This window comes from Folsomia candida, unplaced genomic scaffold, assembly GCF_002217175.1.
Source record: "Folsomia candida strain VU population unplaced genomic scaffold, ASM221717v1 Fcan01_Sc027, whole genome shotgun sequence".
Taxonomy (NCBI): Eukaryota; Metazoa; Arthropoda; class Collembola; order Entomobryomorpha; family Isotomidae; genus Folsomia; species Folsomia candida.
The window spans coordinates 1,537,348-1,666,004 of NW_019091219.1; the positions used below are offsets into that span (position 1 = coordinate 1,537,348).

The window sequence follows — 128,657 nt, forward strand, 5'->3', positions numbered from 1 at the left end:
GGTCCAGCGGTTGACCGGTGAGGGTCATCGGAGTGGGTGTGGTATCATGCACCAAAATTTCAAAATTATAGTAGAAAGCTGAAATTTGGTACAGAGGATGTAAATGGGTCATAATAGAAGAATATAAATTGAAATTGGAAAAATTTGGGTCTGGAGGGACCCTATGGGGTGACCCCCACCGATTTTTGAAAATCGTCATAACGAGCAGAAATTTGGCATAGAGTATGTAAATGGGTCCTATTATAAGATTATGAATTAAAATTGGAAAAATTTTCATCTTGAGGAACCCTAGGGGGTGACCCATACTGATTTTTCAAAATCGTTACATCCAGTTGAAATTTGGGAGAGAGGTTGCCTATGGGGCTTAATTGAAGAATATGCATTGGAATTAGTAAAAATTTCATCTGGAAGAACCCTATTGGGGGACCCCCACCGATGTTCAGAAATTAACATAGAAAGCTGAAATTTGGACCAGAAATCCTTACTGATTTTTCACGAAATAATATGAAGTTAAATATGAACACAAATTAACAGAGGGGTCATAAAGACGACCTGCACGGGGAAGTAGTCAAGACGAAGGGATAGTAAATATTTTAGAATTAGGAGTCTAGTATTATATTTGTATTTGTATTTTTATTTGGATCCTAAACCCTTCCAGGCCGAGGCCCATAGAGTTACATAATAATAATTTAAGTAATATAAATAAAATAAAATAATTAATATTTAATTAAAAATACTAATATTTTAAAGTGAGTTCTACTTTAACGATTTTGTTAAGTGAGTTCATAATTGCATGAGTAAGAAAATGATTGCATAATATAAGTTGTCTAATTTGAATAAGTAGTTAAATTTCCATTAGAATATGATTAAAATAATCTGTATAAATTGTAAATGAATGTATGTGTAGCTAAATAGTTATAGATTTAAGCCATATTTCCCAATTCAATGTTGATTGGATTATTGTCTCGAACCTGTTTACACTTAATACACTTGAAAAGAAAACTGCACATTAATCCTATTATTCCTTTGCAGGTAATAAATGAACCAGTTATGAACAGTGTTAAACCCAGGCCCCTCTCATCATGGTTTGGCTGTGGCTGCGGCTGAAACGGCGCGGGGTACACCACCAGGAGTCTAGTAATACGAAGGATTGATGCAAGAATTAGTGCAAAATAGTAGCCCATAATTTTCGAGTTATGTCAAAAAATCAAGCGAAAAATTGGGAGTCACATGACCCTTGGGCCATTCAACAGAAAGATAAGTGTTATGTGACTTCTAATTTTTAGCTTGATTTTTTGCAAATAACTCGATACTAGATCCCGTTGTAGCTTGAAAAAGGTTCCATTGTAAGACTTCCAATTTTGGGGGGCTGTACATACATACTTGTAAAATAAGTAAGATAAAACATTCAATTTTTTGTCCATTTTTCTTACAGAGAACCCACCTGGAAAAACATTTACGAAAAGGATTCAAATGCAAAAAATGTCCTTACACCTGCCTTGCTAGATCAGCTCTCCGAAGTCACGTGGAAAGCAAGCATGGCAAGCAAAAATATCCGTGCAAATTATGTACCACGATCTTATCCTCGTCCCAAGGTTTGGCGTGTCACGTGAAGGTTATCCACTCCAAAAGTATGGAAGCAAAGCATTCCTGTGGAAAGTGTGAGTACAAATCCTACTGGAAGAGTAACATGGCTCGACATTTAAAGCGGATACATGGCGGAGAGAAGACTCATAAGTGTTATTTTTGTGGGAGAAAATTTTTCCGATTCTATGATCTGAATAAACATTGTCGTTTAATCCACACACTTGAAAAACATGGATAAACTTAGAATCAAAGTAAAAAATTACCACTTTTAGTAATTGTAAAAGACAATATTCAAATCTTCGATTTTTCATACATATTTAAATACTTGCAAAATAATGTTACTTATGAACAATAAAATATGTTATCGTGAACAAGCTCAGTATTTCATGTAAACTTTTAAACATGCTAATAATGGTTACCTACATATAGGTGTATATTGTATATACATACAATTATCTTGTTATACCGACAACAATTATGATCTACTTAATCAATACGAATTGAACAATTGACAATTGACGTTGCAGATATACATGTATGTATAAATTAAATGTCACGTAAATAATGTCACGTATGCGTGACATTATTTAATTTATATAAATAAAAGTGTGAAGCATCGACACCCATCAATGCCATCGATGACTTATCTATATCCATATCAGTCTTGCTTACGTGACAATAATCCAGCATATTTTAGGTGTGACCTAAATACGTGTGGCCTCAATTAAAATATTAAAATATATAATAAGTTTCACCGATCAATAAATGTAATCTACACCAATTGTAATCTATTTGATTAAATACAATTTGACAGTTGACGATTGAATTGTGAATTGGATTGGCGTTGCAGATATACACGTCACATGATTAATGGGTGAAAGCCCTTTATAAGATCGCTATGTTGGTCTGCCCGTCTGTCCGTCCGTTGGCCCGATAATTCTTTTTTTGAACAAAAGATACAGGGACCTGAAGGTTTGAACGTAAACTTACAACGTCAAGGGACAGGACGAGTTGGACAATGTAGGTCACAGCCTTCAAGGTCAAAAGGTCACGAAATGTCATTTCAAGGTCAAATTGCATATATATAAGTTTTACAAGAAATTTAACACCGATTTCAATGGCGACCTCGACCTAAAGGTCACACGAAGGTCTTCAACTATTCAATTTGAACTGAAATTTAATCCTGTATTAAATGGAGACCTTAATTTTGATCTCAAAGGTTAAATTTGACACCCATGACACAAATGTCGAAAAAGCGTCAATTTAAACAGATTCTCGAAAACAATACGATATTTACTCTGACATATGACACGCTTCTTTCACTCATTGGTTACATGCGTTGTATTTAATTTATATAAACCCGTGTAAAGCATCGACACCCATCAATACCATCGATGACTTCTTTCACATCAGTCTTGCTTATCTGGCAATAAATCCAACATATTTTGGGTGTGGCCTCCTCCATACGTGTTTAATTAGTTGCAAAATATTCTTCGCCCTATTTTTCTGAGTCCGTCCAACGATATGGCTCACACGCCTGTAAATGTATCCTCGCCTGTTAAAATTATCGGCGACTTTGAAGTTATACCTCCAACCCTAGGTGTTGGATCGTTTGGAAAAGTGTGGAAAGTGAGGAACAAGACCGACAAGTGTGACTACGCCCTGAAGGAAATTTGCATAACTAAAGTTCTTGCAAATTCTGATTACAATTTAACCTTACTATTTGAAGAAGTTCGTGTCCTGCAGGCATTAAACCATCCCAACATCGTCCGTTATCACACCAGTTGGGTGGAAGGACCGGACTCGGAAGACATAGATAAAAAATGGATCATTCGAAATTCCGGAAGATATGTCGTCAACATGTGTGGAAACTAATTTTTTATTTATTCAGATGGAACTTTGTAAATCAACGTTAAAATATGTTCTCCAGAACGAATTGGCCACATTACAAATTCCATTTTTATTCTGCCAGTTATCCGAACAGGGTATTCCGACCCCGGGTTTTACTGGGTTGGGGTTTTGGGGTTTTACTGGGTTTTACTGGGTAGTAAATTAATAAAACCCAGCGGGTTTTACTATGTTAAAGGGGTTTTACTTGGGTTTTACTGGGTTTTACTCGGGTTTTACTAAGTTTTATCGGAAATTCAAATAGATAAATCTATAGAATCAGTTTGCAGGTGCCTATATACCTCGAATTAAGCACTCTGATTAATATTCCGTACATTTTTCTATTTATTTCGAATTTTTGTTTCTGATCTAAAAATCATAATTTGTAGCTTAACTTGGAGTTTGATCAAATTCGTATTTTTCTTGTGTTCCTGTCATTATGAATTGAAGTTTTTTGATAAATCTTGATAACATTCATTAATTTAACAAATTGACGTAACATTGTAAGTTTTATTATTTCACCCCAAACATTGAGTAAAACCCAGTAAAACCCAGTAAAACCCCAAAACCCAGTAAAACCCAGTAAAACCCAGTAAAACCCCGGGGTAGTTGTTTTCAGAGTAAAACCCCGGGTTTTTCCGAACCCTGTATCCGAAGCACTTCATGTTATCCATCGCAATAACATTGTTCACCGTGATTTAAAAGGTGATAACATATTTGAATCGGGAAACCTATGGAAGATTGGAGATTTCGGTTTGGCTAGATTGTTCACGAACAGTTCCACCTTATCGACGGCAGGATGTTACAAGTACCAAAGTCCGGAGCCTGGTTGCAGCACAAAATCAGACGTTTTCACATTGGGATTGGTTTTTTTGGAAGTGCTTCACGCACATGTGACGAAAACATTTCGCACAGTCTCGCGTGACATGTACGAGGAAATATTAAGTAGAATGGAGCCCTCCTTTAGGAAAGAATGTGCAATTATTTCCAGAATGTTATGTCATAAAGAGGATGAGAGGATGTCATCGGGGCAAGTGAGGGGAGAATTTAGTGGTCTGTATGACTCCAGACAGGTTAGCGCTGAAAATCATGTAGGACCTAATCTATCTTATAGCTAAATTGTGTTGGAAATATGGGACATATTTATTAAAAGAGTCAGTTTTTTTCAACTACTCTCTAAAACTCAAAGTCATGAGGTATTCGAGACAACTCTCTCTGTAGAGTATTTCCGTACGCATGAAAAACCCGTTTTTGCGATTAAAGTTTAACTAATTTTAAAAACAAATAAATATTATTTTGAGCATTCATTTCAAGTTTAATCAAAATTTTGTAATTTTTATTTTCAACGGTTTCAAAGTAACTGGCTTACTACACTTATTTCCTGCCATTTTGGGCTTTTAGATTTTTTTATCCTTTTTTATGTTTTTTATGTGCCAAGTATAACCTGTTGTAAGTTTTCTGATTTTTTAAAATTTGAATTGTAAAAAAAATTCATTTCCCGATGTCTATTTTATGCGTAGGCTTCCTGTAAATTTGATGACCAATCGAGTTGTCCGGCTTCTTGTACAGCATGAGATCCAGGAAAGGTAATTGTCCCTGTTGTTCATCCTCAAATGTGAATTGAATGGATTCATGGAACGAATTGATTAGACTTAAAATGTGGCTTTTCCTTCGAATCCTTATTATGGCAAAGACGTCATCCACAAATCTACGCCAGTAGATAATGTTGCGATTGTTTTTGACAAGCTTTTTTTCCAATTCTTGCATAAATATTTCTGCGACTATTGGTGAGATGGGGGATCCCATAGCGGTACCTTGAGTTTGGTGATAAAATTTGCTATTGTATTTAAAATAGGTGGATTTTAAGCAAATTTTAATCAGCTCCATTAGATCATTGATTGAGAGTTTTGTCAGTTCATTTAGGTTATCATAATCTTGAAGTCTTTTTTTGATGATTTTCAGGGTCTCTTTTATGGGAACTTTTGTGAAAAGTGAGACAACATCAAAAGAAATCATTTGATCCCCTGGTCGTATTTTGATATTTTTTTTTTATTCCTTTCACGAATTCTTCTCCATTTTTGACAGTATATTCATGTTTCGAGGCTACTTTCTTCAAAATGTTGGACAACATTGCTGCAAGATTATATGTAGGGGAACTTCTGAAATCTACCACCGGTCGGAGAGGTGTGTCTGGTTTATGCACTTTAGGTGCACCGTAGATAAGTGGAGCCCTGGGAGTTTTTTGATTTATTTTGGAGTATTCTGCATCAGATAACTTTTCATTTGTTTTCAATGAACTTGAGTGGACTTCAATTAAATCTGTGAAATCTGGAGTAGGATCTTGAATGAGTTCATCATAGGGGCCTTCATTGATCATTGTCTGCATTTTTTGGTTATAATCATTTTTGTCCAAAATTACCACTGCGTTTCCTTTGTCTGCCTTAGTAATACAAATGCTGTTATTTGTGGTAAGGGACTTGATCGATGAGGATATCCAAGTATCAATTTTGTTCATATAGTTTCCACTATTAATTTGTTTTTTCATGATGTGTGATACTCCGGCTCTGACTTGTTCCTTTTCTCTCACCTCCAAATCGGTCTCGTGCAGTTTCAAGTCAATAATTGCAGCTGTATCCATCATTGTCACACGTATGTCTTTGATTGGGAGGGAGTAATTCAGACCTAATGAGAGTAGTTTTTGTTCATTCTCCGAGAGTGGATGAGATAATAAGTTATGGATGACTTTTTTAATGGTTTGTGGATTTTCCTTTGTTATCAGGCTTAATTTCTCGTTCATTAAAGTATTGAATTTGTTGATTTGCCGATTTCTGATACAATCATTGGTTTTTTGTCGTGTTCGATTTATTAGGTGACAAATCAAATGCCAATATTGTGGTAATTTACATCTAATTTGGTTCCGGAGTGAATATATTTTCTTGTCTATTTCGTATAGGTCTTGAAAATTCGACTTGATGAGTCCTTCGAGGATTTTTTGGTTTGTTTCTTCTTCACTTTTTGTAAAATAAGACCTTGAGCCAAATTTTTTTGTGATGAATTGGTTGTGAAGTCCCCTGGGGATGATTTTCATTTTTTGGCATCTTCTTAAAAATACTGTATTGTTGTGGAATTGGATTTGACGTTTGTACATGAATTCCAGTTTTCGGATATCTTTGACCAGGGCTCCACCGTAGAGCGGTCTTAGTTGATTTATTAAATGTTTCCATCCTCGACATATATATTGATCCATTACATCGGCATCAGAGGACATTTTAACTTGAAGTATTTATTGTTGCAAGCTTTCGATATTCATACAGAATTTCTTCATCAGGCAAAAATATATTTGTAAACTAAAATTCATGTGTACGTTTCCTCCTCCAAGTCAAGTTTTGTTTGATATCAAATAATTACATGGTTACATTTTAATTTAATATTATTTGGGACACTTAGAGCTTTGCCCTCAATCTTCATTTGACCGAGTGGGTCCGCTTTCAAGGTCAGCAGGTCAATTTTCCTGTGCACGGTCCGATTTATCAATTTTCATGAAAAAGTATCAGCGACGATGGAGGCCCAACGTTATGTAATTGATGTAGATTCTTTTATTATTACATGCAATGATTATCTAGGGTTGTAATATTAACAATCATTCACCTCTGACCTCATAGGTTATCATGCTATATGAGAAATTCAGTTTGGAAAGTGTTTTTTTGGCTCCTTCCAACTCTGGGGGCACTGGAGGGGGTATTTATAAAGCTATCGGCCTAAAATTTTAAATATATCTTTTTGAGAGTATTATCTTGCAACTGACCAAAAATCAGTTCAAAATTTAACTCCCCGCCAGAGATATTCACCCGCAAATTCGTCAAAACCATGTCCTAACGCCTTTTGTATTGCTTGTGCTGGGCCTCAATGCAGCATAACTGACTTTATAACACAACTGAAGGATAAGATTCTCAGATGTCCCAAGAATCCCCAGCCGAATATGCAATACAAGAAAAGTTTGTACGTTTGTGTCAAAATTGCTTTGAAAAACTTAAAGAAATCCTGTAATGAATATGCTTCCATGGCAATTCATTTAATTGAAAGATGGGCGTATTTCGATACCTATTGTCCACTTGCTTATATCTTAGAACATATGTCACCACTATCAGGCGAGATATTGAGAAGATTTCGAAGGATTCGTTACTACCCCTTGAGGCTGCTCAAGTGTTGGAAAATGCAATAGAATTCTTATCAAGATTCTCGTTGATTACCATTAGACATGTCGGGAATTATTCCAGGAAGATTGGAATGGATGCAGAAATTCATCGTCTTGTTCAAAGCACAATAAGATTAATACAAGTGGATAAAAACCGAGAACAAAAGATATTGGACGACCTCATCAGTTGCCAAGATTACCCAGAGTCTTTGGGTGGCCTTACATACGTGGTTGTTTGGTCACATGCAGCAAATCATGAGGGACTGATTAGGTTAGTCAAATTTATTTGGTGTTATCTATAAAAATCTGTTTAAAAAATTATTTTGCTACCCAGAAACTATGTCATGGAGAAGGGATCATTTAGAAATATGGTGCATTTCGGATTTTTTACAGAAGTAAGGAACATCATTAAATTACTTGGTGATAGTAATTCAGCAAGCAACATACTTCAAATCGAACCAACAATGTATAAAAAAGAAATGGCTTGCAATCTGCTGTAGAACATGATTTTAAAGATCTTGGACGAGATTTTGTACGATTAATTAAAGCCAATCGAAATCACATTTCCGAAGATGTCTAGAAGACGGGGATAAAAGTGACACTAATATTTTGCATAGAAAGACTGAATCTGGAGGTTTTTACCGAATTGGTGGATGAGTTGGTCTTGGACGTGAATTATTTATCAAGCAGCAGTGGCATATATCAGTCCAATAATTTACTCTTTAAAGCCATTCTTAGTGGGAACATGGATGTTGCAAAATATTTAGTGGAAAAAAATATCAGTCCTTTTATCAATGGGAAATACGGCAAATCAGTTTTACACGCCATTGGTACAATATGGGAGGAGAGAGAAGAAATTATATCTCTCGCATTTCAAATTGTCTCAGTACATCCAAAATTGGTATATGAAAAGAATACGACTGGAGAATTAGCTTTTATGACTGCGGCAAAATATGGATGTCCAAATATCCTTAACTTTTTATTGAACAATATGGAGGATGCGAAAGCCTACATTAATTGTACCGATAAAGGGGGATGTACGGCACTGATGTTGGCCATTCAAAACTGTAAGCAGAGACCAATGTTGGAAGTGATCGAAGTGTTAATAAATTACGGCGCAAATATCCATTACGTGAACACTAACAACTTATGGAATGCGTGGCATTTTGCAACTCGACCAGCGTTTGGCTGCAGAAACCCTTTTAAAATAGATTTTAGACCGTACTTTATTCTTACGCTCTTGGTGAACCATGATGTTGACTTTAAGTTTTCAGATGAGAATGGCGACACATTTTTGCACGTGATGATGAAACACTGTACGTTTGGATCTAGCGTGGAGAGCGTTGTCACAGACATGTAGGAATTCCTCGTTTCAAATAACTTGTGCGAAATATTTGCCTGTCAAAATGGCGACGGACTGACTGTTGTCCAGTTGCCTGAAAAACTTAAAATTCCTGAAAATGACTGTTCGGAGGAAGAAAAATCTTCGATTAGCTCCGATGACGAAGCTTATCACAAAGCATTAGTGCTAAAGCTTAACGTTGTGATTGAATTTATTGGACGGCTAAAAGGTAAATTTTACACTACATACTTAGTCCGGCTGTATTTCTAACACAATTTGTATTACTCGTTATTCATTGTAATTCCAAAACTTTTATATTTATTAGATACCGTAAAACCTGTATTTATAGCCCTATTCTAATTATAGCCGGTCTCCAAATATAGCCGGGTCTAAGCACCAATATTTAAAAATTTTAGCCGGGTCCCTAATTATGACCGGGTCTCTAATTATGGCCTGTTTTGTCAGGTCTTCCATGTTCCAGGCCCATCCAAAAATATGCTGTGCATTCGGTGAATCCACGAATGTAGTCAAAATTTACAAAACTATATATTAATTTCATTTGGCCAAACATGCATTTAACCATGACAATTTTTTTTGAAAAACTTTAGTCCTAATCATATATATTTCCGTAGGCAATCATCTCAACCTAGAAAGTGCACTATGTCAAAAAATCGAAAGGAAAAATACAAATATCCAGCAACCGACGATTATAGAACGGAAAGCTTTTCTGCCTATTGCAAAGCCTAATGAAAATTTCACCGGTAGAAATCAACTGATTGACGACGTTGTCAAGTCACTAACATCCCGAAGTAAGAATTCGAAAGGAGAAATTAGGTTTCCTCTTGTAAATCTCTACGGTCCGGATGGATACGGGAAAACACAAATAGCTCAACGAATCGCAGAGCAGTGCATCCAAGATGACCTATTTTCTGACATAGTGTGGATAGATGCTGAAAAAGAATTTGGGATCAGACATAGAGTCGCGATGGAATTAGAACATCAAGGAATTAGAAATCTTCAAGGAAATAGTGGAATATTACTTATCAATAAGCTTTACGATTTAATAGTATCCAAAACCCTTGCAACGTTGGTCGTGTTTGACAATATGGAGGGATTTGAGAACATTCAGATGTATTTGCCGCTTAATAGAAATGTGGATAATATGGCTATTCTATTAACATCTGTGAACGAGGTCACGTTACCACTTGGACATGGAGAAATTGGCACATTTCAAGTTGATCTTTTAGAAGATGACGAAGCTAAAGAACTTGTAGCTAGCACACTTAATCGTAAGTACATACATAGATATGCTCTAACCAATCATAAGCAATGAGTTACACGTATTTGGGGACTGAGCTGTTGTGACGCTCTATTACCCAAATATGAGTCATTCCTAAATATTAAGAACATTTTGACTTCCATTGTATTAATATTCGGCTCCACTTAAATTATTGCATTCTCTTAAAAATGCAAAATTATTCCTTTGAGATAAGACCATTTATTTTATAGATTCCACTGATTATACCGAAAACGAGATTTCCTTTCTTGTCTCTGAGTCTGGACGAGTACCAATAATTTTAAGCATCATGGCAGGAACCATCGCCTTTGCTGGCTCTGCATATTCGATAACCAAGTTCTTGCATGAAATTGAAGCTGAAAAACAATCAAGACATTCGAAAAATCCTAGCACCCAAGAAAATTTGAACTTCAAATACCAAGAAATAATGTACGCTTGTGTCAAGATTGCTATTAGAAAATTAAAAGAATCGCCAAATAAGTACGCTTCGATCGCATTAAAGTTTTTTGAAGGATGTGGTTATTTCAACAATATCTGTCCATTTGATTTTATACTGAAGAAGGTCCCCGCCATTATACAGGATAGTGAGAGAATACTGGAAGAGTCTCCATCTCCTCTTGAACCAAAACAGATGCTTAAACGTGCGATCAAGCTGTTGTCAAAATTCTCGTTGGTCAATTACGAAGCCGATAATGATTCCAGTGTAGAAATACATCGTCTTGTTAAAAATATTGTAGGACTTATACAACAAGACGAACAACGAGAACGCGATATATTGGATGAGCTTATCGGCTGTGGGGATTTCTCAGAATACTTTGATGTTTGGAATGCAGAAATGTACCTGTTCTTTGGTCACATACGTTAAACTATGAGGACTTGATTAGGTATGTCCATCTTGGTATTTAAGGTCGCTCTTTTACAAAAATAAATAGGTCTTCTTGTATTCCGGCAGAAAGTACTTCCCGCTGAAAGGATCGATAAAAACAATGATTAATCACGGATTTCCCAGTCATGCTAAGAGGATCCTTGAGTTACTCGAAGATAATGATTCAGCACTCGAAATCATTAACTTGGAATGGGTGCATCCATTTGTTAGATCTTGTGGGTATGGATTAGATGTCACTCGAACTGGATTGGAGTCAGCTTTAGAAAATGATTTCGCCGGTCTTGGGAAATATATGATTCGACTACTTAAACATAATCGGAGTAATATTGAACAACAGGTATGGGACGATGGGATAAAAAGTGCCTTATTTTTTTCCCAAAAATATATGGCTCTAGAAATTATGACTGAGCTGGTGGAAGGATTAGCTCTGGACTCTAATTTCTTGTCGAGTTGTATTAACGAACGTGACAAGAATTCATTACTTTTGGGAGCGATACACTTGACAAAATTTAAGATTGCGAAGTATTTGTTAGAGAAAAATGCAAATCCTTATACGAGAGGGCACCATGGATACACTGCGTTACATATATTAGGAATAAAATGGAACGAACACGAAATGGAATCGCCACATTGTTTAGCAACCCAACTTATATCAAAATATCCGAGCTTATTATACGAAAAAGATGACGAGGGAAATCTACCTTTTATGAAGGCAGCATAATTTGCAAATGGGAGTGCGCTAAAGTTTCTTCTAAGCAATATGCCAGACGCAAATTCTATAATTGATTATACCAACGGAGATGGAGATACTGCGTTGATGCTGGCAATTCTAAATATTAAGTCTAGACCAGTATCAAATGTGATTCAGGTTTTGCTGAGTTATGGGCAGAGCCGTACCATGAAATTACCGGGCCTGGTATGTTTTTGGGCACCGGGCCCTTTCATGAGTTCAATATATTCGATATTATTTAATTCATTTTGGCTATACAATACCAAGAGGTTAATTAAAAGTTCATGCATATATCGCCCTTTTCATACAAATATTTTTTTATTTGCCGAATTGAAATAGAAAATTTAATTACAAGTATAGGTAAGTTTCATATTTCTAGCTCTGTATTCAGTATTGTGGCATATGTATTTACATAGTTGCCGTCAAAATTTTTTACAAATTTATTTGTCGTTTGTCAGCTTTTGAATTTCAAAAAATTCTAGGACTAAAATTAGGTACCACGAAAATGCAATTTCGAAAATCCCATCCCATTTAATTCCACGAATATACATTTTTGATTTCTGCAATCACATAATGCAAAATTTTGAAAAGATTTTATGAAACCAGCGTTCTGTCTTCAAATAACTGTCAAGTCCAACAAAATGCTCAGATTAAAAATCAATGTAAAAATATGAGTCTGCAGGAATAAATTCGTCGCTGGCATTAAAGTAAATTATTCAGAATATTCTAAATCCTTTTTATACGGACAACAAGAATTTAAGGAAATTGGAAATTTATCATAGAACCGTGAGATTCAAATGAATTATTCCGCAATTATTACACAGCACAAATCTCCTCGGGACAGAGAAATACAAACTTTGGTCTCTTTCACTATGCTTTGAGATAGCAGATAAATTTTCCGTCCCATGGAGATTTTTACTTTGCAATAGTGCGATAAAAATGAGTAATTCACAGCGTAGGAGCAAAACTCTATTCTCCACCTCAAGATTATCTATAGTTGGATCCAGCGAATGTACATTTCGTGATTTATAATCTTTTAGATTTTGTTCAAAACTTGAAATAATTTTCACAATTGCAAATTATTTATAACATTGACAAAATCATCATTTCAAAAGTTTCAGAATTTCACAAAATTTCAATAATCTCAAAAAATTACGTAGACAATTACAAAATTTTAAACAAACAAGAAAATGCATAATTGAAAAATTATTTAAATTGTATTATTTGTTTTGTATTAACTTATTTGTATTAACTATTAATTCAAAAATTTGCAAAATGTGGAGGTTGTTTTGCTAATTTGTTTTAAGCAGCTTAAATTAAGCTTTGAAGAAACTAAATCAAAGTTAGTCAAATGCAGTACCCAAATCTTGGAAAACAGAATGCTCTAAATATACACATATATGTAGATAGAATGCCACGATATTACATTAATATCGTGGCATTCTATCCTGGTTAAACTAGGATATCAGCCTGCAAAACTGCACCGTCTCCGCTCCATAATTGCGTATTTCGCTTATAATTAGAACCAAGTGTTCAATTAAATCTGTTAGTTTCACGAAATTATCTGTCAAATGCGACCAGTTTCACATGATCTTGGTGGGACAGTACTTTAGATTCCCTTGCATAACTACATATATATTTAATATGCATTGTTAAATTGCTCTGGTCGGCTACAAATACAGATTATAAATATGTAATTATTTACAATTCAATAAAATGAAAATTGACGAAGTTAAAAATAACTTCACACAATATTTAACTAATCAAACTCATGCAATACTACTCTTTTGTTTGAAATAAATTACTTTAAAACTAACAAGGGACACTCACAACCTGTCGTTTGAGTCCAGGGTACCCACCACGTTTTTTTAGAATCTACTAGGACCCCAGATGAAGGATTCATTCATATTTCCGTGTAAAACTCATATTTGGCGTCATGGCGTGGCGCCAAATTCGCCAAATTTGATGGTTTTTCATTTTAAAACCGCCATAACTTTTGAAATCCTGGACGGATTTTCAAAATTTTTGGCAAAAATCATGACAAGGAGTTCAACTTTCGTATTCTATGAAATTTTTTCCAAAATTATCGCTTTTAACTTTTCACAAAATTTCGAAATTTCGGGTTTGTCGAAAAAATGCTAAAAATATCTCAAAAATTAAAATTTATTTATTTTTATTTTTTTCTCTAAAATTTCGACTTTTCTGATCATTTTAAGCATACAATTTTAAAAATCCGACATAAACTGCAAAAGTTATGGGGGTTTGAAATTGGTCGAAAATGCAAATTTTTAAGTTTGGCGCCACGCCATTGGGCCAAATATGAGTTTTACACGGAAACATGATTGAATCCTTCATCTGGGGTCCTAGTAGATTCTAAAAAACATGGTGGGTACCCTGGACTCAAACGACAGGTTGTGAGTGTCCCTTGTAAGCTTAAATAAATTATTCGTAAAATCGTCGACACGAAAAGTTCATTTTATCTAGTGTACAGCAACAGACCCGGCCCGGGCCCCTTCGGGCCCCGGGCCTGGTATTTGGTACCACGATATACCACGGTTGGTACGGTACTGTCTGTATGTACCCCTAGATAATTTCAAGAAATTGTCGGAATTTTTGAAATAATTGAGTTGCGTAGATTATCTGAACATCGAAAAATTCTGCATATCTCTGAAGGGAACATGTAATCGACCTTATCGTTAAGCGACCGAGCTTTATTTAAGACTGGTAACCCAATTGTTTTAGTAGGACTTCTTAGACTGTGCAGAGTGACAATAATGAAAACCGGAATCACAATTTTGATTTGGATAAGATTCTAAGCGTTTATAGAGCTGATTTTTATGAGTTCAACGGACGAAGTCCGGCGTTTCTACTCCACCCCCTCGCAGAGTGGGAGGAGCTCAAAGTTGGAAAAATAGGGGTTTTCTGCGATTTTTAGCTTAAAGGCGGGTCAATATTTGTGAAAACGGTTTTCACCAAAAGTTTCCTAATTTTTATCTCTACAACTATTTTCGAGCGTTTTTTGAAATTCTTAAAACGGGTGTCACGATTTTGGAGTAAAAGTAGGGAAAGGTCAAGTCTCATATAACCTTACAATAGGGGTCATATGAGATATCGTTGGAAAGCTCTCCACGCGAGGATTCAGAATATACATACTTTGTCGGGTGTATGACCAACCCCTGCTGTTCTAGAGACAAAAATATTCTGAGTTTGTCCCTATTCCATTCCCATGTTAGCTCCCAATCTTCCGCTGTGTTAAATTCTGGAACATTTCAGATTCTCGTTCTCATGCATACATATTTCAGAGCTATGGGACCCCAAACCTTGACATTTCGTCATTGTATGATGGTTTGGCATAAATTAGGATGGTTTCTGCACAAATTCGCGTCATTTAAAAAAGTCAAAAATCCTGTAGAAATTCAATCCCAAAATAATGAAAACCGTTTTGAGAATTTTAAAAAACGCTCGAAAAGGGTTGTAGAGATAAAAATTAGGAACCTTTGGTGAAAACCGTTTTCAAAAATATTGACCCGCCTTTGAGCTAAAAAACGCAGACCAGAACTATTTTTCCGACTTTGAGCTCCTCCCACTCCGCGAGGGGTGGAGTAGAAACGGCGGACTTGGACCGTTGGACTCGGAAAAATCAGCTCTACAAATATTGAGAATCTTATCCAAATCAAAATTGTAGGGGTGTGAAGTGATTCCGGTTTTCATTATTGTCACTCTACATAAATCTACTGGGATTCATCTAATTATTCACTTCATGATTGACAAATATTTGGAAACAAATTAAAGGGTTATTTGAATGCAGTCATCTGACAAGTTTGAGTGCAACTTTAATTTATGACTCGAACGCTCATCGCGAAAATCAGCTCATTTTTAATTATTTCTTGGATCTGGAAATTTATTTCATAATTCTTGACCACAAACTTGTAGAGCAGATTGTCCCCGTTTTTTAAATACCAACACTCCAGAGCTTAAAATGATTTATGACTAAATAGAACAGGCAGTGAATTCCAAAGTTATCGCTACTACTCAAATGTACGGACCGACAGAAGAGGATAGGTACATAAGCACTGATTCGGGCTAAAAATTATAGAGGAATCCTAAAAATTTAGTTAACTTCGTGGACGCAAGAGTTTATTTAGTTTCAAATTTAGAATACATTATTGTTTTGATTTAGTACATGCGATTTATACTATTGGACATTTCTAAACTTTAATTTTCTTGACTCTTACAACCGTTGTAGTTTTAATGGTTGGCATTTTAATAATTTCTCTCTTCACGACGACATTTTGGGTTGTATTTACTCGTGACTTTGTAACCATGGCAACGGTTGAAGATTTATTTACTTGTTGTTGTTGTTGTTGTTGGACTTTTACTGGCCTCTTTTCGGCAGGTTTTTTCTCTCTGGATGGTCTCCTGTGACGAATTATGACGCGAATCTTTCCAGTGCAAATATTATCGGGATTGTTTCCATCGTTTTGTTTGAGTTTGAAATCATTGGCGAAATTTTGTAGGAAATTTTGTCTTATGATTTGTTCCCTTTCTTGTTGACATTCGGGTTCCTCTTGTGCCAAGATTTTGGCGACATACTCCGACGCAGCTTTTGCCAAGCCGTAGTCCAATTCATTAGAATTTGCATTGTTTAGAGAAGCATTTGAGGTTGTGGCGATTTCCTTTGTTCGCTTTGACCCTTTAGTACGAGTTGTGACGCTTTGCTGATTCTGGAAAAGAAATTAATTTCAATTAGTACACAAATTATGCTAATTATTAAATTAAACTAATGAATTAATTTATTGAGTAATTATTATTAAACTAATTTTAAATAATACATTAATTACAAGAGTATTATTTAATTGTTATGGAAAGCTACTAATTAATTTCAGGGATGAATTATGTGGGCAATGATTATTAAAGTAATTGGAAATGAATTAATTAATTAATTAATAGGTAAGCAAATTGTGCAATTATCTAGGGATTGTTTAAATTTTAATTAGTAAATTACGCAAATTATTTATAATTCAATTAATTTAAATTAGTTAATTAATTAAGCAAATTATCTATAATTTAATTAATTTAAATAAATAAACAAATTAAGCAGTTACATATTTATAATTTAATTAATTTAAATAGATTAATAAATTACGCATTTTTAAAAACAAATTACCTGTTCTCTCTGATAATTTAGCAATTGTTGTTGCTCCTGAAGTTGATTTGAATTTGCAATTAGGAACAAATCCTTCTCTTCTTGTTTACGTCTGTTATGATTTTTAACCTGATTTTCCTGGGATTCTTTGGGTATTCTAATTTTGCTATATTTCTTCAGCAAAGTGTCAATTTCCTGTTTCTGTCTTAATTGACTAGGACTCGCATTTGCATAACGACGACTTATGGAAACGAAGGAAGGTGCCATTTTAAAGTTTTATTTTTTAAATATTTTTTTTAAATTGCTAAATAAATAAATTTTGATTTATTACGTAATTTAAAATATTTTTTAAAAATAAATCTGAATTTATTAGATTATGTAGGTTAAGTTACACGAATTTTTTACATAGATTTTTTCAATTATTTTTCAAAAATTATTTAACAACGATTGTCTTTTTACTAATTAGTTTCGTCTCGTCTTGTTGTTTGCTTTGTGGTCGGACGAAAACTGAGGCAGAAATTTATTATTAGACGAAAACAAGTTTTTCAACGTCACTCTTTCACTCAAGTTTTTTTGGAACATGTTGAGAAAAAAAGTTTGAGTCGAGACGCAAAAGAAACTTATAATATGTATGTAAGACGTATGTAACGTATGTAAGATTTCTGAAGAAAGAATGTTAAAAGGGAATCAGAACTCGTGTCTGTTTCTGCCAAGTATGGTGGCTGCCAAGTTTTTGCAAGGCATTGACAATGGAATGGAATTGTGCATATGTGAGGAGTAAGATTTGCCAAAAAGTGCATGTGTCGTGTTAATTTAATAATCGTAAAAAAGTTAAATGTGGAAAGCTTGGAATGATAATGAAGTATAAAACAAAGCTTGAAATATTATGCAACACTTTATTTTTGCCAAAAAGTGTATGTGTTTTCTTAATTTACTAAAAAACCTGTAAAACTGGAAATCTTGGAATGGAATTTAAGTTTTTAAATGCATACATTTTGAAATGTGTCCAATTATGGTTTTATTTTTGCCATAAAGTACCTATGTTTTCTTCTTTAATAACCATTAACAAAACTTAGAAATGGAAATGTTGGAATTAAAATCAAACAATAAAATATTTAGTTTCAACGGTTAATTAATTTTAATTTTGAGCTAAAAGGTTTATTTTTTCTTAACTTCAATGCGGTTGAAAAAAGTTAAAAATTGACATTTTAGAATTGAAATTATAGTTTAAAAATATGTGTAGTTTGAAATGTTAACGTTTTATTTTTGCCAAAAAGTGAATGTGTTTGCTTAATTTTATTGCCGATAAGAAATGCTAAAAATTAAAATTTGAAATTAAACTCTGTTTCATTTCTGGTGATAGCAGCGGGAAAGTCACGTGCCCATGTTAAGTAAATGGGCACATGACTTTCCCGCTGATATCACAAGAAATGAAACAGAGTTTAACAGAAAATTAATTTTAATAAAAATTGTAAGAAATTTATTATTATTTTGGATGCATGTGTTATTTTTATTTTATCCATACATGAAATTACACGCGTTTGTATTTACCTTTGATGAAATGCGTTTGACAGAAAATGACCGACAAGGGAAGGTCCCCGACTGCTTATCGTGTCCAGGGTGCCCATTATGTTTTTTAGAATCTGCTAGGACCCCAGATGAAGGATTCGTTCATATTTCCGTGTGAAAGTCATATTTGGCGCGTACCGTGACGCCAAATTTGAATGTTTTTATTTTTGAAACTGCCATAACTTTTGCAATCCTGGACGGATTTTCAAAATTTCTGGCAAAAATCATGACAAGGACTTCAACTTTCGTATCCCATCACATTTTTCGAAAAATTATTACTTTTAACTTTTCGTAAAATTTCTTAATTTTCTTTGAAAGGGGGGTTCGTCGAAAAATGCTAACAATATCTCAAAAATTATAAATTTTGTATTTTAATTTTTTTCTCTAAAATTTCGACTTTTGTAATCGTTTTAAGCATAAAATTTTGAAAATCAGACATAAACTGCAAAAGTTATGGGGGTTTGAAATTGGTCGAAAATGCAAATTTTTAAATTTTGCGCCACGCCAGGGCGCCAAATATGACTTTTAGACGGAAATATGAATAAATCCTTCATCTGGGGTCCTAGCGGATTCTATAAACCATAATGGGTACCCTGGACACGATAAGCAGTCGGGGACCTTCCCTTGTGAGTGTGAATGAAGACGTTCAGTAAGAAATAGGGATGACTGAACTTTGAATGAAAAAAGTTCTTCGAACAGGTATGGAGCAGACTGGTTTTAGATAGTAGGTTCGTAAAAAGTTATGAAGTGTGGGTATGTATATGTACATAAATATGTGACTGGAAGGAGTAAGTTGGCGCATCAGTCGGGTAAGGTATTGTAGTGTTCCGGACATGTCGTTATCATCTATGACACCACATCCGGCCGAGTCAAACAGAAATCAATGTTCCCAAGCTATCTTTCGCAATTCCAATTCAAATAAACGAATCAATCCAAACTGTCGTTTGTCCAACTTCTGGCCTAGTTTCCTGCGTAATTGGGAGCACATTTGTGCCAGTGTGTGCAAAAAGGCAGCCTTTTTGCATTTTTGCCTGTTTGATGCTTTTTTGCTCGATTTTTGACGATTGAACCAGATTTATGTATTGTCGTTTATAACGTATTAAAGAAATTTCAGAATCTGCAATATGTCTTTAAAAGTGTATTAGAGGATTCTGACTTTCATCAATACTTCAAATTAGTTTAATACTTTTCCCTAGATATCTTCAGCGTTTTTCTACCTATACATCGCCATCAGCTTAATTAATCAAATTTTGACTCTAAAGGTCGTATTTGCGAAAAGCATAAAAAACACAACGAATAACTTTCACTTTAATTTTATCACGGGGTTTTCGTCTCATCTCGCCCCAAATTAGGAAAGGCAAAACGGCACAGATTTTTGTGGCACTCGCACGTTGACTTTCATCTAAATTATGATTGTGTAATTTGGCAAAAACCACCAACGAGGGTGTCATGCAAAATTTTATTTTTTGCCAAAATGTGTACGTGCATATTTTCTGAATTTCAAGGTCAGTAAAAAGCTTAAATTGGAAATCTTCGAAATGGAATTTAAATTTAAAAATACATATGTACGGTTTGTAATAACAATTTACATAGATTTTATTTTTTTCATAAAATGCATATGTTCTACTTTTTACATGATCACAAACAAAAATTAAAAATAGAAATCCTGCAATTTAAATACAATTAAAATATTTGTATAAGTGTCAACAATCAATAAATGTTTATCGTTTTCCAAAAAAGTGTTCGTGTTTCCTTAATTTCATCGGTGTTGAGAGAAGTCAAAAATGCAAATTGTGGAATTAATAGTATGTAAATCTTAAAAATAAGTACATGAAATGTTTGAAATGAGGTGAGTTCAGAGAAAAGTAGATAGGCCTAGAAGACTTAAGGTTGCAGAAGCCAAGTTGAGAGCCCAATTGACCAATAGGGAGCGGGGACGAGGTCTTATGTTCCTCCACCAACCAATATTATTTTAAAATTTAAGAGGTGACCGAGGTTTTCTTTTAGAAATTTCAGTTACTGATATGTATAAAATCTTGAAATTAAAATTGAATGGAAATTGGATTTCAATAAAAACGATAATTCCTTCTGACGAAATATGTTTTCGAACTTTTTAACTACATTTGAGTAAGAATTATATGATTCGACAAACAGATCCGCCGAGTATTTCAAAACTGGAATTACTCTATTTCATTATGTTCCCCACATGAAAAGAATTAAAACTCAACAACTGAGTTGAAATTCCAACTTTCAGGGGGTTTGTGCATTAACGAAAAATTTCCGAAAAAATTAGTTTTTGGAAAAGACGAAAAATGTATGGCGTAATGTTTATCGGTTAGATCTGCCCCAATTTTTGATATCTTAAAGATATTTGGCAGTAGAACAAAAGTTAAATAACTCAAACAGTCGAAATTGACCTGCGTGACCTTTTTTCAGGGACCTGAGAGTCCCAATGTCAAAGGTCACGGGGCCACATAAATGGGGTGTCGTTGCAAAGGTCTTGACGAGAGGATTCCGAAAATATATACTTTGTGGGGTCTGGGACCACCCCCTGCAAATCTAGAGGCAGGAGAACATTTTTTGAGTTTTTCCCCTTCCTTTTGACCTTCCATGTTAGCTCCCTATCCACTGCTGTGTTAAATTCTTGACAACCGCAGATTTTCGTTTATTACCCTCTGAACTTGCAGGGGGTGGTCCCCGACCCCACAAAGTATATATTTTCGGAATCCTCTCGTCAAGACCTTTGCAACGGTACCCCATTTATGTGGCCCCGTTACCTTTGACATTGTGACCTTTCAGTCTTTGAAAAAAGGTCACGCAGGTCAATTTCGACTGTTATTTAACTTTTGTTCTACTGCCAAATATCTTTAAGATATCAAAAATTGGGGCAGATCTAACCGATAAACATTACGCCATAGTTTTTTCGTCTTTTCCAAAAACTAATTTTTTCGGAAATTTTTCGTTAATGCACAAACCCCCTGAAAGTTGGAATTTCAACTCAGTTCGAAAAACACCTCGAGGTACTGATCCAAAGAGTGTAACAAAATTTTGTTTTTGAAATTTCATCCACCCGTTCCTTAGATATGCGGTGCCCTATGTGCACCATATTAATCTCCTATTATTCTCATAACCCCCCAGAAAAAATTTTGGCGCCCGAAAAATTTGTTGAGTTTTAATTCTTTTCATGTGGGGAACATAATGAAATAGAGTAATTCCAGTTTTGAAATACTCGGCGGATCTGTTTGTCGAATCATATAATTCTTACTCATTTGTACTTGAACAAAGGTGTGAAAATCGTAATAAAAAAATCGACCGTGTTCAAGTGCATAAAAACGTAAAATTGCAGAAAATCAGGTATACAATATTACTTTGCTTTTACTTTCAATTTTGCTTGAAAAATTGCTACACCGCATCGCTTTTACTAGTAGTTAATCTAGTTTTAAAGTGGAGGGGTGGGGGTCAGGGGGTGGGTGTTAGGGATGGTGTCATTGGAGTAGATCAATTTGTTAGTGTTTTCAATTGAACATTGGTATTTTTGATCGAAATTGTGACGTCATATGAGATTTAAGGACGGTTTGAGGGGGTTACTTTGGGGGAATGTAGAATATGGTTATTTCTACAGTTCATTGAGTTAAGTGTACATGTACCTCGTGCATAGATACATACATAGCATTTCATCTATGTAATATCATCATGCCTACGTATGTACATAGATAGGCACACGTCTCATGTACTATGTATAGAACTAGTTAGGTACACATTGCTCTCATGATTCTCAGCATGGAGACAAAATAATTAGTATTAGATGACTATTAATTTGAATGTGTTTTCAGTTATTGTCGTAACGATTGTCATCAGCGTCACAATCGTCGTGGTCGTGGTCGTGTTTATTGTACGAGTGAAGTGAACCATTGCTCGTCGTCGTCTTCACCCTCGACCAATCCCATACCGACGGTTGGTTTTTTGTAATGATTCTTTTTCAAATTCCATAATAAAATATGGATGCAAAAATATTAAGAGTTCTTTCTTACATGCAGAAGTTATGGCGGACAGGTCTTTTCTTTAAAAAAACCATAACTAACCAACTATTTTTTTAAGATTTCTGGAACCAAGCAGACGACGAGACTGAGCTCTGTGCTCAAGAAGCTGTCGCTGCCCTCAACACAGCGATCGACACTAACCGTGTCGAAATTGGCCGTGGCGCCGGTCATTAGAAATTTTTTTTACGGTGGTGGTGGTGGTGGCGATAGTAGTATTATTTGTATGTACAAAGACGGACCACAAAAGAAATAATTTTAAGTTATGTACATACATATGTACATATGCAAGCATTTATTAAAACTTGTTGTCGTCGTCGTCGTTATCTTTTTAGTGGTAGGTAGTGGTGGTGGTGCAGTTACTATTATTTTTTTTATGTCAGAAGAAGACGGATCTCAACAAATAAATGTAAGTTATATACATACCTAAGTATTTATTCAAAGTCGTCGTCGTCGTCGTCATTTATTTATATTTCTTTATTTATTTTTTAAAGTTTGTGTTCGCGGTGGTGGTAGTGGTGGGGGACACATTTTTGGTCATCGTTGTCGTCGTCGCCACGTCCAGGACCCACCCCATCACTTCCACCATCGCTTTCAGAGATAAGCATCGCTACCCAGCGTTACGCCACCCTTCGACAGCGTTGTGCATCCTTGTGACGCTCAGAGGTACTTGTATTAAGACGTCGCAAGCATGCACAACGCTGTCGAAGGACGACGTAACGTTGGCTATCGATGGTTATCGAAGGTTATCGGCCTTACTGGCTAGTATCCGCTCTACTTACATTACTGAATTGATCATTCAATTCAAATACTGTTCATACATAAGTTTATTTAAATACTAAATAGAACGCTTCAAAATATTAAACTGTTAAAAATTAATTTAAAACTGGAAAAATGTTACTTGCATAAAAATAAATTTATTTTAATCCTCGTAACCCCAAAATGGAAAACAATTTAGGAATCACATGAAACCTATCCTTCCGCTGAATGGCCCCTTTGAAGAAAAATATTTGGTGTGCGCCAAAGTTCACCCGCCCACTTTTTTCCACCCCGAGAAGGGACTAACGAGGAAGGGAAATTTACCCAAAAATTAAACTTTGCAGCCAACCCTTTTCTTTATTTATAAAGTTCATTCAACGGAAAGATGAGTAAGTGCCACGTGACTCCTGCTTTCTTGTGGCTTCGTTTTTTAATGCTGATAACTCACCAGATATGTAATCCCGGTGTAGCTTGACAAAAGGTGTAATTGCATTATATTTAAGCTAATATGCATGCATATTAGCCTTGCAAGGTTAGTTTTTCTAAAAAACACTTCATGTATTAATTTTACCAGAATAACCTAGTTTTATCTTTATTGTCTTTACAAATACTAACCTCCAAGGGCAGTAATTCACAAAACTCTACGCAAAATGAGTATCATTAGCATAGATAGATTGCGGATTCTTTTTGCGGCACGTTATCAATCAATTCATTATGTTGATTTGGATATTTAAGAAGAATGTGAAACCTGCGTGGCCACAGCGCATTGAGATAATAAAGTAAGCTTGTGAAAATTCATTTCTACGAACGATTTGCATACATACATGCTCAAATCAAAGGATTCAAAAGCAATAAAATTAGGGCTGATAATGCTGCAGAATTAAGCGATTAAGTGAACAATGTGCGTCGCACTTTATCCAGTTCCAAGTATTTCCACTCAGTGACCTACCTTGGGTATTCAATGACTAGGGTAAGTTTCCGACGGCGCCCTTGCGATGAAATTCTGCACGCACATATTTTGAATTGTGTTCCTTGCGAACATTTTTTTTAAATGCAATTTGAGCCAAGCGTATTATGCTAATGTAGACTTCGTTTGTATAAACTAAATTTTGCTCTATAAAATATTGAACTACAGCATATATGTAGATAAGTATTAGTGGAGAAGATAAATACTACTCAAAGTTAAAAAATTGTATTTCTATTTAAATTGCGACATAATTTATTCTCTTTATTCTTTATCTAATTATTCATTTAAAAATAAATTGGTTCAAATTATGTAAAGATCAAGTAGTGTGCAGCTGTGTAAACAAATTACCTTGGGGTGCCCCATAGAATTTGGCGCACGGATCATTTGCCCGGGTTCCCTCCGCTAATTCGGTGCCTGGTGCTACTGATTAAAAGCTTGCATTTATACGGCCTACACCGTTCATTTCAATTAGTTACTCGTCTGCTGGATAACCTTGAATGAGTAAACCATATTAAAAATCAACGGCTAAACGATGCATCGAAATACGTTTAATTTCTGCTTTTTACTCGTAACTTTTACCGGGAATTGTGACCCTCAGAAAGTACTGGGTACTGAACTTGGTCCCCAAGTTGTGAATGAAACCAAGGTATGTAAACGTTATCAACTTTTTTCATGAGGCAAATACACGAATTAAAAAAAGAACTAATATTTCCAGGAAATGATTTCCTCAAGTTTGCGTAGAAAAAGAGGATGACACAACCAAAAGTTAAAATTTGTCCAACGTTTGGCAAAATTCATCTACACTAATTTACTAATTTACAAAAGTCTTACACATGCTTTGACAAATTTGGCACGACGGTTGGATAAATTTTAACTTCTGTTTATGTCGTCCACTTTTTTTGCGCAGCCTTGAGTAAAATTTTATTCAAAATTTGGCAATAAAAAAATCACTAACAAATTACAAACTGTCTGAACATTTAAATTATAAAAATTACAATTGTTAGATGGGCGAAGGTCCCCCTTGGGAGGAGGGTCAACCGACTTATTTTCCATATCCGTACGATTGCCGAAAATTCATCGAGTGCACCAACGGGGTCCCGATTGTTCACAATTGTGCTCCCCTGACCGTGTGGGACCAGTCGTTGCTTACCTGTAATCACGAAAGCGTCACATCCTGCGTCATAGTCACGACGGAGACTCCGTAAGGGTTAATTTATTAATTGATTTTAAGACGTTACAAAAAATAATGCGAACGAAATATAGCAATAGGGCGAAACAAGTAATTCCTTAACAATTTTATGTACCACATCGCCCAGGGGGGAGAGTAGTCCAATCGACCCCAAATATACCTAATCCTCCCCGTGAGGTCATTTGCAAATATGTATGATGCCGCAAACCATTCTCGATTTTCCGTAACCTTATGACCTTCCATGTCCATATTCTAATTTAACTACTCTTCAAAATTTACAATACACATAGGTGTTGCATCCGCTCTAGAGTTAAGGTGGAAACAGACAAATTCACAGTCGAGACATTTCTATAAAGGGATTTAATTTCGTTTCACCTCTAAATTATGTAAACTGTAGTACATATATGTTACAAGCGTATAAGCCCGTCTCCCACCGGGGGTACATTATACATAAGCTGGAAATGTTTGTCAGGGTGTCAGCAACGAAAGCGGAAGCAAATGTTCCGCAGCGGAAGGGAAAGTACAGAAAATCATGTTTTTATATTCACCATGCGATTCTGAATATTTATTTGATGGTGGTTATCTGGGAGTTGATAATCACCATAAAACAATTATCCCAAGATCACCATATATACAGATAATCGGATTTGTATATTTTTTTTTACTTTTAATTAAATTTGAATTTTCGAGTCATTCGAAACATGACTTTCTTTACTTTCACTTCCGTTGCGGAACACTTCCGTGGCCGACAGACTTTTCCAGCTTATAATATAGATAGAAGATAGAAATTGGGGAAGATGTACATATCTTCAATAATAATTGTTCCGCATACAGAATCCACACTTCTTTCGATACTGACGCTCAAACTACAACAACCAGCCCCACACCATCCACCTCAACCACACCCACAGAACTAACATGCCCAAAAACTAAAACGACGACCAACCGACCTCCGGAGACTACTCCAATCCAGACGAGTGTCCGATACACGATAATAAATAAACAGTGCAATAACGTAAGTGAACACAAAAATTCCAAGTGTGCATCCCAAGCTAGGCGGATATTGGGTGAAAACCTTCAAATATTTAAATCTCGCCCTTCAATATCCAGACATCCAATTCCATGTTAAATTCTCGCCATCAAAAATCTAAATATTTAATATCCATGATATTCGCCGAGCTGCTCTGGCGAAAATCATGGAAGAATTCCATATTTTAGATGGCTCTAAGCATCTACAATTCCACTTTGAGTTCCGAAAATAAAATCCATGCAATGCCGCACGTGCCCGACTGCTCGGATTTGTCCCAAGTATTCCAACTGGAAATTTTTAACGGTGAGTCAACCTAAAACATAAATATTTGGGTTTTTGCCTGGATTTTGCGGGTAGTCGGGGTTTTGGGGGCAAACTGAGTCAGTGTCTCATGTATTAAGTCCAGAAATTAATGAAAAAAATCAGTTCTTCAGTAATTTCGCAACAAAACTGCTTATTAATTATCTTTTAATAAGCAATTAATTTGTGGAATTGCTAGTAATGCCCTACTATCATATTTTGTAAAATTTGAAAACCCCGACTACCCCGACTACCCGTGGGAATTGCTCAAATTTGCTACCCCAAAACCCACCAAAACCCGCAATACCCCAATACCCCAAAAACCCGGGTAGCATACCCTGTATGTAATAGCGGCAAATGAATTAGACAAATTCATCAAGATTAAGGTTATATATTTCCTATTTGGCAAACAAAATTCCAAAAATCTTAGATAATTTCATGGGAATTTGCATAAACGACTTATTTTTTGTTGTACTGAAACCGTTTAAAACACTTGCCGATATAAATTCCTCGATCCTAGAAAAATCTGAATTGTCCCATTTTCGTGGGCAATAACGAAAATCAAAATTTTTGAATATAATTTACTCGCATACAGGTTTGTTTATGATGCTTGTGTGAAGCCAGAGTAGGAAAGAATTATGAATTGAGACAGTTTCGAGATTCAAATAGTTTGAAATATCACACTCGTAGTGGGCCCCTTCGAATCTAAATATGCACGTGGCCACCACATACATATATTTTCGCTCGAAATAATTTGATTGATAAAGTGTAGTCGTCATACATATCTCGTCTCTGTCATATACAGGGTGATTTAAATGTCACGTAACAATGGAAAATTTTTCACTGGGAAAAATCCCTAAATCTCCATTAGTTACAAGATTTTTGGTTGAGATTTTTATAAAATTATTATAAACTTATGGAACACTGATGACGAAATTCTTGAAATTTTGAATTTTAGAAATAAAATTTCGGTAACTAATGGAAATTTACGATTTTTCCCCTTCGAAAAATTTTCCATTGTAGCGTGACATTTTAACCACCCTGTACCATGTATATAAATCTATGATTCGTTGCTACAGGTATTCCCGACCATTACTACATTTTGTCCGCACTTGGAAAAGGAATTGAAGGAAGGATCTGGGTCATGCATCTGCATTATGATCTTTATACTTTCCCAACTATACAGGTTTGCGCCATCCTTAAAATCGTTAATACCTAGATTATTACTTTATTCAAATATATGAAGAACATAGTCGCGTTTCGGTAGTAATTGGGTCTTCAAATTTCATGTGGTTACTCTAAAATAAAATTTATATCCAGGGTGTTCATTATTTCATCATGTCCTTGGTATATTATATTCTTCGTAGCGTAAAGTAAGTTTCGACAAGATTTATTTAAGGCGTGGTTGGATTTTGTCAAGGAAAATCAAGTTACAAACTTCGGCAAGCTACCGAATTTTACGAGGTTTGACTCCATGTTTTTTCTTCGCTAAGTACTTAGGATGCGAAGGAATAATGAAGATCCTCGGTTGATTTTGCCCATTATGAATATAATTTAAATTTAGGGACCGTATGTACATAAAGCATGTGCTCGATTGTCCCGTAATCGTCAAAGGGCGGATATGTATGTACGTAAATTCCACAAAATATGTATGTATGATGTGCTTAAAAAACCTTAAAATATGCATATAAAAATGTTTTTCAAGTTGAATTTTCTAGTACATAAATTTATGAAATATAATTTTGATGAAACCTTAATTTCTGAATGAAGACACATATTTTTACATAAAAAACTTCGAAATATCAACTAAAATATTGATATTTTGAAAAATACTCGAAATATGCATGAAAATATGTAATATGTACGAAAAACCCTAAACTATCTATGTAAAATATGGAAAACCATGTTTGAATTTTTGCGATCTTGCTTAGATGGGATGTCAGTGTACGAAGTCTCACAATGGAGGTCTCCCAACGTATGCTCACAGATTTGGATCAAACTAGCGTCAATCGATCACAAATATAATTAGTGTGAAATCTGCAGCTGGGACTATCTGCCAATGCGCAGGTTTGGCAGAGATATTTGCATAAAAAGAGGAGAAAACGCACCCCCAAGACTGTAATTTTTAAGTTTCCAAATTTGCTGCGCATTTTTCCCGCTTTTTATGCAAATATCTCCGTCAAACCTGCGCATTGGCAGATAGTTCCAGCTGCAAATTTCATACTAATTATATTTGTGATCGATTGACGCTAGTTTGATCCAAATCTGTGAGCATACGTTGGGAGACCTCCATTGTTAGTACGATCTGATTTGGTACATATGAAAAACTTAGAAATACATACATTTCCGCCGTCTAGTAATCATACCCACCTGGTGAAGTATATGTTATCTGTTGTGGCATAAAGCAAAGGATACCTTGACCCCTGCTCCCCCCTCTCAAATCGGTCATACAAAGATCCAAATGTATTTAACTTCCAATGTATTCATAGAATGGTACCGGAGCTTATGCAGAGTACACGCTGAAACTTGTGGATGCAACTAATTTCTACACAATACGGGTTCGGGAGAGTCCAGAAGCGAGTTTCTATTACTCCGGGTAACTATGCAAATTTAGTATTTGTTTCAACCAAAGAGGGTTGGTTTAATTGGCCCGATTTTTGAAAGCGTATGTATGTGTAACTCAAAACCGTTGAAAGCTCTGGATTCTTCTGCTTAACGCTACACATGGTACAATAATTTCAAAGAAAAATATGAAGTAAATTTGAACCATCGTCGGGACGAATTAAATCAACACCCTTTATAAAAATAAAAATATAAATGCTCATTAAACAACAAATCTCGTGCACATCAAACAGATCACAGAACGATATTGGAGTCGACCTTCGAACCGTGGACGCACCAGATTCTACAAATCCAACGCAATTATGGGGGTTTGTGCGGTGCCCGACCTAATCGAAAATACACCTCTACCACAAAACATTAATGTGATGCACGTATTGACATAAATAATAAATACTACATTACTATTAAAATATCCTTGTTCCAAGTAAATATGGTTTTGGTACTTTATTGGACAAAGTTACGAAAACAATGCATATCTCGGACAAACTACCTCGCTATTAAAGAAGTCATTCCGTATTCAGTAAAACCTTTGTACACCTGAAAATTTAGCACACAATGTGTTTCCTCTTGTTTGCCTGGTTAGTACGGTACTCATTTGTCAGTTAGGTACAGGGTGTGAACACGAAGTACATATGTAATGTATGCGTATGTACATAGGTAATCAGTCATTATTTATACGAACGGCCCATATGGAATTTTTCACGAGGTACAATTTCGTAATGTACCCCACGCATTGAGAGCTAATTACACATTTAACCGTTACACTATTGTTTCCTTAACCCGAACCAAATTCCAGGCTCCATTTCAGGTCAATATTCGCAAAAAATTAAACGATTTTCTCCTTCACTGTCGCGTTAGAAAATCACAGAGTTAAACAAATCCGTCCAAACTTAAATACACTCGCAGAAATTATCAACCGATTATCATCCACGTGTAACTATGAGTACATGCGACTCTACCGGACGATAATAATCCTACCCCACAACTTGAATACGACTTGATCACCGCATGGAAATAACGCACTACATGCTAAGTGGTACTAAATCACCACGTATGCCAATACGCCAAAAATTACCAAATTAGCATCTGGGCCGGTACACTCAAGTCTAAATATTACCGGAATTTGTTGAGTGTGCACTTCCAAACATTTAATTATTGCTAAATGCGCCAGCTCCCACAGCTTCTCGTCGATTATCTTCGTGGCCGAACTTAGGATTAATCTGTGTTCTTCGGAGGCGTCATTAACAAAGCTACAAATTTGACTTAGATACTACCCGAATTTTATACAAAACAGTACAAATTTTGAACATTGTTACCTACCATGTTACCCACCCTTTTCCTCGCCTCTTTTTCCATCGCTGTCAAACTATTCGTGGAAAAGTACCGCAGCGACGATTTACAAAAGACTTTACAGGAATTAGAGGGGGATTTATCGCTCCCGCGAATTACCGCATACGACTACATAATTGGTTTGAATAAATTTCTCACTAGTAAATAAAGGGTGTTGATTGAATTCGTCCCAATTCTTTTGTACGCAAATTTACAAAAATTGTCAAAGTCTAAATAAAATAGTTAAGGTCAAGATTAGTACTTACATATAAATTGTTTTTTGACAAATTGTTTACCAATGCACATTTAATAAAAAAAATTCCTCGAGGTTTTATCCTTTTTGACGGGTAACTTTGCAAATAGGCAGGACGAATTAAATCAACACCCTTTACTTTTATCTAGAAAAATCAAAATTAACCCAATGTTCTCTCAAAAATAAAGTTGGGGCTGGCACGGCCGGATCACTCTTGGCTGGGAGACTATCGGAAAGATTTAGCGTCCTGCTTCTCGAAGAAGGTGGGCCACCCCCACCCGCTACGGACAACCAGTTTTATTACGAACTGACCTCCACCGATGGCACGTCAGGGATCAACAATATTTTCTTCTCCGAGCCAGATTCGCAAGGTCGGGTAAGTCGGATTAATTTTACTGCTTCCAAACTAATGTAAATTGGTTACGGTAACAGAATGACATGCATGTGAAATGAATCAAACAAGGGGGGAAAGACCTGTGTACAATATAAATATGTACATTTCCCTTGTTGGAAAGTTACCCATAAACATGATTTGCGACCAAAAATCCATCATTCAAATGTTAAAAGGGTCGATTTTAATCTCCTGTGCTTTAGACTCAGATGAAGGATTCATTCATAAGGCTTGTCCAGAAAGTAACTTAACAGTACAAAACGAGACGCTTAATTCCGATCTCGCGAAACTATAAAATTTAAATTTATGGAATTCGAAAGATAAATGATGATAGTCAAAGTCACCAAAGTTTTAAAACGATCCGACTTAAATGAACAAAATGCGGAGGGGTGAAAGTCCGGACTCGCCAAACGTGTTTTTCGCGGCCATAAAAATGTGGCTCAAAGAAAGAAGGATAAATTGCAAACCAAACCAGGTAAAACCCCTGGGTTTGGTCAATAGCGTAACCCCGGGGTTCTCCTTTCCCTGGGGCTAATAGGCCGTTTGACACGGTTGAGTAACTACTTATGTAGCCCTGATGACATCGTACCGACAAACTAACTAATTTAAACTTGAAAGGTAGCGGCGCAGAATGTCCACCGGGAAAATGCTGGGTGGCTCGGGATCCCACAATGCAAACATTTATTTCCGTGGATCACCTCGAGACTACGAAAATTACGCAACGCTTACAGGAGACCGGTCGTGGAGTTACGAAAACATGCTGCGTCACTTCAAAACTACTGAATCATTCAGAGGCTGGCTTGTCAGCGAGGATGAGAGGGCAGGTAAAGTAAAACCTCGCAAGGGAACCTTTCCTAATGTTACATTGGGACTTTCTACCGGATTATATCAAAAAATCATGCCAAAAATTAGGATCCACGAGGAACTCAACTTTCGGTTAAATTGCCCCTTTGAACGAAAATACTGGTAGGAAGTGTAAATTTAAAAAAAATTATGTTTTTAAACGGTTTTTAAAACTAGATTAAAAAAATGTTCAGTTTTTATTTCACTCGAGCAATCGTTCTACCACGAATGTTGTTTTCATCAGGGTCACAAAAAATATTTTTATTTTTTAACTAATTGTAAGTTTTATCTTACAATTTTCTTTTCCCCCACATGGCGAAACCCCAGCCGAAAATGCGAATTTTGTCCCTCAATATTTTTATTCCAAGCAAAGATAAGATAAATGTACATAATTTTAAATTTTTTGCTTGATTTTTTCATGTAACTCGCTACTTAATCCTGGTGAAGCTTTTAAAAAAGATTCCATCGTCGATGTTGCACATGCGCAGTCAAATTCTGTATGTAATTGAGCAGGCTACTATGGGATAAACGGCCCAATAATCGTTAACACCGACACTCCTCCCGTTTTATCTGCTTGGTTTCAAGCTGGCATTGAACTAGGATATCATATTCGAGACGCGAACGCATTCCAGGAAGAATGTGAGACACATTTGTTGCGAATAAAAAATGTTTATTCCGCATAAATTTTTGACACTTTAACGTTCCACTTCCATTACAGCCTTTGTCCCAATGACGATGTCCATGTTGAACGCGGTTCGTCAAAGTGCATACAACCAAGTAGTCAAACCTTTAATGAATTATCGTCCAACCCTAAAAGTTCTCACCTATTCAAGAGTCGATAAGGTTGAACCATTGGAATTAAATTATTTTTAATCAGAAAGAACGAAACTTTTATTTGTTTAATTACAATCAATTAAATAGATTCTTATCGATGAGCGGAATTATGCTTATGGAGTGGCCTATAAACGGCACGGGATTCCACAGATTGCTCACGCTCGAAGGGAAGTAATCGTCGCGTGCGGTACGATGTCCTCCCCACTTCTCCTTATTCGGTCAGGAGTTGGACCTGAGGATACTCTGCGAAAAGCTAAGGTACAACTTTGTATAAAACAATCTTCTATATCATAAGCTGGAAATGTTTGTCTGCAACGGAAGTGAAAGTATTTTTCCGTGACGGAAATAAAAGTGGAGAAAGTTTCACTTCCTCGCTAACAGGCATTTCTAGCTAATTACATATATAGTAAAATATGATTCGCTGCAATTAAGAACAATCCGACTTAATTTTCACGAAAATCAAATATGAACGCTCTCGCCCGGCGGGAGACGGGCTTTTACACTAGTTTATTATGATAGAATTTCAGTTCCCACTTTTAAACAAGTTTTAAGTCCCCGAAATATGATCTACCGAGGTAGATATTCAACTCAATCGGCCAGGGACGATTTACACATCTTTGCGATATCTTCAGGATCTCCAATGTCGGCAAAATGGATATCCAAAATGGATGTCTTGAAGACGTGTCCTACGTTGTATAAGCTAGGACAGGTCTCAAAGACATTTTTCGGATATCCATTTTGCAGATATTTGGACATCCTGAAGATGTCTTTAAGATGTGTAAATCATCATTGGCCGATTGGGATATGTATTTAATTCTACCGGCTGGTTATCATACGTCACCATTCGGTCACCGCAATGATCCCCGAGGAAATAACGGACAAGTCACTCTGTCCCAATTAGGGATAAAATTAATTCAAAATCCAATTACAGATTCCTGTTAAATCTTCACTACCCGGAGTCGGCTCCAACCTTCGCGACCATATAGGCGTCTTCCTTCAATTCACCTCATTAAACAAAAACTCCACCTTACAACCCATCCTCCGCGATCAGGACGTACAAACGGAACTGCTTAAATTCCAAGGAAACCCGAGATCCGGGTATTTCACCCGGATGACGGTGGGACCGCAAGCCTTCATAGTTTCGTCACAATCTAAGTCAGCTGGAGAATACGGTTGGCCCGACTTACAGCTGGGAATCACACAGTATCCAAGCATCGGTTCAGCAAATGATGTATCCGTCCAGCTTTACGTCGTTCTCGGACGAGCCGAAACCGAGGGGGAAATTCGGCTTAATGTTTCAGCATATCAAAGTAACCCTGACGCGGACGATGTCGCCTTGGCCACCGTGGACTTTAAAGATTTTGCTAATTCACGCGATGAGAATGCCATGTTAGAAGGTAAAGTGCAACGATACAATCTTTTACTAACAATGCGATGGTGTGAAGTGTAACCCTCCGATTTGGTTGAAATTTCGAAATTACGTGGTCCATGTCAATACAGCCAACGTTTCTTGCGGCAGTTTGTGCGATGGTCAGAATTTGCCAAAATTTTTGAGGTCAAAGTCGAAAAACGGGCGATTTTTAGCACGGGAATAGAATGGAAGTTGAGTTTGCTTCCTCCGCGTGCGAAGGGTTACACTTCACACCATCGCATTGTAAGAGTAGAATTAGTAATCTTTTACTGGTTAATTCTTTAAATATGTAGATATGTACGCACTTGGATTTTACATTTCGCTGAAAATCGGTTTTAAATTTTATTCTAAAACCGGGTTTTAATTTTTCGTTAAAAACTATTCCACTTCTAACTTGTACCTATTTACCATTTATATATGGCTTCAAATATAACATTTAATGCTTCTGAAATTGGTTTCCCAATTTAATGCCTAAATTTAGTTGTATTTTAATTTTTACAAAAATATACAAAAATATAAATATTTAGTGTAAGTAAACCTAATTATTTAGAAACATAAAGACAGAGAGGGTATTCATTACAAGTTCGCATCGCACCATAACTTTTTCGAAATTACGAATTTTGCGAAGCAACGAAGTGAACACACTTCGCAAATGAAAATTATGTTGAAATATCTCGAATTTTGTAATGAGAAAAATTCGTAAATTTCCACTAGTTACCGAAATTTTGCGTCTGAAATTTTCCAAATATGAAATTTCAAAAATTAGAAGGGTTAAACTTCGGTAACCAATAGAGACTTATGGACTTTTCCCATTGAAAAATTTGTGAAAAATATTTTGCGAACTAAATACTAGCCTTGGAAATGCGCAATTTTCAAGCCACATGTTTTTGCGAACGTTGCTAACGATGCGAACTCGTAATGAATACCCTCAGAGTTTAAGAATCTTTGAGGTGGTTTTGAATGCCCTAATTTTGAAGGGTTTGGGAAATTTAGCAAATTGTTTAAAGTCTCAAAAATATAATCCACCTTGCCTTCAGCTTTGGTATGCGTTACTTATAATTATGTTTCTCAAATTTCGTAGGAATATCCCTCGCTTTCAAAATCATGGAAGGCACGTCGCCCTTTCAAAGCATGAAAGTAAAGTATACTGGACCATCCGTTCCCGCCTGTGCCTATCATTTCCCTAATTCTGCCAACTTTTGGAGATGCTACATAAGACAGACCTACATCGGTTGGCTCCACATTGTCGGCACTTGCAAAATGGGACAAGATTCTGATCCCATGTCCGTTGTGGACAGCAAACTAAGGTAATAATAAAAATTAATCATTAGTGGTATTCACAGTAACCGATTATAATCGTCCTGAAGATTATAATCACAATCGATTATAATCATATACCATGAAGGCACCTGATTATTGTTGTTTTTTGATTATTTTGCCTAAAATATCCAGCAGGATTCATTAAATAGTATCATAGCAACGGTTAATTTTTCGGACGCTTTAAAAAAATTGCATTTGGATCAAGGATTATAATCCAAACAATCGTCCTCGGAGAGGATTATTTTTTTGACGATTATATTATAATCACATTGGTTTATTTTTTCCAAGAGAATTTAATGGTGATTATAATCGATAATGATTATAATCGCAATAATCGGTTACTGTGAATACCACTATTATAAGTACGATGTACTAATCAAAACCACGCAATTTCTGCATAACGCAGGGTACGTGGAATTCAAAACCTGCGAGTCGTCGACGCCAGCATTCTGCCAGCGCTACCTAACACAAATATCAACGCGGTAGTTATGGCTGTCGCGGAAAAGGTGGCTTCAGAACTATTGTTGTCACGGGTGTGATTAGCACGCGGAATGTATGAAGTAGTGTACGATAAATGTATGAAAGCCTTTGTATACACGTGACTAAAATAATAGAGACATAAATTTCTTAAAAAATATCCTGGTTAAGTAACGTGTCGCCCAAAAAGAGAATGAAAACATTTTTCCACATCAGAGAATTGTGGGACAAAACAAAGTCGTGCATTTTCAGATCCAATACACTTTCAGGACTACAAGTTTAAACCAATTTCATACTTTAATAACGAAGCGGAACAAATAAAATGTTGGAAAGAACACTAATTTTTCCTCCGTCGTTTTGTAGTTCTAACAATATTTTATATGATCTACCCATTGAGCGTTTTATGTACATATGTACAACAATCGAGTAAAAACTACATAAAAGTTCAAGCTTATCGCCAAGTTGGATAAGTATAAATTTGCTTCCTTGGGACAGATTTATTCCTACTTTAATTCTGGACACTCGTACAAATAGTCACTCTTTCTGAGATCGTTCGAATCAACGGGGTCCCGTCCGTCGCCACCCATTTCGTGACTCATTTTAGTGAAATCGATGCCATACTTGGTCAGCAAAGCTTCCCGCCATTCACTCCTCTTCCTCCCGTAAACGTCCACCAGCTTCCGAACCTCTGGGGGTGCGACAGGCTTGATCATGTTGTTCCAGAGCGGGACCGCAAATTCCGGAGCTGAAGGAAATGCATGCGAAAAGTTAGAAAAACTTGTCTACTTCGAATGACGACACGAATTTTATTTTATTTTACTGTTTATGACGATACATGCGTTAATTACATTGGGGAAGTGGGCACCCAACGATTGCACGAGGTAAAGGTAGAAAGGAATACCTGTAAAGAAACCGGTTAATTTAGGAACTTCCATAATATAAATTCGGGTCTTTTGAAACCCTACTTTGGCCCCTTCGAGAAAAAATATTATGCTATTATTGAAATTGCACTTTTAACTCAACTCCTAAATTTTGCCTCGATGTTTTACACGCTTAAAAACCCCGTGTCATTTGTCACCGGACGGTGTGCATGTTTAACTTCAACTTCACCAAGTGATTATAATCTTTCTTACTATTTGGTGCCAAAATTAACACTTGGCAGGCATAATTTGTCCCCATGAGGGCAAGATTTATCACCATGCGATGTAGTCACATATGCACACCGTTCGGCGATGACTAACACCTAGTTTTTAAGAGTGTAGGGACAACTTACTATGGTGTGAGCATTAAAAGATGAGTCTTTCTTCACATGCAAATCCTATAGCGGGCAAGATTCTCCTTTAATGTTACCACCATAACAAACGCTGGGTGTTTCTTGAAAAAGGTTCTTTGTAAATAACTTGTACTTACACCGGGGACAAGCCTGTACTTGGAAACTAAGCGAGCCCAAATCCAAAATGAGATTTGCCCTCGTCGCGTTGGACCCGCGCGCTTGCATATTTCTCAAAACGGTGCTTGCTTCTTCGAAACATTTGTCGATGTAGCGTCGCATTTTTTCCGACTGTCCGGCCAACGCGGCTCGTCGCATGTCCCATTCGCCCGCAAAAAGAACGAAAACTGCAAAAATCAAAGGGGTTTGTTCATATATTATGTCATCACTTTTAACAATTGGAGAATAGGGATAATTTTCTATCCGCCCGTGTTGAAAACGATTTCGTAACGTACGGACAATTCCAATGGATGTTGAAGCGAATGAAAGCATGGGTTTCAATTAACTTATGCAATCTCAAAGCAAAATAGTTCGAAATCAACCGTTAAACTAGGGCTGCCAAATCCGGATATTCTAAATCGAAAAATCTGGATTTTTCGAATTTCGAATTATCCGAAATCTGGATTTCATTTTGGACTGAATCCGGATTTAATTAATTTAAAAACTAATTTTCATGTGCACTATAAAGATACAAATTGTTGGGAAAAGTGTAAATTTACAAAAATTGTCCATGTTTTTCATCCCAGGTAGTTACTTCACCATATTCGACAGGAAACTTACCTCTTTTGAAATTTCAGTACATCAACAAATTTTTTCAGTACGTCAACATAAAAATATACCAGGAAACTATCTACATCAACAAATTTTAAACCATGATAAAAATTTCAAAAATGCTTAAATTTCGATTGAATATGATAACGAAGTATTCGACATCTATCAAACCGGATTTGAAAATTCGGAACGGATTTGGCAGCCCTACGTTAAACGAATGTAGCGAAGTGGTGAAGCCTAGAACTTTATCAAAATCGGTCGGAAATCTGTTAAACCTGAGATAATTTAATCTTTTTCCTACCATTTTAAAAACCGGGACACTTTATCAAAACCGGGACATTTTCGGGACGCCGGGACTTTGAAAACAGGGACGTATGTTCACCCGATTGCGTCCCGAAACTCGGGGACTGCACACAATACTGAACTTATTTGAATAATGTTACTTCTTCAAACCTACCTGGGGCTCCGTTACCATCGCAACCGTCCAAGTTGAAACGGTACTGGTTGTTAAACTCGGTCCAATCTTCGTCCAATAAAGCGTCCATTTCGTTCTCTTCCCGCCACCAGAGATTCTACGGGAATACATATTTATTAATCCATGCACTCTTAGAAATAGGGTTACCATTATAACCAAAAAGTAAACTTACGTTACTCTATCGCCGTGGTTATGACTTTGTCAACAATTGTCACCGACGAAATAAAAAATTTCACCAACGTAGTATTTCATTGTCACTAGAGCTATTTAAGAAATTTACAACCAGTTGGTGCCAAATTCATAACCATGGCGGTAGAGTGATAAATATGTACATATATTTTTACATTTTCATAATAATAGTAACCCTATAACCCGAGTTTGGATGCACTTCGGGACGCGTAAACTCCGTCTTTTCTCATAGGTAAGTGAAGATGACGGGCATAAATTCGAAGATTGACAAGAACCATTAACCGGTTTACTAGTGGGGGTCACACATATTTCACATGAAAATATTTAATTTTCAACATTTACACAGTTGTCAACCCAACTCATTCAAAAATTACATGCAATTTCCCAACTTTTATTTTTTTAGAAAAAAAATCATCTATAAATACATTACCCCGTTACATATGAATGAAAAACAAAAAAAAAAGTTTTTTAAGCCCTGGTTCTAACTAGAATTTGTGCACGTAAATCGCTAAATTTGATACCTCTTGCAGCATACGGGAAGCAGCGGGAATCTCATAGTTTCGGGCTGAGTTTAACACGTATGGACACACATTAAATTTTACACGTGATGAAAAGTTCAAACGTAAATGTGGATTTGTCACCTTTAAGCCAGCGAATAAGATAAATGTCTGTCTTCATGTAGTCATGAGGCAGGTGGGGTTCCATAATTGTCCTAAACTGAAAACAATTATAATAGGCATACATACTTATCTACATATTTATTATTTGCAGATAAGCCGACATAATTTTATTTCATAAATTTTTAAAACGCCAATTTTGATCCGAATTTTCAAAATTTTTATAATTCTTACTTTGGTGCCTTTCTAATTTTTGAAAAACCATTGCAGCAGATATTTACAACATCAGAATTTTCTTACCTCATCCAACTTCTCTTTTTGTTCCCATGTTATTACCAAGTCTTCATCTATTCCATGGGCAGAAATTTCGCTCAGTAAGAAGAACACCAGCAGCACACGTGGAAACATATTTATATCGCAAATTACTAGTTTTTTTTATCCGAGAAGGAGTAAATTCTAGTTAATCCAGTCTCCACACAGCGTCGACTCTTTCTGAACAAAGACCAACGTGCATTACATTTTTATCTCATTTTCCTTTTTTCCTACCAGCGACTGACATCATGTTTCAACTCAAACCGGTCTAAACGAGGAGTTCGTGACGCGTGGAATTGTGTGAGCAACGACTTCTCCGCATAATTAATTCGTGTGAAATCCTGGCAGCCTTTTACACACGAGAGAATGAAAAAATCAGCGGATTGCTGCTGATACGTATGAAATTATCGAATTTATTCAGGTCTATTGTATCACTACACTCAAAACAAAACGGTGTCAATATATGACTTAACCGCCTTGGTTACAATTGTGATTTACAAGTGTGCGAATTGTTACTAGAATTAGTAAAACTAAAATATGACACCGCTGGAGTACCCGCTGGATAATTGACAGTGGCTTAAATCTTAACGACTTAGCAAGTGAAGGACTGATTTTAATCAAAAATTTACTTAATTTTTCAACCAGTACATGTGAAACGCTCGATGCATTGGAAATTTCCAGTGACGATGAAATCTACATTTACGGTGACAGTGCAGCTCAAACCCACGCAATTTCCGAAGAATCGTCATCGCAGGAATGGGAGGTTAAAAGTATCGAACATAATAATTATAATCTCGAAGAAATGATAAAGATTTAAAGTTTTACGACAGTGTTAAGTCAAATAAATTGTTTAAAACTAGACAACGTTTCCCTAAAATATCAGCTTATGCAACAATTTCTCGGATGAAGACGTACATCGACCAGAATGGCAACAAACTGAAGAAGTTATAAGATATAGAAGATTTTGTGTTCGAAAGATTTAATTTTGCAAGAGAATCTCTAATACACATTGGTGAAGTGGATTTAGAACGCTGGGGAATTATAAAATCTAAAGAATTATCTTTGCCTTTCAAAGCTAGTTCAACTTGGGTCCATAATTTTAAGATTAAACATAGAATTGTGTCGCGAAAAATAACCAGATCATAATGACCGTAACAGGTGGTGGTAGTGTATAGCGAGGGATACGACCGCCCCCATCTCCACACACTCCCACTCTGCCTATTCCACCCCCACATTCGCCAACTTTGAAGGCTATTAAAAAATTAGCAAATTGGTTTTGCAGAAAAATTTTTGCACTTTGTAATCAAAACATATCATGGTGCATACGAAAAGTTAAATTAGAACTCATTTTTCAACCATCATAGAAAAGGTATCCCTAGTAAATAGGACAATGCGACTCTCTGACATTTATCTGAGTCGCTCAAATTCAAGGAAATCAACAATAACAGTAAATAATTATAATCCGGATTGGGGTTCTCACAAAAACAAATAATCCGAAATCCAGATTTAAAAATTCATCACGGATTTGACAGCCCTACGTGTTACCCGCCACAACCAGGGTTCGGAAAGCCCCGGGGTTTTTGTAGAAAAACCCAACCCCCTGGGTTTTTCCGGGGTTTTTGGGGTTTTTGTAGGTTTTTGGGTTTTTGTGGGTTTTTGTAGATTTTGGGGCAGGTAGAACTAGAATTCGTAAAATTATGTATTAGAGAAAAACTAATCTAATATACGAATTCAGCATGCAATTTTAACCGTTATCATTGACTTGGACTGTTACATCGAAAATTCATGTTTAACATGTAAACCTGGAAATATGCAACGATATTTGGAAATTCAAGTCTCACAAGAAAATTCTCAAAACCTCATGATGAATCAGAAAATTTAATTAGCATGGATCTAAGTTGTAGTTTAAGGGATTTTGTTTCAATCTGCCTCAAAACCCCATAAGACCACACAAAAACTCGCAAAAACCCCAACCCACAAAAACCCGGGGTGGTGAACCTTTGTTACAAGGGGAACGAAAGGGCAGAAAAATCGGCATTTAGACCTTCCCTAACCGAATGGTTTAGACTTACATCGGGGACAAGCTTGTACTTGGAAACTGAGCGAGGACGAATCCAAAAGAAGGGTTACCCTCGTCGCGTTCGACCCAGTCTTTGGCATATTTCTCAAAACGGTGCTAGCTTCTTCGAAACATTTGTCAATGAAGCGTCGCATTTTGTCCGACTGTCCGGCCAATGCGGCTCGACGCATGTCCCACTCACCCACGAACAGCACGAAAACTGGAACATTCAAAAAAGCTTTTTCTGAAGTTTCTTTAAAATGTACGTAAGTGTTCAGATATTTGTGACCATGCCATCTTAAAAATATCCTTTAGGGTAAATACAACCTTAGGTTAACCGATTAAAGGAAAAGATTAAACGGTCACAAAAGGTTCAACAACGTTATTTATGACTCGATATTAAGTTACCATACTAAATCTTCACTTTACTTTACTTTACTGTAAACTTTAGTCTTTATCAAGCTAGCGTAACTTGTAGCCAAACAAAGTTTACTTACATAACTCCATCAGGAGTATGTATCTGTGACTACGAAAACGCCAGAAAGTTACTTCTGAATTAGCTCCGACTTCTTACAATGAGGATAGAGTTTCGCAAGATAAATTTGCAAGGTGTGCATGCAATGGCGAATTTCTGCGAAATTTAGACTTTATATTTAGCTATCTGCCATGTATTTATATTCACGAATGTATTTTATTTAATTTGGTCAAAGACGTATTTCAGGAAAAAATACAAAATGTGTTGCATTTTTTCCAGAAAAATTGTCCCCTACATTTGTCAAACTTCTAAGGGTTTTAGAAATAAACCCGCTGGGGCCAGGCTACGGCGTGGAATATGAGTTTTATAAGAAAAATATGAATGGATCCTTCACTGTGGGGTCGTATATAGTGTTCGTCCAACATAAATGTGACCCTAGAAACTCTAAACGGTTACCTAGCGAAATTTGTCTATTTTTATTGTTTTATCAATTACAGAAATTTATTTCAGTGTCAAAATCCAAAAGTTATTAAGATATTCCATAAAATTATGATAGCTGCTAGGTAACCTTTTAGAGAAAATTGGCTGGGCGAAGGCCACATTTTTTCGGATGAACAGTAGTAGGGTCTAAAAAACGTAGTAGGTACTCAGGACACGAGGAGATGTCAGTATCCATGCGTTATCAGAACAATCTCCCAACCTACCTGGAGCCCCGTCATCATCGCAACCATCCAGGCTAAAACGATACTGGTTGTTAAACTCGGTCCAATCTTCAGAACCAAGAATTGTGCAGTGGTGTGTGTTACCAGTTGAATTTGGCGCTTGATTACACACGTGTCTCACATTGTCCAAGCTAATGTCACCTAGCGGCAGTTGGGTCACTATGTTACATTTTTCGTTTCTAGAGGGCGTTTTTCGCTAAAGTGTCAAACGTTTCCAAATCGTTGACTAACGCTACACGCATTTAGATCCGACTTGATCACATGAACGGGCACGCCCTCCAGAGTTGACATTTGACCTGGGACCTAGGCACACCCACGTAACGTGACATTTGACCTGTGACCTCGATACCCCCACGTAACTTGACATTTGACCTATGACCTTGGCACACCTACTAGACTTTGGATTTGACCTGTTACCTGGGCACACCCACTAGACTTTGAATTTGACCTGTTACCTGGGCACACCCACTAGACTTTGGATTTGGCCTGTGACCTGGGCTCACCCACTAGACTCGATATTTAATCTGTGACCTAGGCACACCCACTAGCCTTGACATATGACCTGTGACCTCGGCACACTCCCCCGAGTTTACACTTAACCTGTGACCTGCGCACACCTCCCTGAGTTTACATATGACCTGTGACCACTGGGAACCCACGCAATGGTTGACACTTACAACTTTAATTTACCTCCCGGCGCCACCTACAGGATGTGGGTTGTTTTCCAGCGCTAGAGGGCGGGGTATCGCTTCAAGTTCTTAAACGTTTTTAAAACGTTAGAACAATTGAACGCTCCTTGGAATTGACTACGCCTCTTGATCTAGACACACCCTTTAGAGTCGTGACTGAACGTTTTTCTGTGGTCACACACTTTAGAGTCGTGACTGAACGTTTTTCCGTGGTCACACCCTTTAGAGTCGTGACTGAACGTTTTTTCGTGGTCACACCCAATTATAGTCGTGACTTAACGTTTTTCGTGGTCACACCCTTTAGAGTCGCGACAGAACGTTTTTTGTGGTCACACCCTTTAGAGTTGTGACTGAACGTTTTTCGTGGTCACACCCTTTAGAGTCGTGACTGAACGTTTTTCCGTGGTCAGACCGTTTAGAGTTGTGACTGAACGTTTTTCGTGGTCACACACTTCGGAGTAGTAACTGAACAAATTTGGTGGTCACACCCATAGAGTTGTGACCTAACGTTTTTCGTGGTCACACCCTTTAGAGTTGTGACTGAACATTTTTCCGTGGTCACACCCTTTAGAGTCGTGACTGAACGTTTTTCTGTGGTCACACCCTTCAGAGTCGTGACTGAACGTTTTTCCGTGGTCACACCCTTTAGAGTCGTGACTGAACGTTTTTCCGTGGTCAGACCGTTTAGAGTTGTGACTGAACGTTTTTCGTGGTCACACACTTCGGAGTAGTAACTGAACAAATTTGGTGGTCACACCCATAGAGTTGTGACCTAACGTTTTTCGTGGTCACCCCCTATAGAGTCGCGAGAAAACGTTTTTCGTGGTCACACCCTTTAGAGTTGCGACTGAACGTTTTTCGTGGTCACAACGTTTAGAATCGTGGCTGAACGTTTTTCGTGGTCACACCCTTTAGAGTCGTGACCGAAGGTTTTTCCTGGCCACACCTATAGAGTCGTGACTGAACGTTTTTCGTTGTCACCCCCTTTAGAGTCGCGACAGAATGTTTTTCGTGGTCACACCCTTTAGAGTTGTGACTGAACGTTTTTCGTGGTCACACCCTTTAGAGTCGTGGCTGAACGTTTTTCGTGGTCAGACCGTTTAGAGTTGTGACTGAGCGTTTTTCGTGGTCACCCCCTTTAGAGTCGCGACAGAACGTTTTTCTTGGTCACACCCTTTAGAGTTGTGACTGAACGTTTTTCGTGGTCACACCCTTTAGAGTCATGGCTGAACGTTTTTCGTGGTCAGACCGTTTAGAGTTGTGACTGAACGTTTTTCGTGGTCACACCGTTTAGAGTCGTGACTGAACGTTTTTCGTGGTCACACACTTCGGAGTAGTAACTGAACAAATTTGGTGGTCACACCCATAGAGTTGTGACCTAACGTTTTTCGTGGTCACCCTCTTTAGAGTCGTGACTTAACGTTTTTCGTGGTCACACCCTTTAGAGTCGTGACTGAACGTTTTTCCGTGGTCACACCCTTTAGAGTCGTGACTGAACGTTTTTTCGTGGTCACACCCAATTATAGTCGTGACTTAACGTTTTTCGTGGTCACACCCTTTAGAGTCGCGACAGAATGTTTTTCGTGGTCACACCCTTTAGAGTTGTGACTGAACGTTTTTCGTGGTCACACCCTTTAGAGTCGTGGCTGAACGTTTTTCGTGGTCAGACCGTTTAGAGTTGCGACTGAACGTTTTTCGTGGTCAACCTCTTTAGAGTCGTGACCTAACGTTATTGGTGGTCACCCCCTTTAGAGTCGCGACAGAACGATTTTCGTGGTCACACCCTTTAGAGTTGTGACTGAACGTTTTTCGTGGTCACACGTTTTTAGAGTTGTGACTGAACGTTTTTCGTGGTCACACCGTTTAGAGTCGTGACTGAACGTTTTTCGTGGTCAGACCGTTTAGAGTTGTGACTGAACGTTTTTCGTGGTCAACCTCTTTAGAGTCGTGACCTAACGTTATTCGTGTTCACCCCCTTTAGAGTCGCGACAGAACGATTTTCGTGGTCACACCCTTTAGAGTCGTGACCGAACGTTTTTTGTTGTCACACACTTCGGAGTAGTAACTGAACAAATTTGGTGGTCACACCCATAGAGTTGTGACCTAACGTTTTTCGTGGTCACACCCATAGAGTTGTGACCTAACGTTTTTCGTGGTCACACCCTTCAGAGTCGTGACTGAACGTTTTTCTGTGGTCACACCCTTTAGAGTCGTGACTGAACGTTTTTCGTGGTCAGACCGTTTAGAGTTGTGACTGAACGTTTTTCGTGGTCACACCCTTCAGAGTCGTGACTGAACGTTTTTCTGTGGTCACACCCTTTAGAGTCGTGACTGAACGTTTTTCGTGGTCAGACCGTTTAGAGTTGTGACTGAACGTTTTTCGTGGTCACACCGTTTAGAGTCCTGACAGCACGTTTTTCGTTGTCACACCAATAGAGTTGTGAACTCTATTATTAAAGATCGTGCTATAAGACGTGACAATCAAGTCAACGCTTCTTTGCTCTGGGTGAAGATAAATGTGTAACAATTATTCAGCAGGAATTTGTATCGCTAAACTAAATAAAATTGTTTTGCTTAGAGCCCGCATTGCGGGCTTAAGAGACTAGTCCTCCAATAAAACGTCCATGTCGTTTTCTTCCCGCCACCGGAGATTCTAACCGGTGTCAAGGGAACATAATCCTCATTGCTAAACACGCAAGTCATTATCCGTATTTGTGACTACTTTTTACATATCTCTCTCAACATGCGAGTTGCAGCAGGAATGTCAAAATTTCGGACTGATTTAAAATAATGTGACATTTTCTTAAACGTTTTCCAGTATCTGGGTAAATTGTGAATTTACCTCTCAACCAGCGGAGAAGATAAATGTCTGTCTTCATGTACTCATGGTGCAGGTGGGGTTCCATGTATGCCCTAAACTGAGAATAAGTTGTATTTATGATAATTTACAGACTCTTCATTAATTTACTATTCATTCATATTCAATTTATTAGCATTTGATATGGCCATGAGCCCTCATCAATATAGAGATTACAGAGTTAGGTATGTAAATGTAAATAGAGTAAAATAAAGTAGTCAGAGGAATAGTGGGAAAACCTGGCTATGGTGTAGAGCCAGGAAAACCACTATCACCTCTGGGAATGTGGCCCAGAGGTCCATTGGGCTCTGACTACCTGGACACCAGATAGGACAAATGAGTGATAGGGATCATAGGCAGATCCCGAGAGATGATGGTGATATCCAAATGAGGACGGCGTCGCGAAGGCGGAAGCATGATGAGTGAAGGTTGTTGGGCGGGGCGTCCACGGACCACGAACTACCTTAGCACCCTCTCGGACACGGGCAACGTGTCCCCTTCACGGTCACACAGTGTGACCAGGGACGAGTGACACTACCCACTAGCCCCTTCACCCCTCACAGCTCAACCGGGTCATGGGACCCCCGTAGGCCCGACTACGCTGCCCACCGCCATGCACGACCCCGTCCTCACTCTTCTACCAACCACCCTCCACGGTCACTACCCCGATATACCAAACAATGACCTACCTGGGGGAGTCCTCCTGGCGTAGATCCTCCCGTGCACAGAGTCCGGCGAGATCCGTCTTCGCCTGATGGCTCAGCTAGTCGTTGCTGGGACGGGTGTGGCAGGGGGTGTCACCAGGCACGCAGGTGGGGGGTGTGAGTGGACGAGGCTCACAGGGCGAAAAGCCTGGGACACACTTGACTTGCCCTGGCACACGCCCGCGACCCAGATGGGAGAGAGAGAATCCAGTTGCAGAGCGAGAGAGAGACACGTCGTGCACGGTTGGAGGCCAAAGAGGATCTCCATTAATTTACTATTTAGTAGGAAATTTTTTACATCATTAAAACATCTGACCTCCTTTTGACTTACTTTCGAAAACTTGTACTCAATTTGATAATAATTATATATTTCTAAATTATTGCTTATCTCATTAAATATTATCCGACATTTTACGTTTCTTTTCAATATTTAAATAAGTATTTTTTACAAATATTTTACAAATTTAACAAATTTTCTCATCTAGCTTTACTTTCTGTTCCCAAGTTATTACCAAGTCTTCGTTTATTCCTTCGGCAGGAATTTCGTGGAGTAGGAAGACCACAAACAACACACGTGATAACACATTAGTTGTTAGCATTTTAAATATCTGACTGCAACAGACTTCCTTTATGCTGTATTTATGGAAATAAATAAGTGCAATGCGTATAAAAACTTTTATCTGAAAAAGGAAAAGGTTCAGACTTATTAGATGGCCACCACTCTAAACCCAAACGAAGACTGGGCAAGAGAAGCAATCAAGACGTTCTTTTCCTGAAATATTGTTATGCTGATGGGCAACTCTTCCACGACTGGGACTTGTCCTCCATACTATTAACATTAAATAGCATTTTTTTACTACCTATTTACACAATGCGAATACGTGATTCTTATTTAATCCAGCCTTCCATATATTTGCATTCCTTCTAAAAAAAGTCTATTAAGCATGCATTTTATCCAATTAAATTATACGGGTCCCTGATATACAGGGTGGTTTAAATGTCAGGTTACAATGGAAAATTATTCAAATGGAAATATTCGCAAATCTCCAATAGTTACCGAAAGTTTGCCCCTGAAATTCCATATTTTAAGAATTTTGCCACCAGTGTTCCATAAGTTTTGATAAAAATTAATAAAAATCTCAATTCCAAATCCGTAACTCATGGAAATTTACGAATTTTTCCGATTGAAAAATTTTCCATTGTAAATTGACGTTTGAACTACCCTGTATATTCATACGCACCATCCGTCAGCACAAACCGGTCTGAACAAGTAGTTTGATAACCCACTCACTACCTCGCCGCATTTAATTAAACTGATCAGCCGAGTCACCGTGTGAATTTGTGGTAGTGTTTTTTCAGAGAGAAATGGCGACGTATATATATACATGGGGCCGTACATAAATCACGTGATCGATTGTCGCAAAATTTTGACCCCTACCCGCCAGTGCGACCTGTATGCCTCATATTATAATTAACAAACGAAGGATAGGATGCCCTACCCCCACTCTAACCGACCACATACTTTCTGCACAACCTCAACCGGTTCTACAATTTGGCCAGGTTGCATTTATCATTTTATTTTCTGTCGCTATTCGTAAATATAACATTTTTAGTCCAACGTATCCAGATCGCGATGAACACTAGGGAACAGTCGCAATTAAAGTCTAAGTTTCACACGAACACTAAATTGATCATTACCAAAAAAACTAGAAATGAATGAAAAACACCGGAAATTCGCAATCTCCCTTATGTTTTAGATAAAAATATACACTATTGGGTGAAATTTCTTCATATAATTTATGGGCACTCGTACAAATATCCTCTTTTTATGAGATCGTTCGAATCAACAGGGTCCCGTCCGACGCCACCCATTTCGTGGCTCATTTTAGTCCAATCGATGCCATACTTGGTCAGCAAAGCTTCCCGCCAGACGCTCTTCTTCCTCCCATAGACGTCCACCAGCTTCTTAACTTCTGGAGGTGCCGCAGGTTTGATGACGTTGTTCCAGAGTGGGATTATAATGTCAGGAGCTGAATTAAATATACATACATAAAAAGTTAGAAAAACTTTTCTGTTGGGAACAAGTTTTTGCAGTTTTACTGTTTATGGCGATTACAACGTTGAATATATTTGGAAAGTGGGCACCCAGCGTTTGCACGAGGTAAATGTAGAAAGGGATACCTGCAAAGTTATAATTGCATTATTGGTTCTTTATAAGTACTCTTCATCCATGCAGCTTTGAGCTATGGCTAAATCTAGCTCCATTAGGAACCCCCGTTTTTAACATTGCTCAGTATTAAGCCACGGCTCAAAGTTTCATGGATAAAGAGTATTTTTTTAATTCTATTTATTCCTTCTATTTAAATATTTTTTTAATCATTAGGGTAAATTTTATTTATAGGGTGTATCGTCTTACATTTTGCATTTAGAAATAAGCTAAACAATGCGGTGCAAAATTGTCCCTATTTGCAGTCTGAAAGAAAACCCTTAACCCATTTTATCCTATACATATTCTAAATCTTTTACCAATAACATTTACCAATTACACTTGCGCCGTCAATTCGCTACAGTGAATACATTTTCTTTGCGACAAATTTGTAGGTCCTACACTGCACTCTTGAAAATCGTTTAGGTCGAATAACATGCTACCTTTTAGCAATAAATTATAACCAAAGTGAAACGATGGCTTATTAAATAATTTCTGCGGTAAAAATTGTATCTAAAAGTATTGTGTTTGTTTGTTTGTTAAATATCAGTTAAATGAATAAAGTAATTATTAGCGCAGGATCTGAATTCATTAACAACTTAAAAAAGTAATTTGTACTTACACCGGGGACAAGCTTGCACTTGAACGCTCAGCGAGGCCACGTCCAAAATGAGGTTTGGCCTCGTCGCGTTAGACCCATGTGCTTGCATATTTCTTAAAACGGTGGTAACCTCTTCGAAACACTTGTCAATGAAGCGTCGCATTTTGTCCGATTGTCCGGCCAACGCGGCTCGACGCATGTCCCATTCGCCCACGAAAAGCACGGCAACTACAAAATTCACGAGTTATTCGAAAATGTCAAACTTTACTGAAACCGCTATGGTTTAAACTTTGTAATTGCTCTCTTTCCTCCATAAGAAATGCGGACAAGAAAGAGTCTAATTGTAAAATACAAACCATGGTTTTCAAGGTTTGTACCTGGAGCTCCGTTATCATCGCAACCATCCAGGTTGAAACGATATTGGCTGTTAAACTCGGTCCAATCTTCGTCCAATATGGTATCCATTTCGTTTTCTTCACGCCAACGGAGATTCTAAACGTTTCGAGAATTATTTTCGATGTATGTAAATACATTATTGCATAAGTTATTAACTAAACACTTCTGTCTTATTAAAACTTCGTGATATAAACCTTTCCATCTGTTTTAAATAATGGCTCATTCCATCTGAACCCACACGATCGTCGTCGCACCCATATTTGGTATCTTGTCCACAATCATATCATAGATGCATAATATAAAATAAAACATATCATAAAAATCAAAATTTGAAAATTAATTTTTTTCGCAAAGATACAGCAGTTAAAAAAATTTGTAAATGCATTGAACATGCTTTGGTCACGAAAGTGTTGGTTCAAAGGGGTAGGTTACATTTACAGATTTCATTCATTGATCATTCTTTGCTATGAAAAATTTTAAAAAATTCAAAAATTCAAAAAAATCTGAAATTTGAAATGCATTTAAAAACTCGTTTATCGAGAAGACGGACAGGAATCGCTCATTGAGAGATAAGCCAATCGATGCCTTTGGGCCTGAGGAAACAAAAAAGTTGAAAACCCCACGCGATTTTTGTCCGTCTTGGAGTTTTGGCAATTTTTCGAAAAGGTAAAATTAACATGGGCTGCTTGTGTAGACAGTAGTAAATAATTCTGTGTTCCTACGTGGCCCGGAACATTGACAAAGTGTGAGTTGTGTAGTGTTCTCTTGCAAAAGAGAGAAAAATACATGGCCAGGCAACCACCACCAGCGAGCAGGGTTTAGCACCTCTATTTCCTGGGACTCGATCAAACGTGTTGCTTACCAATGGAATGAGCCTAATGCGCTTGTATTTCCTTTCAAAAACTCGGTGCTAACTTAATAAAAGAACTTCCAGATACGTACTTATTATGATTAAAAATTGTAATTTGAGTGACGACGTATACGGACGTTCCCTACGGTCAAACTAATAAAATAATACGAATTATTACTTAATTTGATTGATACGAATATCACTTTAGTAATTAAAAGCTGTGGCGTTGGTAATATTTTTGAATTGGGTGCGAATTGCAGCAACTATTGTCGAGTTAATATTTGTGGTGTCTCAATTCCTAGAAAAATTGTCTGATAAGTTATTTGTTTTTTTTAGAAATCTCTATTATAAAATATATGCCAGGAAACCCTTCAGAATTTTTTCATACTGTTAAGATTTGCTGAAAAGTAGATGGAAACCGGTTTACTACTACGAGGTTTTATTTGTTATACGGCAAAATTACCTCTCGCAGCATACGGGCAGCGGCCGGAATGTCATAGTTACAGGCTGAATTAAGAAGAATACATGTGTATTACTTTTTACGATTTATTAAATCGTCAAAAAAAAGCGTGAAAAAATGAATTGCTTACCTTTCAGCCACCGGATAAGATAAATGTCCGTCTTCATATACTCATGGGGTAGCTGGGCTTCCACAATTGTTCTAAACTGAAAAAAATTTGTCAAACAGTTAAATACATACATATGATACCCATTCATGCAAATATGAAAATTTTTAAAAAAATGACAAATTTTTCCTTTTTATATACACGTGTCTGAATAATAAATATCAAATTCCCTTAGAAATGTTGACGTATAAAGTTCTCATTTTTTTTTACTAAAACTCCGCGTAATCCAAGTATTAAGACCATGAGGTAATTTTTATTTTTTTTATTCTTTGCTAATTATACAGGGTGGTTAAAATGTCACGCTACAATGGATAATTTTTCGATGAGAAAAATCCATAAATTTCCACTAGTTACCGAAATTTTGTCTCTAAAAAATGCAACATTTTAAGAATTTGTCATCAGTTCTGAATAATTTATAAAAATTTCAATCCCAAATCTTGTAAATAATGGAGATTTAGGGACTTTTCCCATTGAAAAATTCTCCATTGTTGCGTGGCACTTAAACCACCCTGTATAATTACAGATTTATGAATTTTCATGTCGCCTAATTGTCATCCGAATTATAAAAATTCCGGAATCGCTTAAATTCAGTTAACTTTATAAATTTTTGCACTTTTCTTACTTACCTCGTCCAACTTTATTTTCTGTTCCCAACTTATTACCAAGTCTTCGTTTATTCCCTGGACTGGAATTTCATTGAGTAGGAAAAACACAAGCAGCACGTGTAATAACATTTTAATTACTTGCTTTTTTACCCGAGCGAGTTCAATCCAGTCTGCTCAAAGCTTCCCCTCTTTCTGAACAAAAGTTTTATATTACATCTCTCTCATTAAGTTTTACGAGTAGTCACTGATGTCATCTTTTTGCTTACGTGCTGAAACCGGTTCATCAAAAGAAGGAATATGTACCTGCCACGTGCAGTTTCGTAGTATTTGTATTTATGTAATAACCAGCATAATTAATTAACTAGTCGAGTATGTAGGCACCGTGGGAATTTTTGCCAGTTTTTGTCCATTGATGTTAATCCTATGCATAAACTTTGAGAGTGAATACTTTCTTAATCTACTCCTCATCAACTTTCCGACTGCATTCACGGTTCATGGTGCTTTTTTCTTGTGGGATCTTCCTGCTCTACTGCGAAATACATATCTATCTAAATATAACGTATGTATAAAAATACGAGGAAATATATAAAACTGCATTTTCACACCAACATTTTCCCCATAATTCTGGAATGTGCCTTCCTCCATGATTATTGATTATGTATATGCGTAAATTAACACAGAATATTTAAAGTATGATCGAGTTTTATAATTGCATGGATTCCATTCATTGTATGGAACGCGTACAAAGTTGGTTCAAATTTTAATACACACATCATGGCAGATTCCAGTAATGTTTCATGTTTCCGCTACTCCTTTACATCTGTTGTAAATACGTGAAGACTCTTAGAAAACCGGTATTAAAATAATATAAATCCTTATTCATTTACATATCGTCGGACTAATTCTAAAACCACGTAAGTGCACTCGCTTCGTAATTCTAAAACCACCTAAGTGCAGTCAATGTTTAATTCTAAAACCACCTAAGTGCACAACAAAAAATAAGGAAAATAACCTACCTGTAATTCAAAAATAATATGCAGTTAATTATTTATGCAAGATCATACTGTAAACTTAAACATGAAAATTAACTGCATATTATTTTGGAACTGCAGGTAGGTTGTTTTCCTTGTGTTTTGTTGTGCACTTACGTGGTTTTAGAATTAAATATTGACTGCACTTAGGTGTTTTTAGAATTACGAAGCGAGTGCACTTACGTGGTTTTAGAATTAAACAACGAGTGCACTTACGTGGTTTTAGAATTAGTCCGACGATATGTCTCTATCAAACTGGTACATATTAATAAATATTTAATACCGCGCAGGAATATGTATGCAGGTCGTTATTTAAAGTTTTAATTCCCACCTGTGTAGGAAATTTTTTACTGATCGGCATAATTATTTTAATACCAACTCGTAGCATCACTAGTGTGTACCTAGAGACAAATAAGTAAATACCATATATGCAATATGTAGAGGTAAAGAATTTTTATAAGTTAGGGATTTTTGTACGATTCCTGCGTAGTCAGCCTTTGCGATATATTTTGTGATACCTTTTACGCACAATTTCATTTCTTATTGAATAACTCGAGAATACAACCTATACTATGATCAATAAAGACATTAATTTTTTTATAAAGTAAGTTAATGCCTGAATATTCCAGATTTCAGATGTCCATATTTTGTCTATCTACATAGCTAATAATTCCGTAAGAAGTTTTGCCTACACGAACCGTGGGATATTCATTGCCAATTACACGGTGATGGTTATTTTATTTTTTTTGCGCTGGTGTTAGGCTGGGTTTTTATCTTGGGGCCGTTTACCTTGGGACCGAACGTTTAGGATGTCGTTCAAAATACGTAATGAGGGATAAATGTCTCAAAAATACGTAATCTTTTTGGCCTGTTTCACACTATGAGTATCGAGAGTACGAAAAACGACGGACTCCATTGCACGTAATACATGAACAATCGCCGTATGTATGGATTCCGAAATGCTTATTTCAATGTGCACCCGATTCACGGCAAATTGTATTTTATACTTCAGCTTATCCACAAATATGTGTTCTAGTTTGTTTGGTACGTATGGTTGTCCAGGGTAAAGCTGGTAAGGGTCAGGTGTACTGCCCAATTCCTGGAGATTGTTGTCCAGCTAAAACGTCGCTTCACGTAATTTTAAAATATGTGGCAATCCAACAAATTCGGGAGGATGTCACAGAACGGTAATCTACCTCTAAATTTCATAGTTAGAGGATGCCAAATTTGAAAAATGAAATTTTAAAAACGTTCCAGGCCAACTCTGAAAAAATTAGTTAATAGATTTATTTTATTTTAATTCAGGGCACTCGTACAAATATCCACTCTTTCTGAGATCGTTCGAATCAACGGGGTCAGGTCCGTCGCCGCCCATTTCGTGACTCAGTTTAGTGAAATCGATGCCATACTTGGTCAACAAAGCTTCCCGCCATAAACTCTTCTTCCTGCCGTAAACTTCCACCAGCTTCCGAACCTCTGGAGGTGCTGCAGGTTTGATGACGTTATTCCACACCGGGATTATAATGTCAGGTGCTGAATGGAATACATAGGAAAAGTTAGAACTCCTCTACTAACAAGGCGATGGTGTGAAGTGTAACCCTCCGATTTGGTTGAAATTTTGAAATTACATACATATCGTCGTACTAATTCTAGAAAGACCGAAGTGCAGTCGAAAGTCAGTTTTTAAAAGACCGAACTGAAGAAAAAAAATTCTAAAAAGACCTAAGTGCGAGTATGCATTTACTTATGGCTAAATCGCGCGATATATGAAGAATCGATTTGGCAAGATATAGCAATAAGTAAATACATGCTTGCACTTAGGTCTTTTTAGAATTTTTTTTCTGTAGTTCGGTCTTTTTAAAATTAATCATCGACTGCACTACGGTCTTTTTAAAATTAGTACGACGATATGTGGTCTAAGTCAATACAACCAACGCTTCTTCAGGCAGTTTATGCGATGGTCAGAATTTGCTAAACTATTTGAGGGCAACTTCTATTCTCTTCCCGTGCTAAAAATCACATATTTTTCAACTTTGCCCTAAAATATTTTGGCCAATACTGACCATCAAAACTGCCTCAAGAAACGTTGACCTGGACCACATAATTTCAAAATTTCGGAGGGTTACACTACAATCCATCGCATTGTTAGATCAAGGATGTCAGAATTTCGTGATTTTACTGTTTATGACGACACCAACATTCGCCACCAAGGGGTAGTGGGCAGCTTGCGACTGCACCATGTAAATGTACAACGGCAGACCTGTAAAGTGACGAATTGATTATTGAAAAGAATCGGAAAACTAATTTACGAAGAACACAATCCACTCATCAGAATTTTCAGAATGATGAAATTTCTTGCACAGAGAAAATTCCAGAAATCTCAATTTCTAAGAGAATTTTGGATTGATATTTGAGTTCGTTATTCAACTCTAACAATGGAGGCGCAAACCATGTTCAGCCCAGATAATTTTTTGACCTTATTAGTTTCAAAGAGCAAGTCTTTATAAACAACGTTTGGTTCGGCACTTGGGCAGATGCGCAAATTTCAGCACGTTATGGGCGCCGCGAGTTCGCAAAAACGCACGAATTTGAGCTCGGGCTGGGAATTGCCCGAAAAATCGTGCGTTTTTGCGAATTTGCGGCGCCCATAACGTCCTGAAATTTGCGCATCTGCCCAAGTGCCGAACCAAACGTTGTTTATAAAGACTTGCTCTTTGAAACTAATAAGGTCAAAAAATTATCTGGGCTGAACATGGTGTGCGCCTCCATTGTAAGACCAAAATTGATGAGAAAATTCTCAAAATTGGCAAAAGTTTCGTAACTAATGGAGAAATATTATTCTTTACTTACACCGAGAACCAACTTGTACTTGGAAACTGACCCAGGCTAAATCGAAAATGATGTATACTCTCGTGGCGTTGGACCCACGTGCTTGCATATTTCTCAAAACTGTGGTCACTTCTTCGAAACATTTGTCCATAAAGCGGCGCATTTTGTCCGACTGTCCGGCCAAGACGGCTCGTCGCATGTCCCATTCGCCCACGAAAAGCACGGCAACTGCAAAATTCAGGAGTGCTGTTTCAGTTAGTTTGAAATGTAAAGATTGACTCTCTTGTTAGAAAACTGGTATTAAATCATTACTGAGCGAAATATTTATGCGCATGTTAACTTAATATGTAGACTTTGCACATCAAAAACAAGATATAAACAAGTTCGAATACAAATGAATTTTCAAGCCAAAATTGTTTGTTAATTTGTTTGGCCAATTTGTTTTTTTAAATGATGTGAACTAAATATAGCTCGCAAAAAATTGGTCCATGGTCCATCGATGGACCATCTTCCACATGCACCATGGACCATTGCGAGCTATGACGTGAACTCCCCCCAGGACACACAGTCACACAACAATATGGCAAAATTTTATAGTGATTACAGCTAAATAATTATTCTGCATTCTGCAAAAAATAAATTATAAACATACCAGGAGCCCCGTTGTCATCGCAACCATCCAGGTTGAAACGATACTGGTTGTTAAACTGGGTCCAATCTTCTTCCAAAACGGTGTCCATCTCGTTCTCTTCCCGCCACCGGAGATTCTACAGGAATATGATTCACTACATATGTTCATATGTACATACAGTTTGACAGCTACATATCTACCTCTTGCAACATTCGTGCGGCAGCGGGAATATCAAAGCTTCGAACTGTTTTCAAAATAATGAGGGTCACATTTATGTAGAACTTAATGAAAATGCACGTCTGTTAGCAAATTGTGTTAACAAACCTTGCAGCCAACGGAGAAGATAAATGTCCATATTCATGTAGTCGTAGGGCAGGTGGGGTTCCATGATTGTCCTAAACTGAAAACAATTTGTGCCGCAATTATCCTCAATGTGAAAATCGAATAATCGTAAAGAGTAGTTGACTGGAGATTACTGATTATGGGGTCTTACAATGCAAGTCGTCTTTTACGTGTACCACTCAGATCTGGTTGGGACCAATTTTATTTTGTTCACTACAAAAAATAAGCATACCCGCATTTCTTCATTTTTCATAATGCGCTAATTTGAGCGCGTGCCGCCAATTTTAAAACATTTTTCATCCAAAACCTCAATTTTTTAAAAATCTGTAACTTTTCGAATTTTAGTGCGAATCCAAAAATTCGAAAACATGTCTCTTCAGAATGACTTACCTGACTTATGAAAAATCCAATTGTCTCGAAATTTGAATTTCAAAATTTTTTGCCAGTTTCTGAAATTCATTAAAATTATACACTCTTTCAAATTTTTAATTTCTCAAAAAATAATGCATGTGGATTTTTAATAAATCAAATATGTCATTCTGAAGAGACATGTTTTTGAATTTTTGGATTCGCGCCAAAATTCGAAAATTTACAGATTTTTTTAAAAATTGAGGTTTTGGCTGAAAAATGTTTTAAAATTCGCGCCACGCGCTCAAATTAGCGCATTAGGACAAATGAAAAAATATGGGTACGCTTATTTTTTGTGGTGAACAAAATAAAATTGGTCCCAATCAGATCTGAGTTGTACACGTAAAAGATTTGCATTGTTAGACTTATTTTATTTCAAGTTATTAATTTCAATTAACAAATCAAAAGATGCATCCCCTCAATTCCACTCTCTATTGAAACTGCTGAGAGAACAATTTTAGAGTGACCATTGATACATACATAAACTGAGAATACAAATGCACATCCAATGAGATACTAAATTTTTAACGGTCAGAGACTCAAACAGATAACCCAGCGTAACATGAAAATGAACCTTACTAAATTCAATACACTCTAAGAAACCCGGCAACAAAGTTATTACCAGGCGGAGTATCTATGTGACTCTACCGCATGGTAATTAATTTATTATTGAGTGATAGAAAATTAGTTACCAACTGGCAATATTTTCAAATTTCGCGATCGGGGTTATTACCGGTTCGGTAACAAAATATCTACCACTCAATAATAAATTAATTACCATGCGGTAGAGTCACACATAGATACTCCGCCTGGTAATAACTTTGTTACCGGGTTTCTTAGAGTGTAACCACATTTGTAGAATCAACTAATTTTACAAATTTTCGCACTTTTCTTACATACCTCGTCCAATTTTATTTTTTGCTCCCAACTTATTACCAAGTCTTCGTTTCTTCCCTGGGCAGGAATTGCTTCATTGAGCAGGTAGAACACAAGCAGCACACGTAGCAACATTTTAATCACTTGATTTTTATCCGAGCAAATAATATTTAATCCAGTCTGCACAAAGTTTCCACTCTTTCTGAACAACACGTCTAATCTGAATAGTTGTTTCGTCTCCACAAATTTATTTAGGACATCATCTGCCTGCTCACTTGCACTACTGGTCTGAACACGGTTCACCACACTCTTAATAAGCAAGGTCCCAAAAAAAGGGGAAATCTTTTGAAAATCTGAAAATTTTTGCACATATTGGGACATAACCCGGGTAAAAATCAAAAATTCGCTAAGTCGGCTTGCACATCGTTTCTAAATTCTGTAATAACGATCTGGCCCCAAATTTTATCGAAATCGGTTCAGAAATGGCCGAGAAATAAAATTATTCCACTTTTTTGGGGTGGGGTAAATGCATATTTAGTAAATTTTTTAGTTGTTAGGTATTTGCCACCTAAGAAAAATAATATTACCCTTTCCAAAAGAAAATGCAGTCTCAATTTTGCATTAAGCAAACTGGACTAAATTAAGAGTAAACCTTACTCTGTGTTAAGTTAACTTTAATCTGGACTAACAATGGAACCTCTTCTCAAGTTACACCGGAATTGATTAACGAGTTACATCAAAAAATTAAGCAAAAAATTAGGAATCATATTACGCTTATTATTCCGTTGAATGGCCCCTTTGAAGAAAAATATTGGCGGTCAATTTTCAACTTTTTAATCAATTTTCTCTCCCTCGACCTCCACGAGGCCAAAAACCAGTGCGCTCGTGGATACTTTGATTCTTAATATTTATCTTCAAAGAGTCCATTCAACGGAATGATAAGCGCCATGTGATTCATAGTTTCTCGGTCGATTTCTTGATCTAACTCGTTTCTCAATCCTGTTCTAGGGGAGCGTCCATAAATCACGTGATCGATTAGGTGGGGAGGGGGTTTGAAATTTGTCACCAATTACCAATTATCACCGGGGGGGGGGGGGGTAGATAGTAAGATGTCACGTGACATGAGTAAAGGTTTTTTAACTTTTGTATATTTACAAAGGGGGAGGGGGTCAAAATTGTCCAAAAATCGATCACGTGATTTATGGACCCTCCCTAGCTTGAAAAAAGGTTCCATTGTTAGTATACCTTGCTGGAAGTCTAATTCAGAGTAGGTTTCCTTTTCAAAAGGCTAACCTTATTTTTAAGAGTGCTTTACTTCACTGCATAATAAATTTTTATACGATGCACCGTGAGAATTTTAGGATCGTAGTTGCGATGTAAGTATCAGTGAGCTTCTCACCTAAAACAACAACCCTTACACGTTTAACACGTACATTTGTCCTCTTATGCAACAAGTATTAAATCATTTCTTACCGGAGTTTATACCCTCATGTCTATAGGCATGCATGGTAACAACGAGCATTGCTGTTTAGTAATGTTGTGATAATCCAATATATACCGATCCGATTGTAACCATACCTGTTGACATTCATTCAATTATACCGCAATGAATGAATGAATGAGTGAATAATTAATTTAATGAATGAAGAATGAATGAATAAGTCAACATTTCTAAATGAATGAGTATTCTTTATTCATTCATTTTTCCCCTATATAAAATACCTGTGGCGAATGAGTGAATGAATGAATTATTCATTGAATAATGAAGAATGAGTGAGTAATTTAAATTGAATTTCGAAATGAAGACAAGAAATTGATCAGGTTTGGTTGTAACCAGATAGAAACCAGTGCGCAGTGCATATGTCTTCAGGACGCTTCACAGTATGCAATTTAAAATAAATAACTTTAGATTTTTGCGAAACTCGCCCCCTGCGGAGGTCCTGCAAATTGTCACTTGTAGCATTCTGTCGACTTCCGTCGGTGACACAGAGTTTCAGCGTATAATATTGATTTATTTTCCACAAATCGGGTGAAACTGCGCAAAATTCCGCTCAATTTTAATGAAAATCAAATGAGGTTGAACGGATTATACGCTAGTGTCGAATAAATACGCACATTAAATTTATTTTAATTCCGGACACGCGTACAAATATCCACTCTTTCTAAGATCGTTGGAATCGACGGGGTCAGGTCCATCGCCGCCCATTTCGTGGCTCATTTTAACGAAATCGATGCCATACTTTGTCAACAAAGCTTCACGCCAGAGGCTCTTCTTCCTTCCGTAAACGTCCACCAGCTTCTGAATCTCTGGAGGTGCAGCAGGTTTGATGAAGTTGTTCCACACCGGGATTATAACGTCAGGAGCTGAGTGGAATGTGTACATGCGACAAGTTGAAACTTGGAGCAAGGATCAGGGGTGTACCGGTACATACCTGTAATTCCCTACCTACCGTATTGTACCCTAAATCTCTGTTTTTCTAAGTGAATGATCTAGGGTCGACTCATATACCAAATTGTAGGTATTGATGGGTAAATCATTTCTATATACATAAAAAATTCCAACTTTTACACTCAAAATTTTTCATGAAAAAAATATGTAGAAATGATTTACTCATTAATGCATACCTACAATTTGGTGTGTGTGTCGACCCTAGGTCATTCACTTTGAAAAACAGGGATTTATGTAGGGTAATGTACGGTAGGTAGGTGGTTACAGGTAGGGGTACACCCTTGACAAGGATGCCAGAATTTTATAAATTTACTGTTGATGACGATCCCAACGTTGACTACGTTCGGAAAATAGGCACCCTGCGATTGCACCAGGTAAATGAAGAATGGAATACCTGTAAAGACAAATAGATGATTGAAGGAGGTGAAATCTAATTTGCTACTTACAATGCGATGGTGTGAAGTGTAATCCTCCGACAAGGTTGAAATTTCGAAATGATGTGGTCCATGTCAATACAGCCAACGTTTCTTGCGGCAGTTTGTGCGATGGTCAGAATTTGGCAAAATATTGCAAGTCAAAGTTGAAAAATGTGTAATTTTTAGCACCGGAAGAGAATGGAAGTTGAGTTTGCATCCTTCGCCTGGTAAACATCGCCCGTTTTTCAAGTTTGACCTCAAAATATTGTGACAAATTCCAACCATCGCACAAACTGCCTGGAGAAACGTTGGTTGTATTGACTTGGACCACGTAATTTCAAAATTTCAACCAAATCGGGGGGTTACACTTCACACATCGCGTAACGTAAGCCGATTTGAAAATTCCAGTAAACAAGTAAATTATTTACAAGATGAAGAGGTAACCTCATTGAATTTTTAATAAGCCAAATACCAAAAAAAATTGGGAGCTCGGCCGGAATCGAACCTACAACCCTTCCTTCTGTACATGCGTATTTTTTTAAATACGCATCAACCAAGTACAAAAAATATACATGTCATTTACACGGCATGTGGTGACCAGAACGAAAGGTTATCGCTTCGGGCAACCTCGCATCTAGTACTTCCTTTAATTGGCTTGTCAAAAATTCAATAAGTTACTTTCTAATTTTCGAAACATCTTCGTAATCTTCGCCCCAAAAACAAAAAAAAAGAAATTTTATGCGAAAGATAAACTCATATACAGGGATATATACAGTCATATACAGATAAAGTCATATCTGTAATATATGAAAACCACCCCCAATGGGACATACATAAAACTTGAATCCAAGAATTATTAATTGCGTGTGATCTGAATTGATCAATAACTCTGACTTACACCGGGGACAAGCTTGTACTTGAAAATTGAGCGAGCCTAAATCCAGAATGATGTTTACTCTCGTCGCGTTTGACCCACGTGCTTGCATGTTTCTTAAAACGGTAGTAACCTCTTCAAAACATTTCACCATGAAGCGGCGCATTTTGTCCGATTGTCCAGCCAACACGGCTCGTCGCATGTCCCACTCACCCACGAAAAGCACGGCAACTGAAATTCAAGAGCGTTGTTTTGAGTAAGTTTAAGACGTAAAAATTTCCGCTCCTGGTACATTTAGTTAATTGGCTTTTATAGATTTTACAGATTGAAAGTGTTATCGTTATCAAACCAGTTTGGTAAACTGATATCCATTAATACCCGGATAAAGGTTGACTTAACTTGACAAAATTGGTATTACATCATTACTCACCGATGTACATATAGATGCCCGTTTGAAAATGGTATATAGAACTTGAGAAAATTCTACACACATGCCCGAAACAATGGTTTGTGCAGAAAAAGTATGAACGATCTGTATAAAAGTTCTGACAGGTATATTCAGCAGAAAGGTTTCGCACAATTATTCATAATTTAGCATATTTTGTGCATACATTTTTCTGCATAAAATTCAGCCAATTCTCTGCATAAAACCCAGCCGAATTTATGCATAAAATCCCTTAATTTTTTCACCCCGGTGTGCAATACATATGTGTTTACCAATATTACGCTGTTAAATATTCAGATAGGGAAATTTATGTACGGCGCTGGTCGTTTAGCTTTTCGAAATAAATGTAAATATGTAAAATGAACATGGAAAGAACAATAATAAATTAAATATTACGCTAATGAAAACTTTACATCTAAACAACCAGACATGCACAAGTTCTCTTTTCGAGATGAACCTTCGAGTCGAAAGAGCTTGAAAACTTGAACCATTTGTTTTTAATTGTTAACGATCGCCTCAAGTGCATCTCGCTATACGTAAAATTTTATAATGATTAAAGTTGAATGATTCTGGCGCAATTTTGTACAACGTAAGGCATACAAAATTCACAAGCCTACCTGGGGCTCCTTTATCATCACAACTATCCAGATTAAAACGATACTGGTTGTTAAACTCGGTCCAATCTTCCTCCAATACGGTATCCATTTCGTTTTCTTCCCGCCAACGGAGATTCTAAAAGTTTCGAGAGAATACATAAATAAATATGATCTACATCGTTGCACTAACTAGTAAATTTGATAACTACCTCTCGCAACATTCGGGCAGCAGCGGGAATATCAAAGTTTCGAACTGTTTTGAAAATAATACGGGTCATATTTGGAGGTTTATGAAAATGTGCATCTGTTAACAAATTGTGTACCTTGCAGCCACCTGAGAAGATAAATATCCGCCTTCATGTAGTCGTGGGGCAGGTGGGGTTCCATGATTGTTCTAAACTGAAAGCAATTTATCGACTAATTAAACTGATTAAATTCATACTCCATTAAATTCTCAGGGGAAAGGTTTGACGCCCTCGATTATTCATAAATTATCCCTATTTCTTCCTTCAACATGCACTCAACAAGAATTTGTCAAATCAACACCGCCGGTGTCAATATATGACTTAACCGCCGTGGTTACAATTGTAATTCCGGGTGGTAGTGAAATGTTTCCGTCCGGTCATAACATTATAACTACCGGTATCAAAATCATCATAACTCGGATTCAACATTTTCACCAAGGCGGTTAAGTCATATATTGACACTGGCGGTGTTGATTTGACAAATGTTTGTTTTCAGGGTGGCTATGTTTTTTGTTTGTTTGAGTAGCTGCTCCACCCTTACAAGTCTATGTTTTTAACAGGGGAGACCCCAATAACCCGGAGGCAAAATGAAAATAAATCTTATTGAATTCAACAACCACAGTACCTAATTTTGAAAATTTTCTTACCTCGTCCAATTTTACTTTTTGTTCCCAAGTTATTACCAAGTCGTCGTTTAATCCTTCGGCAGGAATTTGTTTGAGTAAGCAGAACACAAGCAGGAAATGTAGCAACATTTCAATCACTTACACTTTATCCGCGTAACTCCGTAATATTTAATCCAGCCGGCACAAAGTTTCCACTCTTTCTGAACAAGACGTCTAACATGCACATTTATTTGGTTTCTACAGATTTTACTAGCTGCTGATATCATCTACCTGTTCATATCCGCCGGTCTGAGCAAGGTGAAAACACTCTTAAAATTCTTGCTACCCTTTCCAAAAGAAAATGCAGTCTCAATTTTGTATTGACCTCTTTCTTACCTCTGATTTTTAAATAAAATTTCCCCTTGGTACGATGTTGATTGCATACATAGTTGCACCTGCTAGCAACCAACTAAAAGTTTTTTGACAAAACCAAAAAGAAATCCACTTTTTAACATTGCTCGGTATAGGGAAAATTCCAAAATTTCAGAAGGAAAATGTCGGAAAAAATCCACCTTTTACCATCTAATTTCCCACAAAGTACCGTAGAAATACTCTTTTCCGAAAGAAATTTTGGTCTTAGGGTAATCTGTGCAGTACACACATGTCGTCAGCGGAAAATAAAACGACTACACAAATGTGTGCACTTCGTCGTTAAGAGGTTAAGAAAACTGGACTAACTAAATCCAAAGTACATAAAATTTACTCGTCAAGTTAAATCTTAACTTTATATGGCTTGCTTGTTGGGTAAATCAGAGTGCGTTTGCTTTTCTAAGTTTTTAGGATAAGTTTTGCTCTCAGCCAAAAGCAACAGCAACGTCAAAATCCGTCAAAGCCCTTATCGATGCCGCAAATAGATGTATCAGATCCATGGAGCTTCTTCATTGTAATCTGGATGTACATGCAGAACAATTTTACATCTATCACATCGCAAGCAAACTTGATCCTGCTGCAAAAGACTTGTGGGAGCATAGTCTTAAGGACAATGACATAATCAAATTGGCGGACCTAATTTCATTTTTAGAACGGCATGCCATGGCGTTAGAAAATACTGCGTATGTTGCATCAAATCAGAAATCAGGGTCTGAAAAGAAGACAGCTACCGTGCACCACACTCAAGCACCCACTAAAAAATGTAAGATGGGATGTAGGGAAAATCATCCACTATACAAATGCAGAGAATTTAAGGGTGCAACGGTGGAAGGTCGATGGGCGCTTGTAAAAAGGGAAAAATTATGTTATATTTGTCTACTACCCAAACATGGCATCTGTGAGTCCTTTTAGATGCAAAAAGTGTAATCAGCAACATAGTTATTTACTTCACAATAACGCCGCTGAGAATCAACGAAATGATGCTCAAAATCAAAATATGCACACGCAAGCTAACTATAATTCTCGGAGGGAACAGAATTATGAACGACAGCAAGGAAATCAGCAACAAGCTGAACATCAACAAGAAAGAACTAGCCAGGTATTTCACACCCAGGGGAGGAGTGAAGGCATCTCTTCAACTTCAAGTAATGGAGGATCCAGCTTGTTCTACAACAATTCTGAATGACTAGAAACGCCTTCAGATTGCTATCCAATAATAGCAACAGCCTGTGTGGCCATCAAGAATAATTTAAATGAATTTGTGAACTGTAAAACATTGTTAGATAATGCATCAACAAATAATTTTATAACTGCATCATGCGCCAATCGGCTGAAATTGCGAAAACGAAAAACCTATGTACCAATTAGTGGACTAGGTCAGAATCAAGTCGGATGTGCAAAGGGAATCGTGAATATTACCTTTTGTCCACATTTCGATAAAAATAAAACTTTCCATATGGAAGCTTACGTGGTACCAAAAATTAGTAGGTTACCAATTGCGAAGATAGGTGAAAGCACTGTCAGCCGTCTTCATAATCAAATAATCAAAAGTAAAACAAATAATCAACTCGCGGATCCGACATTTCAAACCCCAGCTGATATCGATATATTAATCGGAGCTGAACTCTTTTATAATATAATCGATGGGGAGAAGGAAGGGGATTCCAATGGACCGATCGCAATTAATTCACAATTAGGATGGTTAATTGGCGGCGGCCGAACTAATAATCAAAATGAGATGAAATTGTATCATACTCAAATTAATAAATCAATTGAAAATGACCAGAATTTAAAGCTGGATGCATTATTAAAAAGTTTCTGGGAAATAGAAAAAGTGCAAGACTCACAACTGCTCAGTGCTGAGCAAAAACGGTGTGAGGACCATTTTAAAAATACTGTTCAAAGAACCAAAGCGGGTGAGTTCATTGTGAAATACCCATTTAAAACTCCTAAAGTGCAGTTAGGGGAATCATTAAATATTGCAATAAATCGTTTCAAGCAAGTAGAACGGCGACTCCATAAAAATAAACACTATGTTGTAGAATACAAAAAATTTATGGATGACTACATAAACTTGGGGCATATGATAGAAGTGCCACCACCAAACAAAGATAGCGAATTTAGATGCTATTTACCCCACCATTTTGTGTTAAAAGAATCATCTACCACGACCAAATTTCGCGTAGTATTTGACGCATCAGCTAAAACGTCTAACGGCCTCTCATTGAATGATACAATGATGGTTGGACCTACTGTTCAAGACAAATTAGCAAACTTAATAATGAGATTCCGAAAGCATAAAATTGCAATAAATGCTGATATTGAAAAAATGTACAGACAGATCCTTGTATCGAGTGATGATCAAGAATTTCAACATATTGTGTGGAGGGAATCGCCAGATCAACCACTTAAACATTATAAATTACTAACAATTACTTATGGCACGGCTGCTGGTCCATATTTAGCTACTCGTGTGCTAAGCGAGTTAGCAAAACAAGTTGATTTTCCAATTGCATCACCAGTGTTACAAGAAGATTTTTATATGGATGATTTATTGTCTGGAGCTGACACTGAAGAGAATGCAGTAAAACTTCAGCACGAAATCATTGAACTATTGAAACGTTGCGGAATGTCAATCAGAAAATTTACTTCAAATTCCGAAAAAGCTCTTATGTCAATTCCTGAAGATCTGGGAGAAACAAAATCGCTGACATTTGATAAAGACGCAACTGTGAAAACACTTGGAATCTATTGGAACCCCGCTCAAGATTGTTTTGGATTTAGAGCTGATATATTTGGTAATGTAAAAGTAGGTTCATTAACAAAACGAGTGATTCTATCTGAAATTTCGAAATTATTCGATCCCATTGGTTGGTGCGCACCCATAATAATTAATGCAAAAATTTTAATGCAATCAATTTGGAAAGAAAATTTGAACTGGGATGATTTAGTGCCAATAACAATTCAACAAAAGTGGGATAATTTTAAAATTGAACTGAAAAATTTACAAATGTTAAAAATTCCTAGAGCGCAAGTTGGTCACTCAGGAAAAAATCGACAGACATATTTGGTAGGATTCAGTGATGCGTCTGAACAAGCGTATTCAGCTGTAGTTTATTTGGTGTATTATGATGAAAAAGGAAACGGATTATCATATCTGGTATCCTCAAAGACTAGAGTAGCGCCAGTAAGGCAACAATCGTTACCAAGGTTGGAACTTTGTGGAGCACTACTGTTAGCAGAATTTATGCCGTTAGTTGCAAAGGCTTTGAAAATGAACTTTACTGATATGGTGGCCTATGCAGATTCAACACTAACTCTTGGATGGATTAGGTCTGAACCGTATAAGTATAAAACCTTTGTTGCAAATAGAATTACCAAAATTCAAGAATTAATTCCGGGAGATAAATGGGGATTCGTTCGTGGAATTGATAACCCGGCTGATTGTGCATCTCGTGGAATAAGTGTACAAGAATTTATTAACCATCCATTATGGTGGAACGGGCCGTCTTGGTTGAATGAGAAACCACCTGTACCAAACAAGTGAAGTTGTGAGTAAATAAGAGCCAAGTGAAGAAAGACGTGATGCTTCAGTGTGTCATTTAACAAATATTAGAATACCGAGAGATCTGATTCTCAGGTACTCAACATTAACCAGATTGCAACGAATCACAGCAAGATTATTAAGATTTATAAATAATACGAGAGCAGCAGTCCAGAAGAAACATGGATTTGCAGCTGAATCAATTAGTAACCCTTGGCTGTCGACAGTGGAACTTGAGGTATCTCTTAGACGTTGGATTTGTATCGCTCAAGAGGAAGAGTTCGCTTCAGATCTGTTGCAGCTTAGAACTAAAGGGAAGTTATCCAGTAAAAGCAGCTTATTATCGTTGAACCCATTCATCGACAAAGACAACATTTTGCGAGTGGGGGGAAGGCTTCGTCATGCAAGCATTCCTGTGCATCAGAAACATCCAATTCTGCTGCCACCGCATCACAGAATTACAACGATGATAATAGAAAATGCGCATTTGTTGAACCTACATGCTGGTTCACAAACTTTATTATCTTATCTACAACAAAGATATTGGATTGTTCGAGGAAAGGATGCTGTGAGGAGGATCATTCGAAAATGTGTCATCTGTACAAGAAATCGAGCAGAAACCATGCAACAGATGATGGCAGATCTACCTTCATTTCGAGTAACTCCATCCCATACTTTCCAGAAATGTGGAATCGATTATGCTGGACCTTTCTTGATTCGACCTATTACACCCAGAAGTAAGGTGACATTAAAGGCATATTTAGCGATATTCATTTGCTGTGCGACTAGAGCCATACACTTAGAAGTTGTTAGTTCGGCCAGCACTGAAGCATTTATTGCTGCCTTAAGAAGATTCATAGCTAGGCGAGGCAAGCCATCAGACATATACAGCGATAACGGCACAAACTTTGTCGGAGCTGACAAGGAGCTAAAGGAGTTGCAGAAACTTACCGACAATGTAAGCCACAATAATCAGATCGCATTAACAATGTCTAAGGAAGGAATATCTTGGCATTTCAACCCACCTTCAGCGCCACACTTCGGAGGACTCTGGGAGGCAGGGGTGAAATCGACCAAATACCATCTTAGAAGAATAATGGGATTAAATCGATTAACATTCGAAGAGCTGACAACTCTTACAAGCCAGATCGAGGCAGTGCTAAACTCAAGACCATTAACGCCTGAGTCAACTGATCCATCGGATTTAAGAGCACTGACACCTGGACATTTCATCATTGGTCAACCATTGACGTCGATCCCTGATCCGGATTTAACTGAAATCCCAACTACCAGACTCGTGAGATGGCAGCTAGTTCAACAGATGCTACAACAGTTCTGGAAAAGATGGTCATCTGAATATATCGTCAGACTACAACAAAGACCAAAATGGATGCAACCAGTGGAATCCATTAAAGAAGGCTCACTGGTAATAATCAAGGAAGATAACTTGCCACCTTTACATTGGAAACTTGGACGAGTTATAGAAGTTAAACCAGGAGCAGATCAGAAGGTCAGAAAGGTACTGGTGAGAGCAGCTACTGGAGAGTACGAGCGACCCATCGTAAAGCTGTGCCTACTACCCGTCGAAACAGAAAACGCTGATCTAAAGACTGAAAATTAATTTTAGTTAGTATTAAGTAATATTATTTTAGAACTAGTTAGTCCGAGGGGGCCGGAATATTCAGATTCCTAATATGTAGGAATATGAATGCAATTGGAGTTGTAATGTGTAGTTTGCATTTTGTGTTCAGTTTGCATTTAAGATGCAGATTGAACGCAATTTACATTGGTTTTGCAGTAGAAGCAAACCGAAGCATGCAAATCAATGTTTTGCAACACAGAACACTGGCAGCAAGCAGAGTGCAAACTCATCTTATGCAGACTGAGTTGTCCAGCTTTGTAGTTTGCTAAACAGGTAGAAATGGTAGTATGTAATGTATGCATGCATTTGTTCCAATGATGAACAAACTATTGTGTTTATGTATATAATGCGGAAATAGACTTATTTTAGCTGGAATGAACTGTGAGATTTAGCATACACGGGTGCTTTTCCGTCCGCTCTGCAGTATAAAGCTAGCCACGGACCAAAGCCCGCGTAACGCCCATTTAATCTTTTTGTAACAGAGGGTTGTTCTGCACAAGAGTGAATCGCAAATCTCAGATTGCCCCAAATGGGAAATTGAGATTGCAAATTACTTGTATCAAATTACCCATCAAAGTAGTTGTATCAAGTTACCTATCAGAAATAGTTGTATCACATTACCCCAAATCAACTAATAGAAATAGTATCATACACAGTTTGTATGTACTAATTAATTGAAACATAAATAAACCAGTTAATATTAATATAAAATTAACCAATTGAAGTTAACTACGAAATCATTTACACAACCATAGAGCTTTATGCTAAGAAACTGGTGCACACTAATTCAAGTTGCGCTACACTTAACATACACACACTCATAAATTAACCAACGTGAATTTACAACTCACACACCTCATAAGAATTTACTTACGAATAAAAACAATGTGACATATTAAATTTATTTTAATTCTGGACACTCGTACAAATATCCATTCTTTCTGAGATCATTCGAATCGACGGGGTCAGGTCCATCCCCGCCCATGTCGTGACTCATTTTAGTCCAATCGATGCCATACTTGGTCAACAAAGCTTCCCGCCATACACTCCTCTTCCTTCCGTAGACGTCCACCAGCTTCCGAACATCTGGAGGTGCGACAGGCTTGATAATGTTGTTCCAGAGTGGGACCGCAATGTCCGGAGCTGAATGTAATGTGTGCAAAAAGTTAGATAAACTTGTTTATGCAGTGTGAGAACATGTATTTTTTGCCGTCTTACTGTTGACGACGAGACAAACGTTGACTGTATTTGGGAAGTGGGCCCCAAGTGTTTGCACGAGGTAAATATAGAACGGAATACCTGGAAAGTGACAAATCAATTATTAACACAAGAGGAAACCCTGCTGCAAACAGTGGGACGATCTGAAGTGTAACAGTCAGATTTTTCTTGAAATTTTGCAAGTTATGGAGTTCGAATAAACATTGGTTGTAGCAACTTGAACTACGTACATATGTAATTCCAAAATTTCCGTAAAACCGAATCTTACAATTCATACCGTTGCATAATTAAATATGGTCCAGGCATTATACATACTTAACCACATTTCTGCCTAAATAAAGAATTGAAAAATGTTTTTAGTTTCAATTCCTCGACACTCAGGTCGCCATTTTGAGACATGTCCCCAAATCTTAAATGTAGGAATTTTCTTGCCGAAAATTAGGGTATTCCTTAATAAAACCAACTGTTCAAGTCTAAATGTTTCAATTTTTTTAAGTTAACTACACTCAAAATAAAAATTTGTCGAATCAACACGGTCGGTGTCAATATATGACTTAACCGCCTTGGTTACAATGTTGAATCCGAGTTATGATGATTTTGATACCGGTAGTTATAATGTTATGACCGGTCGGAAAAAATTCATTACTACTCGGAATCACAATTATAATCAAGCCAGTTAAGTCATATATTGACACTGTTTTGTTTTGAGTGTACCCATTTCAATTTCTCAACCATCTGGATGACCCCAACATGCTTATAGCGTCCACAAACAGATGCGCTTCCTTGTCATTACACACTCAAGTACTCTCTTTAAAGGGTTAATAACTTTAGCTTGAATATACTTACACCGGGGACAAGCCTGAACTTGGAAACTGAGCGAAGCCGCGTCCAAAATGATGTTCACCCTCGTCGCGTTGTACCCACGAGTTTGTTGAGTTCTTAAAACCGTGGTCACCTCTTCAAACAACTTGTCAATGAAGCGCCGCATTTTGTCTGACTGTCCGGCCAAGGCGGCCCTGCGCATGTCCCACTCACCCACGAATAGCACGGCAACTGCAAAAATTCAATTGTTTTTAAGGTGATGTTTAACGTTCTTTGTGATCCTGGGGATGTACACTTTTAAAAATAATTTCACCTTTTGAAAATTAAGTGCGTTCATAATGTATTTATGTAAGTGAATGATTATATTGGAATAATTGTATCTATTCCAATATAACAAAAAGAATTTGGCGTGATATTCTACAGATAACCCTAAAACTACATATATACCTGGAGCACCGTTATCATCGCAGCCTTCCAGGTTGAAACGATACTGGGTGTTAAACTCGGTCCAATCTTCGTCCAATATGCTGTCCATTCCGTTTTCTTCACGCCAGTGGAGATTCTAAACGTTTCGAGTGAATATGTCGTATTTATGTTATTGTATAAATTATTAATTTCGAGTACCACTCCTTCAATGTCTATAATCTGGTGATAGATAGGTTCATGCAGTTCGCATCCCCGCTTTTTTTTGAAAACCTCGTTCTTAATTAAGGTGGAAGTAATAAGAATTTTGCTAATCTAATAATACGAAACATTAGTGTGATCGATACAAATATATATTTATGAATGCATTAAGGACGTAAAGCGGAATGAGTGATATTATTCAACGGTGCCAACTGCATAAACTTGATGGAAACCACTTTACTAAGAATTGGTAACATGTAAAACAAGACTACCTCTCGCAGCATGCGGGTAGCGGCAGGAATATCAAAGTCTCGTGCTGATTAGAAAATGAATGTATAAAAAATAGCCGTTTAGAATTTTCTGAACTGATTAATTGCGTACCTTTCAGCCACCGGATAAGATATATGTCCATCTTCATGTAGTCATGAGGCAACTTGGGTTCCATAATTTCTCTAAACTGCACATAATTAGTTCACTAATTACTAATTACATACACATATTCTTTTTTTATTTTAGTTTGCAAATACTTGTGCTAGAATAGTTATTAAGATAATCAAGTAATTGCAATTTACATGCCATACGATTTCTTGAAAATATTTATCTAAGTGTTTAACTATTAATTATTTAACTATTTCGCTAAACCTTTTCACGCCAATAATTGTCTTGAGTACTGGACTTAAATAAATAATTGTATTTCATAGATTATCATATTTCAGCTTGTGAAACCCTGTCAGAAATTTGAAAGTTAAAATATTTAAGAATCCTTCTACATAATTTTTTTGAAAACAATTCAAGTAACTTTACCAGACCAAAATTGGTCTTACCTCGTCCAATTTTTCTTTTTGTTCCAAAGTTATTACCAAGTCTTCGTTTATTCCCTGCGCAGGAATCTCGTGGAGTATGACGACAACCACCAAGAGCACACTTAACAACATTTTAATCACGTACTTTTATCCGCGGAACTAATATTCACTCCAGTCAACCCAAAGTTTACTCTCGTTCTGACCAAAAGTTAGGTATTTCATCTCATTAAATTTTACGACTGGTCACTGATTTCATCTCCTTAATGATACCGGTCTCCTGAAACAAGGAGTACGTACCTGACACGTGAAATCCCTACTTCGATAATTAATTGGAGCATAATTAATGAGAGGAGAAGCGTGGGAATTTTTTCCGATAAAAACCAGGAGATATCAACCCTACAAAGTTACCAATGCATATGTACACTCTTAAGAATTTCATTACCGAAATTCTTACCAGGCGGAGTATCTATGTGACTCTACTGCCGTGGTAACTTTTTATTTACCGTGCGGTAACCATTTCCAAAGTTACTGACCCGGGATTGATTCATTTTAACGAGGTATTAAAAACAGCTTTGCTGAGTAACAACAAAAACTCCTTTGCAGTAATAATTAGTTACCATTGTAATGCCATTATTACCGCTTGGTGTATTATTAATATAATTTGGTATTAATATTATTACTGCCTGGGGGAATGTTAATTATTATTGTGGTAATGATTACACTAAATTTGGTAAATATTCGTAAAAAATATTTTATTAAATCATATTTTTTAGAACGTCAAAATTATACACAATATTTTTTAGTTAAAATTTCATAAATAGACTATTTAAAATAGTACCTTCAACTTAAAATTTACAATTCCAAGAGCAGTCCCTGGAGATGTCCAAAATGGCAAGATCTCAACAATAGTTTCAGCAAATGACTTCTGATCTTGAATTACTGATGAATCCCTAAAGGAACAAGAAAAACAAATTTAGTTAACTAATCAATAAACGGTGTTTTATGTTTTAGAACAAACTCACCATTTGTAGCTCGATCAGTTTGGCAGCAAACTTTGCAGTGACTAAAAATGAAATTTATGTACATTTAAAAATGAATAAGTTACACTTTGGCATCAACAAATTAATTAGCATTAATCTAATTACCTTTAGATTTACCTTTAAGAACCAGCTTGAAAGGAATTCTAAACGAACAAATTTTCTGAGAGCGAGTCCCAGTGCTTTTGAATGTTGCGGGGTCGAGTTTGCAAAAGATATTTACCGGAGTAGTATTAAAACTACACCGCATTAGAGTTTTAACTTATTACCCATTAAACGAAAAGATTTAATGCGAGGCAGTATTAATCATATTCCTCAATGCAGTGTTAAATTAACATTACTTGGTAATTTTATATTACCGCTTTGGTTTTCCCGATAATACCACACAATAAGAAATAAAGTTTTTTCATTATAATGAATTTTGGTAAACAATTTTATTACTGCTACGGGATAGTCTATATTTACCAACCGTTCGGTAATAAACGAGTATGCACTTTTATTACCACAGTTCTAAGAGTGTATCTACCTATTTTCTTAACGTACCTTTCCAACGATGCTTCATCCATGGTACCTTTGACCTTCTGGGGTCTTGCTCAACTGCGAAATAAATTTATCTATAGCATAATAAATAGATAAATAAAAATGTGAGAAAATGCATACGTGTGTAGAACTGGTAACCATTTTAATGCATTGCGAAAAACTTTATTGACCAGAATAAAGACCATTTTTATTGTTCCCATAAATCACCCTATGTGATGATTCGAAATCGGCAAATCGAAACAGGACGCCTAAAAGTAGGTACGAATCAGCAGAAGCAGATCTAGCTACGGCGACGAAGTCACGTGTAAGCACGTTGCTTCCGCTACTTTATTACACGTGCTGCAAGTTCGCACTCCTTTAAATCAAGTGTTAGAATAATCCCAACTAGTATTCACGACTAACATCAGTATCAGTATTCACATGGTACATATTTATAAGGAATACAATTGCAGGTATGCAAAAGAATTGAAGTTTCACCGTATCGGCAAGAAATATTTATGTAGTGGTAAAATTATTATGCCAACCGGTAACAAGTTTAATACCGAGAAAGTAATACCTGCCTGACCAAACCAGATGTACATATTGCACATAGGTCAGAATTACGTCAGACGTGTTGCCTCCACCTTGCGTGGGAAATCTAGTCCGAATTACACAATAAATCTATTTTTTCGGTATTTCACTCGTTTCAGGATGGATTTCCATCTAGGGTCCATTCAAATGGGTCGTCATCCGAAATAATGGGAGAACAATTTGTCAAAAATACCATTATTTTTTGTGACTCACATTATGATTAAAGAGAAATAGAAAAATGACGGACTGATTACATTTTGCACGTAATACGTGAACAACCTACGTTCAGATGGATGTCAAGAAATATTTAATACAATTGTGTACCTGATTTCGCTTTGTTCTCATGGAAAATATTTTATGGTTTAATTTATTCATAAATACTTACTTATTTACGTAAATATGTTGCCATTCGAGGTTTTGGGTACATACATATTCGTAAACAGGTATGATTAACAATGGATGTTAAATTTCATTCCGTAAATATTTACAAGTAATAAAACGCATCATCTTAAACAAATTTATATCAAGTTTGAATTCCAGATTTTTATCAGAGATACATATTATAACTTTTAGTTTTTCCTGCACAATTTAACGCCTGGAAAATTTAGAAAATACAGATATTATATTCCATGCCATAAAAACACGATTGTTTGTCCCTAGTAAAATATGAAATTGTTTCACAATCCTTATCGGAATAAATACGAGCATAAAAATTTCTACACTAAAAAAACTATAAACTTCTCAAAGAAAATAGACGGACTGAATACAATTCCGACGTAATATCTTCTGAATGCCTGTGGGGGTGGATCCCATGAAAAATTTAATGTAAATATGTAATCTGCACCAGGTTATATTCTGTTTCATTGTAAGTATTTTAGCTTCAAGTTGTCAATCACTACCTATGAACTAAACTAACCTTGCCAATCGAGGTTTTGAATACTTGTGTACATATTATTAAATAATTATAATTAAAAGTACAAAAGTCTTATGCTTGTTTTTTGATTATCTATTCACTTAAAATTAAATTAACTGATGATCAGGTATTTCTGGTATTTAATGGTATTTATCTAATGGAGCGTTATCATACTACCGCTAATGATAATACCTTATCTTACCACGCAAGCGTTAATACGCGGTATTTAGAATTTATTACCGGATTTTTTTAGAGCGTATTGTGGTTTACCTGACGTTCGATTTGGACTTTTGTCTTTAGACCACATATCCACATGTCAGGGGGACATTCTTTGTCCTCGGTCCTTCACAAATGAGTATCAAGTTGTTAGCTCCCGTGTAGTCAGTTCTTCGTTTATCCCTTCCCTTGCTCATCTATATTATAATTTCCAAAAGTCCGTCCCGTGGAATTTTCCGTGACATCCCTGCATTCTGATTGGCTGTTGAAATTCTGGCTCCACCAATCACAGCACGGTTATGATTTCGGTTATGATTTAGGTTATAATTTCGGTTATGATTTCGGTTATCATTTAGGTTATAATTTCGGTTATGATTTAGGTTATAATTTCGCTTATGATTTCGGTTATAATTTCGGTTATGATTTCGGTTACGATTTAAGTTATGATTTAGGTTGTGATTTCGGCGATTTCTGTTATGATTTAGGTTTAAAGAATCCTAAAAGTATTCGTTAGCTACCTGCAAAATTCTCCGTACCCAAATAAAATAAAATAAAAATAAAATCCTAAAATTCCTATTTAGCAAAGTTAAAAAATACCTTGACAATGTTTAAAAAATTTCTTAGCAACGTTAAAATAGTTCCTTAGCAACGTTAACAAAATTCCTTAGCAATGTTTAAAAAATTCCTTAGCAACGTTAAAAAAATTCCTTAGCAACGTTAAAAAAATTCCTAAGCAACGTTAAAAAAATTCCTCAGCAACGTTAAAAAAACTACTTAGCAACGTTAAAAAATTCCTTGACAATGTTTAAAAAATTCCTTAGCAACGTTAAAAAAATTCCTTAGCAACCATAAAAAAATTCCTTAGCAACGTTAAACAATTCCTTAGCAACGTAAAAAAATTCCTTAGCAACGTTAAAAAGTGCCTTAGCAACGCTAACAAATTCCTTGGCTACATTTAAAAAATTCCGTTAACAAAATTCGCGCCAGTTACATATTTACTTCGTTGATCCTATGATTTTTGTTGGTTCGTTTAGGACCCTAAATTTGGACCGTCTTTAAGACGGGCTTATAGGCTAGTTTCTTTATAATCTTCCGCTCTGAGCGAAGGAGGGATACGGGCAGGTAATCATAGCTCCCCAACCCCCAAAATAACTAAAGGAACTTGTAATACTATGGTGTCTTCCCTGTGTGGTCCTGTTCAAATAATAAATAATACCTGTTCAATATTTTGCCTTCATTAAAAATTTCTTCACCGCGAAATTCATTTTGAATTATTCATTCATTCTTCATTCATGCAATGAATTATTCACTCATTCATTTATTCGCTTCGGTATATTGAATGAATGTGAACAGGCATGATGTACAGGCGTTGAACTAGAGTTGAACATTTTGCCGGATTAATCCGAACCGAATCGAAATTTTTCGGTTGAAAAAAAAATATCTAACCCGAACCGAATGATTAGTGCATCAATATTCAATACATTTAGCCTGTTTTGTTCCACGCTCAGTATTCCTATGATTGATAGACGTTCTTCGCACATCGTGCTGCGAAGATAATTTTTGACTACTTTCAATTTCCAGAAACTGCGCTCGGAGGGCGCAACCGTAACGGGAAGGATGGAACCCAACCTTTGCCCTTAAGTATTTTGGCAAATTCTGACCACATAATTTCAAAATTTCAGTCAAATCGGAGGGGTACACCATCGCATTGTTAATCTTTTCAAAATTTTTGAATGAATGTATATTGAAGACATATTTATTCATTTCAAATTCACGAAGAATGAGTGAACATTTTATTCATTTTTGCTCATTATTCATCATATTTTTAACACATTGGGTATATAGAGAAATCCATCTATTCACATTAACTGCATATAGCAAATTTGAGATAAAATGAATACAAAAATGATTACAGAATAACTACCTAATACATAAATATTGATTTTCATATTTTGGATAAACTAGTAATGAATGAATACTTTATCTAATTCATAATTAAATGAATATCGAATGAAGAAATATTTACATAGGTACATATGGCTCAAATTCGCCAGTTATATCTGTTATAACCCCTCCAACTTTCGCCCACTTCGACCCTTTCGTCCTCCTCGTTCTCCAAATCGTCCATATGTCTTGTCGCATGGGCCAAATGATTCCCACAAATGTGAAAGTATTTCCCGCTCTCTTCGCACTTTGTGATTAAGCCAAACGTTTCTAAAATGTTGCGAGCTTCTTCTTCTCTTGTTCCAAACTCATTTCTCGTACTGTTTAATCTAGGCCAAATATACGTAAGCAGGTCTGACTGTATCGAATGGACGCATGCAAGGAGTTCCTCTTGGCCGGAAAGAACCCCTTCAATTTGACACATTGTGAGATATAGAACCACTAAAAGTGTGTAATCCTCCGTGTATCTGCGCATTGTTCTGAGAGAATGTCCGTGAAATGGTGGAACTTGCTTAAAATTTCCGCCATATTTGTCAAATTTTTCGAGAAGTAGTGCCAGATACTTTTCGACTTCAGTTTCACCGGCAAGAGTGGAAACCGATGGCGCCATCAAGGCAATACTACATCCTGCTAAGCGCAATGAGAGCGGATTCCAGTTCAACAGGTGGCCCAGTTTGAAAAGCAAGGCACAACTTTGGGGCATTTGTAATAGCCGCGAGAGATATTCCAAACCAAACGAGGGGCAAAGGGGGAGCGCAACCTCGACAATGTTGACGTCTGGATAAACGCCAAGCCAACGTTTTTGGGCAATCCTAAAAATCGTTAACAATTGGTCATGTAAGAGAACACTATTAATACTAGGTGACTACGGCTGCAGGTTTTATGAAATGGCTATAATTGTGAGGATTATATTCCATTCCATTATATCAATTAGCTCGCATCGTAATTCAACTTATAAAACTGTACTTTAATGAATACTAAAAATTTGCATTAGTATTTGAAACCGAGGACTGAATAAATAGATTGCCTAACAATGTCCTTAAATCACGCTAAATTTTCTGTGTTACACAGAAGTTTAAGCAAAATTTGCTATATGAAAGTTACACCTACATACGAATTACATAAAATGCTTCCCCTCAAAATAACGAAAATGACCATACAAGTCGTAGGGAATTGTAACGCTTCATCAGTCTAACCTTAAAGTGGTATACTTTTCTGGAAAAACCTTTCCGATATATCGTTCCCGATCTTCATTCATAGCTTGAACAATCCCCGGCTCCCGAGTAGTTACGAGAAGGAAAGGCATATTCGGATGGTTGTCGTTTTGCTGCAGTTTGATCATTTCAAGTAGCACGGATCTTTCCAAGGAACGCCGGAGTATCCAATTGTCAAGAACTAGGATCCACTTTTGGCCACGGCAGTCAAGGAAAGAGGGTAAGATTTAGCCGAAGAAGAGCTAAATTTAGCTCCGGCTTTATTTAGCCGATCGGGAGCTAAAGTTAGCTCCGTATGATAAATTTTGTTCAAAGTCTTCCGCCAAATTTAAATTATTCAATCTATAACTAGATAGATAGATAGATAGATAGATTTATTTCTCATTTGATATGGCCGAGGCCCTCATCATTACAGAGTTACAGAGTTGTACATATGTGCAAATGTTTAGATAACCAAATAGGTAGTCAGAGGAATGGAGGAAAAACCTAACTATGGTGGAGAGTTAGGAAAACCTCCATCACCTCTGGGAATGTGGCCCAGAGGTCCATTCGGCTCTGACTACCTGGACACCAGATAGGACAATGAACGATAGAGATCATAGGCAGATTCTATGAGATAGTGGTGATATCCAAATGAGGACGGCGTCGTGACGGCGGAAGCAAGATGAGTGAAGGTTGTTGGGCGGGGCGTCCACGGACCACGAAATACCTTAGCGCCCTCACGGGCACGGGCTATGTGTCCCCTTCACGGCCACGCAATGTGACCAGGGCCGAGTGACACTACCCACTTGCCCCTTCACCCCTCACAACACAACCGGGACATGGGACCCCCGTAGGCCCGACTACGCTGCCCACCGCCATGCACGACCCCGTCCTCACTCTTCCACCAAGCACCCCCACGGTCACCACCCCGACATACCCAACAATGACCTACCTGGGGGAGTCCTCCTGGCGTAGATCCTCCCGTGCACAGAGTCCGGCGCAATCCATCTTCGCCTGATGGCTCAGCTTGTCGTTGCTGGGACGGGTGTGGCGGGGGGTGTCACCAGGCACGCAGGTGGGGGTGTGAGTGGACGAGGCTCACATGGCGATAAGGCCTTGGGACACACTTTACTTGCCCTGGCACACCCGCGACCCAGATGGAAGAGAATCCAGTTGCAGAGCGAGAGAGAGACACGTTGTGCACGGTTGGATGCCAAAGAGGAACTCCTTCAATCTATAACTATGAATTTAAAATAACCTTCACTTTTAAGTGTTTGTAACCACGGTGGGCCAGATCACATAAAGCTGGGCCATTGCTTATTTGTTAAGTGAAACCTGCTTAATTTACCTAATTGACAAAAGCAACCGTCAGTGCATAATAAAGTCGGTCGGTCTTTTCAAAATCTGACCAAGCTAAATGTAGCCGAGGATCAGCTAAATTTAGCTCTTTTTCAGAGTAAAATTGAGCTTGAGGAGCTAGATTTAGCTTTCGGAGCTAAATCTAGCTCCGGATCGGCTAAATAAAGCCGGAGCTAAATTTAGCTCTTTTTCGGCTAAATCTTACCCTCTTTCCTTGACTGCACGGAAGGCGTCGTGGATCATGGAAATCATGTCGGGCACCTGTGCATAAGATAGGAAATTGTCAAGTAGTAAACCTAATTATTTAATTTATTAAAAACAGACTAAATGTGACCCGGGGTTTCTCTGAATCTCTCCCAACCGCCTACGCCTCCCAGTACATATTTACGACACGCATATCTATGTTTTACAGAGCATAATACATTTTGTCCATATTTCCAACAACTGACCGTGTTACCTGCCAAATTTTGGCATCACCTAAATTACCTCAGTATAGGAATATCTGCCCTACTGATTTGACTATTGTAGCAGGTCAGACGGCCAGTTTTCGGCAAAAGAGTAATGGACAGAAATTTTTTAATGTTCTACAAGAAATTAAATCAGATGTGGCTTTAGCATGTATTGGGGAGCCACGTGCTTATGTATTCAAAAATTTAATACTGTAACCTTCTCAAATACATGCTTAGATAAAAAACAAAGAAGCCTCTACATTCTGCACTTACCGGGAACGGATAACCACTGTCCACTGTGATATATTCGCTTTCAACCGTCGCCCCAATAGCTGAAGCTTATACAAAAATGTGCCCTTGTCCTCCAAAGAGATCCAAACTATCGACGTCCCACTCTCACTTATCATCAACTTTTGAATGAATTGTAGGGCTAAATTTTTTTTCCCAAATCCTGCTCGCCCACTTAATACCACGGCATGGTTTTTCTTCTCGTTATATAAATAAAGAAGTCGTGCAAGTTCTGGTCGTTCAATCCAAGTTTCGCGACCTTTAAAAAATCGACTAACAATGTGGTCGCATACCATGTTCTGCCAAGATTGTTTCCTGACCACCTCAGTTTAAAAAACAACAACCCACTATGTAGAAACAGCTGTTCGTGCGCAGATGCCAAAAAGGTATGAACGAAAAGGCCTAGTTTTCTAGCAGAATCTCCACCCAACGAAGGGACCTTAACCTTTTCCCGCATTTTCACATTTCTCTTAACGACCGGGTCTTTTCACCATCTTGCGGTGCCCCTAAGGCTCTAAATTTGGCTCATCTGCACAGATAGCACACTAAATATATCTACAAGGTTGGTCTCTCAAACTGCGCTGGTCAAAGAATTATATGTCTTGAGCATGGTATGCTTCCCCATCGAATATACGTCGGCTATTCCTTTCCAGCGGGAAAATATAATAGTCAACAGGTAAAAGCAACGTGGCCCTAATAATTTCCAAAATCCTGGAATGAACTGCGCTTGAGTCGGGTCGATCTTGTGGCGATTTCGACATCATTTGCAAAATTAGTTCCAACAAAGGCGCGGGGATCTTGGCGGAGTTAATTTCGCCTGGAAGAGTACACGCCTCCCCACTCGTGAATTCCTTGAGTTTTTCTAGCACCAGTTTTGCTGGATAAGGAAGAAATAGTTCTGCCACGATAAGCCCCATTGCATACACGTCTACTTCGAAGCCATAATTGTCTTCCTAGATTCAGAGTTATTTTCATAGCAAATCGATGTAATTGAAGATATAACCGTGTTTCTGATGACTTCTAAAGGAGTAGGCGTGAAGTGCGCAAGTATTCCCAAAATAAAACTGGACTGAAAACCTTTGGCGGTGTCAGTGACGACTTACACATTAAATTAGGAATCACATTGCACTTCTAATTAAGTGAAATGGCCCCTTTTAAGGAATATTTTGGCCCAAAAAGTTTAATTTTTTTAGTAAGTTTTCTCTACCATTCCCAAAACGAGATAAAAATCAAAGCCCTCGTGGGTACTTCGATCCTTAATATTTTTCTTCAAAGGGACCATCCAGCGAAATAAGAAAAACATTTAATGCTTACTTGATCCGGACTGCGATATAATAAAGTTCCGAAAGTGGAGCTTCCGCTGCCAGATGAGTATCCTTGCAAGTTAAGTTTACCTTAAAGGAATTAATATGTACATAGGTCATTTAGGTTAAGGTCTGCAAAGTTAATTAATTAATCCATGTGTTTAAATTCGTACCGTTTCCATTTGCCTCTCGTACTCAATATTTTAGTCAATAAGTATGTAATTAATTACCTGTTTTTCTGCTCACCTCGTCCAACACATTTTGTCCCACACATTTGGACAGACCAAAATCTCCCAGCATCAGTAATGTAATTTCCTAAGAGAATATTACAGAAAAGGATTTAAAGTCTAAATTTTAAACATATTTATTTAAAAACGAAGAATAAATACAAGTCAGAAAAGTTTTATTTAAATGCTGAGCTATGTAAGTACATTTAAAATTATTGAAATGTTCAGTGATATGAAATCTTAAAAAAATATATAAATACACAATTTCGAAATTCCAGTACCCCAAAAAACCGGGGTAGCTTATACTGGCAATGCGTAATCAGATTTATCGCGCGTAAAATCGTAGCCCCAACGTGAGCGTTGAACTCTGGGCGGGAAAAAAAGGTACCATTGCTAATAGCACTTTGCTATTATAAACTCCGTTTCACATTTCGTTAGTTCATCATATGCAGTACATACATCAGCCGAATGAGCCGATTTATTTTATTACAAGTTTAGTGTGAAGTTCCGTTTATGGGGGGTTGACTGCATTGATGGTGGTGATGAGGAAGATGAGACGATCGTCGTCGTCGTTGTGGTGTGTGCGTAATAATTGGGAGGCGAGATGAGACTTGGTTGCACTTTTCTTATAGAGGTTTTATTCATTACTTATACAACAGGCAGAACTCGGCCTCTCCCAATAATATTGGATATTGGATTGGTAAGATGCAGTAGCACAAAATACTTCCTCGACCCGTCCTCCACCGTCCCCCGTCTGGTGGCTGCGCTTTCGCTTATATATCCTAGCAATACCTAATTGATACCTATGTGTTGACCGATTATGAACCGGTTGGCCACGCTGAATAGAGATATCTCAGATGAGGTTGTGACGAAGCTGGTTTGCAACATTGTCTCTTGTTTGTAAGAGATGATGGAGGTGAGTGGCATACTAATTAGGGGGTTTGGCATTAATGAAGTTGACCAAACCTGCTCTTTCACATTAGTAACCCGTCTTGACGGGTTTTGGGTAAGTTGATATCGCAACCCCAAGTTCAATTGGTAACATACATATATGTCGCAATTCTTATTATTGATTGACGATGTGATAAATTGTGATAAATGGCATAATAACATCAATAGAGGGGGCATAATAATATGCAATAATCGATAATCTCATAACGCCCCAGGCATTAAAAGTCAAGGTGGTGCACTTATGTTTTTTAAATTTACAATAACATTGACTTGAGTCTCATTTTGCCCCATTCTCAAAGCAAGTTCGAGCACACACGTTTAAATTGGACAGATAAACACAGTCACCCACGGCTATTCTTAGTATTGATTTGACACCACTTATTTTTATTTTGGCGCAAAAACCATACGAAATTGAATAATTATTTTATTACTTGGCGTCAAATAATAAAATAATTCGGCTCGTTCGGCTAATGTACTCCATGTGATGAACTGAACGAAATGTTTTAAGCGAAGTTTAATAGGTAGGTATACCCACCTTCTCATCCGCCAAGTTAGAAAGCTTATTGAGAAACATATTGCTGGGCTTAAGGTCCCGATGGATGATGCCTTTGAAGTGCAAAAATCGCAACCCGTCCGTCATCTGGGAGGCGAAATCGAGCAGAAAATTGACATCTCTATTTTTGCTGTCGTTCTTTTTCAGCCAATCTTCGAGGGTACCCAGTTCACAAAATTCAGTGACGATAGTGATCGGACAATATTTTCCCACACCGCCGAAAACCTTCCATGAATCCAATAACTCGACCGGATCAATACTTCAAATAATTAATGAAAATGTTAATAATCCCTTAAGGTGGCATTGTATGCGGGTTTTGAGTTTTAATTGTTGTCTCTAAACGTTCTTTTTTTCAGTATATTCAAATGGAAATTTTGAATCCTGCATCAATGTATTCATCTTCAGGAGTTTTTTTTTCAACATGAAGATTTTAGTGTCTTTAAGACAAAGTTACCAGGAGAAAATTTTGGTTTTTTATGAGAAAATATACATACCTATGTATAGTTTTTATGGTTATTATTTTTGATGTCATATTTATATATGAAAGTTATAAAAAATCTAATTCCACCCTCTTAATTTTGTAAACTTAGACGATTATTAGGTGCATTAAAATCTACATATAGTAAAAAAAGCCACAGAGATGAATACCTTTCAAATCGCCATTTGAATATATGGAAGAAGGGAAAATTGAGACACAACAATGTAAACTCAAACTCTGCATACAAAGGCATGTTACAAAATAAATAAATAAATAATTCTAGCGGAACTTTTTAATAAATTCCTTATATAACGGGTCATTCTCTTCGACCCACCCGTCCGAAGGGGTCTCGATGATTGTAGTAAAAATCGGGATGATATTAGGATGCTGATACACTCGTAGGTGGGAAAATGCCTCAATTTCTTTTTCCATATCGCGTAAATCTTGATGGTCCTCAGTTTCGTATCTAAAACGACAATTTTTCACAATAGCACCAGTCATGAAATATGATTAGTAGCGTGTCTTTGTGTGAATTCAAATTTTTTTTTAAAAATCGTCCAGGAACGTTCATATATTTCGTCCTAATTTTACTGGGTGGGTGGTTTTTGTAGGTCTTCCTATCTTCCCCATGTTAAAATTCCTTACGGCTATATTTTTACGTTGGGTGGGTGGGTGATAAAATCAAGAATTTTTGATGACGTAGTAGAAGGATGGCCCCTACACGAGAGGAATATTTTTAAAATCAGCAAATACTTACTTTGCGAAAGTCCTTTTAACAGCGAATCGCTGATTCTTAGAGGATGTACCACGCTTCTGGGCGGCCCACACAATGCCAAAACCGCCACGTCCAAGTTCCCAAAGCAACTCGTAGTCGCTATAAATGCGAGAAGTGTAGCCCCGTTTTCGAATGCGTTTCGTATTTTCGTGGTTTTTTGAAGCCATCTTTTCAACGTTCTTAACGTTCAGGTTCATATGACTTAAAGGCGTTAGTTCAAAGTTAGTTAGGCGTTGACGTTAGTACTGAAATATGTAGGTAAGACTTATTTTAACCCAAAGTGGGCCAACTGTTTTTGTAACCCTGAGCTTTCTCACAACGTGTAAACTCTTGGTGTTACTCCTGGTGTAGCTTGAAAAAAGGTTCTAAAACTTGCCCAATGGTTGAATTAATTTCACTAATTTCCCCTACTTTACTCTAAAGTTTACACGTTAATTTATTTTAACTTGAAACTGTACTAAAACGGTTCAACTCAAAAACTGTTCTTGAGTTGAACCGTTAACGTGGACTTACCACACATCATTATGAGTTAATTAGACGTTTCACGATATATGTACATATAGTGTAGTGGTTGACCCAGCCAAGTTGACTGACACTGATGATGAACTAAATAGTGGGATGTATTTAAATTGTAAGCTGGCGAGACATGTCGCCAGTCGAATGTAATGCATCAAAAAAACTGAATAATTTGACGTTTATATGCTCATAGGTATGTACATAAGCCTTTTATTACGCATTGGGCAAAATTCTAACTGGAGCTTAACAACGATTATTTATCTATGTATCTATGTATTCCAAATCAGACGATCTTTCAATCCTGGCTAATCTAATACATATTCACATACCTAATCCATAGAAACATCAGTAAATTGCATAAACACTTGAGAACGGTGGCTACCACATGACACCATCAGCAGCAGATTACGAGGTGTCACATTCTCCTGCGTCGCTCAACGACCATCTAGAGTAGGGCTTACAATACTGGTATTATGTAGACTACCCGTATTTACCGGTATTACCGAATACAGGTTTTGACAAGTTCAACCACCGGTATTCAAGTTATAAATTTGAAAAATTAATATAATCTTTCAGTAAGTCAAATTCCACTTATCTCACCTCAAATTCACATTTTTGGCAGAGAAAAATTATAAGTAACTCGCTCACACCAAATATACATACATATATTTTATTTATTTTTGAATATTCTGTATTGGGAAATATGTAGTACCGGTATTGCATGCCGTAATCCAGAGAGATCAATGCATGAACAATAATCTGACTACATTTTTATGTAAAATCATAAAATCATAAAATGTAAAATGTGAAATGTAAAACACCCTCAAGGGGTGTGGTTCTCTGGACCTAAATTAAGCTAAAAATGGAACCTCTTTTCAAGCTACACCGGGATTGACTAATGAGTTATATCAAAAAATCAAGCCAAAAATTAGGAATCACATGGCGCTTATCGTTCCGTTGAATGGCCCCTTTGAAGAAAAATATTGGGGGTCAAAGTCCCCACGAGCGCCGTGGGTTTTCGCCTTGCGGAGGAAAAGGGAGAGAAAATTTAATAATAAATTGAACTTTGCCGCCAATATTTTTCTTCAAAGGGGCCATTCAACGAAATGATAAGCGCCATGTGATTTCTAATTTTTGGCTTGATTTTTTGATATAACTCATTAGTCAATCCCGGTGTAGCTTGAAAAGAGGTTCCATTGTAAGTAAAACCCTGCCACATATCACGTTTTGTACCCCGATGAGGCAATTCCGACATAATATTGGTAATTTAAAAATCGCTCTTACGTGTCGTGTCGTTCTCGGAGTCTAGTTAAGTAAAGGTTAACCTGAATCAAGATTTATTAACCTAAGCTAGGCATGCTGTAAGTAGTACATATACAGATCATATATATACATAAATACATATCTATAGGAATCAAGGTAACATGCGAATAGTATGGGACCAAAATAAAAAATATTCAAATACGTCAGACCAAATTGGCTTGACCAAATCGGCTAGACCAAATCGGCCAGACCGAATTTGTTCAAGACCAAATTGACTCCAGACCAAATTTCCCACGACCAAACCGGACCAAATTGACCGGACACCCTTTGGAAGTAGGTCGTTAAAAATGGATTTGTGACACTTATGATCGCCGCTAACAATGGGACCTTTTCTAAAGTTACACCGGGATCAACTAGCGAGTTGTCAAAAAATCAAGCCATAAGTTAGGAGTCACGCGACACTTATATTTCTGTTGAATGAATCCTTTGAAGAAAAATATTGGTAGCAAAGTTCAATTTTTGAGCAAACTTTCCCTTGATTTTTCCCCATGGGGCGATAACCAGGGAGGAGTGGGAACTTTGATCACGAATATTTTTCTTCAAATGGGCCATTCAACGAAAGGATAGGCGTCATGTGACTCCTAATTTTTGGCTTGGTTTTGTGACATAACTCGCAAGTCCATCCCGATGTATCTTGGAAAAAGGTTCCATTGTAAGTGTCATAACTTCCACAAACCATACATAATTGGCTAACATATTCTCCTCAAATTGTGCGACATTAATTTATAAAATAAAGATTAAGTATGAAATCACAATTGAGGAGTTCGTACATACATACATACTTGCTAACATATTATTCATGTACCCTCTTAAACGCCATTTTTACGTAATTCTACTCAAATTACGAGTAGGGATCGGTCTACACTCAAAGAAATTTTCATGTTCCGATAATTTATTCAGTAAACATGTTTTTCAACGGACAAAATGTTAAAATCCTGCACAAATGATGTGTGCACTGGAGAGGTTAAGTAGTGTGCATAAGTATGTAATTTGAATACGAATAAATCACATGAGTAACAATTATCACCGACAGGCCCCGTTCTAGGCAATGTGGCGCCCTAGGCAAACCCATAATTGCGCCCCCACGTGCGCGCACCGTCCGCAAACTTAATTCAGTACCACACCATACATACTATATAATCCTGCATAAATTTGGATTTTGCACTAACAATGCACGTCTTTCACGTGCAAAACTCAGATTTATGCAGGCCCTGGACCAATTTCAGTTTGTTCACCACAAAAAATAAGCATACCCCTACTTTTGTATTTTCATAATTGGCTGATTTGAGCGCGAGGCGCGAATTGTACATTGTTCTCCAGCCACAACCTCGCGAGGTTGACTTACTTGATTTATGAAAATTCCAATTACTATAATTCTAGAAAATTCTAAACTTTATTGGATTTAATTCTTTCAAAATTTTAAAAAAGGGCAAAAGGCCCCTGAAATTAAAATTTCGCGACAATTGAATTTTTATTAAGTCAGGTAAGCCTTCCTGGGGAGAAATGTTTTCAAATTCTTTAATTCGCGCTAAAATTCGAAAAGTTAGATGATTTGGAATACTTAAGGTTCGGGCTGAAAAAACAATCCAAAATTCACACCTCGCGCTCAAATTAGCGCATTATGAAAAATACAAAAACACGGGTATGATTATTTTTTTGGTGACCGAACTAAAATTGTGCCTATGAAAATCTCAGTTTTACATGTGAAAGACCTGCATTCTACTTGCAGTTCCACAAATTAACATTTTTAAGTTAATTTAGGCTGAAAAATAATTGAATATTGTTATAGCATAGAGTCAAGTATGTCATTAAGATTTCTTGCTTATTAAAAATTAAATTATACTAACAGTGGAAAGGTTTAAAGAAGGTTTTTATTTCCAAGTTTTGTTAGACTAATTTTAAATTGTGTATGCTCAGAAATAAGCGTACAGATATTTTTTAGCATTATAGAATGCGCATGTTTTTGAATGTGGTAAATTCATCCCAAATATGAATTTTTCAAATTGCTATTATTTTTCGAATTTTTCCCGTTTTAAAATATCAAGCGATATTTTTGCTCAGTTAATCATTTCCTTGAAATTATAAAAATGATTTTTCAGAACTTTCAAAATTTGAAATCTTCATACTACGAATATTCTTGAATCTTAGGATTAGTAAACCGCAAAATGTTAGTTTTTTGATAATTAAAAGTAAAAAAATGGATGTTGATAATTTAAGTAATTCTGATCAAAAATTGTGCCTAAATTTTTAAATCGGGTTAATATTAGAAAGCTTAACGAGTTTTATAACATGCAAGTTTTGGCTGAAAATTTATTTAAAATTCTGCCAAACGCCAAAACAATAAAATTTAAATCAACGCAAATAAACAGGTACGCTTACATATTTCTGAGCGTGACCAGCTGAAAATTGTACCCGGCCAAAATCTCGGATAATCAGAACCACCTTGCACTTCTGCATTTTAAGTGTTTCGAGGAAATTGCAAGTTTATCTGGGTGGATTTTCAAGCTGAAAAATACGTACAAATCTAATTTTGTACCAGAGATTCCAGTGAAAGTCAGTCTTTTGTATGTTCTCATCCACGACAAATTATAAATTCCGCCAACTTGGTTTTATCTAGTGTAGAGGAGCGCCTGCCGGCGCCCCCCAAAAATCTGGCGCCCTAGGCGGTTGCCTGGCTCGCCTATAGCTAAAACGGGGCCTGGTTAAAACTTACTGGATTAATCGATTTTATCGTAACATACTTGCCTCGTGTACATAAATTTACATCTTGTCTTGGAAAAACGTGCATAAAAATGATAATTAAAATGCAATCATTGGTAACCTTAAACATTTCCTGGGCTCCTATCCACACGGATTTTTGGACACGCGACATGACTTAAATACATGAATTTTCTCGGATACCAATTTCGTTTAATGTAAATTTAACGAAATTAAATTAAATTAAATGTAATTTTTTTACGCATTAAACAAAATTAGATAAATATAATATTTCAATTTCATTTTGCGACGTTAAAGTTTACGTGATTACTTAATTACAGCGTGAACAATCACTTTATTCTTAACATTTTCTTAAAAACTGTCCTAAACTCTGGCATTCTTGCCGCATAAACCATTGGATTAATGCAGGAATTTCCCAGGCCGAAAATCCCTGAAAACGTGAACAAATAAGGGGCCGGTATGACTCCGGTAATTGCGTCGAATACGGTTAACGCATTCCATGGCAACCAGCAGAATATGAATGCTCCTGAAATTATGAGTAACGTGACAGCCGTTCGTCGCTCTCGTGCCAGGAGAGTTGTTTTCCTCGTCACGTCGTCGGCAGTGACTTTGATAGGACGATGCCTTTTTCCTGCATCAACCCCTACAAAAATTTGTACAAAAATTAGCCAAATATTAGAACTTTGCATGCAAACACAAATATTTGCATGCAAATATTACAATACTCTAATTTCGTTTATTTGCCCACAAAAATCCCAATTTTCCACCCAACAAATACTCTTTTTCACGCCCCTTACCCCATAAAAATTCTAATTTCTAGCCCTCAAAAATTAAAATTTCTCCCCAAAAATCCTGTATTTTCGTCCAACAAAAATCAAAATGTCCCGCCCCACAAAAATTCATATCCCCACTTCACTAAATTCCAATCTCCCGCTCCCCGAAAATAAAATTTCCCGCCCCTCCAATTTAAATCTCCTACTTACCCCCACCATCGACCCCATCTGACGACGACTCCGTCACTCCCGTCAGTTCCCTCCCCTCCAACTTCCCCCTCTCCTTATTCCTCTCCTTAATCTCTCCATAAACCTTGTAATAAATCCTCCCAATCAACACTGCCGGCAGGACAAACGCCCCCCCACAAAAGTGCGCCACCCAATAAGGAACCTTCTTCGTCACACAGTGCACCTCCGCCCTCGGATCCACCACGATATTCTCCCAATCCAGGATAACAGGAATCGTCACCCAAAACCCGATAATCCAAATGAGCCCCAACTTCTCCCCGACGGACCGCATCGACCTCCGCTGAATGTACGAGACCCCCTCCGACACGGTTCGGTACCGATCCACCGCAATCGCGACGAGATGCAGCCCCGTCACGGAAAACATGGCGAACGTGAAAACCAGCCAGATCCGACACGTGGGCAGCCCCCACATCCACGTTTGCACGAAGGAGTAGTGAATCGTGGGGGGAAACACGACCAGGCCCGTGATCAGGTCCGCGATGGCGAGCGAGACGAGGTACGCGTTCGCCGGGGTGCGAAGGGGGGCGTGGAAAATGTAGCCGAAAAGAACGAATAAGTTCCCCACGATGGTGAAAAGGCAGAGGGGGAGTGAAACGATGAGAAGGAATGATTGGAAAATGGGGTCACCCATTTTTTCATGCAAATTCTACACACAAATTTACAACTTTTATGTTTTGAACAAGTCTATTTTTTTATTACTTGATCAATGAAATTCTGGAATGGAATGCAATATCATAAATGCGTAGGTTTGTTTTACTCGAACTCGAACAAACTGATAACCTCATAAGTGAGTATGGCTCATGAATATTCGCTAATCCCGTTATCTATTTATTTACGTATGTATACCCACAATGGGTACGTTTGGCTTGTTTCCGTCATATTTTTTTAAAACTTGTATAACTCAACGCATTAGTTAAATAGAATTCTTACTATGTACATAATGTTTTTTTTTCAGACCTAATAGAATAGATTCGGCCTAATAGAAAAAAACCTTATCGATTTAAAAAAAAATTAAATACATATGTATATAGGAAAAATTATCCCTTTTCCAGGATTCATGGTACGGCCCATCTGAGAACCTGAGGTCTTAGACTTTGACCAAAAATTCCTGCTTTTTCCCTGCTGGGGCCGAGTATTTGAGTAGTAAGATACATACATAATTTTTTCCTTAAAATCTGGCACGAACAAGCCTAGCGTACCCGTTGTCAGTTAGTTTCCTGTCCTGATAAAATATGACAACAGGAAATTTACTTGGGTAGGCGGTGAGTAATTATTGTGGTACGTTTTGTGGTCAAATTTGCACAGATTAACCTCTTAACGACAAACTACACACATTGTATACTTTTTTTATTTTCAGTCCACGACGAAATATACAAAAATGTACATTAACACCAAAATATCTTTAAAAAAAGTATTTTTTTGTACATTGTGGAACACTCGATGGTAGAAAGTACATTTTTTTATATTTATCCCCCAAAATTTTGGAATTTTCCTAATACAGAATATGTAATGTTAGAAAGTGTTTCCATGTTTTGTCCATATAAAAATCTCAAAACTGGAAACTGGGTGTAAATTTGCTACATATCAAGTGTAATTTTGAAATCAACTTCGTACCGAAGGGAAATTTTAGACAAAAATCAGTCGTATGAAAGAGGTTAACATCCTTGGCGAGTGAGTATATTGATAATTTCATTCAGTTAGAATATGACTAATACATATTTCGTTTCAAACGAGATAGTGAATGACGTAAATTGTTAGTAATGCTCTGGAAGGTTGACGTCCTCACTTGTGGTCATACATACATGTTTACAAATTGGTTGCTTTTTAAGCTTGTAAATATTTTGCATAACGAATACATCTAATGCTTTCATAATCTGGACATGAGATTAATTCTACGCGACCTAATTATACTCTCGCCAACCAATGCTGGCTAATTTACATACATACGTCAACGAAAAATCAGACACGCCATTTATTTAACACGTGGAATAGAGCTACATCCGAAAAAAAAACTACCAAACCCGATAGGGCTTTGGGCGGGCAGAGATTTTTGTCCAGGAAAACCTAGTACTCTTAGAAGTGGGGTTACGATTGTAACCACAAAGTAGACGTATGTGACTCTACATACCGCCGTGGTTATAGATTTGTCACCAACTGGTTATCAATTTATTAGTTCTGGTGACAATTTCATACCAAGTGAAACTTCAAAATTATTCGGTGACAATTGTAACCACTCGGTGACGAATTTATAACCATGGCGGTAGAGTCACATACGTTTCCTTTTTGGTTATAATCGTAACCCCATTTCTAAGAGTGTTGGGCCGGGGTGTGCCAGAGGGCTGGGTTTTTAAACATTGGACCCATCAAAGCTCTAGATGGGAACATGCAGAGGACAGATATTGCACAGTAAAAATCTCTGCTGGACGGTGGCTGTCCTTGGGGATTAGATGGAGGCAAATTTTATACTATTTAAATTTATAACGATTACTGAATAAATTTAGTAATGGTTAGTACCAGAATATCTATATGTGTCGTGAATAATTTACAAAAGGAGAAAAGTGATCAATAGATCAATACATTTCTGCCAAATGACGAATGCCGTCAATTTATCGAAGAATCCACCATCGCCCAACGACAATTTGAAAGGAGGGCAAGACTGAATAAAACGATGCTCTGATTTCGAATACCTTGCCATCTCCACGAGTCCAATAAACTCAACAGATTTGACATATGGGTACGACAGAATTTTAAAAACGGCCTGAATTACGATTCCGAAATCCACTACAACTAAGCAGAACAAGGTGAGGACTGGTAGTGGGACAATCCGACTGGAAGTGATTATTAAAAATAAAGCAAAACTTTCACAGAGAGTGCAACTAAACGCCACGATAGCCATGGAAGGGGAGGTGAAGACAAAATTATGGAAGTTCGATAACAATTGTAGAGTTCGGTACATCGGTAAATCTCGCCATCGATTATTCGTCTTCCTATGTATTTGAAGGAAAAGTGCACAAAGTTATGAAGCAACTTACGATAACACTGCAGAATCTGTGAATTCTGGTAAACATTATCTTGTGTGAATTAATCACAAAGATAATCAATGTGAAATTTTCATAAGATCTTAACCGGCAATGGTCTAATTTTACCGAGATATTTGCATTATATTGCAAGATGAGAAAATGCAAATTATAAAGATTTGTTTCCAAACACATCTCGTTGGACTCGTTGGATGAAAATATATCTGCAGAACCGGCAGATCGTATTTTTTGCGAATTTCATATCTTCATTAATTAAATGTATGCTTTACTGGCAATTATTTATTCAAAATCGGATATATGCTGCAAGATCTCCGCAGTGATTATCTATGGCAATTTTAATTAGTTTTGCAAACCTTGTAAAACTTTGTTGTCTCAATGAGCGGAATTTACTGGTACCAAGCACTGCATGGAATGCTTCAATAGGCCAGTTGAATATTTTCGGTAAGGATTAACACTCTATTAGATAACCTTGATTTATTTTCTTACCTTGCCATAACCTCTCTCGAGTATCAATAAGTTGACTTCCACTGGATACATGAGAATAATCATGATAGAAAAGGAAACAATATTGCAGACTACGAACCACGTGTAGAATTCAAACAGAGTGACAATGACCCTTAAGAAGAAACTTGAATTGCCATCATGCCCCCAGGATGGGCACTTAAGTATAAAGCCCGAAATATGCTTTCGACCAACCCATTACCATTGTAAAGACGAAATGATAGGCTTCAAATACATAATTCTACAGCCGCTTATCATTCTACATTTCACTGTATGACGCCGCTTATATTTTATTCTATATTCGTTTTCGTCGGTTTATTAATTCATTAAGGCTTCCAACACTTTCGCCAGTTTCGTTTAATACTTGTTTTATCAATATTTAAATACTTGCGGTTTCCATGAACCTGGATATTTATGGAGTCCTCTTACAAGGGAAACCTCCGAGGTGCCGGTTGAATCCAGGGTTCCCACCCGTACTAAAATGACTACAATATGCGATTTATGGCGTAAAGTGGTGAGATTTACGTGCAAAAATCACTTTTCGTCAATCTATGACGATATTTGTGACGAGCGTGTGACCATGGGTAGCATAGTTTCATTATGAGACGTCCAGCGCCCGATGCCTCACAAACGCTGCTGGCTAGCTCACACATGTTCTTTATTCGCTTTTTTCATGACAAATTTTTTTTCACTTTTCATTTGGCATTTCAAATTCTGATTCATAATGTCAGATATAATTAAAATTTGTGAGAAAGTGTTGCAACTGGCTAAAAGTTTGGAATCCACGGTAGATCAAACAATTCATCGACCTACAATTTAAACGTTGCAAAAAAAGTGTTCTCATTTGTGGAAGAGATTGTCGAGAATTCTGGGACTGATTTAGAAACGATAAGCACATTAGAATTTGATATGGACGGGGATATAGATATATATACAGATACTTACGGTGAATTAGGGTGTGATAGTGATAGTTTAAATAGTGATAGTTTTGATGTTGAACAGGACTCTGACAGTCTTTCTCAACAAGTGTCGCAAGAATGGGTGGAGGAAGTGGTTGACGGTGCCGTTTTTACATATCAGGAAATGGTGAACATTCTTGATTTCTACGATAAGGTTAAAAAACATAAATTCAACCAAGCAAAACGACGATATAAGAAAATCAAAAATAGCAAAACAATTACCAGATTGAGAGCATATGTAGAGCATAAGAGCACAACATTTCAGAAATTCAAACAGGTGGAAAAATTTGTGCTTGAGCGATTTGAGAATGCGAGATCGTCAATGATGCATGTTAATGAGATGGACTTAAGAAGATGGGCAATGTCAAAATCAAGCGAAATTGATTTAAACTTTAAGGCGAGTCCCAAATGGATCATGGACTTCAAAGTGAGAAAATTGGAAAAATTGGAGTCATTAAATTGGAAAATAACCAAATTTTCGCCACGAAAATGTTCAAACAGGTGGAATATGTGGGATATGTACTAAAAATGCCATCGGATTGTGAATAAAAATGAATCACCCGCATGAAAATTACTGAGAATCTCATCATTTCAAATGAATAACTGCGAATGAAATGGTTCCCCACTCTTTTCAATTTTCACCCTATGCTATTTACCAATTTTGGTATTTACCTGAGGCGAAGTAAGAAATCCAAGTCCCTTGAAGTGAAATGGGATGCATTTGGAAGAAAGTGAACAAAAGTGAATGAAAATCTTGCATCAAAAATAGGCATGATTGACTTTTGAATGACTTTTTTTGAATAGGTATGGTGGATACAAGCTTTATTAACTGGGGACCCTTTGACCTAAAGGTGCGACAACGACTCCACTGTCATATAAAATCTACAATAAATTCTGGAAAGCAGAGTCGGGCACGAGGCTTCTTTTGTCCTCAGGTAAATAAGTAGGTCGTCCGAGAAACCGGTATTAAAATAAAAATCTGCGAAACACTTCCATAAGCGATTCACGTTATTTCGAATCTTTTATTCATTTAAATAATTGTAATAAATGGATAAGCTCAAAATATTTATACACTTTAATACCCACTAAATCAAATTAATTAACACTTTACAGATACAAACTGTTACAAACCCGTCAAAGGAATTCAGTAATACTCAAAACAAAGGTGGCTCCATCCTTTCATTTAGGGCGAACAATTAAAACCGGGGAGAAATTCGATGTCGTACATATTGTTTTAAATTATCAAGCCAATCATGAATGAACCTTAGAACATAAACATTTGTGAAGGGTCAATTTTATACCATCCAACGAAAATTTAGTTTATCCCAACCAAAATTAATAATTTGGCCAGTAATGCAATGGGCAACGGGTTTAATTTTTGTGTCCAACGAAACTGTAAAATCATCGGACCAAATTTTATATATCATATTACTCTACTTTACCTATCATATTGTTGACAGCATACATAAATGGGTAGATACGGGTATGTATTTTCATCATTCACAATTACCATCACTAACTCTCATTTCACCCAATTCTCATTCAACTTTTGTCAGGCCATTCCTTGTTATTTCGTAAAACAATTAACAAAAATGTCAGATTTTCAGCGACTAAATAATTATCAATCCGACTATGAAGACTCGGTTGAATAAACCCCACAAAGAAGCAAAAACGTAATCAGGAATTTATTTCCTATAATTAGGAAATAAAGCACTTCCAGAGAGAGAGTTCCGTTAAGTCAATATTTTGGATGTATTATGAAACTTCTGCTAAATTTGTCTCGAGACAGAAACCCTGATAATCCAGACATTAAATTGTTTCAAATTACACCATCAGTTTCAAATTTGCTGACCAAAATCATATAAATACTTGGGCAAGGGAGAAAGCAGGACTTCGATTTAAGTACCTGAGTGTAACTTCCATGCAATGTATTTCACCAGCTGGAAATAAATCTATTAGAAATGATGAAATTGATAGGGGAGCGTCCATAAATCACGTGATCGATTTTTGGACAATTTTGACCCCCTCCCCCCCCTTGGTGACCGTTGGTGATACTTTCGCAACCCCCCCCCTCGGTCACGTGACAGATGATGCTCAAATTAAATCATGTCCGCCGGACCTTGTCCGGAATAACAATGTTTTTTAAATCATTAATCAAATTAGAGCTACACACATGTGTAAATACAGTCAATGGAACAAGTATAGGCACCACCCACGCAAGCTACCTAAAATTGCCTATAACTTTGGAATGCATTATCAAATTAGCATGAAACTTTGTACACATTTAGTAAATCTAATGTAGTGTTCGATTATAATCATGTTCCCGACTGAAATTATATAACCGTAACGTTATTCTGATTTTGACACGAACACGTCAGGTTGGAACCTGCAAAAAGTATTGGCACCTTTTGTCTTACTTATTTGAGCGAAATTTTTATAACGATAAACCTCTGCCTTTTGTCACGGTAAGTTAATCAGATCACAAAATATAACTTTATCTGCTTCGTAAGTCCAGATTGGTATTGTCTACAGCCAAAATTGCGACACCAAACGAGCTATTTTTGGCGGAGCGAGAAATAATCTTGCCTCCTTCTCAAACAAGCTTGGATATCGAAAACTCAGACAGGACACATGCTCCGTGATATTTACTATTCGAAATGTAGCCAAAGGACATGAAGCAATCATTTTAGTTCCTGCTTTCTTATGATCCGGCTAAAAAAGCCGCCTAATCCTAAAATCAACGGATTAATCAAGCAAACTATCACTCGAGATCGGAATATTTCAACCTCCAAAATCATGTTGAATTTGAGTACGGGGTCAACAGATCATGCAATATGGTGATCAATAAAAAATCATGCCATGGGGTTTCAGGGTCCAGTTGCCCGACAAACGCGAGGGTCCTCAAAACGAAGAAGCTCAATAAATTGGAATAGGGTCAATATCACCCTAAATAGACTTTCATTGAGTAAAGAAGGGTCTGCTGCTTCGACGTAAGCCAGTATTAGTTATTCGGAGCCAATTGAATGGTCCAAGTCTGGCGGATGTGATAAAAGGCTCACAAAAACGAATATGTGCATATGGCAGTTAAACACAGCGTAGGATCGATTGTGGTTTGGGGTTAAATGACTAGGTCGCGGCATAGTTATCTGGTAATTATCGACAAAATCATGACCAGGGAGGTCTAAGTAATCATTATAAGCGATAATTTGAAACATTTGACAAAAACCTAACCTAGAAAGGAATTTCATATTCCAAAAATGCAGTGGCCCCAAAACATGCATCCAAATTATCGATGCACATTTTTGGAAACCGGAAAGGTTAAGTTTCTTTCGTTGGCCGCACAGTCTCCCGATGTGATTCTGATTGTCCGGGTTGAGAAAAGAGGGACTGATGGGAAACCACTCGTCGAAAAACGAGCTTGTCGAAAGTTCGAAAGAAGTTTTGGCAGACATATAGAAAAGCGTTATAAAGAAACTTGTCGAATCAATTCAACGGTCTATTTATGCTCTTATTGCGTCGAGGGGAGGTGCCACGTAACATTAGAAGCAGTGTGACGTAATAAAATTGGCGATTCTTTGATTTATGATTTTATAAGTTATAGGGTGCCAATACTTTTTGCGGGTTAATTTTATATATTTTCCAACAAATTATTTAAAAACTATGTTTATCCAATTTTAATCAATAAAACATGATTATAATCGAACACTACATTAGATTTGCTAAATGTGTACAAAGTTTCATGCTAATTTGATAATGCATTCCAAAGTTATAGGCAATTTTAGGTAGCTTGCGTGGGTGGTGGATATACTTGTTCCATTGACTGTAACTATTTAATGCGCCAGTCAGACATAGGAATTTTAAGTCGAGCAAGTTTCTAAATATGCAAAATGAAAATCAAATTTATATAACGTGCGTGTGGTATGCCAGGAGAGTTTATGTATACCTCTCCGATGATAGTTATTGGCATATACAAAAGTTAAAAAAAACTTTAAAAAAACTCATGTCACGTGACATCTGACCATCTACCCCCCCCCCCTCGTGATAATTATTGACAAATTTCAGACCCCCTCCCCCCCTCTAGTTGATCACGTGATTTATGGACGCTCCCTAGAATCGTTGGGTTAATCAAAAGAATTTATTGGAAAAAGTTTGAGTTGTACGCTTCAAGTAAGCCGGCGTTCTGGATTATCAATTTTAAATTGCATGACTGGATTTCTTCCACTTGTTCTTGCCCTATATTCAAAAAAGTACGGTGCCATGCAGTTCATAGTCATTCTTTCATAGTCATTCTTTTCATAGTTTCGTTTTCAAAGCAAAGGCTTTTCATAGTTCGTTTTTTCATAGTCGGCTTTTACATAGTATGTCTTTAAATAGTTGTTACTTAAATAGTACAGTCTCTTTCATAGTGAATAACGTTAATAGTGATTTCACTACATAGTATTGATACCACTGTTACATAGTGTCCAATATGGATTGCGACATTGCTTTCTATGAATTATTTTTTAGAACTATTATTTTCTAGATTATTTTTTCCATGATAATATTCAAAAGAATCTTTGATATTCACGTACCAAAGTAAAGCATAGATATACTAAATAATTAGGCGTTTAGTGCGATGTCTGTCAGATTCTAAAGCCTAGCGTGACATTTTGATAACCACAACCACTCCCAGGCATGGTTAAAGTAGATATTATAATAATTACATAACATACCAAAAGTTAAAATAACAAAATTTAAATGAGCCAGAAGATAAAACTTTATGGCAAATTTGAAATTGATATTTTGGATTTCATGTAAGATATGTATTGGCACTTAGGTTTTTTCCTTCAGTTACAATAAAGAGTTATTAAACCTTTACAACATACGATGAAGATGCTTCGATTGGATCAAAAATGATCCGGAAGCCTTCGTTACTCTAAATTGATTTATATGCTCAATTAATGACTTCGAAATTTTAAGGGGCTATGTAAGATTGTGACTATTTTAAACATAATCCTATGTAACATTCCCACTATGTAACATTTCCACTATGTAAAAAATTGACTATGAAGTGCATGACTATGAACACTGACAAATGACGATGTAAAAAACAACTATGGAACGCATGTACTATGAAACAAAAACCATGAAAGACATGACTATGAAACGCTCACTATGAACTGCTAGGCACTCAAAAAAGTATATGTATGCAAGTATATTGCTGGAATTTGAATAGATAATCAGAAAGATAATTGTCGTACCGGACAATCTTAAAACTGATGTCATTGGAAGCTAAGCTAAGCGCGGTCGAAAAAAGTTAGTTGGAAATGCTTTAATTCTTGATTAAATATTTATACCTTCTTATTTATCGTCAAATTTGAAGTACTTAAGGATTTCGTTTATTTCATATTTAGAAATTTAATTATTTTGTTTAGCATTTTAAAGAAAGTTGTTGCAAAATAAATCAATTCGCATTTTACAACACACCGGACAAAATTTCTGAGGTAAAATAACACCAAAAATATATTTTAAGCCGCAAATTGCTCGATTGTAAAGTAGGAATCAATGTACATAACAATTGACAAAAGCCGGATAAGTGTTTTACGGTTATTCTGTTTTAAACATAACCCTGCACAAAATTGATATTCTGTTTATTCTACACAACTACATGAAAACAATTCTGCAAATATGCAATCCTCCTTTAAGGAGGATCCATAAATTATGTCATGCAAAAATCACGATTTTCTAGAAAACTCCCCTTGCCCCCCCCCCCCTTTAACATGTGTCACATAGGCACGATATCATTGGAGCCTTAGACCCCCCTCCCCCCTCTTGCGTTACATAATTTGTGGATGGTCCCTTACGTAACGCACACGTCACGCTCTTTGTCCTAAATAAACAATACATTTTTACGACATCCGCTCATTTCAGCCGAAGTTTTTCTTCCCTGCTAACTTAATCTCCTCCTTAACTACATATATTTCAGTCTTCACTTTGCATCATAGAAATAATTTGCCCCAAAATGTTCCCCATCGTGCTTTCCTCCTCTGGGTCGAATTGACTCACGGAAGCGAAGTTTCGATGAGGCTCCGCTTCGAAATTCAGTAACAAAAATATTTCACTAGCTTTTTACAAATGTATTTCAAAAATATTCTTTTCAGCGACGCGCCTGACACTGACTTTTTTGGAAAACCGGGTACTTTTCCAATTTGTGACCGTTCGTAAATTATTTACATCGCAGAAAATCGCAATGTTCTAATGGTTCACCGATTAAAACTGCGTCAGTTTACTGTTGAATTTCCTGTTAACGGTCTAAAGTTTCCAGAACGTTGTTAATTTTGAAGATCGGTCAAGAATTTCAAGAATGGCTCAAACTTATAGAGTTACAGCGTGCGCCACATAACCTTTTAGAAAAAAGTTACGCAGTTTTAATACATGAACCATTTATCTCACCCCTTTAACTTTGGCACGATATTATTGGAGCCTTGGAGCCCACCTCGGGTCACATTATTTATTAACGATTTCTCAATTAAATATTGCATAGTTTAACTGATTAAGTACTAATTAACTGATTTAATTAACTGATTAACTTGATTTGCCTTGCAATTAACTAAAACCTAACCCTTGACAGATTTGCATCTCGAGGTGTTCAGGGTAAAACACAGCACGTGCATCCAAAAGACGAAACCCATCGACGGCTCGTACAACCCTTCATTTCCGGAAGTCTTCTCTGTGATGATCCTCCCGAAGGGGGTTCACTAGATCGACCCCACATATGGCTCACTCGTAGCATTGTGGCCGTGTGGTGGAAATCGGGATAAATAATGTACACGTTTCTCGAGGCAGATTGAGATGTTGATTTGGACAAGTTTTTATTCAATTCAGATTGGCAGGGTTGTGCGAGGTAAGGGCAGCAGCAGCAGCAACAAGACTCCTCTTGAGCCCATCTCCCAGGCTCCCCAAGACTTGTTCTCCCATTGCTGTCGTGTACTGCCGTGACTGCTGTTTATATATGGTTGCTATACCTATTTCTAACCTACATATTGAAAGAGAGAGTGAGAGAGATAACAATGAGATGACTTGCAATAATTGCCTCACTGCCCAGAGGCGATCACGATATAAAACTAGAATGTGACAAATGTATCTGATTAAGATTGCACATAAGGAAACCTTCTCCTTGATTGTGTTGCACTCAATGTGCAACAATCACTTTCACAAAATAAACCTGTTCTTTACATCTCCTACAATCCGGACGGGGGGAGGGGCGAGGTTAGGCATTTCTTTTGCTAAATATCCCTTAAACGAAAACTCCCCTCTAAATATGCAAATCAGAGTCAGGAAACTCCGGGTTTTATGGGGTTGGAAACCCCGTTGCCAGGGGATCCATCTGAGATTTTGGGAATGATCGAGGTTTATGGGGCACACTGACAATGGAGGTGTCCCAACGTATGCTCGCAGATTTGGACCAAAGTAGAGTCAATCTATCACAAATATAATTAGTATGAAATTTGCAAATGGAACCAATGCTCAAGTTTGGCGGAGATATTTGCATCCAACACGGATAAATGCGCAGAAAATTTGTAAAATGAAAAATTTGCCAGCCTGGAGGTGTGTTATCCCCTTCTTTTATGCAAATATCTCCGCCAAACCTGAGCATTGGCAGATATTTAGTTCCATTTGCAAATTTCATGTTAATTAAATTTGTCATCAATTGACGCTAATTTGGTCCAAATCTATGAGCATACGTTGGAAGACCTCCATTATGAGTCAGTGCCCAATGTATGTATGTACACCTGAAAACAATCAAATTTTTCAACAATTTCGCAACAAAGCTGTTTATTAATTCAATTTGTAATAACTAATTAATTCTAGAAATGTTTAGTCATCATACTTCACTAAATTACAAACATCTACTGCCCTTGGGTGCCACTCATATTTGCGGACAATTTTTCCCCATTAATTTACTTCACTTTTTCGCGAATTAAGTAATATTTTTGCTGATTGGTTTATTGTAGTATCTTCAATTTGATATTTATGAGAACGAGGCAATCAAGGAGCATTGGGTGAGTTATGTGTATACAGGGTAGCTTATTTAAAGCTCGCAAAAATTGGAAATTTCCTAAATTTACAGTAGTATTTTTTTCATAGGAAATTCAATTTTAAGAAATTCGTCCCCCTACGTTCCAACAGTTTTGAAAGCATTAAGGATTCTTTGTTTCGCAGAAACTCGGATATGCTGTCGTATTTACTGAGAATTTTCGTGGGGTGTCCAACTACACGGCTTGGATATCCAATCCCACTAAATTTTATCATTACTTGAAAACCAAAGCCGGGGAGTACACCAGTCTTCACATTTTCATCTATCGACCCGACCACCCCACACCGCAAGACGACCCAGTACTTAAAACCTACAAGGGGCCCATGCTAGAAATAGGGGGGAATTGCAAAAAGCCTTAATTTCGTGGTAAACACTATCAAAATTTGTAATTTAATTCCGAATATATTCGCAATAACACCTTGTAATAAGGACGAAAGAAGGCCAAGAAAATAATGCAAAAATTTGTTTCAATAATAAAAACTATGTGTGTATGTATTCTAAGTATTTCTTGGAGGCTTTTAATTCAACATATTCCACTATTTTAGAACAAGGTTAAGAGTAGTAATAATGAAAACCGAAATCTCGAAACATAGAAAAAAATTGATCCAAGATTTGCACATTTGGTAGAGGTGATGTTTCTGAGTGCAACGGTAGCCATCCGTCCCTTGCCCGAGTGGGAGTGGTCTAAAATAGCAAAAACGGGGACACGGATTTCTGCATGATGGATAAACATATCGAAATGCTACTTTCGCCAAAAGATTCCTAATTTTTTTCTCTGCAACCTGAATCGAGCGTTTCATAAAATTTTAAAATTAACTTTGGATGAAAATTTCAAGTCTCACATAACCCCGTAACTGCAGTATCGTTGGAAAGCTCTCGGCAAACGGATTCCGAATATACGACGAGTAAATGTTGTCTAATTAACGCTGTCAAAATTCGATGCCGTAGAAAAATTGGGATTTATCCCGTAAAAGGCAAACTGTCAGATCCATCTGTCGTGGGGCAAATTAATTCGACAAGTGTGGGATTGGTGGCTCTGGATGGAATGGGGTGAATCTTGTGGTATTCTTGTTCAGCTGAGTATGGACTGGATTGTGCATGAAGTGTGTCGTCGGTGGAACAGAGCATGGTTTGCATCATGGTTTGTTCTTGTTCATTGGTCACCTCAGGGTTTGAGGGGCTGATATAATTCTGTGAAAATCCAATATATTCTTTTTGCATGGCCCCACGCAGGATAAGTTTCCCATTCAAGTTGAGCAATGTCTCTTTTTCATGCTCATTCTGCCTCCGTCGCCCTTCTATTGCGTAAACTGTGCCATGTACATATTTTGCTTGCTGGGATTGAAATTTTTTATGAGTATGTACATACGTATACATACAGTTTTATAAATAATATGAATCTGTTTACAATTCCGTACAGTATTTGCTCTGCATCAAGTGTACTATCTATATTATAAGCTGGAAATGTTTGTCTGCAACGGAAGTGAAAGTAATTTTCCGTGACGGAACTTAATTTTCGCGAAAATCAAATAATAAGCTCTAGCCCGGCGGGAGACGGGCTTATACACTAGTAATAAATATATCAAGATGTTTTTTTTAGATAAATGAGATACTTGGGATAGATGAGACATTTTTGAAAGATGAAATGTTTTTGAAAGACAAGATTTTGTACTTGAGAAAGGTGAGATTTTTTGAGAAAAATGAAATACATGGGAAAGATGAGACATTCGAGAAACATGGGATCCATGAGAAAGATGAAACAGTTGGGAAAGATAAGATACATGAGAAAGATAAGATCTTTGTAAAATGAGACAATTGTGAAACACGAGAAGTTTAAGAAAGATAAGACATTTGTGAAAGATGAGGTGAAGTACTTGGAAAAGATTAGAACAAATAAGATATGTGGAAACAAGGTTTCGGTTTTGTGTAAGGTAATCTGGCTTATCTTACCCTCGTTTGCCTGCCTGCCTATATTAAGGAGTAGTCTGGTAACCCCACAAAATATACACAAACTGACTTACATTTTCAAGCCAATGATAGAAATGCAAGAGCTTCATAAAGATACGCATTAACAATAAAGCTGATACATTTCCAAGTATTTAGAAGAAACCCTGCAAAAATGGTTTAGATCAGAGGTCGACGCCGCCGATCTCACGCCGCCGCGCCGCCATACGCCGATGCATTTTACGCGCCGCCGCCGCCGCCGAAAAATTTGATTTATATTCCTTTAACATTGTGACGCCGCGCCGCGCCGCCGACGCCGCCGAAAAATTAACAAAAACTGGCGCCGCCGCCGCCGAAAATTTGTCAGCGTCGACCTCTGGTTTAGATCTATTTTATTGCTTTGTAACCTACCAGAGTTCCGAGATGGCACTTCTAGGGGTTTAAGAGACCCCTGGAAGACGTGCCTTCTCCACGGTTTCATCTCCCTTCCTCGTCTCTTCTACCTTTTCAAAACAAAAAAATATGACACTTTCCTCCGGTGCTACTTAACGTATATGATGATCTGTCAATGTTCCTGTGCACAACTTTATCGCTGCTGAAATGATGGAGCTGTAAATGAAATGGTTATTTAGACTTTTGTGAGACCATCGAAACGAATCACGGCTATCCATTCATCTGACAAGTGAGAGATTCACTTTGGAATCTAGTTCGTGCCGAGAAATGAGTAAATCTCGTTATGCAGAAAAGGTGAGTGAAAGCGAGGCGACAGAAATCGGAGCGAGGAGATTTTTACTGCAAACATATGTCTGCTGAGGGGGAACTGAATGGAGTCGTCACATACATAATGTCATGCATCATAACAACGTTTCCCGGAATTCGGTGGGGCTGTACGCAAAGAATGGGATACGCTTGCCCAACGGAAACTAAGTAGCATGTTTAATGCATTTGATGAAATTTCATGAAATGTCATTACGTTTATGGACTTTTGCTCCACTATGGAATTGGAGACATCCTTCACGCACGGAACCCGTCTTTCAACCTTTTTTTTACCTGTTGAATACTCTCCTACTTTACCTAAGTTTCTGTCTCACAACCGAAAAGTATGCCAATTTGTATGTAGGTCTGGATTTCGTTTTAAAAAGTTTTATAAGTTGCCATCATTTGTGTTTATTTCCATGATTCACAACTTTAGATGGACGACGTGTCATCAAAAGTGTAAAATTCACAACAAAATGCGATACAGTCGAAGTACTTAATTTGTAATGCAAACAGTTCCCGTGAATAGTTTGCGAATAAATCACTTTGTTATGTTTGTATTATATGTAAAAATGTAAAAATCCGAAGTACGACGCTAAACAGGAACTTCCTGCTTAAATTCGAGGAGATCTCTGCACCTTTGGAAATTTATTCCCTTCGTTTTTACCCATTATGATATGAGTTTTTCTCAGAATTGTAATTTGCGAGAAAGTCGACTTAAAACTTTGTCGGTTGTTAGTTGTCTTTTAAGTAGTTTTACTTTTCTCCTTCTGGTGTTTGTAAACCTGTTCGAAATATGGAAACTGAAATAACCAAAATACAACAAGGCGGATTAAAATTAATTTCTGAAATGATTCTAATTTCATTGATGTTCTAATTTTCAGGAGTTTCTGAGCTTTGTGGATTAAGTTTGTGGGTTATTTGTACATACGCATGAAATATAATGCCTTGATGTGGGTTGCGTACATTTTTAATCTCACTCTACCGCAATTCAATCTCTTTAAAAACAAATTTCTAAAATGACAGAAACTTCATAACTCAGATATGTGTGTATTTACATGCATGCAATTTTTTAGAATTTTAATTTGGTACAAAAAAACTGTCGGTTCGAACAAGAATGAGCGAGTTAATTTTTTAGGACATTTATTGCCCAAGAATGTTTGATGATTTTTAGAATCAATAGTTTCGTGGTGTAAAAAATTAAATTTGCTCTAAAGTTTAAAAATCCACATTTACCTCAAAACTCATACCATTTTATGTAGAGAGAGATTCACAGTTGATGTTGAATTTGGCTAAAGTGAGATTAACAATCTATGAAAATAATGACACCGAAATGAAGTAAATAAATGCCAATTTTTTTCATCCCTTCGACATTTACATGCAAGCACGTGTCTAATTTGAATACCAATGCCTCGCTCATCATTTGCTGTAAATATTTTTTCCTTAGAATATGTTTCTGATTGGCTGATTTCACGCACTATAAAACTTTGAACAAAAAACTTTTTTGCTCCACGTGTCGATCACATTTCGAAGGATGTCTACCTACAAATGTATTCCAATAATTAGGTGAGGTGAAAATACGTAGGAGTTGTTGGGAAATGTGAGAACTAACAAGAAAATCAGTGTGGGCATAGCAAAAAGGCAGACAATGCCTTTTTGCCTGCCTGTTTGTCCTACAGAAATGGGTGCCTTTTTGCCTTTGGCTAGTTGGGGCGAGATGAGATGCAAACCTAACTCAAATTTAAATTTACTAACATTTACTCAATTCAAAGTATTAATGAAAGCCGGAACTCTCCAATAAAATTAAAAAAAAATAAATATACTCTATAATTTCTTTAATACGTTGTAAACTACAAGAAATCGGGTTCAAAATCGAGCAAAGAGGAATGAAACAGACAAAAATGCAGGGAAAAGGGCAAAAAGGCATGAAGAAATTGCAAAAACGCTATCTTTTTGCACACACTGAAGAAAATTGTTACGACAATAGCCGACCAAGTAGGTAATCATGACAAAAACTTGAATAATTTGCATCGTTTCATGAGGTAAAAATTAATACTGAATTAATCCTTATTCAAATGTCGCAAATTGAGGGAAAGCAACAAATGTCGATATTTTGACCTTTGCAAATTTCCTACATAAAATGAGATGCAATGGCAAATAAAATATTTTAGTGAGTACGCCCAATTTGCACAATTTCAATGGGGCTTGGACAGGAATATTTATGTTTATTTAAGATGGAAATAATTTCAACCTTTCTGTACCGGGATTTTTGCGAATCAAATATTTTGCAAATTGGGACTAACATACAGATACATTTGAGAACAATTTGTGCAACTTGATCCGATATCCGGAGGGAGCCTTGACAACGGGACAGGGAGAATGATACATATTTCCCTGATCGCATCTTTGTCTCTCTCCCAGTACGACTCTGCTCTCTCGAAATTCATCACCTACACAGTCGCATCCTGAAGTTTCAACTTCCTCAAGTTTTCCTAAAAATATTTCTGGGGAACCTACGCATGTAACTTTAATTTCAAGATCCTCGCAGATTTCTGTTTCTGAATCGGATTTACAGTTTCGATTACATGTAGGTAACTAAACATTTTTAACACAACTGAGAATAGACATCTCCCAGTTTATGCTCTTTCATTTCGATTAAATTAGTCTCACTCGTTCACAAACTTGATTAATATGCAATTTGAAAAAGACCCCCAATTGCCACGTTTCGCTGAGATATTGGAATCCAAAGAGGAAAAAACTCGCCCGAAAGGGGACAAAGTTTACACCTTCCAAGTTTATTACGCGCTGTTGGATGGTAATTATTGGGGGTAATTATGGGATTAATTTGGAGATCGGGTATTTCGCAAATTTCATTCTAAATTAAATTAATGACAGAATGAGACTAATTTAATTGAAAGAAGTGAACAGAAACTAACACCCCCGGCCTCTTTTGCAGTGGAGCAAAAGTCTTTTTACTTTCTGGTGACGTGGATTAACGAGTGTTTGCATTTTTCAGAGTGAAGCTTAAGAGCCAGGCCAGAAAGTAGACATGATCCAGCTCCTCACCTGGATTTTCTTGATTCAGTAATAAATTTACAATTTATTTAAGCTGTTTTACAGGATGGCATATACAAATTTAAAAAAATGTGATTGATTTTGCAAGGAGTTTGAACCCATTATCATATATAAACCTTATATCTCCTTCAAGTTAAGCTGACCACAAAGTCTTAAAAAATACGTTACCGTCTTGGAAAGTGAATGTGCTCTTACATAATTAAATAAGCTACACTAAAGAGTAGAGCAGCGTTAACTTGAGAAAGTTTACGCTGGAGTATATGTTACATGATTTGGGGATAACTCCTCTCGTGTACATCTTCTACACCGTACAACCTCCTCCACCTTACCTGCCCCTGTATATATCCTCCACAAATAAGTTTCCAAAGACTTACAAAATTCCACAAAACCATGTTGCCTGTTTGGAATGGCCCCAGATGCCTTACAAACTTTAATATGTACATTGCATAATACGACAAAGCAAAGTATAGAAGGGAGGAGATGGTGCGGGGAGGACGATGTACGAGAGGAGATAACTGGGAGGAAAATTATACGGGAGGAGATGAGAAGAAGCAGGTGAGCGGGAAGAATTATCCCGTCATTACCTTACTTAACACAGGGATTTAGAGTGCATTTACTTTCCAAATTTTTGAAAAGAGAAGGTTACCTTTTTGAGTTCATCCTTAACCTTTATTTTACTTGGATTTCAATTAATGCAAAATTAAGTTTGTTGCTAAATTATCCAGGCTCGTTCTGATCAGCGCTGCATATGGGGAAAATACTAATGGGACGGGAAACATCACAGCTGCCGACATGGTTAAAAAGTTGTTTGACAACTATAACGGATCGGTTCGACCAACTAATCTGAACGGTAAGATGAAAGGCTTGCATCTTTGACAAAAGGTATTTAGATTTACGTAAACGAGGTAATGTCACAGAGCTGCACATATATTAATAGAGAAAGGGATGTAAGCATGAAAATGTGCTCGGATCAAACCGAGCCGAAAATTTGTTCAAAAAAACTCGAAAAAACTTCAAAAAAATAAATGTCAGAGTATTTTTTAACGTAGATTTTCATGACAATGAATTGCGTAGGGTCGTCCAATTCCACAATTCGGCTGACCATTGAAAACCTGCGAGACTATGATGACGAAAACATGGTAAGCGTTTAAAAAATTTAGAAATATCTAGAAGAAATTAATTTTATAATTTGTTTTTCCAACTCATGCCCACATTTGTAACCGAGTAATACATTAAATATTTGTGTTACGAAGACAGGTTGTAATTCTTTATAAGTTTACAAAGGTTACACGGTTTTCCTGGTTGGAATTTGAAAATTCGGTTTCCATTTGACATATATTGGATATGCTATTCACTCCGGAGTTTGTAAACGAGTAACGTACCTGCACATGTAAACTTCGTAATTGATATGAATAAAGCTAAATTAAATGTATACATTTCTGATGGGCGCACCAACTTATGAAAAAGTAACCTCAACCTAATTTAACAAGAGTTACACAGTTCACGAAGTTACAAAGATTATAGTTAATTTCTTATTAACAGATGTTTTCAGTCCAGGTGACAATTGAAATGAAATGGCATGATTCTCGTTTGGGGTGGGAGAATCATTGTAACAAAAAACGTTGTCAATTGTAATTTTGTGGAGATTCTGTAAATACTAAAATGAGCAATTATTTTTAGCACATGACCAATGTGGATATGTCAACCTGCCACTTTCCCTGGTGCAGAAACTGTGGAGACCGAATACGTACTTTCTTAATGAATGTGGACTTCTTCAGCACTCCAGGTTACGGGACGACGAAAACTACAAGATTTACCAAGACGGTGTTGTAACATTCCGAACAAGGTGAAATATTTGTTTAAACACTTTATATGTCTCCGTCTCTACGTGTACGATACATTTAGCGCCAATATGTAATTCTTGCTGTTTTATGCACTGAAAAGTGAGCTAGTGAAAGCACTCTTGAAGTCCAGCTACAGTCCGTGCTGTGGTGAAAATAACGTGCGAAAATCTATCTATCTTTCAGTTTCCACAGGAAGAGCAAAAATTATAGCTAGAACCTGTTTCTCATAAAGTGATAGAGTTAAGATATTTCTAACCGCTTTAAATTGGGGTGTTTTAGGGCGACTTTAACTTACCTCTGCCCAATCTCCTTGGAGATGTATCCCTTTGATAAGAACATATGCACAATGATGTTTGCAAGTGGTGAGATTGTTCGCTTAAAATATACGTTATACGTATACGTTGGAAAACGTCTGTTGTAAATTATCTATTTAGATGAGGAGGTTATTAACGACGTGAAGTTTACCTGGTCTCCCGTGGAACCACTCGTCCTGATGGATGACCTGGACCAAGCAGAATTTTGGGTGGACGCATCCATGGCCCGACACTGCCCGGAAGATACAATGCGAGGTCAGGTGGTTTCGTATTCCATGCTAAGAATGAAATTAACTTGAGTGAACTAAGACATATATTTTGTATAAAAATTTCCCAGGAAACTACAACTGTCTTCAAATCAACATCTCCATCACTCAAAAACTTGATCGTATCATGTTGTCCGTGTACTTACGGACGGCTGGAAGTCTCGTCACGATCTGCGCATCCATTATGTTCACACCGACCACGTTAACTTGGCTGACCATCCGAAATTTTATCCTCTTGGGGGCGGCTGTCCAGTGTACGTGGTGCGCCTCCATTCCTGCCACCACTGTAAATCTAAATACGTTGAACAAAATAACACCATTTGATGTGTGGACACTGGGATGCCACGGATTCGTTGTTATCGCCCTGATCGAGCTTATCCTCGTCTTTTTAATCCGAAAGTGCAAACTCATCAAGGGTCAAAGTTTAGCGGAGAATGTGGACCCGATTTGGGTCGAAGAAGCCATGAGGGTCTTCTATCCGATCGGAGTATCTGCTTTTGTTGGGGTATATTTCATCGCGTATTACGCATTGCGGGGGTAATTGTTTAGCGTACGTAGAGGAGCAAAACATTGAAAAACCTACCTTATAAGTTTTATATATGTATGTACCTTTAAAAATGTTTGTACCTAGTAAAATTCCTGTATACAAACGACATGAAATTATAAATATATATTTATGTACATACTTGAGGGTACATTTTGATGTTGAGCTACTTAAAAACATCTCAAGGACCATGCCGTTACCTGAAGTTTCAGCAAATTTATGTATTTCTCTTATCTTAAAATTTTGATTCTGCTCAAAAATCGAATATAAATGTGCTAAAAATTTAAGAAAAAAACATTTTTTACGTGCATAACTTGATTTTCGTAAGTACCTATGTATTGGCTATTAAGTATTTAATAAATTAGTGACACGCGGGTGATATGATATGCACAGTTTGAAACCAGTTTAAATATGATATTGCCATCTGCCATATTATGTAGTTAACACATTAGCACACAATTTAGCAAAGAGTGTTAGATAATGAATACATACATACATACACCGTTATGTAAATATTTGCTAAGAAATTCATAAAGTTTGCACTAATTTTGCATCATTACCTTCAAAGTTTACGTAGTTCTCTTTTTTGAAAATTATGTATAAAAGATTCGAAAACATTTCTAAGGATTTGAAAACTTTGGATAAAAATTTATTGAAGCATTAAATAAAAACTGACAATGGAGGCGCAAACCATGTTCAGCCTAGATTATTTTTTGACCATGTCAGTTTGGAAGAGCAAGTCTCTAGAAACAACATTTGGTTCACCACTTGCGCAGATGCGCAAAATTCAGCACGTTCTGGGCGCCACAAGTTCGCAAAAATGCATGATTTTTGATGCAAGGTCCAGCGAGAGCTCATCCTCGACCTCTTTTTGCGAACTTGTGGCGCCCATAACTTGCTGAATTTTGCGCATCTGCGCAAGTGGTGAACGAAATGTTGTTTCTAGAGACTTGCTCTTACAAACTAACATGGTCAAAAAATAATCTACGCTGAACATGGTTTGCGCCTCCATTGTGAGTATGATAAAAGAGTTATACACTGTACAAAATGTGATTAAGTCATATATGTGTACACTCCGTGATGGTATTGATTTACTGATAATTTCTCCCCGGGTTGGTAGCAGTTTGATTATGAGAACCACGTCGGTGTATATTTCTCACTATAAGGTAATGCCCGCTATCACCGCGCCGGTAAAGTCATAAATACATATATGCACTTCGGGTGGTGATTATTTAATACCGTGTTGCTAAGAGTGTATGAAAGTTAAAAACTACGAATCTGTTTCAAAACAATTTGACAACCTCCTTCATTCAGTAACACATATACATATTCCAATGTTATGTTCAGTCACATTAATACTACTCTAAATATACAATTCTGCATCGAGAAATAATAAGAACACATTTATGATTATCAAAATCCGAGATGACGAATATATAAGTCACGTGTGTGCCAGTTATTGCAGACCAGAGCAAAGTACAGAGGGTTGACTCATCTCGTAGTAAAAAAAAGTGCTGCCTCATTTGGACAAACCTGTCCCACTAATTGGACTTTGCCAAGAGAAACCTCGCAATGAAGTAAAGTCGTGGCCACTCCACCCATTATGTACATGACCACGTACATTCATATCTACAGTCAATGTAACAAGTATAGGCAACCCCCACACAAGCTAAGTATATTTGGCTATAACTTTGGAATGCATTATCAAATTAGCATGAAACGTTGTACACATTTGAAAAATCTAATGTAGTATCCGATTATAGTAATTTTTTACTGATTAAAATTAGATAAACACAGTTTTTGAATAATTTCTTGGGAAATTTGCAAAATTTACCCACAAAAAGTATTGGCACCCTTGAACTTAAAAATCATAAGGCAAAGAAACGCCAATTTTAATACGACAAATCGCTTCTGGTATTACATAGCAACTCCTCTCGATACAATAGGAGCAGAAACATGCCATCGAATTGACTCCAGAAGTTTCTTTCTGACACTTTTTGACATGACTGCCCACTCTTCTTTCGAAATTTTGCCAAGCTCGTTTTTCGACGATTGGTTTTCCACCAGTCGCTCTTTTCTCAACCCGGACAATCAGATTCACATCGGGAGACTGTGCAGCCAACAAAGGAAGCTTAACCTTTTCGGTCTCCAAAAATCTGCATCGTTAATGTGGATGCATGTTTTGGGGCCACTGCATTTTTGGAATATGAAATTACTTCCTATGTCAGGTTTTTGTCAAGTGTTTTAAAATTATCGTTTCGAATGATTAATTAGACCTCCTTGGTCATGATTTCATCGATAATGACCACGTAGCTACGCCGCGAACTGGTCATTTATGCCCAAACCATAATCGATCCTCCTTTATATTTGACTGCCATATGAACATATTCGTCTTTGTGAGCCTTTAATGGCACCCGCCAGACTTTAACCATTCAATTGGCTCCAAATAAGTAGAATTTGCTTATGTCGGACCAGTAGACCCTTTTTCGTTCATTGGAAGTCTGTTTAGGGTGGTGTTTAGCTCATTACAATTTATTGAGTTAGTTGGTTTTGGGGACCCCCGCGTCAGTCGGGCTTCTGGACCCTGAAACCCCATTGCATGATTTTTAATTGATCACCAAATTGAATGATATATTAACCCCACACTTGGTTCTCAAATTCAACATGGTTTTGGGAGCCGAAATCTTCCGATCTCGAGTGATTTCTTGCTTGATTAATCTGTCGATTTTAGGCTAAGGTGACTTTTTTCAGTCGGATCATGGGAAACCAGCAATTTAAAATATCGCTTCATGTTTTTTGGCTAAGTTTCGAATAGTAAATATTGCGGGGCATGTTTTATGTTAGAGTTTTTGATATCCAAGCTTGTTTGAGAAGGAGGCAAGATTATTTCTCGCTCCGCCAAAAATAGCTCGTTTGGTGTCGCAATTTTGGCTCTAGACAATACCAATCTGGACTTACGAAGCAGATAAAGTTATATTTTGTGATCTGATTAACTTACCGTGACAAAAGGTAGAGGTTTATCGTCATAAAAATTTCGCACAAGCAATTAAGCCATAGGTTGCCAATACTTTTTGCAGGTTGTAACCTGACGCGTTTGTGTCAAAATCAGAATAACGTTACGGTTGTTTGATTTCAGTCTGGAACATGATTATAATCGAACACTACATTAGATTTGCTAAATGGGTACAAAGTTTCATGCTAATTTGATGATGCAATCCAAAGTTATAACCATTTTTATTTAGCTTGCGTGGGCGGTGCCATATACTTGTTCCATTGACTGTACATAATTAAGCATAGTGTGTATGCATTTACATAGTTGTGTGTGCGTCATGACGATTTACCGATAAGCACGAAAACAATTGCTGCAGGCCCGTTTACATAATAGGGGTGCACTCAAAATGGCATGTGTTGTGTGTATGTGCAGGTATACATACACAAGTGGCCGCACATGAGGTATGTGATCCATGTTCGGAAAATGTTGACCCCCCCCCCCTTAATTAACATGGGCAGGATAGGATACCTTTATACCCCCCCTCAAATCAATCACATGCTTTCTGCACAGTCCCAAACTGACTTCTTAAATATTTAGTCTTTGTCCAAAAAAGTTCAACATAATTCGGGGAAACAAGGCGCGATTTGGGTCGGGGTGGGGGTCGACAGGGGGTGGATTTGGGTGGGGGTGGGTGTGGAATTATAAATCCGGAGAAATGATTAATAAGCTAAGACGGACGCTTTACGAGATTTTTTCAAAAAATAGGAATTTTTACCCTTGTTTCCTAAAATATTTTACTTTACGTAGAAATAGTAAGTATCCGCAATATTTTTCAAATTTGTACATATTATCAAATTTTACTGGCATTTAGTTTCTAATTTTTCCTTTAATAAATCCGACAATTTAACTCGACGAGTTGAGTATGCCCAATTTTGTCTGTGGCCGGCCTTGTGGTGCTGGAGGTAGATAAAAAACGGAATAACACGTCGCTCTAAACCTGTTTTATGCCAGTCATGCTCAATATTGTGCATGCATGTGTGTATGTATGTATGTACCTCATACTGAAACGATAACAATAATACTTTGTATTACTTGTGTTTTTTTCCCTGGTCATGCACATTTATTATGTATTACTCACCACACTATATATTTGACCTTCATTCCCAAAACCTGTCGTCAGTCAGTCAGTGTCCATACGAAAGCTGGGGAAGCCGTGAAATATTTTGTGCTGTAGAAACTTGGCCAGTTTCTTTATAAAAATATACGTAGAAATTTTCATTATTAAGCCCAGTAATTCATAAGGTGAGTCAAAACTAAAATCGTGTTATGATATGTAACCCGTTAACTCGAAATAGTAATTAAAATCTTTTAAACAAACTGTCAGATGTGTACTTTTTGGTAAATTCCTTTATTGAATTGTTACATATTCGCGTAAGATTTTTCCATTTGATTTTTTCAATTAATTCGGTTGGGTTGAACCGCATTAGAGTTAGAAACTGTAATTAAGATTTTCGATTTCGATAAGAGTCATTAATATATGTACATATTTTTGTGAACAATTTTTACAAAAAATAACTGTCCAGTTTTTGCATGATTTTTCATAAAACAAGAAATTTATTATTTATTTAACGTGTAAAGGATTGTAAGACATGTCGATAACTTACATTTACCATAATTGTGGTTTTTGCATTATTCGCAAGTTTCCTCACCGTCGGCCCATCATAATAAAATTATTACTTCCATACTTTGCAACATTTTAAAATTGCAAATTAGCTGAGTACTATTTTACGTGTCTACGTAAATAATTCACAATTTCAACTAAATTAGACTAATTTTTTCTCGAAATTATTTGCATGGGATAGAATCATGTTTTGTTTTGCATTAAGTCAATTCTGAATTCCAATACCGAGTTCTAACTTAATTTAAAGATTTTAGAAAATCCGTCTGAATCAAGCTTATCTTCTTGCAATAAAATTCTTCTAAAAAATTTTAAACCATGTTACAAGTTTTGCAATTCATTATCAACACTTATTACATATTCATAAATATTCCAACAAAGGGTAGAAAAGTATTTTTAGAAATTGTGAAGTTGAATTGATTCGATTAGACTAAAAAATGCAAAAGTAATTCATAATTTTATTAAATTGTAGAATTACAATTTGTTCAAAATGACGTCGAAATGCAGCAAAAAGGAACATTTCTCGACCAAAGATATTCCCTCCTTGACCGGAAGAATTGCCCTGGTCACTGGCGCCACGGGTGGAATAGGATACCAAACGGCGCTTGACCTTGCCGCCGCCGGAGCCACGGTGTTGGTTGGGGGACGGAGCGAGGCCAAGGGGAAAGATGCTGTGGACAAGATCAAGGCCGCCGTGCCAAACGCGGACGTCTCCTTTGCCATGATTGACCTGGGAAGTCTCGCCAGCGTCAAGAAATTCGCGACCGAGTATAACGCCAAGGGTCAAGCTTTAGGTTAGTAGAAAAAATTTGCAATTCTAAACTGAAAAAATATGCACATATTTCTTGGTATAAATCAATCAACCTAAGCAGAACAATTTTGCAAATTTTGCCCTATTTCAGAGCTTTTCATAAACAACAACAAAATTCATTTAATCTAAGCATAACAACTTTGCAAATTTTGGCAATTTTCAGACATTGTCGTAAACAACGAAATATATTTCCTTGCCTATAATCAGTCAGTCTATGTAAGCATAATAATTTTGTCAATTTTGAGACATTCTCATCAATAACAAAAATATTATCTTGCTTAAAATCAGTCAATCTACGCATAATAAATAATTTTGCAAATTTACACATATTTTCACAAACAACAAAAAGTATTTCCTTTGCCAAAATCAGTCAATCTAATAATTTTGCCAACTTTTTCAGACATTCTCATCAACAACGCCGGCATCATGGCGCCACCAGAACGTCTCACGACCTCTGACAACTTCGAGATCCAACTCGGCACCAATCACCTCGCCCACTTCGCCCTCACGGGCCAACTCCTCCCCTCCCTACGACGGTCCACGTGCTCCCCACGTGTCGTCAACGTGTCCTCCATCGCCGCGAAGGAGGGCGCCATGGACTTCGACGACCTCAACTGGAACAAGTCATACAGCGCGTGGAATGGCTACCGCGCCTCAAAACTGGCCAATCTCCTTTTCACCGCGGAGTTCGTGAAGCGCGCGGACCTCGGAAACTGGGGGGTCACCTGCATCTCCGCGCATCCCGGGGTGGCAAAAACGGACCTGATTTCAAACGGCCCGCGGGACGATACCCTGGTCGGAAAGGTGATAAATGTCGCGAACTATGTAATGTCGCATCCCGTCGAGAAGGCCGCGCTCCCGTCAATTTACGCCGCAGTTTCGCCAGACGCGGAAAAGGGCGGGTATTACGGGCCGAACGGGTGGTTCGAGATGAAGGGCGAGGTTGCAAAGGCCTTCGTACCGGAGAAGGCGAAGGACCCCGCCTCGGCGAAAAGATTGTGGGAGGAGAGCGAAAAGTTGACGGGGGTTAGTTGGCCGGCCAATTAAATTTTATGGGAAACCAAGCAAGCAATTTATTCTTTTTTGTTCATTGATAAGATAAGATAAGATGGGTGGGGGTGATGGTGGGTGTTGATTAGTTGTAAATCGTTAAGGTGTTAGTGTGTGAACACGTGGTTTAAAAAAATAATTTTAACCTGTCCAATTTTAAGGGCAATGTATGTTTTTTGGTCAAAATAAAATCTCAACAAAAAAAATCGACTGTAATCTTTCTTTATTCATGCATGTTCATGTCTTATTACTCTCGTATAAACAAGTAGCGTCGTTTAATTGACAAAAGTTATGCGGTAAGTCAACATGTTTTTTTTAAATATTGTAACATTTTATAATTCGTCTTTTCCCTTTGGAATTTGCTGAAGAAAATGTGGAATAGAGGTAAGTTTTCCAAGCTATTTTATCTAGTCAAAGGCCCTACATCGCACCTGCGATCGTACCTCTATGTGACCCTGCTAAATTTTTACGGGAAATCTTATAACAGAACTCTAGCGGGTACCTATTTCATAGGTATTTTATAAATAAACAGATATGAATAATCAATTACATCATTACAATTATCAAGCCCCGTATATACAGAGCATGGGCCCTCCTTACGTAGAAATTTTCAAACGCTCGCACGAAAAAACTGACACCACTTAAACAAACCCGGCCTACACTGTTTGATAGGCAAACCAATTAGATAATACTCTGATTTTTTTTCTACTCGAAGCTCTGAAAAATGCCTCCTCCCTGACCATTTTCAGTGGAGGGAGACTGAAAAAGTTCTCCAGTCAGAATTTCGCCGGAAATGTGATTAAAAAGGTTGAATGTACGTAGGCATGAAATTTCTTTGGCCCTAATTTATACAATAATAAATGTAGGAGGTGCTAGAAGACGAGTCATTAATCAGGGACTGCCTCCTCACCGTATAAACCGCCTCCTAGTAAATCGGTAGAAACAGCTAAAAACGAAGCTCAAACTTTTGATCAAGCAGGAAATCCCAAAGAGCATTCACAGGATGGCGAAACTACTGAAATCGAATCTCACAACTCTTCAACGAGTCACTAAAAGAGATTGAGACAAAATCAAACGGACGAAGACAAAACTGCATGCGTTGAACCAGCGTTACATCACCAATTGCCACTTTTCGCAAAAAAAAAGCTGTACCAGAACCACCTTGTTGGAGGTAGGGATAAAAAAGTTATCACAATCGATCAAGCTTTGTTCAGGGTAGATGACTTGAACGGGACAAGGTCAATTTGCTGTGCGTTGTGGAGAAAATGTACAAATTAGCTACGACTTTAGATGGAAAGTTTTTTGGACGAGTGGTTAAAAATAAGCCTTCAAAAGTGTCACAAGGTATTTTCATCAAGGAAGTAGTACTGTAGACTTTTAGCCCAGAACAAGGGGCATCACATCGAGCAAGTTAATTGTCCAAAAAACATTTATACATATGGAGGTTAGAAAAATTGTTGAAAATTTCTACGTAAGGATGGCCCATGCTCTGTATAATCTGATCAAGGTTTCGTACCTGCTCACGACTTGAGTTGGGAATTCTATTGGAATACCCAACTGCAATTATCGAGATTGATTGATAATAAGATAATTAATGCATTTTTCACCATCGGGTGATTAGATATTCAACAAGTTGTCAATTATGTGGAACTAATGGATCCACTATCTAAACCAATTTATTTTATTTTCCTGTTAACGTGACTTACCCATACATAGATAGTAAATGACACATGAAACAGATTTCGTAATTATTAACACATAAGCTTCGTCGATTGTGCTTCAAAGAAATGGGGTATAAAAATTCACCAATTTAAGACAGGTGTTATCTACACACTTCAAAAAACAGTTTTGCATATTTAAGGCTATGCAAATATTGCACGAACGTCGCATCTGCAGCTTTATGTCACCTAGAAACGGATATGCAATGTTTATATTGCTCAATGTCGGGACTAAAATTACAAACTTCACTGTAAATATACGAACGAATGAACTGTAAGTACGTATGCGTTAGCCGAATAAAGCTACATATTTAACTAAATATTAGTCTTGCCATCATACTTTACGAAATTTGAAAACCCCGACTACCCCGAATTTCAGTGAGTACTGGTCAAATTTGCTATCCCAAAACCTGCAAAACCCGAATAACCCAAAAACCCTGGGTATCTAGCATACCCTGCTTTCACTATAATTCTTCAAAACAAAACATACTTATTTATTTGCATTGTTCCTCTAACAACCAAACCCCGTCCATGTTTAGGCTATTTATTTGTTCAATAATTCAGCTCGTAACGCCCATCGACGTATCAGTTAATTATATGTTAAATCTTCATTGAAAATGTTTTCTCCACGAGGCAAACACTTTGGCAAAAATAAATTGCCCGAAATGATGGAACTTTTCAAAATAGCGAAGCCCCTTTTTGACGTGAACTTAATCTCCTTCGATTCTGGATTAAATAAATTTGCGAAAAGGCGAAAAACTAGGATCATTTGGGTAAAACTTGCTGCATCTTATCTCATCTTTGGAGCAGTTTGCTTAAATGGTTTGTACTCGATATTATTCACCAAATCGGGAATAGTGGAAACGTCCTTCATCTTGCTTGTGATACTTGTCTTCTTCTTAGCAATGATAATCTTTTCGCCCATGCTTATCCGGCCGGGTCCTTTCGTATCCTTGCTAAACGGAAGACAAGCATTCATATTGGAAAATATCCGTGCAAACTTCTTGAGTAAGTTAATCTCTTTAGATGAATTTTTACGATTTTCATATTTCATTAACCTCTTTACGACGAAGTACACATATATTTGTGCAGTAATTTATGTATGCTTCGTTGAAGATGAATGTATAAATATTTGAACTCTATAAAATTAATGACATCAGAATTTCTTAAAAAAGTAATTTAAGAATAGGACTAAAGTGATAAGATTTTCTTTAGAACAATTTCTTTCCTATTTTGTAGTAACACGATGGTAAGTAATAAGTTGATTTTACTTCACAAATTTCTGAATTTTTCTTATAGGAAGTAACGTTAAAAAGTAGATTTTCGTGCTTTCGGCGAATAGTTGATTGAAAATTTTAATTATTTGCTATCAATCAGGTGTACATACTTATGTAATCAACATCGTCCCGAAACGAAATTTTATTGAAAAAAATCCGTAGTACGAAAGCTGTTAATGAATATTTTATATATTACTTAGATCCTCCCACAAATCTAGTTGCCAAGTGGAAATTCATCTCCGAATTGTCGCACATTCTATCCTACGGGGTACGGATAGCGGTACCGGGTGTGTTAGTGTTACTCATGTTTCTCGAAACGGGTCTCAACTGGATTGTTCATTGTGCCAGGCAAAGGTGGGCACGTGTTTCTCACGGTGGTGCAGGCGTGGGCAATTTTCTCCCTGGCTGGGCCCATGACTTGCTTTATGTTCACGGTCCTTTGCGACTCGCTGCATTGTGCGGTTGAACATCTTTGCTATCTAAAGAGGTAAACGTTTAAAATGTGCATGTCTCTATATTTATGTATTTTTAAATGAATCCTTTCACGACCTTCGTAACTGTGGATTTGTAAAAAAAATATTCGTAATTTTACGATATTTACGAAGGCTTGACGTGAAAGACCCTTCGTAAAAAATATTTCGTACAAAGTGTATTCGATTTTTTATTTTTGTGAAAGTATATTAGCTTTTGAAACGGGCCAAGGATATATTCAAAATGGTATTTAAATGATTCCAGGAAAAAAATGATTCCAGATTTTCCCTCTTTAGTTATCTTACTATTTTAATGCTATGTTAACAAAAACCTATGGCGCTCAACTTCCGTCGTCTATATTTCAGGTCGGATGGCCCATCTCGTAGGATAAGATTGACCTTGGCCTTACAGATTTACAAGCAGCTGCACATCTTATTGGCGCAAGTTAACCTCTGCCTGCGTGAAGTGTGCCTTCTCACATTACTGGTAGCCGTAGTCACATCGAATATTTTGGTAATGAGCTTGACCATTTTATTAAGATTACTTGATCACGTCGGGAACTTATTCTTTCCTTTGGCTGCTGCTATTGCGAATATTTTTATCGTTTTATTGGGCACGTTTGCCGGCTATGTGCACAAATGGTCGGCGAAATGTTTAACCAAGTTTAACAAGAATTGTTCAGTTAATTGTTGTGATAAGATGGGGAGAAAATTGATGGGCAGGGTTATCAGGTTGTGTACCCCGATGAAAATCAGATTCGGTAATAATTTCATGGCAATTTCGACACCCTTGGTTATCTTGGGTTTGTGCGCAAAGTACACGATTCGCCTGCTGCTAATGCAGTAACTTAGGAAAAACTAAAATCAGCAATAATGGAGGATTTACACAAGTTTCCGAAAATTTCCAAAGTTTGTGATTTTAATAAGTTACCTCATTTTAGATAAGTTATCATTATGTAACAAAATTCATAAATTTGAAGTTTGTAGGGTTTTACTTCGTGGCCACAGTTTCGCAAGTAACCATGTTTCAAAACCAAGTTGGGATGGACATACTTCCTGTGCAGATAAATAATAAATATAGTTTGGAATGTGTGTCTTGTTTCACGCGTCCATGTGTAATTTTCAAATGCATAAATTATTATTAAACGTTAAACCTAAAATTATAAACTTCTTAACTGTTTAATTATGTGTGCACATGAATGTATCACATCAGCCCACAAACACCTGTTCAATTTAGTCGAGTAATAAAATATTTAACGTTTTACGTTATGACTGGTAACACCAAAACTGTTGCGTTTATTTTGTTAAAAAATGACTTTAGATAGTTCAACGGGCCCAAAATTTTCACAACCCGCTACACTCGAAGATTTTTTTTTTTCAAATTATGATATTCCCTCTATGAATTATATCCATTTTATCCACTTTGTTTAATTTTTATGCATTTTTGTTTATGCATTTTGTTTTAGCGTTCTTTGGCGTGCACAATGTTTTCATTAAAGTGAACACTTATATCTACACCATACGTGCTCCGTGTCGTGGGCAATATGGGCTGGTCCTACCGCCCGATTTCAGTGCATAATTTGGATTTGGTGCTTCCTGTCTCATTTTTGCCAACTTATGCCAAAATGATGCAATTTGCATGCATGTGAGTGTAAACGTCACATTAGTTTGTTAGTTAAATCGTTAGTTAAATCGTTAATAAAAAATACATTGTTTATTAATACACAACTGTATGGATGTACTCATCTCGATTGAAAATATAAATCCTTGATAAATATTATTAATATTTCTGATATTCCTTAATATTTGCCCTGAATTATCTTCACAAGAGAAGGAAGGTGATCAAAAAATCGATACATTTCTGCTAAATAACAAATGACGTCAATTTGTCAAAGAATCCACCATTTCCCAACGACAATTTTGACGGGGGGCAAGACAGAATAAAACGATGCTCCAATTTCGAATACCTTCCCATTTTCACGAGACCAATAAATTCAAGAGATTTGACATAAGGATACGACAAAATTTTAAAAACTGAATGAATAATTACGAAGAAATCGATTACAACCAGAGAGAACAAAATAAGCACAGGCAGTGGAACGACATGATTGGAAGTGATCATTAAAAATAAAGCAATACTTTCACAGATAGTGCAACTAAACGCAAGGACAACCATGGAGGGCACGCAGAACACAAAGTTATGAAAATTCGATAATAATTGTAATGTTCTATACATGGGTAAATCCGTCCATCGATTATTCGTCTTCCTATTTGTGGGAAAACATGACAAATAATAAGGCAATTCAATAAATCATTGTGAAACGTGTAAAACCCCTAAACGTACAAAGTCTTTCTAGGCTTACAATGTTTTGAAACACCAGTGTATTTATTCACTTTAGAATTTTCAAAAGCTCGGCAATTTTTTTACGAAACTGACAATGGAGGTCTCCCAACGTATTCTCATAAATTTGGAACAAACCTACGTCAATCGATAACAAATATTATTAGTATGAAATTTTTAAATGGAATAATCTGCCAATGCTTAAGTTTAGCCGAGACATTTGCATAAAAAGTGGAGGAAACGTATCCCCAAGGCTGGCAAATTTTCCATTTCCCAAATTTGCTGCTCATTTTTCCCACATTAGATGTAAATATCTCATTCCATTTGCAAATTTCATACTAATTATATTTGTAATCGATTGAGTCTAGTTTGGTCCAAATCTGTGAGCATACGTTGGGTGACCTCCATTGTGAGACCTGACTGACTACGTTAATTTGATAAGTTGTCCAGCTATCAATGAGGGCGTGAAATGGCTTAATGAATTAAGCAATTTTTTGTTAGAGGTTATTAATTTCTAAATAAGTACACTAGGCCGTTCTTTGATTTTTTTAATAAGAAACTGCCAACCGCAAGTTAAAAAGCTGCACTCAAAAGTCCTCTTATTGAAAAACTCAACCATAAATATTTATCACTCTACCGTTTCATGAAGGTGATTACCAATAACTTGACTTCGACAGGATACATGAGAACAATCAAAATCGCAGCAGCAACAATGCTACAGGCCGTAAACCATGTGTAGAATTCAAACAGAGAGACAAGAATCCTTAGTGAGAAGGTGGCATTGCCATCATGCCCCCAGGAGGGGCACCTGAGCCAGAAGCCACTGATGACTGGCGGCATGCATGGTTTGACCAAACTCAGGAGGAAAATGGCGGTTGGAAGTAGCATTAAACTTATTGTAAGACAGCCCCACATTAAGACGAAGTAATTAGATACATGGCTTTCTCGAGGTAGTCCTGCTCAACAAAAATTAATCATTACCATGAGGTAATTATATTCGGACTTGTTTAAGGTCCCCCTGCATCCGGGCTTTGAATTTGAATTTGTTTGTTTTTGTCCAAACCTTGTCTTGCTCTGTGTATGTACATACAGATGTACTAAAAGGTGATTTTAAACCTTTTTATTGGTATACGTTTTTTATTAAATAAAGGTTTTGAGAGGTTAGAATTTTTTTCCTGCATGAGAACATAGATAAAAAAAATTACAAGCAGAAATAAGGCATTTTCTCAACGAAGAGAAAGTAACAATATGACTCTTAACTCTGTAAACTAAACAGCTACAGATTTTTAGGTGAATTAAATTCTTCAATTTCTTAAAACCCAAAAGGTTTCAAGAAAGATAAAAATTCAAACTCGAAACCCGCATATAAAGGAAATTAAGTGTATCTACCTCCTTTTCTGCGACACTTTAATTCTATCAGTAGTGAAGAATTTAACAGAATAATAAACCGTCGCAAACGCGCATACGGAAGTAGCTTCAGACGTACTTCACCCCAAACGGTCCCACCACAACTCGGGAACACTTAATTTCACTCTATTTCACCTATAGATTAATTTTTTGTAAAAATCTCATTTTGCCCCAACCACACCCCCTGGCGCCGAGGGGGTGTGGCACAACTCCGGAACACATAATTTTACTCTATTTCACCTATAGATTAAATTGCACTAAAAATCTCATTTTGCCCCGACCACACCCCCTGTCGCCAAAGGGGGTGTGGTCCGGTTGCCCCCAAAAGTTGATAGGATCCTCCCCCTGGGGTCCTATGTATGATGGCGAAAACCGATTTCGATTATCTCGATCCGTTCTCCTGATATCCTGCTGACAGACAGACGGACAGACAGACAGACAGACAGACAGACAGACAAAGTCTTCACATAAAGTAGCTGAAGCTACTTAATAAGTTCTTTCTCAACCCGATTCACATGCACAACGGCGAACGAAGTGGCACCAAACAGTGTGATGCAATACATTATGAAAATAGATTTCCAATTTTCGTCAGATTGGTGACTTTGAAAGTATTGAATCCCGAACAACAAGATGATGCAGAGGATTAAGTGTAAAAGTAGGGTGGACAGGGCGAGAAGTCGGAGTGAATTCGTGTACCAAGAGCACTTACAAGGTTTAAATGCTTTGTTGTCAAAAATTACTCAGATAGGATTTACCAAGAGACCCAGTTTAGCCATGAAGGTTACTAATGGAATGTTGGATTCATGGTGGGAAGGGAGCCGCAGCTTTTTTAAATTTTTAAGTATAGGCTGCATAATTTTCTTATCTTAAATTAAAGCAAAGTTGGTTAAATTGTTCCATCTACCAGACTATTGATTGCTGGTTGCAGTAAAGTTAGTCCAAAGCTGTATTGAGTAGTTGGCTTCAGTGTCAATATCAATTAAATAAATTTGTACGTGTCCAAAATTTGATCCTATTTTATCAAAAAAATTTTGAGCGACTTTACTCAATGGTTATGTACATTTCGTGTAATATTAAGGAGTTCTGATAAGTCTGATGCTGTTTATCTTCAGATCGGGACACACTTAACAAACTTATGGTAGGAAATGTGGCACTCGAAATTTTAATTTTTCCAACTTTGACCTGAACCATTTTGACAAATTCCAACAATCACACTAAATTCTTAAGCAAACGTTGTTACATTGACGTGGGCAACACAATTTTAAAATTTCAACCAAATTGAAGTGTCGCACTTCACTCTATCGCATTGAGAGTTATTTCTAATGTAACATGTAATAAGTATTGTCTATGGAATTGTGTCATGAGGTGACCGTTTACAGACGTAGATTTATGGCAATTCTTAAGGCTTTATTTTTGTCGGAAATAATTAAACGGTGTGGAATACTTGAGTTTTTGAAATTTAGACGATATCCTTTGAAATTATATGCACCGTGTCGAACCGTTTGAAATTCTGCAGTTTTGTAAATACACCTCCCCGCACGATCGGTATGATAAAAACCTGC

General features: G+C 37.0%; 13 protein-coding genes and 1 long non-coding RNA gene across 21 annotated transcripts; 5 read left to right on the forward strand and 9 right to left on the reverse strand.

Annotated features, from left to right (window-relative positions):
- Positions 1-7,294: 7,294 nt before the first annotated feature.
- Positions 7,295-12,743, forward strand: LOC118438878. Of its 2 annotated transcripts, XM_035859693.1 has the most exons (6): positions 7,295-7,940; positions 8,004-9,240; positions 9,477-9,534; positions 9,644-10,300; positions 10,521-11,192; positions 11,261-12,743. In XM_035859693.1, the coding sequence occupies exons 4-5, from the start codon at positions 9,997-9,999 to the stop codon at positions 11,171-11,173; spliced, it is 957 nt and encodes a 318-aa protein (XP_035715586.1). In that variant the 5' UTR covers positions 7,295-7,940; positions 8,004-9,240; positions 9,477-9,534; positions 9,644-9,996; the 3' UTR covers positions 11,174-11,192; positions 11,261-12,743. The 2 variants fall into 2 exon arrangements, with proteins under 2 accessions (XP_035715586.1, XP_035715587.1); XM_035859694.1 differs by lacking the exon at positions 9,477-9,534.
- A 3,291-nt stretch (positions 12,744-16,034) lies between these two features.
- Positions 16,035-17,580, reverse strand: LOC110859652. The gene is made up of 2 exons (XM_022108621.2): positions 17,092-17,580; positions 16,035-16,648 (listed from the first exon to the last, which is right to left on the reverse strand). The coding sequence occupies exons 1-2, from the start codon at positions 17,335-17,337 to the stop codon at positions 16,133-16,135; spliced, it is 762 nt and encodes a 253-aa protein (XP_021964313.1). The 5' UTR covers positions 17,338-17,580; the 3' UTR covers positions 16,035-16,132.
- A 7,308-nt stretch (positions 17,581-24,888) lies between these two features.
- LOC110859687 lies at positions 24,889-29,972 on the forward strand. The gene is made up of 7 exons (XM_022108658.2): positions 24,889-25,048; positions 25,407-25,603; positions 26,426-26,606; positions 26,810-26,924; positions 28,001-28,107; positions 29,411-29,517; positions 29,777-29,972. Exons 1-7 carry the CDS (start codon positions 24,935-24,937, stop codon positions 29,871-29,873), a joined length of 918 nt encoding a protein of 305 aa, XP_021964350.1. The 5' UTR covers positions 24,889-24,934; the 3' UTR covers positions 29,874-29,972.
- A 436-nt stretch (positions 29,973-30,408) lies between these two features.
- LOC110859613 (oxygen-dependent choline dehydrogenase 1) lies at positions 30,409-36,742 on the forward strand. Its single transcript, XM_035859670.1, has 9 exons — positions 30,409-31,012; positions 31,314-31,501; positions 32,139-32,340; positions 32,873-32,998; positions 33,078-33,202; positions 33,281-33,451; positions 34,125-34,590; positions 35,686-35,911; positions 36,331-36,742. Exons 1-9 carry the CDS (start codon positions 30,865-30,867, stop codon positions 36,461-36,463), a joined length of 1,785 nt encoding a protein of 594 aa, XP_035715563.1. The 5' UTR covers positions 30,409-30,864; the 3' UTR covers positions 36,464-36,742.
- Positions 36,743-36,761: 19 nt separating this feature from the next.
- On the reverse strand, positions 36,762-42,854 carry LOC110859680 (SEC14-like protein 2). Of its 4 annotated transcripts, XM_035859671.1 has the most exons (8): positions 42,108-42,854; positions 40,024-40,215; positions 39,748-39,823; positions 39,628-39,671; positions 38,900-39,014; positions 37,812-38,018; positions 37,222-37,302; positions 36,762-37,146 (listed from the first exon to the last, which is right to left on the reverse strand). In XM_035859671.1, exons 2-8 carry the CDS (start codon positions 40,129-40,131, stop codon positions 36,905-36,907), a joined length of 873 nt encoding a protein of 290 aa, XP_035715564.1. In that variant the 5' UTR covers positions 40,132-40,215; positions 42,108-42,854; the 3' UTR covers positions 36,762-36,904. The 4 variants fall into 4 exon arrangements, with proteins under 4 accessions (XP_035715564.1, XP_021964346.2, XP_021964345.2 ...); XM_022108654.2 differs by lacking the exon at positions 42,108-42,854 and having other exon boundaries at positions 37,237-37,302; positions 40,024-41,840; XM_022108653.2 differs by lacking the exon at positions 42,108-42,854 and having other exon boundaries at positions 40,024-41,836.
- Positions 42,855-46,943: 4,089 nt separating this feature from the next.
- Positions 46,944-53,006, reverse strand: LOC110859642 (CRAL-TRIO domain-containing protein F28H7.8). 2 transcript variants are annotated; one of them, XM_022108606.2, is made up of 7 exons: positions 52,847-53,006; positions 52,185-52,260; positions 52,058-52,101; positions 50,726-50,840; positions 50,370-50,576; positions 49,642-49,722; positions 46,944-49,571 (listed from the first exon to the last, which is right to left on the reverse strand). In XM_022108606.2, exons 1-7 carry the CDS (start codon positions 52,952-52,954, stop codon positions 49,339-49,341), a joined length of 864 nt encoding a protein of 287 aa, XP_021964298.1. In that variant the 5' UTR covers positions 52,955-53,006; the 3' UTR covers positions 46,944-49,338. The 2 variants fall into 2 exon arrangements, with proteins under 2 accessions (XP_021964298.1, XP_035715534.1); XM_035859641.1 differs by having other exon boundaries at positions 49,425-49,571; positions 49,658-49,722.
- Positions 53,007-55,147: 2,141 nt separating this feature from the next.
- LOC110859614 (SEC14-like protein 2) lies at positions 55,148-59,386 on the reverse strand. The gene is made up of 7 exons (XM_035859661.1): positions 58,967-59,386; positions 57,641-57,716; positions 57,517-57,560; positions 57,338-57,452; positions 56,707-56,913; positions 56,036-56,116; positions 55,148-55,389 (listed from the first exon to the last, which is right to left on the reverse strand). Exons 1-7 carry the CDS (start codon positions 59,321-59,323, stop codon positions 55,148-55,150), a joined length of 1,122 nt encoding a protein of 373 aa, XP_035715554.1. The 5' UTR covers positions 59,324-59,386.
- Positions 59,387-60,688: 1,302 nt separating this feature from the next.
- On the reverse strand, positions 60,689-70,436 carry LOC110859697 (SEC14-like protein 2). Its single transcript, XM_022108669.2, has 7 exons — positions 64,615-70,436; positions 64,046-64,121; positions 63,932-63,975; positions 63,744-63,858; positions 62,706-62,912; positions 61,705-61,785; positions 60,689-61,306 (listed from the first exon to the last, which is right to left on the reverse strand). Exons 1-7 carry the CDS (start codon positions 64,720-64,722, stop codon positions 61,065-61,067), a joined length of 873 nt encoding a protein of 290 aa, XP_021964361.1. The 5' UTR covers positions 64,723-70,436; the 3' UTR covers positions 60,689-61,064.
- On the forward strand, positions 65,891-70,166 carry LOC110859615. The gene is made up of 4 exons (XM_022108576.1): positions 65,891-66,100; positions 66,788-67,871; positions 67,929-68,544; positions 68,642-70,166. The coding sequence occupies exons 1-4, from the start codon at positions 65,891-65,893 to the stop codon at positions 70,164-70,166; spliced, it is 3,435 nt and encodes a 1,144-aa protein (XP_021964268.1).
- Positions 70,437-70,606: 170 nt separating the features above from the next.
- LOC110859644 (SEC14-like protein 2) lies at positions 70,607-73,861 on the reverse strand. Of its 2 annotated transcripts, XM_022108612.2 has the most exons (8): positions 73,676-73,789; positions 73,494-73,578; positions 73,233-73,308; positions 73,124-73,167; positions 72,675-72,789; positions 72,252-72,458; positions 71,406-71,486; positions 70,607-71,330 (listed from the first exon to the last, which is right to left on the reverse strand). In XM_022108612.2, the coding sequence occupies exons 2-8, from the start codon at positions 73,548-73,550 to the stop codon at positions 71,089-71,091; spliced, it is 822 nt and encodes a 273-aa protein (XP_021964304.1). In that variant the 5' UTR covers positions 73,551-73,578; positions 73,676-73,789; the 3' UTR covers positions 70,607-71,088. The 2 variants fall into 2 exon arrangements, with proteins under 2 accessions (XP_021964304.1, XP_021964302.1); XM_022108610.2 differs by lacking the exon at positions 73,494-73,578 and having other exon boundaries at positions 73,676-73,861.
- A 601-nt stretch (positions 73,862-74,462) lies between these two features.
- On the reverse strand, positions 74,463-75,765 carry LOC118438870. The gene is made up of 3 exons (XR_004837101.1): positions 75,352-75,765; positions 74,677-75,288; positions 74,463-74,604 (listed from the first exon to the last, which is right to left on the reverse strand). It is a non-coding gene; the product is annotated as an uncharacterized LOC118438870 (long non-coding RNA).
- A 2,976-nt stretch (positions 75,766-78,741) lies between these two features.
- On the reverse strand, positions 78,742-87,044 carry LOC110859617 (eukaryotic translation initiation factor 2-alpha kinase). Of its 2 annotated transcripts, XM_022108578.2 has the most exons (11): positions 86,968-87,044; positions 86,437-86,699; positions 86,014-86,145; positions 85,184-85,460; positions 83,701-83,785; positions 83,481-83,560; positions 82,801-83,119; positions 82,152-82,425; positions 81,635-81,690; positions 80,071-81,418; positions 78,742-79,686 (listed from the first exon to the last, which is right to left on the reverse strand). In XM_022108578.2, exons 2-9 carry the CDS (start codon positions 86,649-86,651, stop codon positions 81,678-81,680), a joined length of 1,395 nt encoding a protein of 464 aa, XP_021964270.2. In that variant the 5' UTR covers positions 86,652-86,699; positions 86,968-87,044; the 3' UTR covers positions 78,742-79,686; positions 80,071-81,418; positions 81,635-81,677. The 2 variants fall into 2 exon arrangements, with proteins under 2 accessions (XP_021964270.2, XP_035715601.1); XM_035859708.1 differs by lacking the exon at positions 86,014-86,145 and having other exon boundaries at positions 80,071-81,310.
- Positions 87,045-90,266: 3,222 nt separating this feature from the next.
- LOC110859685 (tyramine receptor 1) lies at positions 90,267-92,790 on the reverse strand. Its single transcript, XM_022108656.2, has 2 exons — positions 91,995-92,790; positions 90,267-91,654 (listed from the first exon to the last, which is right to left on the reverse strand). Exons 1-2 carry the CDS (start codon positions 92,662-92,664, stop codon positions 91,341-91,343), a joined length of 984 nt encoding a protein of 327 aa, XP_021964348.1. The 5' UTR covers positions 92,665-92,790; the 3' UTR covers positions 90,267-91,340.
- Positions 92,791-117,490: 24,700 nt separating this feature from the next.
- Positions 117,491-120,092, forward strand: LOC110859653 (retinol dehydrogenase 13). Its single transcript, XM_022108623.2, has 3 exons — positions 117,491-117,645; positions 118,494-118,815; positions 119,233-120,092. Exons 2-3 carry the CDS (start codon positions 118,512-118,514, stop codon positions 119,877-119,879), a joined length of 951 nt encoding a protein of 316 aa, XP_021964315.1. The 5' UTR covers positions 117,491-117,645; positions 118,494-118,511; the 3' UTR covers positions 119,880-120,092.
- The last annotated feature ends 8,565 nt before the right edge of the window (positions 120,093-128,657 follow it).

Coding starts and splice junctions, on each gene's coding strand:
- LOC110859687 (XM_022108658.2), top strand. CDS start 24,935: ATGCATCGAAATACGTTTAATTTCTGCTTTTTACTCGTAACTTTTACC. Junction 26,925..28,000: donor CCAACTGGAAATTTTTAACG/GTGAGTCAACCT, acceptor TCGTTGCTACAG/GTATTCCCGACCATTACTAC. Junction 29,518..29,776: donor GCGAGTTTCTATTACTCCGG/GTAACTATGCAA, acceptor CACATCAAACAG/ATCACAGAACGATATTGGAG.
- LOC110859680 (XM_035859671.1), bottom strand. CDS start 40,131: ATGTTTCCACGTGTGCTGCTGGTGTTCTTCTTACTGAGCGAAATTTCT. Junction 38,019..38,899: donor CGATGGTAACGGAGCCCCAG/GTAGGTTTGAAG, acceptor TGATTTTTGCAG/TTTTCGTTCTTTTTGCGGGC. Junction 37,147..37,221: donor CGCATGTATCGTCATAAACA/GTAAAATAAAAT, acceptor CATTTCCTTCAG/CTCCGGAATTTGCGGTCCCG.
- LOC110859615 (XM_022108576.1), top strand. CDS start 65,891: ATGGCATCTGTGAGTCCTTTTAGATGCAAAAAGTGTAATCAGCAACAT. Junction 66,101..66,787: donor AACAAGAAAGAACTAGCCAG/GTATTTCACACC, acceptor GAAAATGACCAG/AATTTAAAGCTGGATGCATT. Junction 68,545..68,641: donor AAACCACCTGTACCAAACAA/GTGAAGTTGTGA, acceptor TCTGATTCTCAG/GTACTCAACATTAACCAGAT.
- LOC110859685 (XM_022108656.2), bottom strand. CDS start 92,664: ATGGGTGACCCCATTTTCCAATCATTCCTTCTCATCGTTTCACTCCCC. Junction 91,655..91,994: donor AGATGGGGTCGATGGTGGGG/GTAAGTAGGAGA, acceptor AAATTTTTGTAG/GGGTTGATGCAGGAAAAAGG.
- LOC110859613 (XM_035859670.1), top strand. CDS start 30,865: ATGTTACCCACCCTTTTCCTCGCCTCTTTTTCCATCGCTGTCAAACTA. Junction 34,591..35,685: donor TGAGAATGCCATGTTAGAAG/GTAAAGTGCAAC, acceptor CAAATTTCGTAG/GAATATCCCTCGCTTTCAAA. Junction 35,912..36,330: donor GTTGTGGACAGCAAACTAAG/GTAATAATAAAA, acceptor TGCATAACGCAG/GGTACGTGGAATTCAAAACC.
- LOC110859617 (XM_022108578.2), bottom strand. CDS start 86,651: ATGAACCTGAACGTTAAGAACGTTGAAAAGATGGCTTCAAAAAACCAC. Junction 83,786..85,183: donor CTAACTTGGCGGATGAGAAG/GTGGGTATACCT, acceptor ATATTCTCTTAG/GAAATTACATTACTGATGCT. Junction 83,120..83,480: donor TATATCGCAGTCCGGATCAA/GTAAGCATTAAA, acceptor CTCTGAATCTAG/GAAGACAATTATGGCTTCGA.
- LOC110859652 (XM_022108621.2), bottom strand. CDS start 17,337: ATGGCACCTTCCTTCGTTTCCATAAGTCGTCGTTATGCAAATGCGAGT. Junction 16,649..17,091: donor TAAATTATCAGAGAGAACAG/GTAATTTGTTTT, acceptor TTTCTTTTCCAG/AATCAGCAAAGCGTCACAAC.
- LOC118438878 (XM_035859693.1), top strand. CDS start 9,997: ATGGAATTAGAACATCAAGGAATTAGAAATCTTCAAGGAAATAGTGGA. Junction 10,301..10,520: donor TGTAGCTAGCACACTTAATC/GTAAGTACATAC, acceptor TTTATTTTATAG/ATTCCACTGATTATACCGAA.
- LOC110859644 (XM_022108610.2), bottom strand. CDS start 73,786: ATGTTGTTAAGTGTGCTCTTGGTGGTTGTCGTCATACTCCACGAGATT. Junction 73,168..73,232: donor TCTTATCCGGTGGCTGAAAG/GTACGCAATTAA, acceptor TTTTCTAATCAG/CACGAGACTTTGATATTCCT. Junction 71,487..72,251: donor AGTTCAGGCTTGTCCCCGGT/GTAAGTATATTC, acceptor GTCACTTTCCAG/GTATTCCGTTCTATATTTAC.
- LOC110859614 (XM_035859661.1), bottom strand. CDS start 59,323: ATGTCCCAATATGTGCAAAAATTTTCAGATTTTCAAAAGATTTCCCCT. Junction 57,561..57,640: donor TCTTCTCCGTTGGCTGCAAG/GTTTGTTAACAC, acceptor TTTTGAAAACAG/TTCGAAGCTTTGATATTCCC. Junction 56,117..56,706: donor AGTACAAGTTGGTTCTCGGT/GTAAGTAAAGAA, acceptor GTCACTTTACAG/GTCTGCCGTTGTACATTTAC.
- LOC110859642 (XM_022108606.2), bottom strand. CDS start 52,954: ATGTTATTACACGTGCTGCTTGTGTTTTTCCTACTCAATGAAATTCCA. Junction 50,841..52,057: donor CTGCCCGTATGCTGCGAGAG/GTAATTTTGCCG, acceptor CGAAACGTTTAG/AATCTCCGTTGGCGTGAAGA. Junction 49,723..50,369: donor AGTGCAAGCTTGTCCCCGGT/GTAAGTACAAAT, acceptor ATAACTTTGCAG/GTATCCCTTTCTACATTTAC.
- LOC110859697 (XM_022108669.2), bottom strand. CDS start 64,722: ATGTTGCTACATTTCCTGCTTGTGTTCTGCTTACTCAAACAAATTCCT. Junction 63,976..64,045: donor TCTTCTCAGGTGGCTGCAAG/GTACACAATTTG, acceptor TTTTCAAAACAG/TTCGAAACTTTGATATTCCC. Junction 61,307..61,704: donor CGTTGGGATCGTCATCAACA/GTAAATTTATAA, acceptor CATTCCACTCAG/CTCCTGACGTTATAATCCCG.
- LOC110859653 (XM_022108623.2), top strand. CDS start 118,512: ATGACGTCGAAATGCAGCAAAAAGGAACATTTCTCGACCAAAGATATT. Junction 118,816..119,232: donor CGCCAAGGGTCAAGCTTTAG/GTTAGTAGAAAA, acceptor CAACTTTTTCAG/ACATTCTCATCAACAACGCC.